A 144,179-nucleotide genomic window follows, 5' to 3' on the forward strand; every position below is an offset into this window, starting at 1 on the left:
TGGGCGCCCAGCATCCACTACGGACTACGAGAAATAGAATTATCGGTAAGTAAATTCTTATTTTCTCTGACGTCCTAGTGGATGCTGGGAACTCCGTAAGGACCATGGGGATTATACCAAAGCTCCCAAACGGGCGGGAGAGTGCGGATGACTCTGCAGCACCGAATGAGAGAACTCCAGGTCCTCCTCAGCCAGGGTATCAAATTTGTAGAATTTTACAAACGTATTTGCTCCTGACCAAGTAACTGCTCGGCAAAGTTGTAAAGCCGAGACCCCTCGGGCAGCTGCCCAAGATGATCCCACCTTCCTTGTGGAGTGGGCATTTACAGATTTTTTGGCTGTGGCAGGCCTGCCACAGAATGTGCAAGCTGAATTGTACTACAACTCCAACGAGCAATCGTCTGCTTAGAAGCAGGAGCACCCAGCTTGTTGGGTGCATACAGGATAAACAGCGAGTCAGATTTTCTGACTCCAGCCGTCCTGGAAACATATATTTTCAGGGCCCTGACCACGTCAAGCAACTTGGAATCCTCCAAGTCCTTAGTAGCCGCAGGTACCACAATAGGTTGGTTCATGTGAAATGCAGAAACCACCTTAGGTAGAAATTGAGGACAAGTCCTCAATTCTGCCCTGTCAGAATGAAATATTAAGTAAGGGCTTTTATATGATAAAGCCGCCAATTCTGACACACGCCTGGCTGAAGCCAGGGCTAACTCGTCACTTCCATGTGAGATATTTTAAGTCCACAGTGGTGAGTGGTTCAAACCAATGTGACTTTAGGAAACTCAACACAACATTGAGATCCCAAGGTGCCACTGGAGGCACAAAAGGAGGCTGTATATGCAGTACCCCTTTTACAAATGTCTGAACTTCAGGCACTGAAGCCAGTTCTTTTTGGAAGAAAATCGACAGGGCCGAAATTTGAACCTTAATGGACCCCAATTTTTGGCCCATAGACAGTCCTGTTTGCAGGAAATGGAGGAAACGACCCAGTTGAAATTCCTCTGTAGGGGCCTTCTTGGCCTCACCCCACGCAACAAATTTTCGCCAAATGCGGTGATAATGTTTTGTGGTTACGTCCTTCCTGGCCTTGACCAGGGTAGGGATGACTTCATCCGGAATGCCTTTTTCCTTCAGGATCCGGCGTTCAACCGCCATGCCGTCCAACGCAGCCGCGGTAAGTCTTGGAACAGACAAGGCCCCTGCTGGAGCAGGTCCTTTCTTAGAGATAGAGGCCACGGTTCGTCCGTGAGCCTCTCTTGAAGTTCCAGATACCAAGTCCTTCTTGGCCAATCCGGAAACACGAGTATAGTTCTTACTCCTCTCCTTCTTATTATTCTCAGTACTTTTGGTATGAGAGGCAGAGGAGGGAACACATACACTGACTGGTACACCCACGGCGTTACCAGAGCGTCCACCGCTATTGCCTGAGGGTCCCTTGACCTGGCGCAATATCTGTCTAGTCTTTTGTTTAGACGGGACGCCATTATGTCCACCTTTGGTTTTTCCCAACGGTTTTCAATCAGGTGGAAGACTTCTGAGTGAAGTCTCCACTCTCCCGGGTGAAGGTCGTGTCTGCTGAGGAAGTCTGCTTCCCAGTTGTCCACTCCCGGAATGAACACTGCTGACAGTGTTATCACATGATTTTCCGCCCAGCGAAAATCCTTGCAGCCTCTGCCATTGCCCTCCTGCTTCTCGTGCCGCCCTGTCTGTTTACGTGGGCGACTGACGTGATGTTGTCCGATTGGATCAATACCGCCTGACCCTGAAGCAGGGGTTTCGCTTGACTTAGGGCATTGTAAATGGCCCTTAGTTCCAGAATGTTTATATGAAGAGATGTCTCCAGGCTTGACCATAAGCCCTGGAAATTCCTTCCCTGTGTGACTGCTCCCCAGCCTCGCAGGCTGGCATCCGTGGCCACCAGGACCCAGTCCCGAATGCCGAATCTGCGGCCCTCTAGAAGATGAGCACTCTGCAACCACCACAGGAGGGATACCCTTGTCCCTGGTGACAGGGTTATCCGCTGAAGCATCTGAAGATGCGACCCGGACCATTTGTCCAGTAGGTTCCACTGTGCGTGGAATCTGCCGAATGGGATTGCTTCGTAGGAAGCCACCATTTTTACCCAGAACCCTTGTGCATTGATGCACTGGGACTTGGTTCGGTTTTAGGAGGTTCCTGACTAGCTCGGATAACTCCCTGGCTTTTTCCTCCGGGAGAAGCACCTTCTTTCTGGACTATGTCCAGAATCATCCCTAGGAACAGAAGACAAGTCGTCGGAACCAGCTGCGATTTTGGAATATTGAAAATCCAATCGTGCTGCCACAACACTACCTGATATAGTGCTACACCGATCTCCAACTGTTCCCTGGATCTTACCCTTATCAGGGAATCGTCCAAGTAAAGGATAACTAAAATTCCCTTCCTTCGAAGGAATATCATCATTTCGGTCATTACTTCAGTAAAGACCCGGGGTGCCGTGGACCATCCCTACGGCAGCGTCCGAACTGATACAGTTCTGTACCATAACCTGAATACCCTTGGTGAGAAGGGTAAATTTTGACATGAAGGTAAGCATCCTTGATGTCCCGAGACATCATGTAGTCCCCTTCTTCCAGGTTTGCAATCACTGCTCTGAGTGACTCAATTTTGAATTTGAATCTCTGTATGCAAGTGTTCAAAGATTTTAGATTTTAGAGTTTAAAATCGGTCTCACCGAGCCGTCTGGCTTCGGTACCACAATAGTGTGGAATAATACCCCGTTCCCTGTTGCAGGAGGGGTACCTTGATTATCACCTGCTGGGAATACAGCTTGTGAATGGCTTCCAAAACTGCCTCCCTGTCAGCGGGAGACGTCGGTAAAACAGACTTTTGGAAACGGCGAGGGGAATACGTCTCGAATTCCAATTTGTACCCCTGAAATATTATCTGAAGGATCCAGGGGTCTACTTGCGAGTGAGCCCACTGCGCACTGAAATTCATTGAGAACGGGACCCCACCGTGCCTGAACTTGTAAAGCCCTAGCGTCATACTGAGGGCTTGGCATAGGCGGAAAAGGGTTTCTGTTCCTTGGAACTGGCTGATCTCTGCAGCCATTTTCCTCTCCCTCTGTCACGAGCAGAAAAGAGGAACCCTTTTGCCCGCTTGCCAACCAGGACTGCGCCTGATAATACGGCGTCTTATTTTGAGAGGCGACCTGGGGTACAGCCCCTCTTTTAAGGCAATACTTCCAAATGCCGATTGGAATCCGCATCACCTGACCACTTTACTGGAATAATTGGACAACGCACTTATACTTGATGCCAGTCGGCAAATATTCCGCTGTGCATCATGCATATATAGAAATGCATCTTTTAATTGCTCTATAGGCAATAATATACTGTCCTTATCTAGGATATCATATTTCCAGTCAGGGAATCCGACCACGCCAACCCAGCACTGCACATCCAGGCTGAGGCGATTGCTGGTCGCAGTATAACACCAGTATGTGTGTAAATACATTTTAGGATACGCTCCTGCTTTCTATCAGCAGGATCCTTAAGGGCGGCCATCTCAGGAGAGGGTAGAGCCCTTTTTTTTTTTTTTTTTACAAGCGTGTGAGCGCTTTATCCACCCTAGGGGGTGTTTCCCAACGCACCCTAACCTCTGGCGGGAAAAGGTATACTGCCCATAACTTTTTTGAAATTATCAATTGTTATCGGGGGGAAACCCACGCATCATCACACACCTCATTTTATTTCTCAGATTCAGGAAAACTACAGGAAGTTTTTCCTCACCAAACATAATACCCCTTTTTTTTTGGTGGTATTCATATTATCAGAAAAGTGTAAACTTTTTCCATTGCCTCAATCATGCAATGTGTGGCCTTTATTGGAAATCACGGTTGTCTCTTCACCGTCGACACAGGAGTCAGTACCCTTGTCGGCGTCTGTATCTGAGATAACGGGCGCTTTAGGGCCCCTGTATGAGACGTCTGGACATGCACAAGCTGAGTAGCCGGCTGTCTCATGTCAACCACTGTCTTTTATACAAAGCTGACACTGTCACGCAATTTCAACAGTACATCCACTCAGGTGTCGACCCCCTAGGGGGTGACAACACTATTTCAGACACTCTACTCCGTCTCCTCATCATTTTTCTCCTCATACATGTCGACACCAACGTACCGACACACAGCACACACACAGGGAATGCTCTGATAGAGGACAGGACCCCACTAGCCCTTTGGGGAGACAGAGGGAGAGTTTGCCAGCACACACCAGAGCGCTATATATATACAGGGATAACCTTATATAAGTGTTTTTCCCTTTATAGCTGCTGTATTGTTATATACTGCGCCTAATTTGTGCCCCCCTCTCTTTTTTTAACCCCTTTCTGTAGTGTAGTGACTGCAGGGGAGAGCCAGGGAGCTTCCCTCCAACTGAGCTGTGAGGGAAAATGGCGCCAGTGTGCTGAGGAGATAGGCTCCGCCCCTTTCTCGGCGTCCTTATCATCCTTTTTCTGTATGTTTTGGCAGGGGTTAAATGCATCCATATAGCCCAGGAGTTATATGTGATGCATTTATTTTAGCCATATAAGGTTTTTATATCGATTTATTGCGTCTCAGGGCGCTGCCCCCCCCAGCGCCCTGCACCCTCAGTGACCGGAGTGTGAAGTGTGCTGAGAGCAATGGCGCACAGCTGCGGTGCTGTGCGCTACCTTATCTGAAGACAGGATCGTCTTCTGCCGCCGATTTTTCCGGACCTCTTCGCTTTTCTGGCTCTGTAAGGGGGACGGCGGCGCGGCTCCGGTGACCCATCCAGGCTGAACCTGTGATCGTCCCTCTGGAGCTAATGTCCAGTAGCCTAAGAAGCCCAATCCACTCTGCACACAGGTGAGTTCGCTTCTTCTCCCCTTAGTCCCTCGATGCAGTGAGCCTGTTGCCAGCAGGTCTCACTGAAAATAATAAACCTAAACTAAAACTTTCACAGAGAGCTCAGGAGAGCCCCTAGTGTGCACCCTTCTCGTCGGGCACAGAAATCTAACTGAGGCTTGGAGGAGGGTCATAGGGGGAGGAGCCAGTGCACACCAGGTGATCCTAAAGCTTTCTTTAGATGTGCCCAGTCTCCTGCGGAGCCGCTATTCCCCATGGTCCTTACGGAGTTCCCAGCATCCACTAGGACGTCAGAGAAAAGGGAGAGCTTCCATATCTTTCTTGGAGTCGGCATCAGCATTCCATTGATGAATCCACAGCGCCCTCCTGGCCGAGACCGCCATGGCATTGGCCCTTGATCCCAAGAGGCCATTATCCCTCGCCGCATCCTTTAGGTAAGCTGCAGCGTCCCTGATATAACCAAGAGTCAAAAGAATGTTATCCTTATCAAGGGTATCCATGTCAGAAGCTAAATTATCAGCCCACTTAGCAATAGCACTACTCACCCACGCCACGCCTGAGGAGTGCACCCGTAGTGACATAAATGGCCTTTAATGTCGTTTCCTGCTTGTGATCCGCAGAATCCTTGAGGGCAGCCGTGTCAGGAGACAGAAGCGCCACTTTTTTGAACAGTGGGGACAGAGCCTTGTCCACATTGGGAGACGACTCCCATTTCTCCCTGTCGTCAGAGGGGAAAGTATATGCCATAAAAATTCTCTTGGGAATCTGCCACCTTTTGTCAGGCGACTCCCAAGCCTTTTCACAAAGAGCGTTCAGTTCATGAGAGGGGGGAAACTTCACCTCAGGCTTTTTCCCTTTAAATAAACAAACCCTTGTATCTAGAACAGCAGGCACTTCAGAAATATGTAAAACATCTTTAATAGCCACAATCATGTACTGAATACTCTTTACCACTTTCGGATGTAAACTGGGCTCACTAAAGTCGACACTGGAATCAGAGTCTGTGTCGGTATCCGTATCTGCCATCTGGGTAAAGGGACATTTCTGTGACCCTGAGGGGGTCTGTACCTGAGACAAGGCGTCCGCCATGGATTTTCTCCACGTTTGTGTCTGAGAATCAGATTTATCCAGCCTCTTAGACAATAACGCCACATTTGCATTCAATGTACTCAACATATTCACCCAATCAGCAGTCGGCGGTGCCGACAGATTCACTCCCAAATACTTCTCTGCGCCCCCAGTAACTTCCTCCTGTGAGGAGCACTCAGCCTCAGACATGTCGACGCACGGTACTGACACACACACTCACACTGGCCAAAGGGGACAGACCCACAGGGAAGCCTGTTAGAGAGAACACAGAGGGAGTATGCCAGCTCACACCCCAGCGCCCATATACTACTAAACAAATAATATATGATGTCTGCGCTGTTAATATATATATAGCACCAATTGTCTGTGCCCCCCCCGTTTTGCTCCCTGTACTTGTAAGGAGAGTGGAGGTCCGGGCCAGCGTCTCTGCATGCACTGTGAAGTAGAGAAAATGGCGCTGGTAAGCTGTGCGGCTAAGCCACGCCCCTTCCCGGTGCGCTGTAGTCCCGCTCAAATTTAAATTATTATACTGGCGGGGGTTAAAAATACAGTGCCCAGGCACCCCTAATATGCGTTTTTTGCCAGTGAAAAAAGGCTCCAGTAACCTGCTGCCCAGGGCGCTCCCCCCAGCGCCCTGCACCCTGTGAGTGCTGTAGGTGTGTGTGTGGGAGCATGGAGCGCAGCGCGACCGCTGCGCTGTACCTCCGTTACTGAAGTCTTCTGCCGTCACTGAAGTCTTCTGTTCTTCTAATACTCACCCGGCTTCTTTCTTCTGTGAGGGGGGTGACGGCGTGCCTCCGGGAACCAGCAGCTAGGCGCACCAAGTGATCGAACCCTCTGGAGCGAATGGGGTCCAGTAGCCTAAGAAGCAGAGCCCTTAACTCAGAAGTAGGTCTGACTTCTCTCCCCTCAGTCTCACGAAGCAGGAAGCCTGTAGCCAGCAGGTCTGCCTGAAAATAAATAAGCCTAACATAAAGTCTTTCCAAAGAAACACAAGAGAGCTCCCCTAGTGTGTGTCCAGTCTCTCCTGGGCACAGAATCTGAGGTCTGGAGGAGGGGCATAGAGGGAGGAGCCAGTTCACACCCAGTAAAAGTCTTATAGTGTGCCCATGTCTCCTGCGGATCCCGTCTATACCCCATGGTCCTTTTGGAGTCCCCAGCATCCTCTAGGACGTAAGAGAAATACTGCACCAAAGTGACCGGCCTGGGGCTTCCTCAGCACTACGATGGGGGATAAAGCCTAGTGCTGGTAGTGACATTTCATCTGGGGGTGTTGGGGGGGGGGGGGGAGTGGTTTGTCGCATCTGTGCTCCCAATTGTGCGCCCACCAATGCCAGGCTGGTAACACAGCTGCTGGGGGCACTATGGGGTCTGATACTTCTAACACTTACCTTACACATCCTGGTGCCCAACACTCATCCCCATATACTGTATATCCCTATATACCTGTATCTCTATCTACCGTATATCCCTATATAACTGCATCTATATCTATATACTGTATTTCCCTATAAACCTGTAGCCCTATCTATCAATATACTATATATCTCTCTATATCTATTTGTACATCTCCCTCCCTGTATATTTGTATCACTCCCTGTATATATCTATACCTAACTACTGTGTGTGTGTATGTGTATGTGTATATATATATATATATATATATATATAAAAAACCTACCTACACCTCCCTGTCCCCCCGTATGTGTATATACCTGTATCTCTCTCTACACACCTCCCTCCCCCCCTGCAGCCGCAGCCCCTGTATGGGGAGACACGCAGCAGCTGGGGGCAGCGGGCAGGCTTTAGGGGGGGGGAGCAGTCACCGCACATCAGCTACATGCTCCCATCTCACCCGCTATTCCTGCACATACACCCCATCACCCGCTGCTCTCCCCTCCCTGTACCCCAGCCTCGTCTCTATGGTTACTCCTCCACAGTGACCCGCACTTCCTGTATGCCGAGCCTCGATCTTGCCGCCACTCCCCCTCACGTGATCCGCACTTCCGGTATGCCAAGCCTCGCTTCCAGCTGCGCGCCCCCTGACCTCTCTCACTCTCCTCCCCCTGGAGATTGCTGCCAGTGACCGGGCTCCTCTGCTACAGTAAGTTCTATCCTTCCTCTGCCTGTCCCCTGTCTTGCCTGCTACTGGGAGAGGGGAGGGGGGGGGGGACTGGTACTGGGAGAGGTGGGTGTGACTGGTACTGGGAGAGGCGGGGTGACTGGTACTGGGAGGGGGGGTAGGGGGACTGGTACTGGCAGAGGTGTGGTGACTGGCAGGGCCGGATCTAGACTTTGTGGTGCCCTGGGCAAAAAAATAGGGGTGTGGCTTCACAGAGAAGGGGCGTGGTCAGTTATGCCCCCTGTAGAATTGTGTCCCCTAGTTGCGCCGTGCCCCCAGTACTGTGCCCCCTGTAGAATTGTGCCCCCTAGTTGCGCCGTGCCCCCAGTACTGTGCCCCCTGTACAGTTGTTCGCCCTAGTTGCGCCGCTTAAAAAATAAAAAATTAATACTTACAGTCCCCGCTCCTGCTTCCCGACTGCTGCTGCCCTCCTTCTCCGGACGCCGGCGCCCCTCCTCTGATCTATGGGTGAGACGTCATGACGTCTCTCCCATAACACCGCATAGACACTAGAGGTCAATTATGACCCCTAGTGTCTATGTGCCGCTCCCACAATGCAGTGCGGTGCGCGATGACTTCATCGTGCACAGCACCGCATCTACCGAGCACCGGGGGCACCAGTAGCGGATCTTGCCACGGCAGCGGCGCCCTCCGACCATTGTGTGATGGTCACTGAGAAGTGTTAGGCAGCTGGATCAGTGGAACTTCTGAGAACGTTGAGCAGGGCTCTGTGGCTGGGGGAAAATAGTATATAATGGTCACTCAATGTAATCTGTGATGCTTATTATACTAATAATAATTATGTTTATTCCTATTCTACTGTGCAGGGAGGACCGGGAGCCTGTTTTACTGGGAATCACATGACTGTAAAAACCCTAATTCACGGAGGATGGACAAGAACAGAAGTCCTCAAACTGAGAGGATACTAAATCTCACCCTGGAGATCATCTACCAGCTGACTGGGGAGGTGAGGGCATCTGGGAGTGTCACAGTGACATCACTTATATCTATAGTAATAATACAGGGACATGACTGGGTAGGTGAGGGGATCTGGGAGCATCACAGTGACATCACTAATATCTATAGTAATAATACAGGGACATGACTGGGGAGGTGAGGGGATTTGGGAGTGTCACAGTAACATCATTTATATCTATAGTAATAATACAGGGACATGACTGGGGAGGTGAGGGGATCTGGCAGTGTCACAGTGAAGTCACTTATATCTATAGTAATAATACAAGGACATGACTGGCGAGGTGAGGGGATCTGACAGTGTCACAGTGACATCACTTATAGCTATAGTAATAATACAGGGACATGACTGGGGAGGTGAGGGGATCTGGGAGTGTCACAGTGACATCACTAATATCTATAGTAATAATACAGGGACATGACTGGGTAGCTGAGGGGATCTGAGAGTGTCACTATATCACTTAGAGTACCAGTCAAAAGTTTGGACACACCTTCTCATTCAATGTTTTTTTTCTCTCTCTCTAGCATCCATTAGGGATATTGGGGACACATTAGTACGATGGGGTATAGACAGGGTCCAAAGGAGCCAGTGCACTTTAAATTTCTTCAACGGGGTGTGCTGGCTCCTCCCCTCCTTCTCCCACAGACAGTTTAGAAAAATTTGACCTCAAGTCACTGAACAAGTTTGTGATAGTTTCCATGTTCCGTATGGAAACACTGCGCTCCATTGTACTGGCCATGGAACCTGGGGACTACATGGTATCCATGGATATACAGGATGCTTACCTGCATATACCTATTGCCATTTCACATCAGCAATATCTTCGGTTTGCTATTGGCAACCTCCATTATCAATTCAGGGCTCTGCTATTTGAACTGACTACGGCCCCTCGGATTTTCACCAAGGTCATGGCCGTGATGACAGTTCATCTCCGTCAACAGGGAATCAGGATCCTGCCTAAACGATTTGCTGATCCTGGCAAGCTCCCAAGATGTCCTTCTGAGTCATCTCCAGCTTACGGTGCAATTCCTCACGGCCCATGGGTGGCTGGTCAATTGGAAAAAGTCCTCCCTGGTCCCGGCACAGCGCATGGTGCACCTGGGGGCCCTGCTGGATACGCACAGCCAGAGGTTGTTTCTGTCTCCAGAGAAGGTCCTGAGGCTTCAGGACAGATCAGATATTTCCTCTCTTGCCCAAAAGTGTCCATTCAGTCAGCGATGCAAGTACTAGGCCTGATGGTGTCAACTTTCGACATGGTGGAGTATGCTTAATTCCATTCTCGCCCTCTCCAACGGATAATCCTCTCCAAGTGGGATGGTCTGCCTCAGCGGATCAGGTGTCAAATGATGGTCCTGACTCCGGAGGTCCGCCCTATCCCTGTCCTGGTGGCTCCAGGATCAACAGTTGAGCAGGGGCCGTCCCTTCTGGATTCCCCACTGGGTCCTCCTGACAACAGACGCCAGTCTGAGGGGCTGGAGCGCGGTGTTCGAGCACCACACTCTCCAGGGACGCTGGACCAAGGAGTAGTCTCTCCTCACCATCAACACTCTGGGACTGTGGGCAGTGTTCAACGCTTTGACACTAGCCCTGCCTCTGTTAAGGAACAGGCCTGTTCAAGTACAGTCGGACAACACCACCACGGTGGCGTACATAAACCGTCAAGGCGGCACTTAAAGCCGAAAAGCAATGGTGGAAGTGTCCAGAATTCTCCATTGGGCGGAACGCCATCTGCCAGCAATATCGTCAGTGTTCATTTCGGGTGTCCTCAACTGGGAAGCGGATTTCCTCAGTCGTCAGGACGTACACGCCGGAGAGTGGAGCCTTCATCCGAAGGTGTTTCAACTCCTAGTGGACAAGTGGGGCCTACCAGAGGTAGCCCTGATGGCGTCTCGACGCAATCACAAAGTTCCGGTCCTCGGATCACGGACAAGGGATCCTCAAGCACGTTCGTGGACGCACTGGCATTTCCATGAAAATTTCGACTGCCATACGTGTTCCCTCCGGTGCCACTCCTGCCCAGGATTCTGCGAAAGTTCAAGCAAGAGGGAGGAATACTACTTCTAGTCTCCAGCGTGGCCCAGACGGCATTGCTTCTCAGACCTGCAGGGTCTGTCAATGGAACGTTCTCTACTACTTCCTTAATGCCCAGACCTCCTCGTTCAGGGCCCTTGTGTCTACCCAGACCTGGTCAGACTGGCTTTGACGGTGTGGCTCTTGAAGCGTCACTCCTGAGGGCCAAAGGTTTCTCTGAGGCGGTCATCCAAACTATGTTGAAGGCCCGTAAACTGTCTTCGGCTTGGATTAACTACAGGTTCTGGAACTCTGACTTCACCTGGTGTGCTTCTAAGAACTACGATGTATACAAGTTCAGAACCTCATGGCTTCTGGCTTTTCTGCAACAGGGCCTGGATTTAGGCCTTCGTCTGGCCTCCCTCAAGGTTCATATTTCTGCCTTGTCATGTGGTTTCACAGGAAATTTGCATCTATTCCTGACAATCATACCTTCACTCAGGGTGTCTTGCGGATACAACATCCCTATGTCCCTCCTGTGGCTCCATGGGATTTGTCTGTTGTCCTTAAAGGGTCTCCCTTTGAGCCTCCTGATTCTGTAGACCTGAAATGGCTTACTATTAAGGTCCTGTTGGCTATTGCCTCTGCTAGAAGAGTGTCGGACTTAGGCGATTTGTCCTGTCATCCGCCCTTCCTGATATTTCATCATGACCGGGCAGTTCTCCATACTTACCCTGGTTATCTGCCTAAGGTGGTGTCATCTTTTCACCTTAACCAAGAGATTGTGGTTCCGGCCTTTATCTCTGCTGGTTTGTCTTCCAAAGAAAGGTCTTTGGATGTGGTACGGGCTCTCCATATATTTGTGGAGTGGACTGCCTCCATTTGGAGGTCTGATTCCCTCTTCGTACTGTTTGGTTTTCAAAAACGTGGCTGGCCTGCAAACAAGCAAACTTTGGCCAGATGGATTAGAATGGTGATTGCACAAGCTTATGCGCAGGCTGGTCTCCTAGCTCCTGCTGCTATCAATGTCCATTCTACTTGGTCTGTTGGACCTTCTTGGGCTGCTCGCCATGGCGCGTCCGCAGAACAATTGTGCGAGGCGGCTACGTGGTCCTCTGTGAACACGTTCATCAGGTTCTATGCCTTTCATACTTCCGCCTCCCAGGATGCCTCCTTTGGACGCTGGGTTCTTGTGCCCGCTACAGTGCGTCCCCTCCAACGAGGAACTGCTTTAGGACATCCCGATGTTATTCCCTATGGAATTCCAGTGTACCCCACTGCAGAAAAGGAGATTTATGGTAGACTTACCATTGTTAAATCTTTTTCTGCGAGGTACACTGGATTCCACAGGGCGCCCACCCTGACACACTTTACTCCTTTGGGTTTGAATGGCATTAGCCGCTGGTCCCTTCTCCTGTCGTGAGAACGTGGTTCTATGTGACTAACATCTACCGCCTCTTTACCTGCTACCTCATTGGACTGGTTAACAAAACTGAGCTCCTGTGCACGGAGGAGGGGTTATATAGAGAAGGCGGTGCGGTGCATCCTGGGAACAGTCAAAGTTTTTAGCCTGTTGGTGCCTCGGATCAAAATCCAATTCTACACCCCGATGTTATTCCCTGTGGAATCCAGTGTATCTTGCAGAAAGAGATTTATCAATAGTAAGTCTACCATAAATCTCCTTTTTTCTTCAACAAGACATTGACCCCAAATACGCCTCCAGGCCAAGAAGGAAAGTGATGGAGTGCTGCGTCAGATGACCTGGCCTCCACAATCACCCGACCTAAACCCAATGGAGATGGTTTGGGATGAGTTGGACCGCAGAGTGAAGGAAAAGCAGCCAACAAGTGCTCAGCACCTCTGGGAACTCCTTCAAGGCTTTTGGAAAACTATTCCAAGAGACTACCTCATGAAGCTGATTGAGAGAATGCCAAGAGTGTGCAAAGCTGTCATCAAATAAAAAAAAAAGGGGCTACTTTGAGGAATCTAAAATATAAAACCTATTTTGATATGTTTAACACTTTTTTTGTTTACAACATGATTCCATATGTGTTCTTTCATAGTTTTGATGTCTTCAGTATTAATCTACAATGTAGAAAATAATTAAAATAAATAAAAACCATTGAATGAGAAGGTGTGTTCAAACTTTTGACTGATACTATATATCTATAGTAATAATACAGGGACATGACTGGGGAGTTGAGGTGATCTGGGAGTGTCACGGTGACATCACATATCTATAGTAATAATACAGGGACATGACTGGGGAGGTGAGGGGATCCAGGAGTGTCACAGTGACATCACTAATATCTATAGTAATAATACAGGGACATGACTGGGGAGGTGAGGGGATCCAGGAGTGTCACAGTGACATCACTAATATCTATAGTAATAATACAGGGACATGACTGGGGAGGTGAGGGGATCTGGGAGAGAATCTCCGCCTCTTGTGATTCCTGTCTCTGAGACAGCCCTTTGAGAGTTCTGTGTTCCTGATCTCAGAGCGGCCACACCATCATGTGAAGAAGTACTCGGACATACTGTGAAACTACTTTATATATCAGCAGAGTATCAGATATAGATCCCCCTCTGTTTAAGTAACTGAAGAGGAACTAGACTATTTATTATAAGCCCTCTATTTCCCCTTCTGTTTATGTACGTTTTTACGGTATCCGTGCCTCAGTCCTCTCATCAGCACATCTGTAACCGGGCAGCAGGGAGACGCTTTTTTTTTTTCTACTAAGTGCTGCGTAATCTCTATTTTCCTGTATATTGGGGATGGTTACAGATAGAATATGTGTTGTATCTGTATAGAAACTCCTAAAATTTCAACTCCATATAGATCATTTAGCTATTTGATGATGTCTCGCCCAATACACAGGATTACACAGTAGTGAAGAAGACATCCGGTGAGTATGAGACACTCAGCAGCCGTCCCCATGTGTCAGGCGAACTGAGCAGGACCCAGAGCCCCATCACGGTGCCTCCGCCTCACTCACTGATACATGAGAGGCACAATGACCAGAAGATCCTGGAACTCACCAACAAGATCATTCAGCTGCTGACTGGAGAGGTGACTGCTGGGAATGGGACATTATATGGTAACACCAGGGGATGTGTCTGGGTGATGACTGGAGAGGTGACTGCTGGGAATGGGACGTTATACAGTAACACCAGGGGATATGTCTGGGTGATGATTGCATCATTGTGTGTGTCAGGTTCCTATAAGGTGTGAGGATGTCACTGTCTATTTCTCCATGGAGGAGTGGAAATATATAGAGGAACACAGGGGTCTGTACAAGGACGTGATGATGGAGAATCACCAGCCCCTCACATCACTGGGTAAGAGGAGACTGTCATTTGTTGTACAGGGGAGAGCAGGTTAGAGGGCCCCCTATATACAGACATCATCTGATAATCACATATATATACTGTACTCAGTCACTGTGTGTCTCCTACAGATGGGCCCAGTAACAGAGATACCCCAGAGAGATGTCCTCGTCCTCTGTATTCCCAGGATTGTACAGAGGAGAATCACAGGATCCCACAGGAGGATCAGGTAGGTGGGATTTAGGGTCTTACCAATAAACTCGGACTTAATTACATGTGGCCTCTGGTCTCAGTAAGTACCAAAGTGACTGTCACTATATGATGTGTAATTCTACTGCTTAACTCAATGACCGTTATTAGTAAGATGTTATTTTAATGTTTTTTTGTATTAGGAGGAGTACATTACTTATTTTAAGATAGAAGATACAGAGTGGGAAGAAGAGACGTATGTGACTGATATGAAGGCAGAAGCTACAGAGGGAGAAGAAGAGACGTATGTGACTGATATGAAGGCAGAAGCTACAGAGGGAGAAGAAGAGACGTATGTGACTGATATGAAGGCAGAAGCTACAGAGGGAGAAGAAGAGACGTATGTGACTGATATGAAGGCAGAAGATACAGAGGGAGAAGAAGAGACGTATGTGACTGATATGAAGGCAGAAGATACAGAGGTAGAAGGAGAGACGTATGTGAGGGGTGATCAGCAGCGTAAGGAGGAGGAAATCCCTACAGATATCAGCATAGGTGAGTAATAATCCTTATTACAGAAAAGAGTCACATATTTGGCTTCTTCTGTCTGTACAGAAGTCTCTTCCCCAACACCCTCCCCTGTCAAGTCAAACTAATGAGGGAAATGTATGTGCCCCGTGTGGAAGTTAGGAGCCATTAACTCCTACTATACTCCTGCTCTCCCCATCACATCATGTCACTGTGTTACCAGCCCAGAGATCTGACCAGTCTCCTCCCCACACTCTCTGGTGTATCTCATACATCAGTAGCCATCAGTCCCTATTATACTCCTGCTCTCCCCCTCACATCATGTCACTGTGTGTTACCAGCCCAGAGATCTGACCAGTCTCCTCCCCACACTCTCTGGTGTATCTCATACATCAGTACAAGGGGTGTCACCATAGTAATTGAAGCTGTGAGGTCACAGGCCATGTGATATAATACACCTATACTGACACTACATCATATGTATCAGGGACTATGCACAACTTGGCCTAGTAAGGGGAAACTATATCTCTCTGCCCAGAGTAATGTTCCTGAATAAGAGTATATTGGTGATATCTGAAGCCTGAGGGAGTGGGGGCTTCCCGATATCAGACCTAGCTGGAAGCGGAGAAACCTCCAGAGTCCTCAGTGTCACATTATCCTTCTTACGGCCCTGCATAGAAAAATGGGACTTGGAGGAAGCTGTCTGGACTTTGTTTTGCTGCCTCCTACCAGGGCCGTAACTAGGGTGGTGCAGACGGTGCTTGGCACACAGCACATTTGCCGTGTTACCGTACCGGCTGCATCCACCTGTGATCCCCTTAGTATGCTCCACCAGCTGCTGTGTGCCGCACACTGCAATGCATAATAGTAACGGTGTACCTGGCTCTTCTGCTGGTCGGCTCGCTACCATTACACATTAGAGCAGGAAGCACTGCAGCTGCCTGCTTGTGTGCTCTTCCCCCTTCCCCTTGGGACTGGGAATCATGATGTCTCTCCCAGTCTATTCTGACAGTGCCCTGTGGCACGGAGCCGTGGTGTTAGCCAGGCAGCGCGCTGCACAGTAAGCAGCAAACAGGAGTCAGGACTAAGGAAAAGAGGTGGCAAAAGGCGGGGGCTGACAGAGGAATGGAGTTAGCAGCACTGCAGCTCCGTGGGTGGGGAGGAAGAGGAGGAATGAAGATGAGGAGATGGAGGAATGATGATGGGACCTGTGAAGATGATGCCCCCTCTTTAGATAAAGTAGTAGCTGTATCACATAACTAACACCCACACTACACACCCGCACTGTGATAGTTTGGGCATTAATACATATAGAGCTATATTAGCGTGTGAGTGAACTCCTGCAATACTGCTTTCCTTTTGTAGGGAAAAGTCCTTAGATCATCTGCGACTTATCTGATGGATCCAGTTCTATTTTACGCCAGTGTTTTATCTCCGTAGCAATAGAGTCCTACTTACTGTATGTACATGTATAATTGTAACCTGTAGTTGGGAAATTGAAATGAAACAACTGAACATCGTGAACTCACGGATAGTATGATAATTTAAAAATATTCTATTGTCATGTATTTGTTTCCAGCAGTTGGAGGAACAAGCCGGAAGACCTCGGATGGAGATCTCATTTTGTCTCCAAATTTTAAAGTACAAGATAACATCACACAGGATTCTCCAGGAGACATTCCCATTACTCTAAATATACATCCTGTACCTCACAGTGCTGATATATCATCTGATCCCTCTAATCATGGGGAATGTTCTCCCCATAACTCAAATTTTGTTACAGATAGTGCTGGTCATACAGGTGATTCAGTCTTTATCTGTTCTGAATGTGGTAAAAGTTTTGTACGTCAGTCAAGATTTGTTAGACATCAGAAATGTCACACAGGTGAGAGGCCATTTTCATGTTCTGTGTGTGGGAAATGTTTTAAACAGAAATCAGTTCTTGTTAGACATGAGAAAAGTCACACAGGGGAGAAACCATTTCCCTGTTCTGTGTGTGGGAAATGTTTTTCACAGAATTCAAATCTTGTTAAACATCTGAGAACTCACACAGGTGAAAAACCATATCCATGTTCTGTGTGTGGGAAATGTTTTTCACAGAAATCAGATCTTGTTAAACATCGGAGAACTCACACAGGTGAGAAACCATTTCCATGTTCTGAGTGTGGAAAACGTTTTACATACAAATCACATCTTGTTGCACACCAAAGAAGTCACACAGGTGAGAAACTATTTTCATGTTTGGAGTGTGGGAAACGTTTTACATGGAAATCGTATCTGGTTGCACATGAGAGAAGTCACACAGGTGAGAAACCATTTCCATGTTCTGTGTGTGGGAAATGCTTTTCACAGAAATCTATTTTTATTAGACATCAGAGAACTCACACAGGTGAGAGGCCATTTCCATGTTCTGAATGTGGAAAGTGTTTTACATTGAAGTCAGCTCTTGTTAAACATCAGAGTAGTCACACAGGTGAGAAACCATTTCCATGCTCTGTGTGTGGGAAATGCTTTTTACAGAAATCAGATCTTGTTAAACATCAGAGAAGTCACACAGGTGAGAAACCATTTCCATGTACTGAATGTGGGAAATGCTTTGCACAGAAATCACATCTTGTTATACACCAGAGAAGTCACACAGGTGAGAAACCATTTCCATGTTCTGAGTGTGGGAAATGTTTTACAAAGAAATCATATCTTGTTAAACATGAGAGAAGTCACACAGGTGTGTAAGAGATGCGGTCATTTGACTGGTGCTCTCGGATCCCGGTGGTCACCATGCCGTCGCTGGAATCCCGAACGCTCACAATGCCAGCAGTCGGAATGCCGACCCACAGGCTCTATTCCCAAGTGCACCGAGCCAGCAAGGAGCTTCGTTGCGCTTGCGCCCCCTGCCTGCGTTCTGCTGTTAGCATCCCGGGGTTGGTATGTTGACCTCTGGGATCTCGAACCTTCTTTTATCATGCATCCATAGGGGATACTGAGGCTGTTGATTATAATGGGGCTACAGATGGGGTCCAAAAGCCGGTGCACTTCAAATGTTAATGTGTGTGTGTGTGCTGGTTCCTCCCCTCCATGCCCCTCCCCACATACCCAGTTTCTCTGACGTCCTAGTGGATGCTGGGACTCCGTCAGGACCATGGGGAATAGCGGCTCCGCAGGAGACAGGGCACAAAAGTAAAAGCTTTAGGATCAGGTGGTGTGCACTGGCTCCTCCCCCTATGACCCTCCTCCAAGCCTCAGTTAGGTTTTTGTGCCCGTCCGAGCAGGGTGCAATCTAGGTGGCTCTCATAAAGAGCTGCTTAGAGTAAAAGTTTTGATAGGTTTCTTATTTTCAGTGAGTCCTGCTGGCAACAGGCTCACTGCAACGAGGGACCTAGGGGAGAAGAAGTGAACTCACCTGCGTGCAGGATGGATTTGCTTCTTAGGCTACTGGACACTAGCTCCAGAGGGACGATCACAGGTACAGCCTGGATGGGTCACCGGAGCCGCGCCGCCGACCCCCTTGCAGATGCCGAAGTAAGAAGAGGTCCAGAAACCGGCGGCTGAAGGCTTTTCAGTCTTCATGAGGTAGCGCACAGCACTGCAGCTGTGCGCCATTGCTCTCAGCACACTTCACACCAACGGTCACTGAGGGTGCAGGGCGCTGGGGGGGGCGCCCTGGGCAGCAATGTTAATACCTTTTCTGGCTAAAGAATACATCACATATAGTTTCTGAGGCTATATGGATGTATTTCACCCCTGCCAGGTCTCAGAAAAACCGGGAGAAGAGCCCGCCGGAATAGGGGGCGGGGCCTATCTCCTCAGCACACAGCGCCATTTTCCCTCACAGAACTGCTGGTGGGAAGGCTCCCAGGCTCTCCCCTGCACTGCACTACAGAAACAGGGTTAAAACAGAGAGGGGGGGCACTTATTTGGCGATATGATTATATATTAAGATGCTATAAGGGAAAACACTTATATAAAGGTTGTCCCTGTATAATTATAGCGTTTTGGTGTGTGCTGGCAAACTCTCACTCTGTCTCCCCAAAGGGCTAGTGGGGTCCTGTCCTCTATCAGAGCATTCCCTGTGTGTGTGCTGTGTGTCGGTACGTGTGTGTCGACATGTATGAGGACGATGTTGGTGAGGAGGCGGAGCAATTGCCTGTAATGGTGATGTCACTCTCTAGGGAGTCGACACCAGAATGGATGGCTTATTTAAGGAATTACGTGATAATGTCAACACGCTTCAAGGTCGGTTGACGACATGAGACGGCCGGCAAACAAATTAGTACCTGTCCATGCGTCTCAAACACCGTCAGGGGCTTTAAAACGCCCATTTACCTCAGTCGGTCGACATAGACACAGACACGGACACTGACTCCAGTGTCGACGGTGAAGAAACAAACGTATTTTCCTTTAGGGCCACACGTTACATGTTAAGGGCAATGAAGGAGGTGTTACATATTTCTGATACTACAAGTACCACAAAAAAGGGTATTATGTGGGTGTGAAAAAACTACATGTAGTTTTCCTGAATCAGATAAATTAAATGAAGTGTGTGATGATGCGTGGGTTTCCCCCGATAGAAAATTATTGGCGGTATACCCTTTCCCGCCAGAAGTTAGGGCGCGTTGGGAAACACCCCTTAGGGTGGATAAGGCGCTCACACGCTTATCAAAACAAGTGGCGTTACCGTCTCCAGATACGGCCGCCCTCAAGGAGCCAGCTGATAGGAGGCTGAAAAATATCCTAAAAAGTATATACACACATACTGGTGTTATACTGCGACCAGCTATCGCCTCAGCCTGGATGTGCAGCGCTGGGGTGGCTTGGTCAGATTCCCTGACTGAAAATATTGATACCCTTGACAGGGACAGTATTTTATTGACTATAGAGCACAGAGAGATATTTGCACTCTGGCATCAAGAGTACGTGCGATGTCCATATCTGCCAGAAGATGTTTATGGACACGACAGTGGTCAGGTGATGCATATTCCAAACGGCACATGGAAGTATTGCCGTATAAAGGGGAGGAGTTATTTGGGGTCGGTCCATCGGACCTGGTGGCCACGGCAACAGCTGGAAAATCCACCTTTTTTACCCTAAGTCACATCTCAGCAGAAAAAGACACCGTCTTTTCAGACTCAGTCCTTTCGTCCCCATAAGGGCAGGCGGGCAAAAGGCCAGTCATATCTGCCCAGGGATAGAGGAAAGGGAAGAAGACTGCAGCAGGCAGCCCATTCCCAGGAACAGAAGCCTTCCACCGCTTCTGCCAAGTCCTCAGCATGACGCTGGGGCCGTACAGGACCCCTGGATCCTACAAGTAGTATCCCAGGGGTAAAGATTGGAAATTCGAGACGTCTCCCCCTCGCAGGTTCCTGAAGTCTGCTTTACCAACGTCTCCCTCCGACAGGGAGGCAGTATTGGAAACAATTCCCAAGCTGTATTCCCAGCAGGTGATAATCAAAGTACTCCTCCTACAACAAGGAAAGGGGTATTATTCCACACTATATTGTGGTACTGAAGCCAGACGGCTCGGTGAGACCTATTCTAAATCTGAAATATTTGAACACTTACATACAAAGGTTCAAATCAAGATGGAGTCACTCAGAGCAGTGATAGCGAACCAGGAAGAAGGGGACTATATGGTGTCCCGGGACATCAGGGATGCTTCCTCCATGTCCCAATTTGCCCTTCTCACTAAGGGTACCTCAGGTTCGTAGTACAGAACTGTCACTATCAGTTTCAGACGATGCCGGTTGGATTGTCCACGGCACCCCGGATCTTTACCAAAGTAATGGCCGAAATGATGATTCTTCTTCAAAGAAAATGGACGATATCCTGATAAGGGCAAGGTCCAGAGAACAGTTGGAGGTCGGAGTAGCACTATCTCAAGTAGTTCTACGACAGCATGGGTGGATTCTAAATATTCCAAAACCGCAGCTGTTTCCGACGACAATTTGCTGTTCCTAGGGATGATTCTGGACACAGTCCAGAAAAGGGTGTTTCTCCCGGAGAAGAAAGCAAGGGAGTTATCCGAGCAAGTCAGGAACCTCCTAAAACCAGGAAAAGTGTCAGTGCATCATTGCACAAGGGTCCTGGGAAAAATGGTGGCTTCTTACGAAGCGATTCCATTCGGCAGATTTCACGCAAGACTTTTCAGTGGGATCTGCTGGAAAAATGGCTGGATCGCATCTTCAGATGCATCAGCGGATAACCCTGTCTCCAAGGACAAGGGTGTTTCTTCTGCGGTGGCTGCAGAGTGCTCATGTACTAAAGGGCCGCAGATTCGGCATTCAGGACTGGGTCCTGGTGACCACGGATGCCAGCCAGAGAGACTGGGGAGCAGTCACACAGGGAAAAAATTTCCAGGGAGTGTGATCAAGTCTGGAGACTTCTCTCCACATAAAACAATGCTCTAAGCTTAGCAAGACCTCTGCTTCAAGGTCAGCCGGTTTTGATCCAGTGGGACAACACCACGGCAGTCGCCCACGTAAACAAACAGGGCGGCACAAGAAGCAAGAGGGAAATGGCAGAAACTGCAAAGATTCTTCGCTGGGCGGAAAATCATGGGATAGCACTGTCAGCAGTGTTCATTCCGGGAGTGGACAACTGGGAAGCAGATTTCCTCAGCAGGCACGACCTCCACCCGGGAGAGTGGGGACTTCATCGGGAAGTCTTCCACATGATTGTAAACCGTTGGGAAAGACCAAAGGTGGACATGATGGCGTCCCGCCTGAACACAAGAGACCCTCAGGCAATAGCTGTGGACGTTCTGGTAACACAGTGGGTGTACCAGTCGGTGTATGTGTTCCCTCCTCTGCTTATCATACCCAAGGTACTGAGAATTATAAGACGTAGAGGAGTAAGAACTATACTCGTGGCTCCGGATTGCCAAGAAGGACTTGGTACCCGGAACTTCAAGAAATGCTCACAGAGGACTCATGGCCTCTGCCGCTAAGAAGGGACTTGCTTCAGCAAGTACCATGTCTGTTCCAAGACTTACCGCGGCTGCGTTTGACGGCATGGCGGTGGAACGCCGGATCCTAAGGGAAAAGGCATTCCGGAAGAGGTCATTCCTACCCTGGTTAAAGCCAGGAAGGAGGTGACCGCACAACATTATCACTACTTGTGGCGAAAATATGTTGCATGGTGTGAGGCCTGGAAGGCCCCACGAAGAAATTTCAACTCGGTCGATTCCTGCATTTCCTGCAAACAGGAGTGTCTATGGGCCTCAAATTGGGGTCCATTAAGGTTCAAATTTCGGCCCTGTCAATTTTCTTCCAAAAAGAATTGGCTTCACTTCCTGAAGTCCAGAAGTTTGTCAAGGGAGTACTGCATATACAACCCCCTTTTGTGCCTCCAGTGGCACTGTGGGATCTCAACGTAGTTCTGGGATTCCTCAAATCACATTTTAAACCGCTCAAATCTGTGGATTTGAAATATCTCACATGAAAAGTGACCATGCGGTTGGCCCTGGCCTCGGCCAGGCGAGTGTCAGAATTGGTGGCTTTGTCTCACAAAAGCCCATATCTGATTGTCCATTCGGACAGGGCAGAGCTGCGGACTCGTCCCCAGTTTCTCCCTAAGGTGGTGTCAGCGTTTCACCTGAACCAGTTTATTGTGGTACCTGCGGCTATTAGGGACTTGGAGGACTCCAAGTTGCTAGATGTTGTCAGGGCCCTGAAAATATAGGTTTCCAGGACGGCTGGAGTCGGGAAAACTGATTTGCTGTTTTCCTGTATGCACCCAACAAACTGGGTGCTCTTGCTTCTAAGCAGACGATTGCTAGTTGGATGTGTAGTACAATTCAGCTTGCACATTCTGTGGCAGGCCTGCCACAGCCAAAATATGTAAATGCCCATTTCACAAGGAAGGTGGGCTCATCTTGGGCGGCTGCCCGAGGGGTCTCGGCTTTACAACTTTGCCGAGCTGCTACTTGGTCAGGAGCAAACACGTTTGCAAAATTCTACAAATTTGATACCCTGGCTGAGGAGGACCTGGAGTTCTCTCATTCGGTGCTGCAGAGTCATCCGCACTCTCCCGCCCGTTTGGGAGCTTTGGTATAATCCCCATGGTCCTGACGGAGTCCCAGCATCCACTAGGACGTCAGAGAAAATAAGAATTTACTAACCGATAATTCTATTTCTCGTAGTCCGTAGTGGATGCTGGGCGCCCATCCCAAGTGCGGATTGTCTGCAATACTTGTACATAGTTATTGTTACAAAAATCGGGTTATTATTGTTGTGAGCCATCTTTTCAGAGGCTCCGCTGTTATCATGCTGTTAACTGGGTTCAGATCACAGGTTGTACAGTGTGATTGGTGTGGCTGGTATGAGTCTTACCCGGGATTCAAAATCCTTCCTTATTGTGTACGCTCGTCCGGGCACAGTATCCTAACTGAGGCTTGGAGGAGGGTCATAGGGGGAGGAGCCAGTGCACACCACCTGATCCTAAAGCTTTTACTTTTGTGCCCTGTCTCCTGCGGAGCCGCTATTCCCCATGGTCCTGACGGAGTCCCAGCATCCACTACGGACTACGAGAAATAGAATTATCGGTAAGTAAATTCTTATTTTTAGAAAAAGTGCCCTCAGAGCCGGGCACACTCTGGAAGAGCCCCAGAGGATTTCTTCTAAAATTCATTTTTCTTTAGTGCTACGTGGGAGTTCCTGGGGGAGAACCGGTCCCACCTTCAGTGGTCGGCGCTGGATCCCTGGTTGCTGGGACTGCCGTTCCGGGGTCACTCACACTGCAGCGATCACAGGGCTAGTGCAGGAGCCCCCCTGCAACCCACCGCATCCCAGGGACAGCCGAAGCTGGTATTTCCCAGGGATCCGGCTAGTCGGGTTTTCGTGTGTTAGCGGCATTGCATCCGCCTGTTGTAGCAGTAATACCGCTCACAGTACCTGACAGGAGGCTCTGTCATTCATCAAAACTCCTCAGCGCGGTTAATTATAATGACGCGCTGAGGAGAAGGACACAGGCAGCGCGCCAGCTCAGCGCGCATATAGGTGGGGCAGAGCCTCGCTCACCACGCTGCTGTTCGTGAACGGAGGATACCCACTTTCACCTGTAAGGGGTGTTCAGCTACATTCACGCAGACTTCTAATGAAAATTCATTGTTATGCAACAAATGTACTGAAGAGGCTGATTCAGAGATAGTCACTGAACCTCAGACATCTGTGCCGGCGTGGTTGTCGGCACTCACTGGTGTTATGTGTCGGATCTGTCCTTTGAATTGGCTGCGGCCAGACGGGACAGACAGGCCATACAGGCTCAGCCCTTACTGGGTTCTGAGCCCGGATGGGTCTTGGCACTTTATAAATCTGTGGACACCTTAACTCTCACAATGGGTTCACAACACACACCCCGTTCTGCTCAACCCGTGTCCAAAAAGCATTTCCTCCCCGTAGTCTTACAATCTGATGCATTAGATGATGAGATGCCTGCACTAGAGGAAGGGGAGTTCGTGGAAACGTTGGACACGCAGGTTGATGATTCAGATTCCTCCATGCAAGGCATGGAGGCACTAATATAGGCTGTTAGAGATGTCTTAAACCTCCCTGAAAAGGAGGCAGAACAAACACAGCTTTAATTCTTTGGAAAAAAAACAAAAATATTTTGCAACTTTTCCTGTGTCAGAAGAATTGGTAGCCAATTTCAGGAGGCCTGGATACACCCGGACAATAAGTTTCGGATACCTAAATGTATTTTTACTTTTTTCCTACGGATAATAGAAAATGGGAGAATCCCCCTGTGGTGGATCCGTCAATATCCAGGTTATTGAAGAAAATTGTACTACCGGTCTCAGGCGCCACAACACTAAAGGACCCCTTGGACCGTAACTTAGAAAGAAGTATATATACACGGTGACTGGGGTTTCCCTTCGCCCTGTTATTGTGGGTTGTTGGGTCAATAGGGCTATAGAGGCATGGTCTTGACAGCTTGCCTCTGGCATTGAAGGAGATCTACCCCAAGGGAAATTAATCACCCTGTCTCAACACATTCAGATATCAGTTGTGTATCTATGCGAGGCCTTCAGAGGGATTGATTTGCTCACTTCCAGGATATCGGTCATGGCGGTTTCAGCACGCCGAGCATTGTGGCTTTGTCAGTGGACTGCAGATGCCGAATCTAAAAGAGGGGTTGAAGGTCTCCCATACACAGGGGAAGCTTTGTTTGGAGATGAGCTGGATAAGTGGATTTCCAAGGCTACCGGTGGAATATCCACACATCTTCCCTCTGCGGCTCCGCCCCCTCGTCACACTTATTCGGGACCATCCTTCCGGTCCTTTCGATCCTCCAGGTTTTGTAGTGCGTCCAGAGGTGGCTCTCACGCCTCTCGAGGTACCAGAGGGCGCCAAGCAAACGCTGCTGCTCAAGCTGAACAGAAGTTCGTTACCAAGCCTGCAGCATGATGGTTGGATGCCAGGGTCGGTGCTCGACTCAAAAACTTCAGTCTTGCCTGGGACGTCACCTGCCAGGTCGCCTGGGTCAGGGATCTCATTCGGTGGGGTTACAAAATAGACTTTGAGTCCACTCCCCCGAAGAGATTCGTTCACTTCAGGTTTGCCAGCTTTCCAAGACAAACAAGTAATTCTTCAACAGGCCATTCAGAAGCTTCTCGTTCAGGGAGTGGTGATTCCAGTGCCAACTCACCAATGCAACAAAGGCTTCTATTCAAATTTGTAGTGCCCAAGCCGGACGGCTCAGTCAGGCCCATCCTGAATCTGAAATCCCTGAATCCTTATCTACGGATTTTCAGATTCAGGATGTAATCACTGCGGGTTTGGCGGAACAGGAGTTTTTGGTATCCTTGGATATCAATTGCGCATACCTTCACATCCCCATCTGCCCTCCGCATCAGGCGTTTATTCGTTTTGCCCTCAAGGAGGAACATTATCCGTTCCAGGCCCTTCCCTTTGGACTCTTGTCAGCTCCCAGGGTTTTCACCAAGTTAATGGCGGAAATGATGCCCCAACTCTGACTACAAGGGGTAAATGTTGTCCCTTTCCTGGACGACCTGCTCATAAAAGCACCATCCCGGGAACAGCTGCTCCGGAGCATTGCTCTCACTCAAGATCTGCTCACCCAACACGGTTGGATTTTGAATCTGCAGAAGTCCCAGTTGGATCCAACACAACGACTGCAGTTTCTAGGGATGATCCTCAACAAGGTGTCTTAACGGATTTTCTTGCCTCGGGACAAGGCCCAGGCAATTCAGGCTATGGTTGGTCTTGCAACCTCGCCAAGTCTCAATACCTCTCTGCATTTGTCTCTTGGGCAAGATGGTAGCTTCCTTCGAAGCGATTCAGTATGGAAGGTTCCATTCCCACTCTTTTCAATTGGATCTACTCCAGATGAATGGGATCACACCTACATATGCATTGGATTGTCCACCCCCCCCCCCCCCCCCCCCCGTCCCCTGCTCTCATCTGTCTCTTCTGTGGTGGTTGCAGAGCAAACACCTGTTGCAGGGTCGGTCTTTCAGCGATGCGAACTGGATTATCCTGACCACAGGGGTTGGGGAGTGGTGACACAGGGCTCTCACTTCCAGGGCCGCTGGTCCAACGAGGAATCTGGTCTTCCAATCAACATTTTGAAGTTGAGGGCAATATTCAATGCTCTCTGTCAGGCTTTTCCTCTACTTCAGGTTCATCCCATTCAGGTGCAGTCAGACAACACCACGGCTGTGGCGTGCATCAATCGTCAAGGCGCAACCAAGAGCAGAGCCTGTGTGAAGGAAGTGACCGAAATCCTGCATTGGGCAGAGACTTACGCTTCCGCAATCTCAGCGATCTTCATCCCAGGTGTGGACAACTGGGAGGCAGATTACCTGAGCAGACAGAATCTAGACCCGGGAGAATGGGGCCTACACCCACAGGTTTTCCAACAAATAATTGCTCGGTTGGGGATTCCAGAGATCGATTTGATGGCATCTCGCCACAACAACAAACTCAACCTGTATTGTTCACGGATGCAAGACCAGGGAGCTGTGGCAGTGGATGCACTGATAACTCCCTGGTGCTTCCGAAAAGTCTACATCTCCCCCCTTCCCCGTTCCCCATGATTCCTCGAATCCTGAAGTGGATAAAACGGGAGGTGGTGTTAGCTATTCTCATAGCTCCGGATTGGCCTCGGAGAGCGTGGTATGCCGACCTCTTTGCTCTCCTCATTGACAATCTGTGGCCCCTCCCTCTTCAAGACGATCCTCTTCAGCAAGGTCCTTGCGTCTATCCACACTTAAGTTGGCTACATTTGATGGCGTGGCTGTTGAGACGGCATTACTAGCCCGCAGAGGTATTCTACGATCGGTTATACCTACCATGCTCTGTGCTAGAAAGGAAATCACTTCCAGGTATTATCACTGTATTTGGAAAGCTTATGTGGTCTGGTGTGAGCGGAAGGGCTATCCTTCCACTTTTTTCCACTTGGGCCATGTGTTACTTTTTCTGCAGGCGGGTTTGGACGCGGGCTTACGATTAGGTTCTCTTAAGGTACAGATATCTGCCCTGTCAATTTTTTTCCAACAACGTTTAACCTTGTTACCGGAGGTACAAACATTTCTGCAAGGTTTTGTACAGTTACAGCCCCCGTTTACTGAACCTACTGCTCCTTGGGACTTGGCTGTTGTCCTGGATTTTCTCAAGAGTTCCTCATTTGAGCCTTTGCAGTCAGCTGACATCAAATATCTCACATGGAAAACTGCTATTTTCCTTGCCTCGGCTCAGATGGTGTCTGAATTGGGAGCTCTGTCCTGTAGACCTCCTTACCTCATTTTTCATGCCGACAGGGCAAAATTGCGCACTAAACAGGCTTTCTCCCTAAGGTAGTTTCCGCTTTCCATAGCAACCAACCCATTGTGGTTCCAGTTTTCTCTACTGCCTCTTCGGGTTGTTGGGCACTGGACATGGTGAGAGCTCTTCGTATTTACGTGAAGCGCACTGTGAATAGTCAAAAGTCTGACTCTTTTTGTCCGTTATGATGCCAGTAAGATTTGTTGGCCAGCCTCCATGCAATCTATTGCTTGCTGGATCAAACTTACCATTCAACAGATACACAAGCAAAAATAGAGTAATCCACAGGCGCTACTATATATGGAGTGATCCAGATGTACGATCTTCCCAAGCTTAAGACTCTAGGTTTAAAGATTCCTCAGATCATCAGGATTCCTTCTTCGTATATGGGTTTGCACCTCAAAACTGACCTCCACACCATGCGGGATGTACATCAAAAGGTTTCTTTATATCATCATTCTCCTCACTTCTTATCATCTCAACTGGTCATCATCCTATCCCATATAGGAGACACTCACCTCCAATCAGCGCCATATGTTCCTTGAAAGGTTTCTTTTATTCTGCGTCACCACCTCAAGCTCTGTCGTGAAATCTTATATTGTCCACCACCGACACTGGGCAGGATGGGCGCAGACAATCCAACACCGAATATATGGCGTAAACAAGGAATTATACGTATATCCAAAAAAACAGGAATTTATTCCAAACAACAAGGTAAAACAGATTAAAACAGTAAAAATAGAAATAAAAAGGTGAATGGATCCTCTGGTCTAAAGTTGGTTCCAGCATATACCCCCAGAGAGTTCCTTCAGTGTCTAAATCACCTTTATCCCACATTTGCAAGGTGATTTAGACACTGAAGGAACCTGATTGGCTGTTGATATCCCAGGAAATGGATAGTGGGTATAAAAGGCTGGACAGGTTGTTGTTTTGAGATATACCCTGAGGAAGGATGATAGATTCGAAACGCGTTGGTACCTGCTTTTTTGAATTAGACCCAGGTCTGTAAGTTGTTCTACCTGCTGTATTTATCCCCATTTGGAGATTTATGAAGTGATATTTTTCCATTTAACTCTCTGGGGGTATATGCTGGAACCAACTTTAGACCAGAGGATCTATTCACCTTTTTATTTCTATTTTTACTGTTTTAATCTGTTTTACCTTGTTGTTTGGAATAAATTCCTGTTTTTTTGGATATACGTATAATTCCTTTTTTACGCCATATATTCGGTGTTGGATTGTCTACGCCCATCCTGCCCAGTGTCGGTGGTGGACAATATAAGATTTCACGACAGAGCTTGAGGTGGTGACGCAGAATAAAAGAAACCTTTCAAGGAACATAGGGCCCTGATTGGAGGTGAGTGTCTCCTATATTGGATAGGATGATGACCAGTTGAGATGATAAGAAGTGAGGAGAATGATGATATAAAGAAACCTTTTGATGTACATCCCGCATGGTATGGAGGTCAGTTTTGAGGTGCGAACCCATATACGAAGGAGGAATCCTGATGATCTGAGGAATCCTTAAACCTAGAGTTTTAAGCTTGGGAAGATCGTACATCTGGATCACTCCATATATAGTAGCGCCTGTGGACTACTCTATTTTTGCTGGTGTATATGTATGGTTATCAAGGAGTGGTGCTCTTGTGAGTTTAGTCCAGGGCTGCAACCAAGGCGCAAGTTACTCTTCTCCCCTTTTTTTTTTAAATATTACCATTCAACAGGCTTATTCTTGGAAGTCTCAGCCTCTGCCGTCGTCTGTGACGGCTCATTCTACGCGCTCGGTGGGTTCTTCCTGGGAGGCTGCCAGGGGAGTTTCCACTTTTCAGTTGTGCCGTGCTCCTACCTGATCGGGCAGCAATACGTTTGTTACGTTTTATAGGTTTGATACCTTAGCGCCTGACTCTCAGTTTAGGCGTTCTGTTCTGCTGGATGCACAGCACCCTCCCACCCAGATTGGGAGCTCTGGTACTTCACTGTAATCAACAGCTCCAGTATCCACTATGGATGCTTGCGAAAATGAGATTTTGGTACTCACCGATAAATCCTTTTCTTGGAGTCCATAGGGGATACTGGACACCCACCCAGTGCTGTTTTACTCCTGCAGATTGTTTGATTATGTGTTGCTTGTTCGTATCTGCTGTTCCATTCTCAGACTGTTCTCTTCTTGTTCTCCTCTCTAGTCTTGTCCGTTCAATTCGGGCACAGTTTTTCTGAACGGAGTCTGTGAGGAGGGGCATGGAGGGGAGGAGCCGGCACACACACACACACACACACTACACACATTAACATTTAAAGTGCACTAGCTCTCAGACACCATCTATACCCCACTGTATACAACAGCTCCAGTATCCCCTATGGACTCCGAGAAAAGGATTTATCGGTGAGTACCAAAATCCTATTTTACATAGATACTCAAAAAGTTACAAGGGACTGTTCACTCCCGCTCCAGATAAAAATGCCATCTATAAAGCATTGTCAGGACACCAGGTTCACCACCATAACACCACTGTGCTATATGTGGTGATAGTCCCAGTATGCCAGCCCAACCCATGTAACCATTTCTGTGTACTGAGGGTTTGATTTGGATTTGTTCGTAAATATAATGGTTTGTATACAAGTCTGTGTTGTCCTACGCAGAATTCCTGGACCCGGCTGTCTGGATCTAATGGCCAGTGTAAGATTTGCTTACGCAGACTGACCAAGGTCTGTTACCATCATGAGTCACAGTGGTTATGCAATGCTGCATCCTCAGATGCAGCCCTCTGACCTCACAAATGTGGGCAGGATGAGTCTTATTTCTTACAGATGCTGCTGCTGCATATTATTATTACAGTGTTGCACAGCTGCTTCCCTGCATCTGCGCAATTCCTTAAAAAATCGAAATCAGGTCCTAAGTGCTCAAAATACTTTACAATGAAATCCTATCTTGTTGCACATCAGATAATCCACATAAGGATAGCGGATTGCCAAGTGGTGGTGTCTGGGTGGCATTGGTACGTATCTGAGTAACAGAGTATTTATGTATTCTCCATATTAGATATATTTGTGTATTTCCCAATGCATCATTCCAGTGTGATATTACATAGCATTCTCTGCTTAGAGAAACAAGAAAGTAGCTGGCCCAGTGTAATTAGCATTTGAACAAGGTCGAACACAGGACCTTACCTGGGCACAATAGGTCTGACTACGTCCTGTACTGAGACACGCCCACAGGTGGGACACAAGTTGGATATACCATCTGAACCACAGAGCTCACACTCTCTTCCAGAGACACACTCACACAGATGCAGCTAGACACGGCTCACAGACACATTGCACAGATGCAGCTAGACACAGCTCACAGACACATTGCACAGATGCAGCTAGACACGGCTCACAGGCACCTTGCACAGATGCTGCTAGACACGGCTCACAGACCACATTGCACAGATGTAGCTAGACACGGCTCACAGACCAAATTGCACAGATGTAGCTAAAAACGGCTCACAGACACATTGAACAGATGCAGCTAGACATGGCTCACAGACACCTTGCACAGATGCAGCTAGACACGGCTCACAGACACATTGCCCAGATGCAGCTAGACACGGCTCACAGACACCTTGTCCAGATGCAGCTAGACACGGCTCACAGACACCCTGCCCAGATGCAGCAAGATACGGCTCACAGACACCCTGCCCAGATGCAGCTAGACACGGCTCACAGACACCTTGCACAGATGCAGCTAGACACGGCTCACAGACACATTGCACAGATGCAGCTAGACACTGCTCACAGACACCCTGCCCAGATGCAGCTAGACACGGCTCACAGACACCCTGCCCAGATGCAGCTAGACACGGCTCACAGACACCCTGCCCAGATGCAGCTAGACACGGCTCACAGACACCCTGCCCAGATGCAGCTAGACACGGCTCACAGACACCCTGCCTAGATGCAGCTAGACACGGCTCACAGACACCCTGCCCAGATCCAGCTAGACACGGCTCACAGACACCTTGCACAGATGCAGCTAGACACGGCTCACAGACACCCTGCCCAGATGCAGCTAGACACGGCTCACAGACACCCTGTCCAGATGCAGCTAGACACGGCTCACAGACACCTTGCACAGATACAGCTAGACACGGCTCACAGACACATTGCACAGATGCAGCTAGACACTGCTCACAGACACCCTGCCCAGATGCAGCTAGACACGGCTCACAGACACCCTGCCCAGATGCAGCTAGACACGGCTCACAGACACCCTGCCCAGATGCAGCTAGACACGGCTCACAGACACCCTGCCCAGATGCAGCTAGACACGGCTCACAGACACCCTGCCCAGATGCAGCTAGACACGGCTCACAGACACCCTGTCCAGATGCAGCTAGACACGGCTCACAGACACCTTGCACAGATACAGCTAGACACGGCTCACAGACACATTGCACAGATGCAGCTAGACACTGCTCACAGACACCCTGCCCAGATGCAGCTAGACACGGCTCACAGACACCCTGCCCAGATGCAGCTAGACACGGCTCACAGACACCCTGCCCAGATGCAGCTAGACACGGCTCACAGACACCCTGCCCAGATGCAGCTAGACACGGCTCACAGACACCTTGCACAGATGCAGCTAGACACGGCTCACAGACACATTGCACAGATGCAGCTAGACACTGCTCACAGTCACCCTGCCCAGATGCAGCTAGACACGGCTCACAGACACCCTGCCCAGATGCAGCTAGACACGGCTCACAGACACCCTGCCCAGATGCAGCTAGACACGGCTCACAGACACCTTGCCCAGATGCAGCTAGACACGGCTCACAGACACATTGCCCAGATGCAGCTACAAACACCAGGATGCTTGGAAGCTTAGCATTATGGCTAGATAAGGAGATGGAATTAATGGTTACTTTATGTGATATTGTAACGTGTTGTAGATCTTCGAATCTAATGGCAGCCTGTGACATAGGTAACAATGGTTACTGTTGGTAGATGGTGATTTATGTTGGGTTATGGCAGTGTATCTTGCTAAACATGGCTCCATGTTCCATGTGCTTTTTCCAGTGGTACAGACTAGAATTGGGAATTACTGGCTACATTATAAGACTGTGATATAGCATAGACAGCATATAATATGTTCTGTGTATTGCAGTACTGTATTGGTGTGTAACCGTGATACATCTGATAGAGATGGAATAGTGGAATCAGCACATAAGTATTATACACTGTATTGTAGTTTATACATTCTGGATAATATATAGTGGAGTCTGAGATATCCCAGAGATGTAAGATGTGTATATCTCAGGTTGGTTGGTAACAGAAAATGGCCTAACAAAGACTGCAACTTTGTTAGGCCATTTTCTGTTACCAACCAACCTGAGATATACTGCTTACACCTTGGAGCCATAGGTTTGTGGCATTATTATAGTGTTGTATAGGATGTTATCCTAGCTATAATCATATGATGAAATCTGTGTTTTGGGGAGGGAAGTAGATGTAGTTATGGAGTTCTTAAGCTGGAAACGTGGTTATGTTATAAATAAAATCTTGCTTTTCTGGTAATTTGATCTTGCTTTAATGAATTTTAAAATATATATTGTATTGGCTAATAAAAGCCCACTTGAACTTTTTCATCAGTACCCAGTTTTTCATTTTTCATTTTCAATAAATCAGTACGGTCAATCTTATTCACCTTGTCCCTTGCTTTTTGTAAAATGCTATTTGGGTAAACCTTCACATGGAACCGGTCAGCGATCTCATCCAACTGTAGACTGCAGACTTCTATTTCAGTACAGTTCCTTTTAATTCTAGAAAATTGACTGAAGAGAATCTCATCCAGCCAATTAGAATGATGCTGGCTGGTTTTATCTATGTAACTATTATAGTCTGTAAACTTTCTAAAAGTTTTAGTGTTTACTGAACCTTCTTTTACATAGATACTCAAATCTAAGAGGGTTACTTCCTCAATATTGAAAGTGAACATTAATTGAAAAATCATTAATGTTTTAAACAGTACAAAAACGTAAAAGGGACTGTTCTCCAGATAAAAAATGTCATCTATAAAGAATTGTCAGGACACCAGGTTTCCCACCATAACACCACTGTGCCGTATGTGGTGATCGTCCCAGTATGCCATAAATAGATTGACGTAACTGGGGGTGAACCTGGTGCCCATGGCTGTGCCTACCTGCTGCAGATTAAATGTACGATCAAAATAGAAATAATTTATTAAAATAAACTGTATGCCTCAAGAATAAAAGACTTGACTATTTCACTTAAGTCACTTAAATAAAAAAAAAATGAGACAGCTATTAAACCTTTATCAATTGCAAATGTGTATAGAATACTAACCTCTCTGCTATGGTTGAGTCTTTTTTGAGGGATAGCATAGAGGGTTATCTGCGGAATACTACGTTTATTAGCAAGAGTCAGTGAGGGGCAGACCGTGTCAAACTAACTTAATTAACTTCTACGAGGAAGTGAGCGATAATCTCGACCAGGGCAAAGCAAAGCAGTGGATGTGGTCTTTTTAGATTTTGCAAAAGCCTTCGATACAGTGCCTTACAGGAGACTGATCATCAAATTAAAGGAACTTGGACAAGGAAATACTATTTGTACATAGGTAATTGGCTGGATAACAGGGTACAACGAGTAGTGGTCAATGGGATGTTCTACAGCTGGGCACCAGTAGACAGCGGAATACCACAAGGGTCCGTACTTGGCCCGCTACTGTTCAATATATTTATTAATGATCTAGGAATAGGCCTGGGAAGCACAGTGTCAATCTTTGCAGATGATAATAAACTGTGTGAAGTAATTCAGAAATCGATGTGGAGTCTTTACAGAATGACTTACTTAAACTTGAAACCTGGGCGTCTAAATGGGGAATGAGGTTCAATATTGAAAAATGCAAAGTTATGCATTTTGGGATTAAAAACAAACTTGCATCCTACACACTTAATGGGGAAAATATAGGGGTAGCAGTAGTGGAAAAAGATTTTGGGGTGCTCATAGATAATAGGCTTAATAACAGTACACAATGTCAAAATGCAGCAAAGAAGGCAAGTAAAGTTCTTGTTAAAATTTTAAAAAATGAGACCGCTGAGGATAGAGAATTCTGTACAAAACGTATGAAAGGGTTCTTCACCTTAAGGGCAATAAGGATTTGGAACTCCCTGCCGGAGAAGAAACTCTTTAAGTGCGTTTAAAAACAGATTGGACAGTTTTCTAGCTGAAAAAGGTATCCAAGGCTATAGCATTTAATATATTGACATTATGTATATAGGAGTGATACGGAATATAGTTGTCAATAGGTACAAAACCATTATTTCGGCTGGTGCATTATAATGTGCATTGCTTAATACAGAATACAGGTTGAACCCGATGGGCATTTTGCCTCTTTTCAACCTCATTTACTATGTTACATACAACCTATTGTACTGGCTACCAGGGCGTACTTAAAAGATACTGGTGATGTACTCTGAAAAATTTCCAATCACGCATGGCAGGAAGATGACTTCTTTTGCAGTACTGATGTTAGTACTCTGCACACAATTGAAATTGATAAAGGTGTAACAGCGGTCTCATATTTTTTGTTTTTCACACCTTTTGAAGGGACTGAGTTTTGCCCCATCAGCTAAACCTGAGCTTTTTGATCTTTATATTGAGCTTAATCGCTGTACTAGAGACCTTTGCCAGCAAAGATCTCTATTTTATCAGTAAATCTCTAAAAGAGAATATGGAATCCACTCTACCAATACCTTTAGACCAGAATCAGGCCATTGAAATCTTACAAGAGTTGGAGAGAGAATCAGTCCCTTCCACAATCAAAATTTTAGATCTAGAAAATAATATAACCCAAACCAGTCCATTTAGAACGAAATCTGAATTCTATCCTACCCAGCACAAGAGTGGATTAATAGAAGCGTTCTATTCTTCCACTCTTGAGGACTTTAGGAAGTTATGTGATATGACTAAATCTACACAAATGACAAAATGGGTAACCTTTATCCAAATGAGCTTAAGGCCCTTAAGAGTCTGAAAAAAGATAACTCAATTACTATCAAAGGAGCAGACAAAGGAAGGGGAACTGTAATTCAGGACACTAAAGATTATCTGTGAAGCGTATAGACAGTTGAATAACAATTGTTTATACTACTTTACCAAAGATCCTACATTGTTGTTCAAATCCAAACTTCAAAAAACTATTAGAGGATGCCCTTGAGATGGGAGTAGTATCCAGGAAAGAATTCAAATTTCTCTATAATGAACACCCAGTGATCCCTACTTATTATAATTTACCTAAGATCCATAAGTCACTGTTTTCACCCCCGGGATGCCCTATAATTTCTGGTGTTGGGTCACTCACTTCCAGTCTTTCGCAATTTGATTTTTTTCTTCAGTCACATGTTATCAATTTGAGATCTTACATCAAATATTCCACTAATTTTCTAAATTTATTAAACACTATTGAATGGTAGGAGCATTTTCGCCTAACGTGACGTGAAGTCACTTTATACTAATATCCCTCATGAACAAGGTTTGTCTGCCTTGCAAGACTTTCTAGCAATATAAGTCTTACTGCGGCAAAGAGCCAATTTATTCTGGATGCTGTGAGATTCATATTGAAACATAATTATTTCACATTTACTGATTATTATTTACAGGTGCACGGTACCACCATGGGCACCAGGTCTGCCCCAAGTTTTGCAAATTTATACATGGGACAATTTGAGGATGTCAAGATCTGGGGGGGTCCATTTGAGGTGAACCTGGTGCTCTATGGGCGGTACATAGATGACATTTTTATTATTTGGGATGGGGATTTTGATTCATTCTCTTATGAGTTATTTAAATATGAATAATTTTGGTTTGAATTTCACGCATTCTGCACGTCAATCAGAAATTACTTTCCTGGATATTTTGGTTAACATCCGGAACAATGAGATTATCACTTCTACCTTTAAGAAGGAAGTGGACTGCAATAAGTTTTTAAACTTTCAGAGTTGCCATCATCGACCATGGGTCCATAATATACCCAAAAGCCAATATCTGAGGATTAAACGTAACTGTACCAAAAATGAAACTTTTCTAAGAATTAGCATCTTCCTTTATTGAACAAAGCTACCCTAATAAAATATTAGATAAAGCATTTGTAGACACCTGTCAGAAAGGGATCATCTTCCCACCCACCCCTTTTTTGGGGACGGTTAAATCCCTTTTGTTGAAAACTCTTTATTATGATAGACAAGACATTTTTCCAGCTCTAGAATCTGGTGTAGTCTCATTGTTGAATCACTCGACTCCCCTAGTCGAGACAAAGTTATGCAGGTGTTTGAAACTACTAGCTGATCTCTCATATGTAATCTTGCCGCTGGTGTACAGCCGACTGCTCGCGGGAGGTCTGACAACATAATGACCTGCTCTCCCTATTTTATATTTTATAGCGATTTTGATAGATTTTTTTTTTTTTTTTAAAGTTAGGTTTTTTATTGAGAGTGATCGATAATCAAAACAGTAACAGTAGCACAGTTGTACAGATTAAGGTATTGAACATAACAACATACAGTGTACATATTATACCATACCAATAAAGACAGTTTTATGGTGATATAGGCTAACAGGTAATAGCAATATGTGGTCTGTGTAATTCTGTGTGTGTACTTGATCAGTCTCATTTTATTTTTTCAAATATCGAGTCGAGTCTGTATCATAGCAGAGTATAGTCTTATGGTGAGTGAAAGCAAGAGAGAGAAAGAGGAGGAAAGGAGAGAAAAAGCAAGAAAACAAATGTTAATAAAGGAGGAACGTAGTGGATGTTGCCTATAGGAAAGTAAGAGGTTGGGAGCAGTTCTCTGTATTAATAACAGGGGGAGGGATAATTGAAGTGCTAGAGGAGATAGTGTTATGAGCAGTGTTGGCACCGCTAGCAGAGTCCGGGCATCAATAAAGAGCGTGCAAGGTACCAGGGAGACCAAACGTTGTGGAACTGAGCCACAGTATTATTCCTTAGGCTTGTAATATATTCCATATTGGCTATGTGGTTAATCTTGGTCAATAGTACAGCCTTGGAGGGTGGTTTATGATCTTTCCAGCATTTAGCAATCAGTGATTTAGCCGCCATGCAAATATGCATGGTAAGCTTGTCTTGGGTTTTGGGTAGTGACGGTGTGGGGGCGTGAAGCAAAGCGATTTCAGGGGAGAGGGCAAGGTTATGCCCGCAGGTTTGAGCAACAAGTGCTCCAACCGTGTTCCAGAAGGGGCGAACAGAGGGGCACGTCCACCATATGTGAAAAAAGGTGCCCTCCTCTCCACAGAGTCTCCAACACAAGTCTGATGTCGTAGGGAAGATGGAGTGAAGTCTGGAAGGAACCAGATACCACCTGGTGTAGACCTTATAACATGTTTCCTTAAGTGCCACACTAATAGAAGCTTTCGCTATGCGTGTTCTGATTTCCTCCCATTGATCATCTTCCAGCGAGTGGGAGAGATCTGATTCCCAAGCTAATTCATGGGGTTCACGGGTCGGGGGATCTGGAGCCAAGATTGAGTTGTATATTGTTGAGATATTCCCCTTTTTGCCAATTGAAAGTAGACACATATGTTCAAAGGAGGTGGGTGATTTCAAAGGGGTAGTTTTAAGCTGAGATTTGAGGAAGCTAAGAATTTGGACATAATGGTATTGACACGAGGAAGGGATACCAAAGCGCTCTTGAAAATCTCCAAAAGAGGTCGGTGCTGAGTGACCTTTAACATGTATAAATCTTGTGACACCCTGGGATTGCCATAGGGCCGCTATTCTACGTTCGCAGCCTGGGGGGAAGGCAGGGTGTCCCCAAATAGGCGATAAAGGTGAGGGGTATGAAGATAGATTGTGAGTGCTGCGGAGTTTGTCCCACAGTCCAAGGGTGAATTTAATCGTGGGAGCTGAATAGGCCGAGGCTGGTCTGCAGGACCTGGGGAGCCATGGAAGTGAGTCGAGGGGTATACCCTGATATATTGAGTTCTCAATATCAACCCATTTTCTGTTACCTTGGGGGGAATGCCAGGACACTATATGATTGAGGTGACAGGCGTTAAAGTAAGCCTGAAGGTCAGGGTATCCCAAGCCCCCCGAGGAGGCACTCTTAGTCAACAACGATCGTCTCAGTCGAGATTTACGATGAGCCCAAATAAATTTGTTGCACATTGATTGTAGGGAAGCCAAAGTCACTCTGGGTACCATTATTGGAATGGTCTGAAACAGGTAAAGAATACGTGGTAGGAGATTCATTTTTAGGGCATTGATCCTCCCGATCCATGAAACAAATAGACGGTCCCATTTATCTAGATCTTGAGTGAGAGTTTTAATCATGGGAACATAGTTAGCCTGGTATAGGCTGGTGTAGGATTTAGTAATAAATATGCCAAGGTATTTAATAGCCGAAGGTCTCCAAAGAAAGGGGAAGGAGGAAGTTAAAATCAAACGGGTATGAGATGGAATATTAAATGTAAGGGCCTCAGATTTGGTGTGATTTATTTTGTAACCAGATAGGGAACCATATAAGAGTAATTCTTTCTGTAGGTTAGGGAGAGATATCAGAGGGTTAGAGAGAGTCAAGAACACGTCATCTGCAAACAAAGATATTTTATACGAGTTCTGTCCCACTGTAACACCCCCAATGTCGGTATTAAGTCTGATTCGGGCCGCAAGAGGTTCAATGCATAGGGCAAAAAGTAGGGGCGAGAGGGGGCAACCCTGCCGTGTACCATTCTTCAGGCTAAATCGAGGTGAGCTCAAGCCATTGGTCAAGACCGCAGATGAGGGGTTAGAATAGAGAGCCGCTATTGCAGTGATGAAATTACCATGGAAGCCAAATGTTGATAAGGGATAGATTTTTTTTATTAATGTATTGCTCTTTCAGTTGTACCATACTTCATTCTTAAGCTTTGGACTTTTTAAATGTTGGTTCGCCCAAGTGTTATAATCAGTGACTGATAATGCTCGAGATTCCTTGCCCTCACCCTCCCCCTTTTTCCTCCTCTTTCCCCTCCTCTCTCTTTTTTAATTTTTTTAATGTTTTTATGTTTTGTATTTCTGTATGTCAGGGACTTTACTGTTTTCATCATCATGTATGGTTATGAGTGTTACCATTATGTACTGCTCCCTGTACTGATAGGTTTTTTAACACGGGAAAGAAAAACAAATAAAAATGTTTTTGATAAAAATAAAGAAAGGGATCATCTACTTCTGAGTAGGGAGAAGAAGGAGAGTATAACTGATCTAAGTGAAAATCATGTTGGTGGTAATCTAAAATTTATATCTAAATATAATACACAGTCGGACAAGATCAAACAGATTATACAGAAAAATCATGGGATCCTTCAATTGGATAGTACCCTCTTTATGTGTTTGGGGAAACAACCAAAGATAGTTTTCAAAAAGGCAAAAAATCTCCAGGGCCATCTAACACATAGGGGTATATTCAATAAGAGTCGGATCCATTGAGTTTGTCGGAAAGGGAAACAAAACCTGTCGGATTTGGCCCCATTTCCGACAAGCACGTGGATCAGCGGCTATTCCGCCGATCCACGTGTTTTCTGACAAGTCGGGAATTCCCGACTTGTCGGAAAAAATCGGCCCCTATTGAATAGGTCGGAACCCCTTCCGACCTATTTCTGTCGGATGCTGCCATCTTTCCGACAAGGCGGCAGCTTCCGACAGTTATTGAATACACCCCATAGTAATTTTAGGTCCGAAATGGCAATTGAAGTAGGTAACAACGCTCAATTGGTTAATGGTTGTTTCCGCTGTAATAGGAAGGGTTGTATAACTTGTAAATTCCTGGTAGATAAAAGCAGTAGTTTTAAATCAAATAGAGTACAGTTTTCATTATGGCGTACTTAAAAGATACTGGTGATGTACTCTGAAAAATTTCCAATCACGCATGGCAGGAAGATGACTTCTTTTGCAGTACTGATGTTAGTACTCTGCACACAATTGAAATTGATAAAGGTGTAACAGCGGTCTCATATTTTTTGTTTTTCACACCTTTTGAAGGGACTGAGTTTTGCCCCATCAGCTAAACCTGAGCTTTTTGATCTTTATATTGAGCTTAATCGCTGTACTAGAGACCTTTGCCAGCAAAGATCTCTATTTTATCAGTAAATCTCTAAAAGAGAATATGGAATCCACTCTACCAATACCTTTAGACCAGAATCAGGCCATTGAAATCTTACAAGAGTTGGAGAGAGAATCAGTCCCTTCCACAATCAAAATTTTAGATCTAGAAAATAATATAACCCAAACCAGTCCATTTAGAACGAAATCTGAATTCTATCCTACCCAGCACAAGAGTGGATTAATAGAAGCGTTCTATTCTTCCACTCTTGAGGACTTTAGGAAGTTATGTGATATGACTAAATCTACACAAATGACAAAATGGGTAACCTTTATCCAAATGAGCTTAAGGCCCTTAAGAGTCTGAAAAAAGATAACTCAATTACTATCAAAGGAGCAGACAAAGGAAGGGGAACTGTAATTCAGGACACTAAAGATTATCTGTGAAGCGTATAGACAGTTGAATAACAATTGTTTATACTACTTTACCAAAGATCCTACATTGTTGTTCAAATCCAAACTTCAAAAACTATTAGAGGATGCCCTTGAGATGGGAGTAGTATCCAGGAAAGAATTCAAATTTCTCTATAATGAACACCCAGTGATCTCTACTTATTATAATTTACCTAAGATCCATAAGTCACTGTTTTCACCCCCGGGATGCCCTATAATTTCTGGTGTTGGGTCACTCACTTCCAGTCTTTCGCAATTTGATTTTTTTCTTCAGTCACATGTTATCAATTTGAGATCTTACATCAAATATTCCACTAATTTTCTAAATTTATTAAACACTATTGAATGGTAGGAGCATTTTCGCCTAACGTGACGTGAAGTCACTTTATACTAATATCCCTCATGAACAAGGTTTGTCTGCCTTGCAAGACTTTCTAGCAATATAAGTCTTACTGCGGCAAAGAGCCAATTTATTCTGGATGCTGTGAGATTCATATTGAAACATAATTATTTCACATTTACTGATTATTATTTACAGGTGCACGGTACCACCATGGGCACCAGGTCTGCCCCAAGTTTTGCAAATTTATACATGGGACAATTTGAGGATGTCAAGATCTGGGGGGGTCCATTTGAGGTGAACCTGGTGCTCTATGGGCGGTACATAGATGACATTTTTATTATTTGGGATGGGGATTTTGATTCATTCTCTTATGAGTTATTTAAATATGAATAATTTTGGTTTGAATTTCACGCATTCTGCACGTCAATCAGAAATTACTTTCCTGGATATTTTGGTTAACATCCGGAACAATGAGATTATCACTTCTACCTTTAAGAAGGAAGTGGACTGCAATAAGTTTTTAAACTTTCAGAGTTGCCATCATCGACCATGGGTCCATAATATACCCAAAAGCCAATATCTGAGGATTAAACGTAACTGTACCAAAAATGAAACTTTTCTAAGAATTAGCATCTTCCTTTATTGAACAAAGCTACCCTAATAAAATATTAGATAAAGCATTTGTAGACACCTGTCAGAAAGGGATCATCTTCCCACCCACCCCTTTTTTGGGGACGGTTAAATCCCTTTTGTTGAAAACTCTTTATTATGATAGACAAGACATTTTTCCAGCTCTAGAATCTGGTGTAGTCTCATTGTTGAATCACTCGACTCCCCTAGTCGAGACAAAGAAATGCAGGTGTTTGAAACTACTAGCTGATCTCTCATATGTAATCTTGCTGCTGGTGTACAGCCGACTGCTCGCGGGAGGTCTGACAACATAATGACCTGCTCTCCCTATTTTATATTTTATAGCGATTTTGATAGATTTTTTTTTTTTAAAGTTAGGTTTTTTATTGAGAGTGATCGATAATCAAAACAGTAACAGTAGCACAGTTGTACAGATTAAGGTATTGAACATAACAACATACAGTGTACATATTATACCATACCAATAAAGACAGTTTTATGGTGATATAGGCTAACAGGTAATAGCAATATGTGGTCTGTGTAATTCTGTGTGTGTACTTGATCAGTCTCATTTTATTTTTTCAAATATCGAGTCGAGTCTGTATCATAGCAGAGTATAGTCTTATGGTGAGTGAAAGCAAGAGAGAGAAAGAGGAGGAAAGGAGAGAAAAAGCAAGAAAACAAATGTTAATAAAGGAGGAACGTAGTGGATGTTGCCTATAGGAAAGTAAGAGGTTGGGAGCAGTTCTCTGTATTAATAACAGGGGGAGGGATAATTGAAGTGCTAGAGGAGATAGTGTTATGAGCAGTGTTGGCACCGCTAGCAGAGTCCGGGCATCAATAAAGAGCGTGCAAGGTACCAGGGAGACCAAACGTTGTGGAACTGAGCCACAGTATTATTCCTTAGGCTTGTAATATATTCCATATTGGCTATGTGGTTAATCTTGGTCAATAGTACAGCCTTGGAGGGTGGTTTATGATCTTTCCAGCATTTAGCAATCAGTGATTTAGCCGCCATGCAAATATGCATGGTAAGCTTGTCTTGGGTTTTGGGTAGTGACGGTGTGGGGGCGTGAAGCAAAGCGATTTCAGGGGAGAGGGCAAGGTTATGCCCGCAGGTTTGAGCAACAAGTGCTCCAACCGTGTTCCAGAAGGGGCGAACAGAGGGGCACGTCCACCATATGTGAAAAAAGGTGCCCTCCTCTCCACAGAGTCTCCAACACAAGTCTGATGTCGTAGGGAAGATGGAGTGAAGTCTGGAAGGAACCAGATACCACCTGGTGTAGACCTTATAACATGTTTCCTTAAGTGCCACACTAATAGAAGCTTTCGCTATGCGTGTTCTGATTTCCTCCCATTGATCATCTTCCAGCGAGTGGGAGAGATCTGATTCCCAAGCTAATTCATGGGGTTCACGGGTCGGGGGATCTGGAGCCAAGATTGAGTTGTATATTGTTGAGATATTCCCCTTTTTGCCAATTGAAAGTAGACACATATGTTCAAAGGAGGTGGGTGATTTCAAAGGGGTAGTTTTAAGCTGAGATTTGAGGAAGCTAAGAATTTGGACATAATGGTATTGACACGAGGAAGGGATACCAAAGCGCTCTTGAAAATCTCCAAAAGAGGTCGGTGCTGAGTGACCTTTAACATGTATAAATCTTGTGACACCCTGGGATTGCCATGGGGCCACTATTCTACGTTCGCAGCCTGGGGGGAAGGCAGGGTGTCCCCAAATAGGCGATAAAGGTGAGGGGTATGGAGATAGATTGTGAGTGCTGCGGAGTTTGTCCCACAGTCCAAGGGTGAATTTAATCGTGGGAGCTGAATAGGCCGAGGCTGGTCTGCAGGACCTGGGGAGCCATGGAAGTGAGTCGAGGGGTATACCCTGATATATTGAGTTCTCAATATCAACCCATTTTCTGTTACCTTGGGGGGAATGCCAGGACACTATATGATTGAGGTGACAGGCGTTAAAGTAAGCCTGAAGGTCAGGGTATCCCAAGCCCCCCGAGGAGGCACTCTTAGTCAACAACGATCGTCTCAGTCGAGATTTACGATGAGCCCAAATAAATTTGTTGCACATTGATTGTAGGGAAGCCAAAGTCACTCTGGGTACCATTATTGGAATGGTCTGAAACAGGTAAAGAATACGTGGTAGGAGATTCATTTTTAGGGCATTGATCCTCCCGATCCATGAAACAAATAGACGGTCCCATTTATCTAGATCTTGAGTGAGAGTTTTAATCATGGGAACATAGTTAGCCTGGTATAGGCTGGTGTAGGATTTAGTAATAAATATGCCAAGGTATTTAATAGCCGAAGGTCTCCAAAGAAAGGGGAAGGAGGAAGTTAAAATCAAACGGGTATGAGATGGAATATTAAATGTAAGGGCCTCAGATTTGGTGTGATTTATTTTGTAACCAGATAGGGAACCATATAAGAGTAATTCTTTCTGTAGGTTAGGGAGAGATATCAGAGGGTTAGAGAGAGTCAAGAAAACGTCATCTGCAAACAAAGATATTTTATACGAGTTCTGTCCCACTGTAACACCCCCAATGTCGGTATTAAGTCTGATTCGGGCCGCAAGAGGTTCAATGCATAGGGCAAAAAGTAGGGGCGAGAGGGGGCAACCCTGCCGTGTACCATTCTTCAGGCTAAATCGAGGTGAGCTCAAGCCATTGGTCAAGACCGCAGATGAGGGGTTAGAATAGAGAGCCGCTATTGCAGTGATGAAATTACCATGGAAGCCAAATGTTGATAAGGGATAGATTTTTTTTATTAATGTATAGCTCTTTCAGTTGTACCATACTTCATTCTTAAGCTTTGGACTTTTTAAATGTTGGTTCGCCCAAGTGTTATAATCAGTGACTGATAATGCTCGAGATTCCTTGCCCTCACCCTCCCCCTTTTTCCTCCTCTTTCCCCTCCTCTCTCTTTTTTAATTTTTTTAATGTTTTTATGTTTTGTATTTCTGTATGTCAGGGACTTTACTGTTTTCATCATCATGTATGGTTATGAGTGTTACCATTATGTACTGCTCCCTGTACTGATAGGTTTTTTAACACGGGAAAGAAAAACAAATAAAAATGTTTTTGATAAAAATAAAGAAAGGGATCATCTACTTCTGAGTAGGGAGAAGAAGGAGAGTATAACTGATCTAAGTGAAAATCATGTTGGTGGTAATCTAAAATTTATATCTAAATATAATACACAGTCGGACAAGATCAAACAGATTATACAGAAAAATCATGGGATCCTTCAATTGGATAGTACCCTCTTTATGTGTTTGGGGAAACAACCAAAGATAGTTTTCAAAAAGGCAAAAAATCTCCAGGGCCATCTAACACATAGGGGTATATTCAATAAGAGTCGGATCCATTCCGACACGCAATTGTCGGAATTGATCAGACAACCCCTATTCAATGGATGGCCAAATCCGACTGTCGGATTTGGCCATACACAGGGTCCTGCTGCTGCTGTCAGCGGTTGTGCTGACAGCAGCGGCCAGGGGTGCAGATGGCAGCAGCCGTGAGCGGGACAGCGGGGGGGGGGGGGGGGAACCAGAGATCGGTGGCCGGAGCTGGCTGCGGGGGTACATGTCTGGGGAGGAGCTGCAGGGAGAGAGGTGCGGCGGGAGGAGCTGGCTGCGGGGGGACATAGCGGCAGGGGGAGGTGCTGCAGGGAGAGAGGTGCCTGGCCGCGGGATGGCCAGGCACCTTTCTCCCTGCAGCGCCTGCCACCGCAGACATGTCCCCCCGCAGCCAGCTCCCCCCACCGGCCATCTATCTCAGCCACCCGCAGCACCTCTTGTCTCCTCACCTCAATCCGACTTGTTTTCAAGTCGGATTGAGTTTGTCGGAAAGGGAAACAAAACCTGTCGGATTTGGCCCCATTTCCGACAAGCACGTGGATCAGCGGCTATTCCGCCGATCCACGTGTTTTCTGACAAGTCGGGAATTCCCGACTTGTCGGAAAAAAACGGCCCCTATTGAATAGGTCGGAACCCCTTCCGACCTATTTCTGTCGGATGCTGCCATCTTTCCGACAAGGCGGCAGCTTCCAACAGTTATTGAATACACCCCATAGTAATTTTAGGTCCGAAATGGCAATTGAAGTAGGTAACAACGCTCAATTGGTTAATGGTTGTTTCCGCTGTAATAGGAAGGGTTGTATAACTTGTAAATTCCTGGTAGATAAAAGCAGTAGTTTTAAATCAAATAGAGTACAGTTTTCATTATGTCCAGCTTTATTAATTGCAATTGTAGCTGTTATCTATCTTATAACTTGTAAATGTGGCCTAAACGTGAGGTTTTTGGAACATAGAAGGAATGCCCTAAAAGGTCTTTTGAGTCATAGTGTATCAAGGCTCGGTAAGACGAAACATAAGGGTGAAATCATTCTGCTAGTACAGGGAACTGAGCAAATACAGAACACAAGAAGAGGAGGTGTCAGTTGTAGGCAGAAGGCCTTTTGGATCTGTTCCTTGGGTACTTTAGCACCGTTAGGATTAAATGAATCCATTGAGCTCAACAATATTTCTCTGACGTCCTAGTGGATGCTGGGTACTCCGTAAGGACCATGGGGAATAGACGGGCTCCGCAGGAGACTGGGCACTCTTAAAAGAAAGATTAGGTACTATATCTGGTGTGCACTGGCTCCTCCCTCTATGCCCCTCCTCCAGACCTCCGTTAGAATCTGTGCCCGGCCAGAGCTGGATGCACCTAGCGGGCTCTCCTGAGTTTACTAGAAAAGAAAGTATTTGTTAGGTTTTTTATTTTCAGTGAGATCTGCTGGCAACAGACTCACTGCTACGAGGGACTGAGGGGAGAGAAGCAAACCTACCTGCTTGCAGCTAGCTTGTGCTTCTAAGGCTACTGGACACCATTAGCTCCAGAGGGATCGAACACAGGGCCCGACCTCGATCGTCCGTTCCCGGAGCCGCGCCGCCGTCCCCCTTGCAGAGCCAGAAGACGGAAGAACCAGGAGAAAATCAGCGGCTGAAGACTCCGGATATTCTAATTGAGACTGTCCAAAATTTAATAGAATTAAATAATTTAAAATTATGTTATTTTACATTAACTAAGGGCTTCCTTGGTATCACAGTCCATTTGGTGGGTAGAATCATAATACAATACATAGATATGTCCCATTAATATTTATCAGCATCCCAAAGATTAGTGTCATTATTTCAGAATGGGGATATATATATATATATATATATATATATACATATATACATATATATTCTCCTTATATTAATAAAATACAACTATAGACTGAGAGAGATATACATAGACACGGACACCTTTTTGGTAAAGGATTCACATTATACTATATTTTAATTTATGTATTATTATATATTTTTTATTATTTATTATTATCCCTAGAAGTACATTAATCATTCATCAATAAAAAGGAATAAGGAATTGGTTATTATTTAAAACTTATTTAAAACTTCCCTAATCACTCCACTTATCCACCATGTGAAATGTTCAATACAGTCAGTGGACAAGGGAATCAGGCATATATGTCTAAACAAAAAGATTTTTGCAGGGATATGTATTGCTTTATGGAAAAGACACTTTGAGCAGCATATCCTTTGATCGGATCTATCACAGCATGAATAGGCACTCGTGTAATCGAGTCTACACACGATCCAGCCTGCCACATTGTGATTGATTGAGACTCCCTGGACTAGTGATGCAGATGATGACATCAGGATAAAGGATTCTGATTGTTGGATCGCGGCAATTGCCGGTATTTAGGGGAGAACCTGGAAGCAATCTGGTTCTGCCTCTGATGAAGCAAACAGCGAAGCGTGCGTCAGGCTAGCTGTGCACTTTAGACAGTCTCCATATCATGTTAGAATAGGAAGGATATAACCATATGAGGAGTGTCATCCCATGCAAATTGCAGGGAAATAGGAAACAGTCTTGTCAGATACCAGACTCCAGTGTGCATTGTGAAATTCAGTGTGCATAGTGAAGGATATATCAAGTGCTCCTTGAGTAGGAAACAGCTTAATTGAGAAATATATGTAACTCTATTGTGTGCATTGAAAGTTACTGAGCAGAATTAATGACATGTAGTAAATACCTTTAATTAATGTCCTTATAGATGCAGTACTCAGTTTTAACATAAACAGTATACTTATACTATAAAGCACTGTTCAAAGGACTGCATATATACTGGGGCATCAGTGACATGGTTCACATGCTTAATGAATGCCTAATTGCTATTCAATAAGCCTGCTCTATCTCTGTCTCAATCTAATTCAAAAGAATAAACTTTGAATGCTCCTTTATGAATAATTTAGGAGCGAATACAGTATAACATTATAGTGATTCCGAGGGGAAAGTGCCTAATTAATACTGTGTTAAGGTGAATATTAATCACCAATCAACATTGTGACGGGGAAAGTTTAACCCATTGTGATAAGCAGCAACGTGAGCTGCAAATAAGTCCATCCTCATGTCACAATTAAACTGAGATTAGATTGTCAGGCATAAACAGCCAAGAACAGTTAGAGTTTAATCTGAGAATCAGACATCTGCTGTTTCTCCTGCATGTGTTACAATTGTCACAAACTGAGATTAGATTGTCAGACATAAACAGCCAAGAACCACAAGGCTGTTAGAGTTCAATCTGAGAATCAGACACCTGCTGTTTCTCCTGCATGTGTTACAATTGTATCACTACACACATGACTCATTCACAGTGGATGTAACAGTATCAAATGAACTGAGAATATACAGATGCCTCTGTGGTACAATTGAAGCCTAAGAATTATGTTATCATTCCAGTGATACAATAAAAACATAACACACATTGGCCCTTATTCCGAGTTGATCGCTCGTTATTTTTCATCGCATCGCAGTGAAATTTCGCTTAGTGCGCATGCGCAATAGTCGCACTGCGACTGCGCCAAGTAACTTTGCTATGAAGATAGGATTTTTACTCACGGCTTTTTCTTCGCTCCGGCGATCGTAGTGTGATTGACAGGAAATGGGTGTTACTGGGCGGAAACACGGCGTTTTAGGGGCGTGTGGATGAAAACGCTACCGTTTCCGGAAAAAAACGCAGGAGTGGCCGGAGAAACGGGGGAGTGTCAGAGCGAACGCTGGGTGTGTTTCTGACGTCAATCCAGGAACGACAAGCACTGAACTGATCGCACAGGCAGAGTAAGTGTGGAGCTACTCTAAAACTGCTAAGTAGTTTGTGATCGCAATAATGCGAATACATCGGTCGCAATTTTAGGATGCTAAGATACACTCCCAGTAGGCGTAGGCTTAGCGTGTGTAACTCTGCTAAATTCGCCTTGCGACCGATCAACTCGGAATGAGGGCCATTGTTGGAAGATCATTTCATTATGTTTATCATTTAACACAGCAAACCATTGGAGCACTACTATCATTTTGTTACTATTATATATTAAGAAAATAGGAGTCCTGTTTCCATAACGGTCTCACAGTACATATCCCGAGAGGGACTTGAAAAATAGAGACACTTATTCTAGGAGTTTAGAATAACAGATATACAGTTATAGAGAAAGCATATACCTCTAGGACACTCTTCATTGTTCCAATATTAGAATTTAGGAACTATACGGATGACATCTAGTGCGCAGCTTTTTCAATTTTAATCACAATTTCTATCTTATTTACACTCTCTTACCTTTTTTCTTAAAATTCGCTGGTTTTATTATATATAATAATAAAAGTTATATTTTAATATAAGATTGTGTGCACCACTTTAGGGCATTCCGAACCCTCTTTCTTCCCTTTTTTTGTGCAGATTTATTTTGCCCGTGGTAGCACCCCCTAAACTGTCATGAATAACACAGATGTGTTTGGGACAAAATAAATAAGGGGTCATTTTCATAGAAGTTATTCAACCTGTGCGACCAGTACTACAGTCACTAGACTCCGGTCTTCAATAAGGTAGCGCACAGCACTGCAGCTGTGCGCCATTGCTCCCACAGCACACCACACGCTCCGGTAACTGGTGGGTGCAGGGCGCTGGGGGGGGGGGGCGCCCTGGGCTGCAATAAGTATACCTTTTGGCAAATGTGCACATAATACAGTTATAAACTGTATATGTGCCTAATCCCCCGCCATTAACATTATTAAAAAAGCGGGAGAAGCCCGCCGCGGAGGGGGCGGGGCCATCTCCCTCAGCACACCGGCGCCATTTTCTCTTCACAGCTCCGCTGGAAGGACGCTCCCCAGGCTCTCCCCTGCAGTATACACTACAAGAAGGGTAAAAAAGAGAGGGGGGGCACATAAATTTAGGCGCAAAAGGTGATATAAGCAGGTACTGGGGGAAAATTCACTTTGTGTTAGTGTAAATCCCTCTGTTATATAGCGCTCTGGTGTGTGCTGGCATACTCTCTCTCTGTCTCCCCAAAGGACTTTGTGGGGTCCTGTCCTCAGTCAGAGCATTCCCTGTGTGTGTGCGGTGTGTCGGTACGGCTGTGTCGACATGTTTGATGAGGACGCTTACGTGGAGGCGGAGCAGGAGCCGATAAGTGTGATGTCGCCCCCTGCGGGGCCGACACCAGAGTGGATGGATATGTGGAAGGTATTAACCGACAGTGTCAACTCCTTGCATAAAAGGTTCGATGACGTAACAGCTTTGGGACAGCCGGCATCTCAGCCCGCGCCTGCCCAGGCGTCTCAGAGGCCATCAGGGGCTCAAAAACGCCCGCTACCTCAGATGGCAGACACAGATGTCGACACGGAGTCTGACTGCAGTGTAGATGAGGATGAGACAAATGTACAGTCCACAAGGGCCATCCGATGCATGATTACGGCAATGAAAAATGTGTTGCACATTTCTGACATTAACCCGGTTACCACTAAAAAGGGTATTATGTTTGGGGAGAAAAAGCAGCCAGTGACTTTTCCCCCATCTGATGAGTTAAATGAATTGTGTGAAGAAGCGTGGTGTTCCCCAGATAAGAAATTAGTGATTTCTAAGAGGTTACTAATGGCGTACCCTTTCCCGCCAACGGACAGGTTACGTTGGGAAACATCCCCTAGGGTGGACAAGGCACTCACACGCTTATCAAAAAAGGTGGCACTGCCGTCTCAGGATACGGCCGCCTTAAAGGAGCCTGCAGATAGAAAGCAGGAGGCTATCCTGAAGTCTGTGTATACACACTCAGGTACTATACTGAGACCTGCAATTGCTTCAGCATGGATGTGCAGTGCTGCAGCTGCTTGGTCTGATACCCTGTCAGATAACATTGATTCCCTTGACAGGGATACTATTTTGCTAACCATAGAGCATATTAAAGACGAACGTCTTATATATGAGGGATGCACAGAGGGACATTTGCCGGCTGGCATCTAAAATTAATGCAATGTCCATTTCTGCCAGGAGAGTATTATGGATTCGGCAGTGGACAAATGATGCTGATTCTAAAAGGCACATGGAGGTTTTGCCTTATAAGGGTGAGGAATTGTTTGGGGACGGTCTCTCGGACCTCGTATCCACAGCAACAGCTGGGAAGTCGACTTTTTTACCTCAGGTTCCCTCACAGCCTAAGATAGCACCGTATTATCAAGTACAGTCCTTTCGGCCTCAGAAAGGCAAGCGGGTCAGAGGCGCGTCCTTTCTGCCTAGAGGCAGGGGTAGAGGGAAAAAGCTGCACCAGACAGCCAGTTCCCAGGAACAAAAATCCTCCCCTGCTTCCACTAAGTCCACCGCATGATGCTGGGGCTCCACAGGTGGAGCCAGGTGCGATGGGGGCGCGTCCCCGGAACTTCAGCGACCAGTGGGTTCGCTCACAGGTGGATCTCTGGGTTCTACAAGTGGTATCTCAGGGATACAAGCTGGAGTTCGAGGCGTCTCCCCCTCGCCGTTACCTCAAATCAGCCTTGCCAGCTGCTCCCAAGGAAAGGGAGGTAGTACTGGCGGCAATTCACAAGCTGTACCTTCAGCAGGTGATAATCAAAGTTCCCCTCCTTCAACAGGGACGGGGTTACTATTCCACAATGTTTGTGGTACTGAAACCAGACGGTTCGGTGAGACCCATTCTAAATTTGAAATCCTTGAACACTTATATAAGGAAGTTCAAGTTCAAAATGGAATCGCTCAGGGCGGTTATTGCAAGCCTGGAAGAGGGGGATTTTATGGTGTCACTGGACATCAAGGATGCTTACCTACATGTCCCCATTTACCCACCTCACCAGGAGTACCTCAGGTTTGTGGTACAGGACTGTCATTACCAATTCCAGACGTTGCCGTTTGGTCTGTCCACGGCACCGAGGGTATTTACCAAGGTAATGGCCGAAATGATGATACTCCTTCGAAAGAAGGGAGTTATAATTATCCCGTACTTGGACGATCTCCTTATAAAGGCAAGGTCCAAGGAGCAGTTGTTAGTCGGAGTAGCACTATCTCGGGAAGTGCTACAACAGCACGGCTGGATTCTGAATATCCCAAAGTCGCAGCTGATTCCTACGACGCGTCTGCTGTTCTTGGGCATGATTCTGGACACAGAACAGAAGAAGGTGTTTCTCCCGGAGGAGAAGGCCCAGGAATTGTCATCTCTGGTCAGGGACCTCCTGAAACCAAAACAGGTGTCGGTGCATCACTGCACGCGAGTCCTAGGAAAGATGGTAGCTTCTTACGAAGCAATTCCCTTCGGCAGGTTCCATGCAAGGATCTTTCAGTGGGATCTGTTAGACAATTGGTCCGGATCGCATCTTCAGATGCATCGGTTGATCACCCTGTCCCCGAGGGCCAGGGTGTCTCTGCTGTGGTGGCTGCAGAGTGCTGATTCGGCATTCAGGACTGGGTCCTGGTGACCACGGATGCAAGCCTCCAAGGTTGGGGGGCAGTCACTCAGGGAAGAAACTTCCAAGGACAGTGGTCGAGTCAGGAGACTTCCCTACACATAAATATTCTGGAACTAAGGGCCATTTACAATGCCCTGAGTCAAGCAGAACCCCTGCTTCAAACCAACCGGTGCTGACTCAGTCAGACAACATCACGGCGGTCGCCCATGTAAACCGACAGGGCGGCACAAGAAGCAGGATGGCGATGGCAGAAGCCACAAGGATTCTTCGATGGGCGGAGAATCACGTGCTAGCACTGTCAGCGGTGTTCATTCCGGGAGTGGACAACTGGGTAGCAGACTTCCTCAGCAGGCACGACCTCCACCCGGGAGAGTGGGGACTTCATCCAGAAGTCTTCAAGCTGATTGTAAATCGTTGGGAAAGGCCACAGGTGGACATGATGGCGTCCTGCCTCAACAAAAAGCTAAAAAGATATTGCGCCAGGTCAAGGGACCCTCAGGCGATAGCTGTGGACGCTCTAGTGACACCGTGGGTGTACCAGTCGGTTTATGTGTTCCCTCCTCTTCCTCTCATACCAAAGGTACTGAGGATAATAAGAAAGAGAGGAGTAAGAACTATACTCATCATTCCGGATTGGCCAAGAAGAACTTGGTACCCGGAACTACAAGAAATGATCTCAGAGGACCCCTGGCCTCTGCCGCTCCGACAGGACCTGCTACAGCAGGGGCCCTGTCTGTTCCAAGACTTACCGCGGCTGCGTTTGACGGCATGGCGGTTGAACGCCGGATCCTAATGGAAAAGGGCATTCCAGATGAAGTCATTCCTACGCTGATAAAAGCTAGGAAGGATGTGTCAGCAAAACATTATCACCGCATATGGCGAAAATATGTTGCCTGGTGTGAGGCCAGGAAGGCCCCAACAGAGGAATTTCAGCTGCGTCGATTTCTGCACTTCCTACAGTCAGGAGTGACTATGGGCCTAAAATTGGGATCCATTAAAGTCCAGATTTCGGCCCTGTCTATTTTCTTTCAAAAAGAACTGGCTTCACTGCCTGAAGTTCAGACGTTTGTTAAGGGAGTGCTGCATATTCAGCCCCCTTTTGTGCCTCCAGTGGCACCTTGGGATCTCAATGTTGTGTTGGATTTCCTAAAATCACATTGGTTTGAGCCACTTCAGACCGTGGAGTTGAAGTATCTCACGTGGAAGGTAGTCATGCTGTTGGCCTTGGCCTCAGCTAGGCGTGTGTCAGAATTGGCGGCTTTGTCCTGTAAAAGCCCATATCTGATTTTCCATATGGACAGGGCAGAATTGAGGACTCGTCCCCAATTTCTCCCAAAGGTGGTATCAGCGTTTCATTTGAACCAACCTATTGTGGTGCCTGCGGCTACTCGGGACTTGGAGGATTCCAAGTTGCTGGACGTAGTCCGGGCCCTGAAAATCTATGTTTCCAGGACGGCTAGAGTCAGGAAAACTGACTCGCTGTTTATCCTGCATGCACCCAACAAGCTGGGTGCTCCTGCTTCAAAGCAGACTATTGCTCGCTGGATCTGTAGCACGATTCAACTGGCACATTCTGCGGCTGGACTGCCGCATCCTAAATCAGTAAAAGCCCATTCCACGAGGAAGATGGGCTCTTCTTGGGCGGCTGCCCGAGGGGTCTCGGCTTTACAACTTTGCCGAGCTGCTACTTGGTCGGGATCAAACACTTTTGCAAAATTCTACAAGTTTGATACCCTGGCTGAGGAGGTCCTTGAGTTTGCTCATTCGGTGCTGCAGAGTCATCCGCACTCTCCCGCCCGTTTGGGAGCTTTGGTATAATCCCCATGGTCCTTACGGAGTACCCAGCATCCACTAGGACGTCAGAGAAAATAAGAATTTACTCACCGGTAATTCTATTTCTCGTAGTCCGTAGTGGATGCTGGGAGCCCGTCCCAAGTGCGGACTTTCTGCAATACATGTGTATAGTTATTGCTTAACTATAGGGTTATTGTTATGAGCCATCTGTTGAGTGAGGCTCAGTTGTTGTTCATACTGTTAACTGGGTATAGTTATCACAAGTTGTACGGTGTGATTGGTGTGGCTGGTATGAGTCTTACCCTGGATTCCAAATCCTTTCCTAGTAATGTCAGCTCTTCCGGGCACAGTTTCCCTAACTGAGGTCTGGAGGAGGGGCATAGAGGGAAGAGCCAGTGCACACCAGATATAGTACCTAATCTTTCTTTTAAGAGTGCCCAGTCTCCTGCGGAGCCCGTCTATTCCCCATGGTCCTTACGGAGTACCCAGCATCCACTACGGACTACGAGAAATAGAATTACCGGTGAGTAAATTCTTTTTTTTTTTTGGGGTGTGAAATCACATACCTTTTATCTGTAAAGATAAACTATTCTTATATATAATCATTCCTCCTTGTTGAGTGATCATCAGTTGCATTACCATCACTGGATCATGATCCCTATTGCTTAATAAATTAAGGATGGTTATAAAGAAAAATTAAAGTAAAAACAACAACAAAGTCATCATCTATTTATACTTCAAGACCTAAGTAAGAAGAAATAATCACGCAAGCCTATTGATACATCTGTATATTCTGGGGCTAGAACCCAAAAACTACCAGTCCGTATTGAATACTTGAGCATAAACCACTCTGCTATAGCTTCTCGATTATTCATTCTTAGATATTTAGAATTGTTATTGGTTTTATTAAGTCCTAACCTATTTCAGATTGACACCTGTTCAATTAATCAACATATTATTATAAAGAAGAATGTCCCTCTGGGTGTGTTATTACTCGCTCTTTAGCTGTGTAATTAATTATTAAGAGAAGCATTCTGACATGCAATCACTCCTCTATATGAATTGTTTGCTAGTTATGTTTACCATCATTAGATCATGACTCTTAGCATCTAATAAACTGAAGTTAGATATGAAGAAAATATTTTTTTCTAAATAATAAAAATAAAAATAAAATAAAAAAATAAAAAATAAAAATAAAATAATCCACCTCGACTTCAAGAATAAAAAGGAAAAATAATTTAGGCTGGGCGATTGATATATCTGTCCATCTCGGGCTAGAATTGGAGTACTGTGTTTTTACTGTAGACTGGAGTCTAAACCACCCAGCTATAGCCTCCTTACTATTTATCATTGTGCACTAAGTCTTGTTATTGCCTGTATTAAGGAAAGTCTCAGCCTGCTCCGGAGTGATGCCTGTTAAACTAATGAATAAAATAAGTTAGAAATAAATAGAAAAATAGATAAATAATTTTATGATATATGTGTACCTTAGTGATGTTTTTAGATGAACTAATCATTGCCATTTATGTTTCTTTTGTCTGTGTTGGTGATTAGCATGATTCCTACCTGTATTGATTGCATACACCTGTGTTGGCAGTTGCCTTTAATGATTAGCTTTTTGTCGATTGGCTGAGATACCAGTTATGCTAAGGACCTGGTATATATCTGTGGACTTACCTTCTGAGGAAACCACCAGCGTTAATGGTGGAGAAACGTGTCAAGGACCACTGTAATGTGTACACTGTGACATTCCATCAATTTGCTTTATTTCACCGAGAATCCTGGTGTACTTCATCCCCTTGCACAGAGACCGCGGACAGCGTCCTCCCTCCCTTGGATGGTTACAGTGCTGGGAGCCCATTGAAGGATTAAGCAGCTCGCCACCATCAAACAGTGGCCAATATCTGAGCCAATATCTGAGCCACTACATGCATTTAATTACTCTAACAAGGAGCATACAGTACATCGGTGGCTTTGCGTGGGAAGAGAGTACCACACTCCAGCCAAACTGAGCAACATCCTCATGCTACTGCAAGCTCCCAGCTCCAACTGAACGGGCATGTAAGAGTTTCATCTTTCTTTAAGGAGGTCGAGCATAATGCCGTTCTTAACATCCGTGGGTCGATTTATCCAATATTGTGGTCTGTCACCAGGTACTCTGTACATAATAACTAAAGTGGCTAATTAAGGTCTTACTTGGATTGCGGTTACCCCAAGTATTTTATTTGGAACACTGTCCACTTCATTGATCGATTTTTATAACAAATGAGTTATTTCTATCCTTTATAAATTGAAGGCAATTGTGTGTTTTTATTAAATTGTCAAATGTGTTTGTATGTTTTTATATATATGAATTGATATAAAATTGAATCTCTATTGAAATTGTCAGCACTCTCCTATCCCAGTTTATTCTGGTGTGTTGAATAACGGGGTGAACCTGGTGCCCATGGCTGTGCCTACCTGCTGCAGATAGTACATTTTATCAAAATATAAATAATTATTTAATAAAATAAACTATGACTTAAGAATAAAAGACTTGACTATTTCACTTAAGTCACTTAAATTAAAAATATGAGACAGTTGTTAAACCTTTATCAATTTCAACTGTGTACAGAGTACTAATCTCTCTGTTATGGCTGAGTCTTACGTACAACCTATTGTACTGGCTACCAGGGCATACTTAAAAGATAGTGGCGAAGCTCTAAGGCTTCAGCTGTATCCATTGTAGCTCACCACATTGTGTGGCTCCGCTCATGGAAGGTGGATACAGACACCAAGAAAGCCCTGGAAGCCATCCCATACATGGGTGAGTTCCTCTTTGGTCCAGCACTGGACAAGATTGACGAGATATTACTCATGGCAGGAGGGTGACTTCTTTTGCAGTACTGATGTTAGTACTCTACACAATAATTGAAATTGATGAAGGTTTAACAGCGGTCTGATATTTTGACGTTTCTCACACCTTTTGAACCTTCTGCACAAATTTCTGCATTTTTTTTTGCACACTTTTGTTGACTTTCCTCCCCATATATGAAATGTTATGTGTAATTATGTCTATGGAGACAACCATATGTATGTCTTCAGATGTAGATATTTGCATATTTTTTAAATTTATTATTTATTGTTTTTTAACCTGGTATTTTAATATATTTTTACATGTTTATTGCCTACCCATTGGGCATAATGTGAGGACTAATGGACTTCAGTGGGCTATAATTAGGGGATGCGGTTACCATCACGGCGGTCAGCATACTGACGCCGGGATCCTGGCCACCATAATGCCGACAGGGGGCCCAGGACTATTCCCGCTAATAGGTGTCCACAACACTCATAGAGGTAATAAAACCTGTGGCGAGCCATCGAGCCCGCAGTGTGGCGAGCACGCAAGGGGATGTTGCGCTCACCCACCTACCGGCATTCTGGCAGATGGGATCCCGGCTTCTCTATGCTGACCAAGGGGATGCCGACAGCCGGTAACCCAGCCACAACCCATAATTAGGACCCAAAAATAGTTCAGAGGAAACCACTCTTGATGTGTGATATAGAATATAATGGTTATGGATTCTCCCGACTTGGATCTCTAATTATCTCTTTGGACATTATCTATCTGTAAAACCTGCAGTGGTGCAGATTCCCATCATGTTGACCTGCATGTGGAACGCATATGGCCAATTCCAGGTACTGTGGAATGCACTTGAAGCATAACTTCTGGTTTATGTGTGCATGCATAGTCTGCGGCAAATGCTGAGTAGCGGCAAGGTGCATCAGCTGGTGACCATCCATACAGGGTTTTAATAGAGAGCTTTGAAAGCCAAGCCACGCTTCTGATGAAGGACTGACAAAGTCTGAAACCGTTTTGGTGTGGACTCCATTATACAGTGAACGGTGGTGAATTCCCTATGGTGGATTAGCATCTGGAGCAAAGATCCTGCCAATCGTTGAACATCTGGTACTTCAGGGGATTTTCCTCACAGAGGCGGTTGCTGTATTTTTTTAGCTACTATCGAATTGTAAGTACGCATCTGTCATTAAATTTCTGTTTCTGCAGCGGGGTATACTGGGGTTCCACAGCGATAACATCGGGGTGTATAGTTGGATCTTGATCCGAGGCACCAACAGGCTAAAAGCTTTGACTGTTCCCAGGATGTATAGCGCCGCCTCCTCTAACCCCACCTCCGTGCACAGGAGCTCAGTTTGTAAGTTGGTGCCTGTAGTGCAGGCAGCTAACAGGGAGGGCTGCGCTGAGCAGCCCTGTAAAGAGCTTTTAAGAAAAAAGACTTCAAGGGCCGCAGCACAGGCACTTAAAAGTGCTATATGTCATTCTGACATATCATGCTGCGGCTCCCTCACCTCCCCCGGCGGCACTGTATACTCCCGCACCTTGGTTGCCGAGTACTTACAGCGGAGGGCTCCGGTTCTTTATCTAGGGCACACACCTGCCGCTGCTCTCCAGGATCGCGTGGCCGCATCAAGGAAGGAGGTAAGAGGGTCACCCAGGTGGGACCCGCTGGAAATCGCGACCCGGCACGGTCTTTAGGAGATGGACTGCGCGCGCTGGCGTGGACACTGTGGCCATACAGGGACACCACTAGACCACCAGGGCAAGGGCACAGGTCGGATTCTTTACAATCCATTTTGCTAAGGCCCGCAGTGCCCGGTGGTGAAGTCCAGCAAGGGGATAAGGCTCTGACCTGTAGCCCCTCCCCCAGGCACCATTTACTGCTAATGTTCCCACCCTGGAGCTGCATCGCTCTGCCTCCCTCACTCCCTGTCAGCGTTTGAGCGCCATTACACACATGCTGAGCTGACTTTGGGACTGCTGGGCAATGTCTTCTCTGTAAAGCCGCCTGCATCATCAGCGCTGTGCATTTACAGGACACTTAAGTATTCTACATGTTTTCAGAGAGTGTTAGTTAAGAACAAGTGCATACATTCAGGGTTATTTAGTACAAGTACCCTGTGATATACATCCGGGGGTAAATTTACTAAGATGGGAGTTCTATTTAAGATGGGATGTTGCCCATAGCAACCAATCAGATTATACTTTTCATTTATCTAGCACATTCTAGAAGAAAATCCTGGAATCTGATTAGTTGCTATGGGCAATATCCCAGCTTAAATAGAACTCCCATCTTAGTAAATTTACCCCCCAGTCTTTATTGTGCATTGTTATATCTATATATCTTCATAGCTTTACTTAGTAGTGCAGTTACTTAGTATTGCTAGTCCAGTGCAGTTTCATTGTTTGTAATAATTTCTGCATTGTACATGTGACTGTGTGTGCCCATAGCTGCTGTGTGATTTCCATTCCGTGTATCTCACATATACTGCTATCCCTATATTCTAGACCCTGAGGGGGCTCAGTTTGTCAGGGTTTCATATAATATAGTGTTTCACAGGATATACTCCTTTGGTATGTTTCTCTGTGTATTACAGTCACCATATACCTCTTAGATCCTCCGTGTGGGCTCTGCTTGCAGTCACACTATACAGGGGGATTCTTGTCGGGTACTTTGTCTGCTTATATTGTACTATTTCACCCTACGGTTACGCTTTCATATAATGTCGGCTAAACAGGGTGATAATTCTATGGCTGATCCTGCATCCTGCAGTGCTAATGCCATTGATGTCTCTGAGGAAAATATTGCAGCTGAGGGTTCAGGTACTGGGGGTTTTATGCCCCTCAGGCAGTCTACAGCAACGGGGGCAAATCATGACCCGCTGTGGGCTGCATTTTCTAATTTACGGACTACGCTGGTAACTAGACTTGCGCTCCCTATGGGACCTCCTGTGTCATTACAGCCACATATTGTCCCTGCTGTTAATCCGCCATGGGCAGATACTCTGTCCTCTCAGTTACAGCAATTAAATCAGTCTTTGGCTAAGCAAAATCCTAGCCCTCGCCCGCCTAAGACCAAGGGGTCATCTAAGCGGGACATTACTTCCTCACAATCCACTCATGTTTCAGATACTTCATCTGATGAAGATAGCGTATATACCAACCCCTCAGACACTGATGCAGATGCTTCTGATGGGGAATCTATGACACAAGTGGATGTTCCTGACCTCTTGGAGGCTATCAGGCTGATTCTTCAAACTGATAATGACGAAGAACCTCCAGCTACCTCTAAGAAACCAGATAAGTTCAAGCGTCAGAAGGTTACTAAATTAGTTTTGCCCCATTCTGACCATTTAGTTGACATACGTCAAGAATCCTGGAAGTATCCAGGAAAGAAATTCTCCCTGTCTAAAGGGATGCTAGCTTGTTATCCCCTCGCTGCAGAGTTAAGTAAAAATTGGGAAACACCACCGCCGGTGGACTCACAGGTCGCACGTTGGTGGTATCTTCTGCTCTGCATGTCACTACCATCACCTCTCTGAAGGAACCGACGGATAAGCGTGTGGATGGTTGCTTGAAGTCTATTTGCACTCTTGCTGGAGCTGTGCATAGGCCTACTATTGCGGCCTCTTGGGCTGCTAATGCTATGTGGAGGCCTGGGTTCAGGAAGATGAAGCGGAACTACCGTCTAATTTTCCTGATAATGCTAGACAGTGTCTTTCATATGTTGTTACAGCCTCTCATTATATTATACCTCTCATACCTGGGAGCACTGTTGGACACCCACAACCAGCGGTTCTTTTTGTCTCTGGAGGTCCTGAAAATTCAGGACAAGATACGATGCTTCCTCTCTCGCCCACGTTTGTCGATACACTCGGCAGTGCAAGTACTAGGCCTCATGGTGTCGGCTTTCGATGTGGTAGAGTACGCTCAATTTAATTCACACCCTCTGCAGAGGTTAATACTCTCCAAGTGGGATGGCCTGCCTCACCGGATCAGGACTCAAATGATCTCTTTGACTCCAAAGGTCCACCTGTCACTGACCTGGTGGCTACAGGACCGGCAACTGAGCAGGGGTCATCCCTTCTGGATCTCCAACTGGGTCCTTCTGACAATGGATGCCAGTCTGCGGGGTTGGGGTGCGGTATTGGAGCAACACTCTCTTCAGGGTCAGTAGACCAGGGAGGAATCTCTCCTCCCGATAAACATTCTGGAATTGCGGGCAGTGCTCAATGCGATGACACTAGCCCTGCCTCTGGTATAGAACAGTCAGACAACGCCACCATGGTGGCGTACATAAATCATTAAGGTGGCACTCGAAGCCGCATGGCAATGATGGAAGTGTCAAATATTCTTAATTGGGCGGAATGCCATCTGCCAGCCATATCGTCAGTGTTCATTCCGGGAGTCCTCAACTCAGAAGCGGACTTCCTCAGTCATCAGGACGTTCATGCCAGAGAGAGTGGAGTCTTCATCCGGAAGTCTTTCAACTCCTAGTGGACAAGTGGGGCCTACCAGATGTAGACCTGATGGCGTCTCGACACAATCACAAGGTTCCGGTCTTCGGAGCAAGAACAAGGGATCTTCAAGCAGCGTTCATGGATGCACTAGCAATTCCATGGAACTTTCGGCTGCCCTACGTGTTCCCTCTGGTGTCACTTCTGCCCAGGGTGATAAGGAAGTTCAAGCAAGAAGGAGGAATACTACTTCTTATCGCTCCAGCGTGGCCCAGACGGCATTGGTTCTCAGACCTACAGGGTCTCTCGATAGTGTCCTCTTCTGCTTCTGCAACGCCCAGACCTCTTTCAGGGCCCTTGTGTCTACCAGGATTTGGCTCGGCTGGCTTTGACGGCGTGGCTCTTGAAGCTATCGTCCTGAGGGCCGAAGGTTTTTCTGAGGCGGTCATTCAAATTATGTTGCAGGCCCGTAAGCCAGCGTCTGCTCGGATTTACCATAGGGTCTGGAATTCTTACTTCGCCTGGTGTGCGACTAACAATTATGACTCACACAGGTTCAGTACTGCCAAACTTTGGTCTTTCCTGCAACAGGGCCTGGACTTAGGCCTTCGTCTGGCCTCCATCAAGGTGCATATTTCTGCCTTGTCGATATGATTTCAGAGAAAAATTGCGACTCTGCCTGGTGGTCTTTGTAGAAGACATTTGTCTAGGGAAGGCCTGACCTTTAGCCTTGCCTTTTGGATGAAAAGGCCAGAAAGGTGGATGTCTGAGATCATGGAGTAGAGGCCGAGAGCAGGAAAGCTATCTTGGCGGCTGCCATGATTTTGTCCAACTCTGCTCCAAACAGGATATCTCCAGTGCAAGGCAGCAATTCCAAGGCCTTTTGGAATCCATGTCTGCTTTCGACGAATGGAGCCAGAGGATGTGGTGGGCGGCCACCAAAGTAGCAGACACCCTGGAAGCCAGCATCCAAAACCGCTTCCCCTAGGTAAGATGCAGCCTCCCTGATATGAGAGAGGTAAGACAGATGTTCCTGGGAAAGTTTGAGGGAAGGCCTTCCTCCAGAACCTCTACCCAGCCCTCAAAGGCCTTGGCCACCCAGACAGTGGCCATAGTTGGCCAGATGATGCCTCAGAATCTGAAAGCTTCGTAGATTGAGAGGAGGACACAGTATACCTGGTGGCTTAAGTGGGCAAGAGCTTTTCATCCTGTAATATCTGTTGAAAAGCAGTGGAGGTGGAGCCCAGGGTGGATCTTGGCTGGTTAGATGGGATATAGCAAGATGCACGTAAACCATCCTCCTTGTGACCCTTCCCTTTGCTAGACATAGCTGCAAGAGTAAGATAAACACACAATATGGCACTAGGCAGTGCGTAACAATGACAGTACTGTGACACATTTCACAGCTCAGGGGACGTAGATGAAACTTTTAAACACCTGTGTACAAGGTTAAAAGAAACAAAGGGAAAGGTATAAGCTGACAGTAGAAGAAATCAGACAGCAGATCTAGCACAAGTAGCACAGAATACATTATACTACAGCAAATGCTATTTCAACTACACAGACCACAGTGGCTGGTAGGAAATAGCGCTGTATAACCTGATTCCTTAGAGAGGTATACAGGGAGACTGGAGTCAGCGTTCCCGGAGACCTGCAGCTGCAGTGCTGAAAATGGGTGCAACGGGTCTCTGAGAGGGAGGAGGGTGGAAGAGAAGCAGCTCAGTGGCAAGAAGACTGCAGTGGAATGGCACCCTGATCTGGGGTAGGGGCCACAGAGAGAGAGCAGACCTCCCCTATACTGACTTAACCCACTGGTACCCTGGCCTCTAAGTGAAACCTGCGCCAGTCTGTTAGCCCTGGTGGTCTAGTAGAGTCCTGGACAAACCGGTGTCCACATCAGCCTCTCCGGTCTGTCTCCTGAGACCAGAGGGAGGACTGTGTACAAGATGCGGGTTCACCTTACTTTCCCCCCCTGTGCCACCTTGCAGTTCAGGGTCTTCCATGGGTGCTGTGCTAGAGGAGCTCCCAGGTGCCCCGTCGTTAGTACCAGGCCTGGGGTGTGACGGAGCAGCATCCAGATGACCACCTAGTGCTGCTGCTCTATTGTCAGAAATAAAAATTCAAAAAAATAACAAAGCTTGGGCTGTGTTTAAACAGTGAACCAGCTCCTGCCGGCAGCAAAACAAAATTGAAGTCCCTGAGCTGTAGGTGGGATATAGAAGAGGAGGTCCGGAGCATCCTGGGATACCTAAAGCTTTAACGGTTTGGTGCCTGGTCCTTTACCACCACCTATACCACATTGCCTCCCTATGGAACCCGAAGAACAAAAGCAGCTTTCTGCCTTGTTACATAAACTCAGAACTAACAGCATTGGATATCTATTCCAAGGAGGTGTAGAGTGAACAATTTGAATGAGGATAGATAATTTGGGGGGAAAAATTGATTTAAGTGTTCCTATCCTCCACACAAGAGGGAGCCGTAGGAACCACCAAGTTATTATGGGTGTGGATCATTAGATCGACAGTGTCTAGGTCGACAATGTTTAGGTCGACAGTCACTAGGTCGACAGGGTTTCTAGGTCAACAGGTCAAAAGGTCGACATGAGGTATTTTTTTGGTGTAATTTTCTTCGTAGAGTGACCAGGAACCCCAATTAGTGCACCGTGTCCCCTCGCACGGCTCGCCATGCTTCGGGCAAGGTGCTTCGCTCAGCACAGATTACCGTTCCAATCATAGTCCACGTGGATCGTTAAGTATAAAAAAGTTCCAAAAAATAAAAAAAAATTGAAAAACTCATGTCAACCTTTTGACCTAGCACATGTTGACCTATTAAACCCTGTCAACCTAAACATTGTCGATCTAGACAGTGTCGATCTTCAAACCGGATCCCGTTATTCTATGAGGTTTAAGGAATATAAATGCCATGGTATTTACAGTACTGAGCAAAAGTTTTAGGCAGGTTTGAAAAATGCTGCAAAGTAAGAATGCTTTCGAAAATAGAAGTATTAATAGTTTATTTTTATCAGTTAACAAAATGCAAAGTGAAAGAACAGAAGAGAAATCTAAATCAAATCAATATTTGGTGTGACCGCCCTTTGCCTTCAAAACAGCATCAAACTTCTAGGTACACTTGCACACAGTTTTTGAAGGAACTTGGCAGGGAGGTTGTTCCAAACATCTTGGAGAACTAACCACAGATCTTCTGTAGATGTAGGCTTGCTGAAAGCCTTCTGTCTCTTCATGTAATCCCAGATAGACTCGATGATGATGAGATCAGGGCTCTGTGGGGGCCATATCATCACTTCCAGGACTCCTTGTTCTTCTTTACGCTGAAGATAGTTCTTAATGACATTGGCTGTATGTTTGGGGTCGTCCTGCTGCAGAATACATTTCTAGCCAATCAGACTCCTCCCCGACGGTATATTGCATGATGGATAAATAGCTGCCTGTATTTCTCAGCACGGACACAAAGCATGTACATGCAGCACAACTACTGTCTGGGCTGGATCGGGTTATTTTTAACCACTGGGTTGCCTACTGGAGAAGAGGCAATTCCCCCCCCCCCCCCCCCCCACACACACACACACATATATGCAGCTGTATTGTACATGGGGAGGTGGACGGAATATGTCAGGGACAAGGTGAGTTTACAGTACGTGTGAGAGCATGTACTGTCAAAGTGTGTGTGTCATGTCTTTATTGTAAAGTTATTTTACAGGGGGTCTATAGGTATCAGTGGGCCTTAATGCCCCGCATGCTGGTACTTGTGGTTCTCCAAGTATCATGCATGTGGTAGAGGCTTGCTGGACCTGTAGTCCTCCTGTAATACACATTACTATATTTTATACTTGGTTGCTATCACCTTGTCACCCACTACCCAGGAGTGGTGAGGATAGCCCGGGCTTCAGCCCAGGCCTTGGATGCACTGGAGGGGCGGACCCCCAGAAATCCCCAGCCTGGGATGACTAGTTGGGGGGGGGGGGATCAATGCTTCGGATGGTGATACCCATATAACCATGTCCCCTAGCTGAAGCTATATTCCCCTGCTAGTGGAGCCTGGTGCTGGTCCTTAAAACACGGGGGAACCCTACACAATTATTTTCCTGTATTCTCTGAGCTAGGACTGTCTTTAAGAGGTCGGGATTGGCTATGGTTGTGGGGGGAAGGGACCCAGCACCATTTTTTTCAGATTTTGTAACTTTTGTTCACACTGTGCACACAAAGAAGCCTACACGTGTCTCACTGGTCTGTGCACACTTCATGATCGGGAGTGTTTCGCTGCCGGAACACGTAGCAAACACGGCAGCCAAACATGCATACATTGGAAAACAAAATGACGGAAAACACAATATTATAGTAAATACCCGTGTTTGTTTTCATGTCCGATCAATCATCTCCATGTTTAACCTCGAGCAAACATGACTCAAACACAGACCTTAGTAAATATCGCCAAGAGAATAAAGGATTTCGTAGAACCCCTTTAAAATCTCAAAATATATCACCATTATGAGTTTCTGAACCACTGACCTTGCAGTGGGCTACATTCTTATTAGAGGCAGGGCCAGATTAAGGCTGGTGGGGGCCCGGGACAATGACCGTGTTGGGGCCCCCACTACTAAAATTGATGCCAAAGCCCCCACCCGCGTGACACACACACACACACACACACACACACACACACACACACACACACGTTAATGAACAGCTTAGCTGCTGGAGGAAGACTCACTGGGGCTAATTCAGACCTGATCGGTGCTGTGCAGGAGGGGGCTGTCTTAGCCCTGCGATCGCCTCTGCCGGATTGACAGGCAGGGACGGTCGCTGGGCGGGCTGGCGGCGTTTAGCTGCCATTTAGGGGGCGCGGTCCGGGCAATGCAGGTGTGCCCAGACCGTTGGGAGGGGCGGGCCGCGGCAGTTGCGTGATGTTACAGGCAGCTGCTGCAATCCGGGCTGCGACGCGTAGCTCCCTGCCACCACGCAGAACCTGCGCTGACTGGGAGCTACTTTTCCAGTACGAAAGGATCGCCGCCGTGCGATGCTTTTGTACTTGTGCGGGGGAGTCGGCCCTGACATGTCGGGTGGACTAGCCCTGTGCTGGGCGTCCCCTCACATGTCAGGGAAGCTGATCTAGCACATCTACAATCAGGTCTGAATCACCCCCAGTGTGTGGGGACCCCTAATGTTCCTGGGCCCCTGGACAGATGCCCTCTCTTAATCCGGTCCCGATTAGATGGCCTTACACTAAATTAGAAAGAAGCTTCCCAGACTTATTTATAAAACTGATGACTTTTGTGAATAGCGTTACTAGGGTCTGATGGTGCCAGCACATGATCTAATCTGGCCGTAGCCCTGAGATAAGGGTCTGTAGACTGAGGAGTGTGGCGCTCTATAATGGCCGTAAGGTTGGTATAAAGCAGAGAGTGCCTGGTAATTAAGTGACGGGAATTCTTTATGTTCCTGCACATACTCACCTCTAAGCAGTGACTTAGCTGCCTGACACATAGCAATGGATCTGACGTACGGTCCTGATTACTATGAAAGTTTCCTCCCATTCACCATGTTATGACATTTAAGAGAATTAGTCAAATGAGAGGGAAAATGTCACTGTCTGTCTATCCCCTGTGTTATCAGTTGTAGCCAAGGTCAGCCATATAACAGCATGATCCGAAACGCAAATTGCACCTACACCAGTGTCATCCGGCTTGGGAAATAATATAAATGAAGCAAGATAGTAATAATTTGGGATAAAAAAAAAAACTGCATGCAGCAGAGGTACATTATTTCCCTGTCTAAAGGGCACACTTCTAAGCAATCAGTAAGGGGTGACGCGCTCACCTGCAATCAGTAAGGGGTGACACGCTCACCTGCAATCTGTAAGGCGTGACGCGCTCACCAGCAATCAGTAAGGGGTGACGCGCTCACCAGCAATCAGTAAGGGGTGACGCGCTCTCCAGCAATCAGTAAGGGGTGACACGCTCACCAGCAATCAGTAAGGGGTGACGCACTCACCAGCAATCAGTAAGGGGTGACGCGCTCACCTGCAATCAGTAAGGGGTGACACGCTCACCAGCAATCAGTAAGGGGTGACGCGCTCACCTGACATCAGTAAGGGGTGACGCGCTCACCTGCAATCAGTAAGAGGTGACGCGCTCACCAGCAATCAGTAAGGGGTGACGCGCTCACCTGCAATCAGTAAGAGGTGACGCGCTCACCAGCAATCAGTAAGAGGTGACGCGCTCACCAGCAATCAGTAAGGGGTGACGCGCTCACCAGCAATCAGTAAGGGGTGACAAGCTCACCTGCAATCAGTAAGGGGTGACACGCTCTCCAGCAATCAGTAAGAGGTGACACGCTCACCTGCAATCAGTAAGGGGTGACGCGCTCACCTGCAATCAGTAAGGGGTGACGCGCTCACCTGCAATCAGTAAGGGGTGACGCGCTCACCTGCAATCAGGAAGGGGTGACGCGCTCACCAGCAATCAGTAAGGGGTGACACGCTCACCTGCAATCAGGAAGGGGTGACACGCTCTCCAGCAATCAGTAAGTGGTGACGAGCTCACCTGCAATCAGTAAGTGGTGACGCGCTCACCTGCAATCAGGAAGGGGTGACGCGCTCACCTGCAATCAGGAAGGGGTGACGCGCTCACCTGCAATCAGGAAGGGGTGACGCGCTCACCTGCAATCAGGAAGGGGTGACGCGCTCAGCTGCAATCAGGAAGGGGTGACGCGCTCACCAGCAATCAGGAAGGGGTGACGCGCTCACCTGCAATCAGGAAGGGGTGACGCGCTCACCAGCAATCAGTAAGGGGTGACGCGATCACCTGCAATCAGGAAGGGGTGACGCGCTCACCTGCAATCAGTAAGGGGTGACGCGCTCACCAGCAATCAGTAAGGGGTGACGCGCTCACCAGCAATCAGTAAGGGGTGACGCGCTCACCTGCAATCAGTAAGGGGTGACGCGCTCACCTGCAATCAGTAAGGGGTGACGCGCTCACCTGCAATCAGGAAGTGGTGACGCGCTCACCTGCAATCAGTAAGGGGTGACGCGCTCACCAGCAATCAGTAAGGGGGTGACGTGCTCACCTGCAACAGGAAGGGGTGACGCGCTCACCTGCAATCAGTGAGGGGTGACGCGCTCACCTGCAATCAGTAAGGGGTGACGCGCTCACCAGCAATCAGTAAGGGGTGACACGCTCACCTGCAATCAGGAAGGGGTGACGCGCTCACCTGCAATCAGAAAGGGGTGACGCGCTCACCAGCAATCAGTAAGGGGTGACACGCTCACCTGCAATCAGTAAGGGGTGACACGCTCACCTGCAATCAGTAAGGGGTGACACGCTCTCCAGCAATCAGTAAGTGGTGACGAGCTCACCTGCAATCAGTAAGTGGTGACGCGCTCACCTGCAATCAGGAAGGGGTGACGCGCTCACCTGCAATCAGGAAGGGGTGACGCGCTCACCTGCAATCAGGAAGGGGTGACGCGCTCACCAGCAATCAGGAAGGGGTGACGCGCTCACCTGCAATCAGGAAGGGGTGACGCGCTCACCAGCAATCAGTAAGGGGTGACGCGCTCACCTGCAATCAGTAAGGGGTGACGCGCTCACCTGCAATCAGTAAGGGGTGACGCGCTCACCAGCAATCAGTAAGGGGTGACGCGCTCACCTGCAATCAGTAAGGGGTGACGCGCTCACCTGCAATCAGTAAGGGGTGACGCGCTCACCTGCAATCAGGAAGTGGTGACGCGCTCACCTGCAATCAGTAAGGAGTGACGCGCTCACCAGCAATCAGTAAGGGGTGACGTGCTCACCTGCAACAGGAAGGGGTGACGCGCTCACCTGCAATCAGTGAGGGGTGACGCGCTCACCTGCAATCAGTAAGGGGTGACGCGCTCACCAGCAATCAGTAAGGGGTGACACGCTCACCTGCAATCAGGAAGGGGTGACGCGCTCACCTGCAATCAGAAAGGGGTGACGCGCTCACCAGCAATCAGTAAGGGGTGACACGCTCACCTGCAATCAGTAAGGGGTGACACGCTCACCTGCAATCAGTAAGGGGTGACACGCTCTCCAGCAATCAGTAAGTGGTGACGAGCTCACCTGCAATCAGGAAGGGGTGACGCGCTCACCTGCAATCAGGAAGGGGTGACGCGCTCACCTGCAATCAGGAAGGGGTGACGCGCTCACCTGCAATCAGGAAGGGGTGACGCGCTCACCTGCAATCAGGAAGGGGTGACGCGCTCACCTGCAATCAGGAAGGGGTGACGCGCTCACCTGCAATCAGGAAGGGGTGACGCGCTCACCAGCAATCAGGAAGGGGTGACGCGCTCACCTGCAATCAGGAAGGGGTGACGCGCTCACCTGCAATCAGGAAGGGGTGACGCGCTCACCAGCAATCAGTAAGGGGTGACGCGCTCACCTGCAATCAGTAAGGGGTGACGCGCTCACCTGCAATCAGTAAGGGGTGACGCGCTCACCTGCAATCAGTAAGGGGTGACGCGCTCACCAGCAATCAGTAAGGGGTGACGCGCTCACCTGCAACAGGAAGGGGTGACGCGCTCACCTGCAATCAGTGAGGGGTGACGCGATCACCTGCAATCAGTGAGGGGTGACGCGCTCACCTGCAATCAGTAAGGGGTGACGCGCCCACCAGCAATCAGTAAGGGGTGACGCGCTCACCTGCAATCAGTAAGGGGTGACGCGCTCACCAGCAATCAGTAAGGGGTGACACGCTCACCAGCAATCAGTAAGGGGTGACGCGCTCACCAGCAATCAGTAAGGGGTGACGCGCTCACCAGCAATCAGTAAGGGGTGACGCGCTCACCTGCAATCAGGAAGGGGTGACGCGCTCTCCAGCAATCAGTAAGGGGTGACGCGCTCACCTGCAATCAGTAAGTGGTGACGTGCTCACCTGCAATCAGTAAGGGGTGCCGCGCTCACCTGCAATCAGTAAGGGGTGCCGCGCTCACCTGCAATCAGTAAGTGGTGACGCGCTCACCTGCAATCAGTAAGGGGTGACGCGCTCACCTGCAATCAGTAAGGGGTGACGCGCTCAGCTGCAATCAGTAAGGGGTGACGCGCTCAGCTGCAATCAGTAAGGGGTGACGCGCTCACCAGCAATCAGTAAGGGGAGACGCGCTCACCAGCAATCAGTAAGAGGTGACGCGCTCACCAGCAATCAGTAAGGGGTGACGCGCTCACCAGCAATCAGTAAGGGGTGACAAGCTCACCTGCAATCAGTAAGGGGTGACACGCTCTCCAGCAATCAGTAAGAGGTGACACGCTCACCTGCAATCAGTAAGGGGTGACGAGCTCACCTGCAATCAGTAAGGGGTGACGCGCTCACCTGCAATCAGTAAGGGGTGACGCGCTCACCTGCAATCAGGAAGGGGTGACGCGCTCACCAGCAATCAGTAAGGGGTGACACGCTCACCTGCAATCAGTAAGGGGTGACACGCTCTCCAGCAATCAGTAAGTGGTGACGAGCTCACCTGCAATCAGTAAGTGGTGACGCGCTCACCTGCAATCAGGAAGGGGTGACGCGCTCACCTGCAATCAGGAAGGGGTGACGCGCTCACCTGCAATCAGGAAGGGGTGACGCGCTCACCAGCAATCAGGAAGGGGTGACGCGCTCACCTGCAATCAGGAAGGGGTGACGCGCTCACCAGCAATCAGTAAGGGGTGACGCGCTCACCTGCAATCAGTAAGGGGTGACGCGCTCACCTGCAATCAGTAAGGGGTGACGCGCTCACCAGCAATCAGTAAGGGGTGACGCGCTCACCTGCAATCAGTAAGGGGTGACGCGCTCACCTGCAATCAGTAAGGGGTGACGCGCTCACCTGCAATCAGGAAGTGGTGACGCGCTCACCTGCAATCAGTAAGGGGTGACGCGCTCACCAGCAATCAGTAAGGGGTGACGTGCTCACCAGCAACAGGAAGGGGTGACGCGCTCACCTGCAATCAGTGAGGGGTGACGCGCTCACCTGCAATCAGTAAGGGGTGACGCGCTCACCAGCAATCAGTAAGGGGTGACACGCTCACCTGCAATCGGGAAGGGGTGACGCGCTCACCTGCAATCAGAAAGGGGTGACGCGCTCACCAGCAATCAGTAAGGGGTGACACGCTCACCTGCAATCAGTAAGGGGTGACACGCTCACCTGCAATCAGTAAGTGGTGACGAGCTCACCTGCAATCAGTAAGTGGTGACGCGCTCACCTGCAATCAGGAAGGGGTGACGCGCTCACCTGCAATCAGGAAGGGGTGACGCGCTCACCTGCAATCAGGAAGGGGTGACGAGCTCACCAGCAATCAGGAAGGGGTGACGCGCTCACCTGCAATCAGGAAGGGGTGACGCGCTCACCAGCAATCAGTAAGGGGTGACGCGCTCACCTGCAATCAGTAAGGGGTGACGCGCTCACCTGCAATCAGCAAGGGGTGACGCGCTCACCAGCAATCAGTAAGGGGTGACGCGCTCACCTGCAATCAGTAAGGGGAGACGCGCTCACCTGCAATCAGTAAGGGGTGACGCGCTCACCTGCAATCAGGAAGTGGTGACGCGCTCACCTGCAATCAGTAAGGGGTGACGCGCTCACCAGCAATCAGTAAGGGGTGACGTGCTCACTTGCAACAGGAAGGGGTGACGCGCTCACCTGCAATCAGTGAGGGGTGACGCGCTCACCTGCAATCAGTAAGGGGTGACGCGCTCACCAGCAATCAGTAAGGGGTGACACGCTCACCTGCAATCAGGAAGGGGTGACGCGCTCACCTGCAATCAGAAAGGGGTGACGCGCTCACCAGCAATCAGTAAGGGGTGACACGCTCACCTGCAATCAGTAAGGGGTGACACGCTCACCTGCAATCAGTAAGGGGTGACACGCTCTCCAGCAATCAGTAAGTGGTGACGAGCTCACCTGCAATCAGTAAGTGGTGACGCGCTCACCTGCAATCAGGAAGGGGTGACGCGCTCACCTGCAATCAGGAAGGGGTGACGCGCTCACCTGCAATCAGGAAGGGGTGACGCGCTCACCTGCAATCAGGAAGGGGTGACGCGCTCACCAGCAATCAGGAAGGGGTGACGCGCTCACCTGCAATCAGGAAGGGGTGACGCGCTCACCTGCAATCAGTAAGGGGTGACGCGCTCACCAGCAATCAGTAAGGGGTGACGCGCTCACCTGCAATCAGTAAGGGGTGACGCGCTCACCTGCAATCAGTAAGGGGTGACGCGCTCACCTGCAATCAGTAAGGGGTGACGCGCTCACCTGCAATCAGTAAGGGGTGACGCGCTCACCAGCAATCAGTAAGGGGTGACGCGCTCACCTGCAACAGGAAGGGGTGACGCGCTCACCTGCAATCAGTGAGGGGTGACGCGATCACCTGCAATCAGTGAGGGGTGACGCGCTCACCTGCAATCAGTAAGGGGTGACGCGCCCACCAGCAATCAGTAAGGGGTGACGCGCTCACCTGCAATCAGTAAGGGGTGACGCGCTCACCAGCAATCAGTAAGGGGTGACACGCTCACCAGCAATCAGTAAGGGGTGACGCGCTCACCAGCAATCAGTAAGGGGTGACGCGCTCACCAGCAATCAGTAAGGGGTGACGCGCTCACCTGCAATCAGGAAGGGGTGACGCGCTCTCCAGCAATCAGTAAGGGGTGACGCGCTCACCTGCAATCAGTAAGTGGTGACGTGCTCACCTGCAATCAGTAAGGGGTGCCGCGCTCACCTGCAATCAGTAAGGGGTGCCGCGCTCACCTGCAATCAGTAAGTGGTGACGCGCTCACCTGCAATCAGTAAGGGGTGACGCGCTCAGCTGCAATCAGTAAGGGGTGACGCGCTCAGCTGCAATCAGTAAGGGGTGACGCGCTCACCAGCAATCAGTAAGGGGTGACGCGCTCATCTGCAATCAGTAAGAGGTGACGCGCTCACCAGCAATCAGTAAGAGGTGACGTGATCACCAGCAATCAGTTAGAGTTGACGCACTCACCTGCAATCAGTAAGGGGTGACATGCTCACCTGCAATCAGTAAGGGGGTGACGCGCTCACCAGCAATCTGTAAGGGGTGACGCGCTAACCAGCAATCTGTAAGGGGTGACGCGCTCACCTGCAATAAGTAAGGGGTGATGTGCTCACCTGCAATCAGGAAGGGGTGACGCGCTCACCAGCAATCAGGAAGGGGTGACGCGCTCACCTGCAATCAGTAAGGGGTGACACGCTCACCAGCAATCAGTAAGGGGTGACGCGCTCACCAGCAATCAGTAAGGGGTGACGCGCTCACCAGCAATCAGTAAGGGGTGACGCGCTCACCAGCAATCAGTAAGGGGTTACACGCTCACCTGCAATCAGTAAGGGGTTACACGCTCACCTGCAATCAGTAAGGGGTGACGCGCTCACCTGCAATCAGTAAGCGGTGACGCGCTCTCCAACAATCAGTAAGGGGTGACGCGCTCACCAGCAATCAGTAAGGGGTGACGCGCTCACCAGCAATCAGTAAGGGGTGAAGCGCTCACCTGCAATCAGTAAGGGGTGACGCACTCTCCAGCAATCAGTAAGAGGTGACACGCTTATCTGCAATCAGTAAGGGGTGACGTGCTCTCCAGCAATCAGTAAGGGGTGACGCGCTCACCTGCAATCAGTAAGGGGGACACGCTGGCCAGCAATCAGTAAGAGGTGACACGCTCACCTGCAATCAGTATAGGGTGACGCGCTCTCCAGCAATCAGTAAGGGGTGACGCGCTCACCTGCAATCAGTAAGGGGTGACGCACTCTCCAGCAATCAGTAAGAGGTGACACGCTTATCTGCAATCAGTAAGGGGTGACGTGCTCTCCAGCAATCAGTAAGGGGTGACGCGATCACCTGCAATCAGTAAGGGGGACACGCTGGCCAGCAATCAGTAAGAGGTGACACGCTCACCTGCAATCAGTATAGGGTGACGCGCTCTCCAGCAATCAGTAAGGGGTGACGCGCTCACCAGCAATCAGTAAGGGGTGACGCGCTCACCAGCAATCAGTAAGGGGTGACACGCTCACCAGCAATCAGTAAGGGGTGACGCGCTCACCAGCAATCAGTAAGGGGTGACGCGCTCACCAGCAATCAGTAAGGGGTGACGCGCTCACCTGCAATCAGGAAGGGGTGACGCGCTCTCCAGCAATCAGTAAGAGGTGACACGCTCATATGCAATCAGTAAGGGGTGACGTGCTCACCTGCAACAGGAAGGGGTGACGCGCTCACCTGCAATCAGTGAGGGGTGACGCGCTCACCTGCAATCAGTAAGGGGTGACGCGCTCACCAGCAATCAGTAAGGGGTGACACGCTCACCTGCAATCAGGAAGGGGTGACGCGCTCACCTGCAATCAGAAAGGGGTGACGCGCTCACCAGCAATCAGTAAGGGGTGACACGCTCACCTGCAATCAGTAAGGGGTGAAACGCTCACCTGCAATCAGTAAGGGGTGACACGCTCTCCAGCAATCAGTAAGTGGTGACGAGCTCACCTGCAATCAGTAAGTGGTGACGCGCTCACCTGCAATCAGGAAGGGGTGACGCGCTCACCTGCAATCAGGAAGGGGTGACGCGCTCACCAGCAATCAGGAAGGGGTGACGCGCTCACCAGCAATCAGGAAGGGGTGACGCGCTCACCAGCAATCAGGAAGGGGTGACGCGCTCACCTGCAATCAGGAAGGGGTGACGCGCTCACCTGCAATCAGGAAGGGGTGACGCGCTCACCAGCAATCAGTAAGGGGTGACGCGCTCACCTGCAATCAGTAAGGGGTGACGCGCTCACCTGCAATCAGTAAGGGGTGACGCGCTCACCAGCAATCAGTAAGGGGTGACGCGCTCACCTGCAATCAGTAAGGGGTGACGCGCTCACCTGCAATCAGTAAGGGGTGACGCGCTCACCTGCAATCAGGAAGTGGTGACGCGCTCACCTGCAATCAGTAAGGGGTGACGCGCTCACCAGCAATCAGTAAGGGGTGAGGTGCTCACCTGCAACAGGAAGGGGTGACGCGCTCACCTGCAATCAGTGAGGGGTGACGCGCTCACCTGCAATCAGTAAGGGGTGACGCGCTCACCAGCAATCAGTAAGGGGTGACACGCTCACCTGCAATCAGGAAGGGGTGACGCGCTCACCTGCAATCAGAAAGGGGTGACGCGCTCACCAGCAATCAGTAAGGGGTGACACGCTCACCTGCAATCAGTAAGGGGTGACACGCTCACCTGCAATCAGGAAGGGGTGACGCGCTCACCTGCAATCAGGAAGGGGTGACGCGCTCACCTGCAATCAGGAAGGGGTGACGCGCTCACCTGCAATCAGGAAGGGGTGACGCGCTCACCAGCAATCAGGAAGGGGTGACGCGCTCACCTGCAATCAGGAAGGGGTGACGCGCTCACCTGCAATCAGTAAGGGGTGACGCGCTCACCAGCAATCAGTAAGGGGTGTCGCGCTCACCTGCAATCAGTAAGGGGTGACGCGCTCACCTGCAATCAGTAAGGGGTGACGCGCTCACCTGCAATCAGTAAGGGGCGACGCGCTCACCTGCAATCAGTAAGGGGTGACGCGCTCACCAGCAATCAGGAAGGGGTGACGCGCTCACCTGCAACAGGAAGGGGTGACGCGCTCACCTGCAATCAGTGAGGGGTGACGCGATCACCTGCAATCAGTGAGGGGTGACGCGCTCACCTGCAATCAGTAAGGGGTGACGCGCCCACCAGCAATTAGTAAGGGGTGACGCGCTCACCTGCAATCAGTAAGGGGTGACGCGCTCACCAGCAATCAGTAAGGGGTGACACGCTCACCAGCAATCAGTAAGGGGTGACGCGCTCACCAGCAATCAGTAAGGGGTGACGCGCTCACCAGCAATCAGTAAGGGGTGACGCGCTCACCTGCAATCAGGAAGGGGTGACGCGCTCTCCAGCAATCAGTAAGGGGTGACGCGCTCACCTGCAATCAGTAAGGGGTGACGCGCTCACCTGCAATCAGTAAGGGGTGACGCGCTCACCTGCAATCAGGAAGTGGTGACGCGCTCACCTGCAATCAGTAAGGAGTGACGCGCTCACCAGCAATCAGTAAGGGGTGACGTGCTCACCTGCAACAGGAAGGGGTGACGCGCTCACCTGCAATCAGTGAGGGGTGACGCGCTCACCTGCAATCAGTAAGGGGTGACGCGCTCACCAGCAATCAGTAAGGGGTGACACGCTCACCTGCAATCAGGAAGGGGTGACGCGCTCACCTGCAATCAGTAAGGGGTGCCGCGCTCACCTGCAATCAGTAAGGGGTGCCGCGCTCACCTGCAATCAGTAAGTGGTGACGCGCTCAGCTGCAATCAGTAAGGGGTGACGCGCTCAGCTGCAATCAGTAAGGGGTGACGCGCTCAGCTGCAATCAGTAAGGGGTGACGCGCTCACCAGCAATCAGTAAGGGGTGACGCGCTCATCTGCAATCAGTAAGAGTTGACGCGCTCACCAGCAATCAGTAAGAGGTGACGTGCTCACCAGCAATCAGTTAGAGTTGACGCACTCACCAGCAATCAGGAAGGGGTGACGCGCTCACCTGCAATCAGCAAGGGGTGACGCGCTCACCAGCAATCAGTAAGGGGTGACGCGCTCACCAGCAATCAGTAAGGGGTGACGCGCTCACTAGCAATCAGTAAGGGGTGACGCGCTCACCAGCAATCAGTAAGGGGTGACGCGCTCACCAGCAATCAGTAAGGGGTTACACGCTCACCTGCAATCAGTAAGGGGTTACACGCTCACCTGCAATCAGTAAGGGGTGACGCGCTCACCTGCAATCAGTAAGCGGTGACGCGCTCTCCAACAATCAGTAAGGGGTGACGCGCTCACCAGCAATCAGTAAGGGGTGACGCGCTCACCAGCAATCAGTAAGGGGTGAAGCGCTCACCTGCAATCAGTAAGGGGAGACGCACTCTCCAGCAATCAGTAAGAGGTGACACGCTTATCTGCAATCAGTAAGGGGTGACGTGCTCTCCAGCAATCAGTAAGGGGTGACGCGCTCACCTGCAATCAGTAAGGGGGACACGCTGGCCAGCAATCAGTAAGAGGTGACACGCTCACCTGCAATCAGTATAGGGTGACGCGCTCTCCAGCAATCAGTAAGGGGTGACGCGCTCACCTGCAATCAGTAAGGGGTGACGCACTCTCCAGCAATCAGTAAGAGGTGACACGCTTATCTGCAATCAGTAAGGGGTGACGTGCTCTCCAGCAATCAGTAAGGGGTGACGCGATCACCTGCAATCAGTAAGGGGGACACGCTGGCCAGCAATCAGTAAGAGGTGACACGCTCACCTGCAATCAGTATAGGGTGACGCGCTCTCCAGCAATCAGTAAGGGGTGACGCGCTCACCAGCAATCAGTAAGGGGTGACGCGCTCACCAGCAATCAGTAAGGGGTGACACGCTCGCCAGCAATCAGTAAGAGGTGACGCGCTCACCTGCAATCAGTAAGGGGTGACGCGCTCACCAGCAATCAGTAAGTGGTGACGCGCTCATCTGCAATCACAAAGGGTTGACACACTCACCAGCAATCAGTAAGGGGTGAGGCGCTCACCAGCAATCAGTAAGGGGTGACGCGCTCACCTGCAATCAGTAAGGGGTGACACGCTCACCTGCAATCAGTAAAGGGTGACGCGCTCTCCAGCAATCAGTAAGGGGCGACGCGCTCACCAGCAATCAGTAAGGGGTGACGCGCTCACCAGCAATCAGTAAGGGGTGACGCGCTCTCCAGCAAACAGTAAGGGGTGACACGCTCACCTGCAATCAGTAAGGGGTGACACGCTCACCAGCAATCAGTAAGAGGTGACGCGCTCACCTGCAATCAGTAAGTGGTGACATGCTCACCTGCAATCAGTAAGTGGTGACGCGCTCACCTGCAATCAGTAAGGTGTGACGCGCTCACCAGCAATCAGTAAGGGGTGACGCGCTCACCAGCAATCAATAAGGGGTGACGCGCTCACCAGCAATCAATAAGGGGTGACACGCTCACCAGCAATCAGTAAGAGGTGACGCGCTCACCTGCAATCAGTAAGGGGTGACGCGCTCACCAGCAATCAGTAAGTGGTGACGCGCTCATCTGCAATCAGTAAGGGGTGACGCGCTCACCAGCAATCAGTAAGGGGTGACGCGCTCACCAGCAATCAGTAAGGGGTGACGCGCTCTCCAGCAAACAGTAAGGGGTGACACGCTCACCTGCAATCAGTAAGGGGTGACGCGCTCACCAGCAATCAGTAAGAGGTGACGCGCTCACCTGCAATCAGTAAGGGGTGACATGCTCACCTGCAATCAGTAAATGGTGACGCGCTCACCTGCAATCAGTAAGGTGTGACGCGCTCACCAGCAATCAGTAAGGGGTGACGCGCTCACCAGCAATCAATAAGGGGTGACGCGCTCACCAGCAATCAATAAGGGGTGACGCGCTCACCAGCAATCAGTAAGAGGTGACGCGCTCACCTGCAATCAGTAAGGGGTGACGCGCTCACCAGCAATCAGTAAGTGGTGACGCGCTCATCTGCAATCAGTAAGAGGTGACGCGCTCACCAGCAATCAGTAAGGGGTGACACGCTCACCTACAATCAGTAAGGGATGACACGCTCTCCAGCAATCAGTAAGAGGTGACACGCTCATATGCAATCAGTAAGGGGTGACGCGCTCTCCAGCAATCAGTAAGGGGTGACGCGCTCACCTGCAATCAGTAAGGGGGACACGCTGGCCAGCAATCAGTAAGAGGTGACACGCTCACCTGCAATCAGTAAAGGGTGACGTGCTCTCCAGCAATCAGTAAGGGGTGACGCGCTCACCAGCAATCAGTAAGGGGTGACGCGCTCACCTGCAATCAGTAAGGGGTGACGCGCTCACCAGCAATCAGTAAGGGGTGACGCGCTCACCAGCAATCAGTAAGGGGTGACGCGCTCACCAGCAATCAGTAAGGGGTGACGCGCTCACCAGCAATCAGTAAGAGGTGACGCGCTCACCTGCAATCAGTAAAGGGTGACGCGCTCACCAGCAATCAGTAAGTGGTGACGCGCTCATCTGCAATCAGAAAGGGGTGACGCGCTCACCAGCAATCAGTAAGAGGTGACGCGCTCACCTGCAATCAGTAAGGGGTGATGCGCTCACCAGCAATCAGTAAGGGGTGACGCGCTCACCAGCAATCTGTAAGGGGGGACGCGCTCACCAGCAATCAGTAAGGGGTGACGCGCTCACCAGCAATCAGTAAGGGGTGACGCGCTCACCAGCAATCAGTAAGGGGTGACGCGCTCACCAGCAGTCAGTAAGGGGTGACGCGCTCACCAGCAATCAGTAAGAGGTGACGCGCTCACCTGCAATCAGTAAAGGGTGACGCGCTCACCAGCAATCAGTAAGTGGTGACGCGCTCATCTGCAATCAGAAAGGGGTGACGCGCTCACCAGCAATCAGTAAGAGGTGACGCGCTCATCTGCAATCAGAAAGGGGTGACACGCTCACCAGCAATCAGTAAGAGGTGACGCGCTCACCTGCAATCAGTAAGGGGTGATGCGCTCACCAGCAATCAGTAAGGGGTGACGCGCTCACCAGCAATCTGTAAGGGGGGACGCGCTCACCAGCAATCAGTAAGGGGTGACGCGCTCACCAGCAATCAGTAAGGGGTGACGCGCTCACCAGCAATCAGTAAGGGGTGACGCGCTCTCCAGCAATCAGTAAGAGGTGACGCGCTCACCAGCAATCAGTAGGGGTGACGCGCTCACCAGCAATCTGTAAGGGGTGACGCGCTCACCAGCAATCAGTAAGGGGTGACACGCTCTCCAGCAATCAGTAAGAGGTGACACGCTCATATGCAATCAGTAAGGGGTGACGCGCTCTCCAGCAATCAGTAAGGGGTGACGCGCTCACCTGCAATCAGTAAGGGGGACACGCTGGCCAGCAATCAGTAAGAGGTGACACGCTCACCTGCAATCAGTAAAGGGTGACGTGCTCTCCAGCAATCAGTAAGGGGTGACGCGCTCACCAGCAATCAGTAAGGGGTGACGCGCTCACCTGCAATCAGTAAGGGGTGACGCGCTCACCAGCAATCAGTAAGGGGTGACGCGCTCACCAGCAATCAGTAAGGGGTGACGCGCTCACCAGCAATCAGTAAGGGGTGACGCGCTCACCAGCAATCAGTAAGAGGTGACGCGCTCACCTGCAATCAGTAAAGGGTGACGCGCTCACCAGCAATCAGTAAGTGGTGACGCGCTCATCTGCAATCAGAAAGGGGTGACGCGCTCACCAGCAATCAGTAAGAGGTGACGCGCTCACCTGCAATCAGTAAGGGGTGATGCGCTCACCAGCAATCAGTAAGGGGTGACGCGCTCACCAGCAATCTGTAAGGGGGGACGCGCTCACCAGCAATCAGTAAGGGGTGACGCGCTCACCAGCAATCAGTAAGGGGTGACGCGCTCACCAGCAATCAGTAAGGGGTGACGCGCTCACCAGCAATCAGTAAGAGGTGACGCGCTCACCTGCAATCAGTAAAGGGTGACGCGCTCACCAGCAATCAGTAAGTGGTGACGCGCTCATCTGCAATCAGAAAGGGGTGACGCGCTCACCAGCAATCAGTAAGAGGTGACGCGCTCATCTGCAATCAGAAAGGGGTGACACGCTCACCAGCAATCAGTAAGAGGTGACGCGCTCACCTGCAATCAGTAAGGGGTGATGCGCTCACCAGCAATCAGTAAGGGGTGACGCGCTCACCAGCAATCTGTAAGGGGGGACGCGCTCACCAGCAATCAGTAAGGGGTGACGCGCTCACCAGCAATCAGTAAGGGGTGACGCGCTCACCAGCAATCAGTAAGGGGTGACGCGCTCTCCAGCAATCAGTAAGAGGTGACGCCCTCACCAGCAATCAGTAGGGGTGACGCGCTCACCAGCAATCTGTAAGGGGTGACGCGCTCACCAGCAATCAGTAAGGGGTGACGCGCTCACCAGCAATCAGTAAGGGGTGACGCGCTCACCAGCAATCAGTAAGGGGTGACGCGCTCTCCAGCAATCAGTTAGAGGTGACGAGCTCATCTTCAATCAGTAAGGGGTGACACGCTCTTCAGCAATCAGTAAGGGGTGACGCGCTCTCCAGCAATCAGTAAGAGGTGACGCGCTCACCAGCAATCAGTAGGGGTGTCGCGCTCACCAGCAATCAGTAAGGGGTGACGCGCTCACCAGCAATCAGTAAGAGGTGACGCGCTCACCTGCAATCAGTAAGAGGTGACGCACTCATCTGCAATCAGTAAGGGGTGACACGCTCTCCAGCAATCAGTAAGGGGTGACGCGCTCTCCAGCAATCAGTAAGAGGTGACGCGCTCACCTGCAATCAGTCAGGGGTGACGCGCTCTCCAGCAATCAGTAAGAGGTGACGCGCTCACCAGCAATCAGTAAGGGGTGACGCGCTCACCAGCAATCAGTAAGGGGTGACGCGCTCACCAGCAATCAGTAAGGGGTGACGCGCTCACCAGCAATCAGTAAGGGGGACACGCTGGCCAGCAATCAGTAAGGGGTGATGCTCTTGCTAGCAATTACGCAGCGCATTATCCCGCCTGCCCACATTATGCAGAGCATTATCCCGCCTGCCCGCATTACTCAGAGCATTATCCCGCACTACGCAGAGCATTTTCCCGCCTGCCAACATTACGCAGAGCATTATCCCTCCAGCCCGTATTACGCAGAGCATTAACCAGCTTTACGCAAAGCATTATTCCACCTTACGCAGAGCATTATCCCACCAGCCCACATTACGCAGAGCATTATCCCATCTGCCCACATTACGCAGAGCATTATCCTGCCTGCCCGCATTACACAGAGCATTATCCCTCTTTACGCAGAGCATTATCCTGCCTGCCCGCATTACGCAGAGCATTATCCCGCCTTCCCGCATTACGCAGAGCATTATCCCGCCTGCCACATTACGCAGAGTATTATCCCTCCTTACGCAGAGCATTATCCCGCCTGCCCACATTACACAGAGCATTATCCCTCCTTACGCAGAGCATTATCCCGCCTGCCCACATTACGCAGAGCATTATCCCGACTGCCTGCATTACACAGGGGCTAATGTCCCTCACATACAGATACAGTAGCCAGCATTAGTGCCCTGCTGCCCAACACCCTCACATCCATCCCTATATATCCCTCCTCCTCTCCTCCCACCCGCAATTACGCAGCGCATTATCCCGCCTGCCCACATTATGCAGAGCATTATCCCACCTGCCCGCATTACGCAGAGCATTATACGGCTTTAGGCAGAGCATTATCCCGCCTTCCCGCATTACGCAGAGCATTATCCCTCCAGCCCACATTACGCAGAGCATTAACCAGCTTTATGCAAAGCATTATTCCACCTTACGCAGAGCATTATCCCGCCAGCCCACATTACGCATAGCATTATCCCATCTGCCCACATTACATAGAGCATTATCCCTTCTTACGCAGAGCATTATCTCGCCTGCCCACATTACGCAGCGCATTATCCCTCCTTACGCAGAGCATTATCCTGCCTGCCCGCATTACGCAGAGCATTATTCCACCTTACAGAGAGCATTATCCCGCCTTCCCGCATTACGCAGAGCATTATCCCGCCTGCACACATTACGCAGAGCATTATCCCTCCTTACGCAGAGCATTATCCCGCCTGCCCACATTACACAGAGCATTATCCCTCCTTACACAGAGCATTATCCCACCTACCAACATTACGCAGAGCATTATCCCGCCTGCCAACATTACGCAGAGCATTATCCCGACTCCCTGCATTACACAGGGGCTAATGTCCCTCACATACAGATACAGCAGCCAGCATTAGTGCCCTGCTGCCCCACACCCATCCCTATATATCCCTCCTCCTCCTCCTCTCCTCCCACCCGCAATTACGCAGCGCATTATCCCGCCTGCCCACATTATGCAGAGCATTAACCAGCTTTACACAAAGCATTATTCCACCTTACGCAGAGCATTATCCCGCCAGCCCACATTATGCAGAGCATTATCCCATCTGCCCACATTACGCAGAGCATTATCCTGCCTGCCCGCATTACGCAGAGCATTATCCCTCCTTACGCAGAGCATTATCCCGCCTGCCCGCATTACGCAGAGCATTATCCCTCCTTACGCAGAGCATTATCCCGCCAGCTCACATTACGCAGAGCATTATCCTGCCTGCCCGCATTACGCAGAGCATTATCCCTCCTTACACAGAGCATTATCCCGCCTGCCCACATTACGCAGAGCATTATCCCGCCTGCCAACATTACGCAGAGCATTATCCCGACTGCCTGCATTCCACAGGGGCTAATGTCCCTCACATACAGATACAGCAACCAGCATTAGTGTCCTGCTGCCCCACACCCATCCCTATATATCCACACCCATCCCTATATATCCACCCCCACCCCCCTGCAGCCGCAGCCCCTGTATGGGGAGACACGCAGCAGCTGGGGGCAGCGGGCAGGCTGCAGGGGGGGAGCAGTCACCGCACATCAGCTACATGCTCCCATCTCACCCGCTATTCCTGCACATACACCCCATCACCCGCTGCTCCCCCCCCTTCCCTGTATCCCAGCCTCGTCTCTATGGTTACTCCCCTCACGTGATCTGCACTTCCTGTATGCCGAGCCTCGCTCTGCCGCAACTCCCCCTCACGTGACCCGCACTTCCTGTATGCCAAGCCTCGCTCCCAGCTGCGCGCCCTCTGACCTCTCTCACTCTCCTCCCCCTGGTGATTGCTGCCAGTGACCGGGCTCCTCTGCTACAGTAAGTTCTGTCCTTCCTCTGCCTGTCCCCTGTCTGCCTGCTACTGGGAGAGGGGGGGACTGCTACTGGGAACGAGGGAGTGACTGGTATTGGTAGAGGCGGGGCTGGTACTGGGAGAGGAGAGGAGTGGACTGGACTGGTACTGGGAGAGGGGAGGGCGACTGGTACTGGGAGAGGGGGGGTGACTGGTACTGGGAGGATGAAAGAACTGGGACAGGGGGGTGTCTGGTATTGTGTGTGAGTGTGTGGTGGTAAGGGGGGGGGGGGGGGGTAACTGCTACCTGGAGTGGGGGGAGTTTGGTTCCAGGAGAGGTGAGTGCCTGGTACCGCAAGAGGGGATTCAGATAAAAGAAGCACCGGCAGGACAAGTCGCTGGTGGAATACACTCAGTATTGGAACCTGTCCCTTATTTAGAAAGTGGAAGTTCCTCCTGTTAGATTCCTGCTGCCCCATAGTTATCAATGTGGTCTGTGCAGAGTTTGTGATTTTTGAGACTAACATATTCTCTATTTCTGGAATGAAATTAAAATGAGATAAAAGAAATACAATTAGTGCATTTCTGGCAGCGGATCCTGTGATATTGCTGTGTGATAGTCCCACTTTGGTCTCGGATGGTTGGGGGACAAAATAAACTCTTGTCCACGATAGGACCATTGGTTTTACCCAGTTCTCAGGAGCTAGATACAGGGAACTACTGAGAAACATTAACCAGGGCTCTGCGACAGGAGGAAATAGTCACTCAATTACTCTGATGCTAATTATACTAATAATAATAATTATATTTATTCCTAGACCACTGTGCAGGGAGGAGCGTGTAACCTGTCCTGTAAGAACCACTGAGGATGGACAAGGACAGGAGTCCTATAACTGAGAGGCTATTAAACCTGACCATTGAGATCATCTACCTGCTGACTGGGGAGGTAAGGGGATCTGGGAGTGTCACAGTGACATCCCTTATATCTATAGTAATAATACAGGGACGTGACTGGGGAGGTGAGGGGATCTGGGAGTCTCACTGTGACATCACTTATATCTATAGTAATACTAAGGGGACATGACAGGGGAGGTGAGGGGATCTGGGAGTGTCACAGTGACATCACTTATATCTATAGTAATGATACAGGGACATGACAGGGGAGGTGAGGGGATCTGAGAGTGTCAGAGTGACATCACTTATATCTATAGTGATAATACAGGGACATGACTGGGGAGGTGAGGGGATCTGGGAGCGTCACAGTGACATCACTTATATCTAGTAATACAGGGACATGACAGGGGAGGTGAGGGGATCTGGGAGTGTCTCAGTGACGTTGCATATCTATTGTAATAATACAGGGACATGACTGGGGCGGTGAGGGGATCTGGGAGGCTCCTCTCCTTGTGACGCTGGTCTCTAGGATGCACCCAGTCAGACATATTTCAGAATCATTACATAGACGTTTGTTTATCAGCCGTGTACATTTGGATGTAGCTGGTATCAGCTATCTTTTATAGAAACAACAGTATTACAGTCTTACAGCCTACCACTCCTGCAGCTCCACCACTCTAATAAATTACACAGTTGTATTTTTTTTGCACAATTAATAATACTTTTAATTTACTTTTCTATGTTTTCTCTCGATACACAGGATTATACAGTAGTGAAGACACTTCCAAGCTGTGCCTCCATCACAGTGCCTCCCCCTCACTCACTGATACATGAGAGGCACAATGACCAGAAGATCCTGGAACTCGCCAACAAGATCATTCAGCTGCTGACTGGAGAGGTGACTGCTGGGAATGGGGCATTATACAGTAACACCAGGGGACGTGTCTGGGTGATGACTGGAGAGGTGACTGCTGGGAATGGGGCATTATACAGTAACACCAGGGGACGTGTCTGGGTGATGACTGGAGAGGTGACTGCTGGGAATGGGGCATTATACAGTAACACCAGGGGATGTGTCTGGGTGATGACTGGAGAGGTGACTGCTGGGAATGGGGCATTATACAATAACACCAGGGGACATGTCTGGGTGATGTCTGGAGAGGTGACTGCTGGGAATGGGACATTATACAGTAACACCGGGGGATGTGTCTGGGTGATGACTGGAGAGGTGACTGCTGGGAATGGGACATTATACGGTAACACCAGGAGACGTGTCTGGGTGATGACTGGAGAGGTGACTGCTGGGAATGGGACATTATACAGTAACACCGGGGGAAGGGGCTGGGTGATGACTGGAGAGGTGACTGCTGGGAATGGGACATTATACGGTAACACCAGGGGATGTGCCTGGGTGATGACTGGAGAGGTGACTGCTGGGAATGGGGCATTATACTGTAAGACCAGGGGATGTGTCTGGGTGATGACTGGAGAGGTGACTGCTGGGAATGGGGCATTATACAGTGACACCGGGGGATGTGTGTGGGTGATGACTGGAGAGGTGACTGCTGGGAATGGGACATTATACCGTAACACCAGGGAATGTGTCTGGGTGATGACTGTGTCTGGTTCCTATAAGGTGTCAGGATGTCACTGTCCATCTCTCCATGCAGGAGGGGGAGTATATAGAGGATCACGGGGGTCTGTACAAGGACATGATGATGGAGAATCACCGGCCCCTCACATCACTGGGTAAGAGGAGACTGTCATGTATTGTATAGGGGAGAGCAGGTATGGGGGCCCCTATATACACACATCATCTCATAATCACATATATACCCTGTACTCAGTCACTGTGTGTCTCCTACAGATGGACCCAGTAACAGCGATACCCCAGAGAGATGTCCCCGTCCTCTGTATTCCCAGGATTGTACAGAGGAGAATCCCAGGATCCCACAGGAGGATCAGGTAGGTGGGATTTAGGCTCTCAACAATATGCCAAAGTGACTTTTCACTAATGTATCTGTGTATCTTATACAGTGATATTCTACTGCTAAACTCAGTGACATTAGTTATTAGTAAGGTGTAATTTGAATGTTTTGTGTATTAATTAGGGTAAGGCTATGACTTATTTTAAGATGGAAGATACAGAGGGAGAAGAAGAGACGTATGTTACTGATAAGAAGGCAGAAGATATAGAGGGAGAAGAGACGTATGTGACTGATATGAAGGTAGAAGATGTAGAGGGAGAAGAAGAGACGTATGTGACTGATATGAAGGCAGAATATATAGAGGGAGAAGAGACGTATGTGACTGATATAAAGGCAGAAGATATAGAGGCAGAAGAAGAGACGTATGTGACTGATATGAAGGGAGAAGAAGAGACGTATGTGACTGATATGAAGACAGAAGATATAGAGGGAGAAGAAGAGACGTATGTGACTGATATGAAGGCAGAAGATACAGAGGGAGAAGAAGAGACGTATGTGACTGATATGAAGACAGAAGATATAGAGGGAGAAGAAGAGACGTATGTGACTGATATGAAGGCAGAAGATATAGAGGGAGAAGAAGAGACGTATGTGACTGATATGAGGGCAGAAGAGATAGAGGGAGAAGAAGAGACGTATGTGACTGATATGAAGGCAGAAGATATAGAGGGAGAAGAAGAGACATATGTGACTGATATGAAGGGAGAAGAAGAGACGTATGTGACTGATATGAAGGCAGAAGATATAAAGGGAGAAGAAGAGACGTATGTGACTGATATGAAGGCAGAAGATACAGAGGGAGAAGAAGAGACGTATGTGACTGATATGAAGACAGAAGATATAGAGGGAGAAGAAGAGACGTATGTGACTGATGTGAGGGCAGAAGATATAGAGGGAGAAGAGGAGACGTATGTGAGGAGAGATCAGCAGTGTAAGGTGGAGGAAATCCCTACAGATATCAGCACAGGTGCGTAAAACTCACATCGCAGAACAGATTTAGTGCTGCTGGTCCTTCCAAAGAGAAACATGATGGTGATACCGCTCTCAAAGTAGGAATGTCTGCAACAAGATGGGATCACCATTGGCTTGTGTGCGCCATTTGTGAGACATATTAGGACACATTTTTTCTTCGGGGTCCATTGTCTCAACAGCGATAATCTTGGGCTATGGCTGGTGGAGACCAGGATCAGGCACCGGACAGCAAGATGTGTGAGCCTCCCAGAATGCTCTGGGTCCCTCTCCCCTCACCCCGCCCACAGCTCAGGCGCACTTCAGTTTTTGTTTGGTGCCAGCAGGAGCTGGTCACCGCTTAACAGTGTCGCTGCAGCATGAAGCCCGAGCTTCTTATTTTTTTACTTTTTTACTTTACGGAGTATACATTGCTTGGCAGTCCAGGGGATGCCAGCACTGATGCCCTGGCACCACGACTGGGTCGGTGATTTCGTCGGGACCCCTGGCAACCTTCCACTAGCAGAGGCCCAGGGAGCACCCAGGACTGCACCGGACAAATTGGGGGAAAGGTAAGGCGGGTTTGTCATATTCCACCGGTCCCGGGAGACGTACCGGTGGAGCTGACATGCATCCCAGACCATTAAGTGACCTTGGGAAACACTAGGACACAATGTATATTGGCGCTGGGGACTTAAAAGACAGGCCAGGAGAACCAGTGGTGGATGTCAGCAAGGGGAGGTCAGCACTTCCCCAGCGGCCCTTCCCACCCCTGGGCTGCTTCTCCCTCACCCTCCTTCCTGACAGAGACGATGGGCAGTCATTACAGAGCTCTGCAGGTCTCCGGGAATGCTGGTCTGCGTCTCCCAGTATACCTCTCCTTGCAGTCAGGTTATACACAGCTCTGCATCCTACCAGTCTTCTCTCCACATGACTGAGTGGTTGATATCCGTGCCCTCTGCAGTTAATTTGTATTTCTGCATTGTATGTGACTTGTTCTAGTGCAGCTGTCTGCACTTCTCTCTCTCTCTCTCTCTCTCTCTCTCTCTCTCTCTCTCTCTCTCTCTCTCTCTCTCTCTCTCTCTGCATTAAATTGCTTTCCCTGTACTTTCTTATTACAAGTAACCCTTGAATACTGGTGTTTACTCTGCCACACATTACAGTGCATTGTATTTGTGTAGGCTCATTGTCGCATACTATTTCAGTTACACACCGCACATTACCATATTGTGTGTGTGTGTATGTGCACTCTCTTGCAGTTATGTCTGACAAAAGTAAGGCTAAGCAGACTGGGGCACCCACTCTGGTAGCATGTAGAACCTGTAACACAGAGGATTTACCTCAGGATGGTCAGTACACACAGCTTGTTTTGTGCCTGCGAGCACATCGGCTCCCCCAGCTCTGGTACAAGAGCCCCCATGGGCCTCTTTCACTAACTTACAGGCTAAAATAGCTGACCACATTGTAACCCCACCTGTGGCTCCCACTATGGGTCTCCCAAAGCCATTACAGCCTGTTTATATGACCATAACAGCCCACCCATCCCTCTTCCTTCGTTGGACTCTTTTTCTTACTCCTATTAATAGTCTGGCTGCTTCCTCAGCTGCATTTCAGAACATTGAACAGGGCCAGGTGACACTACCTGCACCGACTGCCACAAAGCCTGCTGTGCCCTCCGCACAGTCTACGTCACTCTCTGATTCAGAGGACTCTGATGCAGGCTCCCCCTCATGGGAAGAAGAGGTACAGTCCAAATTTAATGTGGCTGCTTTAATTAGGGAGGTTAAATTCTCAACTCAAAGATGCTGAACCAGCCCGAAAATCTAAGATCCTCTGTGTAAATGACAGAAGGTATTAGTAGCTGATCACTTCTCGGAAGCTAGAAATGAGGCATGAAAAACTCCTAGTAAGAAATTTATGGTTTCCAAATGGCTGAGCTCCTTTTACAAGTTACCCACAACTGATTGTGCAAAATGGGGTGTCTCCACCTACTGTGGATGCTCATGTGACAAGTTTAATTAAAAGTTCCATCCTTCCAATCCCTGCTGCGTCCTCCCTTAAGGACCTTCCAGATAGACAATTGGACACGTTTCTAAAATCCTTACAGGGGCCACAGCCATACCTGCTACGGTTACGTCCTGGGTGGCTAAAGCCATGGAATATTGGGCTGATGCCCTTGAAAATAGTTTCAAATCTGATCCTACTACGGAAAAAGTTCCCTAATCACCAACATCAGAGATGCGGCTCATTACATTGGTGAAGCTGCTCTGGATTCTGTTCTGTTATCCTCTAAGGCTTTGGATTCTGACACCAAGAAAGCCCTGGAAGCACTTGCATACACGGGCAATTTTCTATTTGGACCAGAACTGGACAAGATTGCTACTACCCTAGCAACCTCTAAGACAGCTTGCCTACCCTCAGCTTCCTCAGCGCGGCCTCAGACTTTGTCCTTTCTGTCCTATCGTCCACAGAGCAAGGCCAAAGGTCAGAACTTTCCTAGTCTCATACCCTTAAGGCCTCTAAGCCTAAAACCAAGCAGGCCTGGGCAGCTAGACGCCCAACTACCAAACCAGAGTATAAACCCTCAGCCTAACGGGGCGTGCCTCCCCCTGGGGGACCCAAGGGTGGTAGGCAGAGTTTTTCAGTTCGCCCATGTATGGTGTCAAATCACAACAGATAACCACAACAGAGAAGTGGTTTCTCACGGCTCTCTCCTTCCTGAAGCGTCCTGCCAGACAATACTTTACTGCCACTCCACTAACAGACCCTGGCAAAGCACAGGCACTGAAGTGAGTCATTCACTCTTTACTACAGTCGGGTGTCATTATCTTTGTCCCACGGTCTCAACAGGGACAGGGGTTGTATTCTGTACTGTTTTTGTGTCAGAAACAAAATGGGTCCTATCGTCCCATTCTGAATCTAAAGTTGCTGAACAAATACCTCAAGGTACCCAAGTTCCGTATGGAGACTATCCGCTCCATTCTCCTGGCTATGCAGCCTGGGGATTATATGGTCTCCCTGGATATACAGAATGCATACCTCCATGTACCTATAGCACTCTGTCATCAACAATATTTCTGATTTGCTGTCCTGCCTCAGCAATTCCACTTCCAGGCCCTATCCTTCAGACTGTACACAGCTCCCAGGGTGTTCACCAAGCTCATGGCAGTAATGGCAGCTCATCTCAGACTGCAGGGAATTTGAATACTCCCTTACCTGGATGATGTCTACTTCTAGCAAAGTCTCCAGAGGTACTGTACCATCATCTCCAGGTGACAATGTCATTCCTTCAGAGTCATGGATGGCTGATCAACTAGGCCAAGTCCTCTCTAATCCCGTCTCAGAGGATACTCCATCTAGGAGCGCTACTGGATGCCTAGGTGCAACACATCTTCCTTCCTCAGGACAAGATTGCAGCATTGCAATTGCACATCCGCAACCTACTCAACAGTCAGAGGGTCTCGATCCATTCAGCAATGCGAACCCTGGGCTCCATGGTATCCGTCTTCGACATAGTGGAATACTTCCAGTTTCACTCCAGGTCTCTACAATGCCTGATACTCTCCAGATGGAGTGATCTACCCAAGCAGATCAAATCTCAGACAATGGTCCTGCGTCAGGATGTTCGGACGTCCCTCTCATGATGGCTACACACATCCAACCCAGACAAGGGGAGACCATTCTGGGTTTGATACTGGACACTTCTTACCATAGTCGCGCGCCTCCAGGGGTGGGGAGCTGCTACGGGCAGTCACTCCTTTCAGGGCAGCTGGTCTATGACAGAATGGGATCTTCCGATCAACACCCTGAAATTTACCGGGCCCTTCAAATGGTTTAGGGCCTTCTACGGCGCTCTCCTGTTCAAATCCAGTCCGACAACGCCATGGCGGTGGCTTATATAAATTGACAGGGAGGCACTCGCAGTGCGGTAGCAGTGCAAGAAGTAGCTTGGATTCTCACCTGGTCTTCCGACCATATCCATAATATTAATTTTGGGAGTCCTCAACTGGATAGCAGACTTCCTCAGTCGATCGGATGTACACGCCAGAGAGTGGTCTCTACACCCAGACATCTTTCAGCTTCTGTTGCACAAATGCGGCCTTCCAGGCGTGGATCTCATGGCCTCCAGACACAGCCACAAGGTACTAGTGTACAGGGCCAGGGCGCGAGATCCCGAGACGTGCTTCGTGTATGCCCTAACCGTCCCAAGGACCTTTTTTCTGGCCTATCTCTTCCCTCCAGTGTCTCTCCTTCCCAGAGTACTACGCAAATTCAAGGAGGAGGGAGGCACGATCATACTTGTGGCTCCGGCATGGACCAGATACCATTGGTCGATGGATCTTCAGTGTCTCTCTATAGCCAAGCCCTTACCTCTGCTTCGACCGGATCTGCTCTCACAGGGGCCCTGTCTTCATCCAGACCTGCTTCGCTTGTCTTTGACAGCATGGTTCTTGAGACATCCATCCGAAGGGAAAGCGGCTTCTCCAGTACGGTTATTCTGGCCTTCCTGCAGGCTCGCAAATCAGCATCAGCTCGTATTTTTTACCGTAACTGCCACTCCTACTTTTCAGTGGTGTGCTTGGCACTATAATCCTAGGATTCATAGGATCCATAGACTTCTGGACTTTTTGCACACAGGCCTAGCCATGGGTCTTTGATTTTATTCTCAGAAAGTTCAGGTCTCAGCTTTGTCAGTCTGGTTCCAGAAGAGACTTGCTCCCTTACCAGATGTATGTATCTTCCTCCAGGGGGTACTCCGGATACAGCCTCCATTTATCCCTACGGTGGCTCCTTTTGTCCTTGGTTCTTTGAGCCCGACAATAAACTCCATTTGAACAATTGGAGATGGAGGGCCTCAAATCGTTAACCACAAAGACTTTCTCCTGGCCATAGCTTCAGCCTGAAGAGTCTCTAACTTGGGAGCACTCTCCTGTCACTCCCCCTTTTTGGTATTTCACCAGGATTGAGCAGTCCTCCAGACTAAACAGGGATACCTAACTAAAGCAGTGTTTAATCTCAATATGAACAAACCCATTGTGGTACTGGCCTTTCATGAACCCAGCCTTTCATAAAAGGTAGCCTCTTTGGAAGTGGTCCGTGCGCTCAGGATGGGATGTAGTTATGTGACTGGCGGTCGGGAGACTGTCGGTCACAATTTCCGGCACCTACATCCTGCCCCCTCACTATCCCGACGGTGGGCATGCCGCCCAACAGGGACTATTCCCACCCATAGAGTGGGAATAGAACCTTTGGCGAGCGCAGCAACCCCGCAAGGAGCATCGTTGCACTCGCCCCAACCCCCTCCCCTCACTGCATCGGTATGGTGACCCAACCTCTCAGGATTTACATGCACCGTACTAATTCCATTAGAAATACGGATACCTTATTCATCCTCGTAGATTCCACTAGCGGGGCTGGCCAGCCGCTAAACAGACGTTGGCACGTTGACTCTGCATGACCTTCTCACAGGCTTATACACCGGCAAATCTTCCTGTTCCAAGTACAGTCTCTGCTCATTTTACTTGCTCTGCAGGTCCTTCGTGGGCAGACCGCCATAGTGCGTCTGCTGAACAACTATGCAAGGCTGCTACATGGTCTTCTGCCCACATGTTTCTTCGGTTCTATGCCTTTGATACGTTTGCCTCTCAGGAAGCAGTTTTTTGCCTTGATGACCTCATTTAAGCTCAGGAGCGTACCCTCCCTATTACAACTGCTTTGGGACATCTCCATTGTTATCTTTGTGGAGACCATGGACCCTGAAGAAGAAAATACGAGTTACGATGAAACTTACCTTCGTTAACTCTTTTTTTTCTTTGAGGTCCATGGGATCCACAGGGCACCCACCCTGACCGACCTAGCTTCAATGGGTTACTTTCACGGTCACCAGTTCTTTCTCCTCTGTGAGAGTGTGTTTCCTGTTTGTACTATTCTTCCTTCTCTCTCTTCTCTCCAGCTCCTGCTTTGGACTTGTTTACTAAAACTGAAGTGCCTGAGCATGTGGGTGGGGTATGAGGGGAGATGAGCCCAGTGCATCCTGGGAGTCTCACAAGCTTTGCTGTTTGGTGCCTGATCCTGGTCTCCACCAAACATACCCCTAGGTTATCCCTGTGGTTCCCATGGACCTCGAAGTAAAAGTTAATGAAAGTTTTACCATAACTCTTATTTTCATATTTATTTCCAGCAGATGGAGGCACAAGCTGGAAGACCTCGGAGGGAGATCTCATTTTGTCTCCAGATATTAAAATACAAGATGGCATCACAGAGGACTCTCCAGGAGACATCTCCATTACTCTAAATATACATCCTGTATCTCACAGTGCTGGTATATCATCTCATCCCTCTAATCATGGGCACTGTTCTCCAAATAACTCAAATATTGCTACACATAATGCTGCTCTTACAGATGGTTCAGTCTTTACCTGCTCTGAATGTGGTAAAAGTTTTCTATATCAGTCAGCAGTTATTAGACATCAGAGAAGTCACACAGGTGAGAGGCCATTTCCATGTTCTGAGTGTGGGAAATGTTTTACACGGAAATCATATCTTGTTACACATCAGAGGAGTCACACCGGTGAGAAGCCATATCCATGTTCTGAGTGTGGAAAATGCTTTTCACAGAAATCAGATCTTGTTACACATGAGAGACATCACACTGGTGAGAAACCATTTTCATGTTCTGTGTGTGGTAAATGCTTTACTTGTAAATCAAATTTTGTTAGACATCAGAGAATTCACACAGGTGAGACACCTTATTCATGTTCTGAGTGTGGAAAATGTTTTACAAATAAATCGCCTCTTGTTGCACATCAGAAACATCACACAGGTGAGAGACCATATCCATGTTCTGAGTGTGGGAAGTGTTTTACACAGAAATCACATCTTGTTAACCATCAGAGACATCACACAGGTGAGAAACTATTTCCATGTTCTGAGTGTGGGAAATGTTTTACACAGAAATCAAGTCTTGTTATACATCAGAGAAGTCACACAGGTGAGAAGCCATTTTCATGTTCTGGGTGTGGGAAATGTTTTACACACAAATCAAATCTTGTTATACATCAGAGAAGTCACACAGGTGAGAAGCCATTTTCATGTTCTGTCTGTGGGAAATGTTTTACATGGAAATCAAATTTTGTTACACATCAGAAGTCACACAGGTGAGAGGCCATTTCAATTTTCTGAGTGTGGGCAATGTTTTACACATAAATCACATCTTGTTACACATCAGAGATCACACAAGTGAGACACCTTATTCATGTTCTTAGTGTGGGAAATGTTTTACACAGAAATCTGATTTCTTTAAACGTGAGTGAAGTCATACAGATGTGTAACCATTTACATGTAGTGAGGGCCTAATTTGGGTTTCTATGCAAACCTAATGGTTTGCATGTAAGTCTCCGTCATTGAATGCAGACTTCCTGGACCATGCTGTCTGGATCCGATGGCCAGTCTGAGTAAGCTTTGGTTTGCGTAGACTGACCAAGGTCGCAATGATGATCCAATACTGTTACTACAGAAGCACATAATCTAATGTGATTTATTAATTGCACCACATCTGTGGTTTGTTTTACAATAGATTTGCGAATTGCGGTATGTTGGACGCACTGCTCACTCATCGAAACAGCGGTATTTAGAACACTGCCGCAATATATTGAACAAGATGGAGCCCCTTGTGAGAATACAATGCAGCTAGCTCCCAAGGCGTGCAGAACAGAAGTATTTTTAACGTGGCTGTTTCATTTTCCGGTTGCATAACTATAGCTACGGCCTACACGGTGCCACACATTACGTCCTGTGATGCATGCGACTTTAGATATATACTGCCCTAGGATACCAGCCATCAAATATTTGCAAGCTTGGTACATCTGCCAAGGAATCTTAAGTGCTTCATAAAGGGTTTATTCTGTGCCTTTTCAATATTGTTTGTCCATCATTTGGCACTGGTGACTGTTCATGCCACTGGCGGCCCGGTGGGGCACTAAGGAACACGGGCCAGACCTTTTGCTTCACAAGCAGAAGGGCACTTTTATGCATTTATATGTTTATCATTTTAAGTGATATTAACACTGCTCTTTAAAATAATGGGGGTAATTCAGAGTTGATCGCTCGCTAGGTTTATTTTTGCAGACCTGCGTTCGCATAGTCGTCGCCCAGCGGGGAGTGTATTTTAGCTGTGCAAGTGTGCGATCGCATGTGTAGCAGAGCTGCACAAACTGATTTTGTGCAGTCTCTGAGTTGCCCAGGACTTAATTAGCCGCTGCGATCACTTCAGCCTGTCCGGGACCGGAATTGACGTCAGACACCCACCCTGGAAACGCATGGACACGCCTGCGTTTTTCCAGACACTCCCAGAAAACGGTCAGTTGCCACCCGCAAACGCCTTCTTTCTGTCAATCTCCTTGCGATCGCCCGCACGATCGCTGTTTCTTCGCACCAACCCGCCCCGAAGCCCTGTGCAGTCGTCCGATGTGCCTGCGCATTGCATGCGCAGTTCAGACCTGATCGCAGGCAGTGAGAAAACGCAGCCTAGCGATCAACTCTGAATTATCCCCAATATTTTACTGTTGATTGTCTATGTAATTGATTTGTTTTTTTATTTATTCTATTAAACGGTGTTCTATATGATACATGAGTTGGATTTGTTGAACTATAGAACTACTCATTTTGCTTATAGTGGTCTTATAGAATTTTTCTAAAGGGCAATTGGTTTAACCCTGAGTTAGCAGCCTTCCAGTTTTCAGTAAACACGGATTGGGTGCGCTGTATTCATTCTTTTTGTACAGCTGCTTCCCTGCGTCTGTACAGTACCTTACAGATCGTAACCAGGTCCTCCATTCACCATATACTTTAACTAAAATATCTTGTTACACGTCTCAAAATCCATATAAGGAGAAATAATTGGCATATGGGGATGTCTGGGCGGTATAAGTGTGTCTTGAGCGGAATGTACATAGCACTGATTGGCATGTGGGGATGTCTGGGTGGTATAAGTGTGTGCGAGAGGAATGTACGTAGGACTGGTTGGCATGTGGGGTTGTCTGGGTGGTATAAGCGTCTTGAGCGGAATGTACATAGCACTGATTGGCATGTGGGGATGTCTGGGTGGTATAAGTGTGTGCGAGAGGAATGTACGTAGGACTGGTTGGCATGTGGGGTTGTCTGGGTGGTATAAGCGTCTTGAGCGGAATGTACATAGCACTGATTGGCATGTGGGGATGTCTGGGTGGTATTAGTGTGTCTGAGTAGGACTGAATGGCGTTTGTGGAGCTTTTTAGTACTTGTAAGATGTTAGGGAGTGTTTTATGGCATTTGGAGCAAGTGAGGGGCAATATGGGGGGAATGAGGTGGGGTTGCCTGGGATGTGATTTTTTTTTATTGACTTTAGAAATAAAAGCCTACAGTATGCGGATAATTCAGACTTGATCGTTCATAAAAATTTTTTTGCAGTCCTGTATTCGCATTGTTGCCACCCATAGCGGAGTGTATTTTAGCTGTGCAAGTGTGCGAACGCATGTGTAGCAGAGCTGTACAAACAGATATTGTGCAGTCTCTGCACAGCCCAGGACTTACTCAGCCGCTGCGATCACTTCAGCCTGTCCGGGACTGGAATTGACGTCAGGAACCCTCCCTACAAACGCTTGGACACGCCTGCGTTTTTCCAATCACTCCCTGAATATGGTCAGTTGCCACCCACTAATGCCCTCTTCCTGTCGGTCAGCTTGCGAATGCCTGTGCGATCGCATATTTCGCACCATCCCGTTGCTGTGGACCGACGCACCTGTGCAGTGCGGTGCATACGCAGTTCAGACCTGATCGCAGGCTGTACAAAAACGCAGCCTAGCGATCAGGTCTGAATTTGCCCCTATGTGCGTTCCTTATGGATGTCAGGGTTACACATGGCTTTTAGCCGGATGCCTATCCGAGTTAGGGAATGTAGAAAGTTAATTCTAAAAATTGAGTCATGATAAAGTGTAGGTAAAGCATACACCTGTCAGACATAACGTTATAACCACCTGTAATACAGTATCTCCCTGTTGTGCCGCCATAACAGCTCTGCCACATCCACAAGACCTCTGTAGGTGTTCTGTGGTATCTGGCACCAAGATGTTAGCATCAGATCCTTAAGTTGTGTAAACTGCGAGGTGGGGGCTCCATGGCTCCAGCACATCCCACAGATGCTTGAACAGATTGAGATCTGGCGAGTTTGGAGGCCAGGTCACCACTTTCATCTCTTTATAATGTTCCTCAAACTTTCTGAACAATTTTTGCAGTATGGCGTGGTCCATTATCCTGCTGAGAGGCCAGTGCCATCAGGGAATACCATTGTCATGAAGATGTGATTATATACTGCACCATAATACACAGTATGGAGCTTGTTATGGCATGCCTGTCTACTAAGGGTAAAATGTACTATTAGCGTAGGATTATACAATGAGCTCCTGTGACTGGAAAGGAGCATTGTATGAACTGATTGCACTGACCATGGGGGAAATAATGTGACTAGTGAGATAATGGGAACAGAGACTGGAAGAGGGAAAGTGATACTTGGTGCTGTAAAGCCATGGCCAAAAGTTTTGAGAATGACACAAATCATTTTCACAAAGTCTCCTGCCTCGGTTTTTATGATGGCAATTTGCACATACTCAAGAATGCAATTCATCTGATCACTCTTCATGACAAAGTCCCTCTTTTCCATGACAATGAACTTAATCCCAAAACATTTCCACTGCATTTCAGCCCTGCCACAAAAGTACCAGCTAAAATCATGTCAGTGATTCTCTCGTTAGCACAGGTGAGAGTGTTGATAAGGACCAGGCTGGAGATCACTCTGTCATGCTGATTAAGTTAGAATAACAGTTTGGAAGCTTTAAAAGGAGGGTGGTGCTTTACATCATTGTTCTTCCTCTGTTAACCATGGTTACCTGCAAGGAAATGTGAAGTCATCATTGCTTTAAAAAAAAAAGGGCTTCACAGGCAAGGATATTGCTGCTAGCAAGACTGCACCTAAATCAACCATTTATCAGATCATCAAGAACTTCAAGGAGAGAGGTTCAATAGTTGTGAAGAAGGCTTCAGGGTGCCCAAGAACTTCCGGCAAGCGCCAGGAGCGTCTCCTAAAGTTGATTTAGCTGCAGGATGAGGGCACCACCAGTGCAGAGCTTGCTCAGGAATGGGAGAAGGCAGGTGTGAGTGCATCAGTACGTACAGTGAGGGGAAGACTTTCAGAGGATGTCCTGGTGTCAAGAAGGGCAGCAAAGAAGTCACTTCTTTCCAGGAAAATCATCCGGGACAGACTGATATTCTGCACAAGGTACAGGGATTGGACTGCTGAGGACTGGGGTAAAGTAATTTTCTCTGATGAATCCCCTTTCAGATTGTTTGGGGCATCTGGAAAAATGCTTGTATGGAGAAGGAAAGGTGAGCGCTACCATCTGTCCTGTGACATGCTAGCAGTAAAGCATCCTGCACCATTCATGTGTGGGGTGGCTTCTCAGCCAAAGGAGTGGGTTCACACAATTTTGTCTAATAACACAGCCATGAATAAAGAATGGTACCAAAACATCCTCCAAGAGCAACTTCTCCCAACCGTCCAAGAACTGTTTGATGAGGAATACCGCCTTTTCTCTTACGTCCTAGAGGATGCTGGGGACTCTAAGGACCATGGGGTATAGACGAGCTCCGCAGGAGACATGGGCACTCTAAAAGACTTTAGATGGGTGTGCACTGGCTCCTCCCTCTATGCCCCTCCTCCAGACCTCAGTTAGATCCTGTGCCCAGAGGCGACTGGATGCACTGCAGGGGAGCTCTCCTGAGTTTCTCTGAAAAATACTTTTTGTTAGGTTTTTTTTTATTTTCAGGGAGCACTGCTGGCAACAGGCTCCCTACATCATAGGACTGAGGGGAGAGAAGCAGACCTACTTAAATTATAGGCTCTGCTTCTTAGGCTACTGGACACCATTAGCTCCAGAGGGTCGGAACGCAGGTCTCACCCTCGCCGTTCGTCCCGGAGCTGCCGGCCGTCCTCACAGAGCCGAAAGATAGAAGCTGGGTTAGTATTAAGAAGAAAGAAGACTTCAAAGGCGGCAGAAGACTTCAAGATCTTCACTGAGGTAACGCTGCGCGCCATTGCTCCCACACATACACACACACAGCGGGCACTGTATGGGTGCAGGGCGCAGGGGGGGCGCCCTGGGCAGCAATATAAACCTCAAGGGACACTGGCACATGATGTAGATACTGCGGAGGCAGTATATTGAAACACCCCCCGCCAGTTTAAATATTTTGAGCGGGACCGAAGCCCGCCGGTGAGGGGGCGGAGCTTGGTCCTCCAGCACTAACCAGCTCCATTTTCTCCACAGCACACTGCAGAGAAGCTGGCTCCCCGGACTCTCCCCTGCTGAACACGGTTACAGAGGGCAAGAAAGAGGGGGGGGGGGCACATTTAATTGGCGCAGTGAGTGTATTTATATATATATTTATAAAAGCGCTATACTGACTGGGATTTTTTTCCAGTGTCCGGTGGCGCTGGGTGTGTGCTGGCATACTCTCTCTCTGTTTCTCCAAAAGGGCCTTATTGGGGGACTGTCTCCATATAGATATATCCCTGAGTGTGTGGGGTGTCGGTACGTGTGTATCGGCATGTCTGAAGCGGAATGCTCATCTAAGGAGGTGGAGCAGATGATTGTGGTGTCTCCGTCGGCAACGCCGACACCTGATTGGTTGGATATGTGGAATGTTTTAAATGCAAATGTGTCTTTATTACATAAGAGACTGGACAAAGCAGAGTCCAGGGAAAAATCAGGGAGTCAATCCATGGCTTTGACTGTGTCACAGGGCCCTTCAGGGTCTCAGAAACGTCCCCTGTCCCAAATAGCAGACACTGATACCGAAACGGATTCTGACTCCATGGTCGACTACGATGATGCGAGGTTGCACCCAAGGGTGGCCAAAAGTATTCATTATATGATTGTTGCAATAAAAGATGTTTTGCATATCACAGATGACCCCTCTGTCCCTGACACGAGGGTGCGCATGTTTAAAGAAAAGAAACCTGAGGTAACCTTTCCCCCATCTCATGAGCTGAACGCTTTATTTGAAAAGGCTTGGGAAACTCCAGACAAGAAACTGCAGATTCCCAAGAGAATTCTCATGGCGTACCCTTTCCCCGCGCAGGACAGGGTACGGTGGATATCCTCGCCCAGGGTAGACAAGGCTTTGACGCGCTTGTCCAAAAAGGTGGCACTACCGTCTTCAGACACGGAAGCCCTCAAGGATCCTGCTGATCGCAGACAGGAAACTACCTTAAAATCAATTTATACACATACGGGTGCCTTGCTCAGACTGGCAGTGGCGTTGGCATGGGTTTGTACCGCCGTAGCAGCATGGGCAGATAACTTGTCATCTGACATTGACACCCTTGATAGGGATACCATTTTATTGACCTTGGGTCACATTAAGGATGCAGCTTTATATATGAGAGACGCTGTGAGAGACGTTGGGCTGTTAGGTTCACGAGCCAACACCATGGCAATTTCTGCTAGGCGAGCCCTGTGGACCTGCCAATGGACGGGTGATGCCGACTCGAAGAGACATATGGAAACTTTGCCTTACAAGGGTGAAGTTTTAGTTGGGGAGGGGCTCGCGGACCTGGTTTCCACAGCTACCGTGGGTAAATCTTTTTTGCCTTATGTTCCCCAACAGCAAAAGAAAACACTGCAATATCAGATGCAGTCCTTTTGGTCGCATAAGTCCAGAAGAGGTCGGGGCTCTTCCTTCCTCGCCAGAGGTAAGGGTAGAGGGAAAAGAATGCCGGCTACGGCTAGTTCCCAGGAACAGAAGTCCTCCCCGGCTTCTACTAAATCCACCGCATGACGCTGGGGCTCCACTGAGGGAGTCCGCACCGGTGGGGGCACGTCTTCGACTCTTCAGCCAGGTCTGGGTTCTGTCAGACGTGGATCTTTGGGCGTTGGAAATTGTATCCCAAGGCTACAAACTGGAGTTCGAAGAGGTGCCTCCTCGACGATTTTTCAAGTCGGTTTTGCCAGCTTCTCCCCCAGAGAGGGAAATCGTTTTAGCTGCAATTCAAAAGCTGTCTCAACAGAAAGTGATCATCAATGTTCCCCTACTCCAACAGGGGAAGGGGTACTATTCGACCCTGTTTGTGGTCCCGAAGCCGGATGGCTTGGTCAGACCCATTCTGAATCTAAAATCCCTGAACCTGTACTTGAAAAAGTTCAAGTTCAAGATGGAATTGCTCCGGGCAGTGATCTCCAGCCTGGAAGGGGGGGATTTTATGGTGTCACTAGACATAAAGGATGCGTACCTTCACGTCCCCATATTCCCTCCTCATCAGGCCTACCTGAGATTCGCTGTACAGGACTGTCATTACCAGTTTCAGACGTTGCCGTTTGGGCTTTCCACGGCCCCCAGGATTTTCACCAAGGTAATGGCGGAAATGATGGTGCTTCTGCGCAGGCAGGGAGTCACAATTATCCCGTACTTGGACGATCTCCTGATAAAAGCGAGATCGAGAGATCAATTGCTGAAAAGCGTGTCGCTCTCCCTGAGAGTGCTGCAGCAACACGGTTGGATTCTAAATTTACCAAAGTCACAATTGATTCCCACAACTCGGCTATCATTCTTAGGCATGATTCTGGACACGGAACAAAAGAGGGTTTTTCTCCCGAGGGAAAAAGCCCAGGAACTCCAGAACATGGTCAGAGACCTGCTAAAACCAAAAAGAGTGTCAGTTCATCAATGCACTCGAGTTCTGGGAAAAATGGTGGCGACCTACGAGGCCATCCCCTTCGGCAGGTTCCATGCGAGGACATTTCAGTGGGACCTTCTGGACAAGTGGTCCGGGTCCCACCTTCAAATACATCAGAAGATAAGCCTGTCCCCAAGGGCCAGGGTGTCTCTCCTGTGGTGGCTGCAGAGTGCTCACCTTCTAGAGGGTCGCAGATTCGGCATTCAAGACTGGGTTCTGGTGACCACGGACGTGAGCCTCTGAGGATGGGGAGCAGTCACACAAGGAAGAAATTTTCAGGGACTATGGTCAAGCCAGGAGGCTTGTCTACACATCAACGGGCTGGAATTGAGGGCCATATACAACGGTCTACGACAAGCGGAGAATCTTCTTCGCGACCTACCGGTTCTGATTCAATCAGACAATGTCACAGCCGTGGCTCATGTAAACCGCCAAGGCGGGACAAAGAGCAGAGTGGCAATGGCGGAAGCAACCAGGATTCTTCGCTGGGCAGAAAATCACGTAAGCGCTCTGTCAGCAGTCTTCATTCTGGGAGTGGACAACTGGGAAGCAGACTTCCTCAGCAGACACGATATCCATCCAGGAGAGTGGGGACTTCATCAAGAAGTTTTTGCAGAGATAACAAGTCATTGGGGACTTCCTCAAATAGACATGATGGCGTCACGCCTCAACAAGAAGCTTCGGAGGTACTGTGCCAGGTCAAGAGACCCTCAGGCAGAAGCGGTGGACGCCCTGGTGACACCATGGGTGTTTCAGCCAGTCTATGTGTTCCCTCCTATTCCTCTCATCTCAAAAATATTGAGAATCATAAGACGAAAAAGAGTGCGGACAATACTCATTGTTCCAGATTGGCCTCAAAGGGCCTGGTATTCAGATCTTCAGGAGATGCTCACAGAAGATCTGTGGCCTCTTCCTCTCAGGGAGGACCTGTTGCAGCAGGGCCCCTGCGTATTCCAAGACTTACCGCGGTTACGTTTGACAGCATGGCGGTTGAACACCGAATCCTAGCTGGGAAAGGTATTCCGGAGGAAGTCATCCCTACTCTGATAAAGGCTAGGAAGGAGGTGGCGGCGAAACATTATCACCGTATCTGGAGGAAGTATGTATCTTGTGAGGCCAAGAATGCTCCTACGGAAGATTTCCATCTGGGCCGTTTTCTCCACTTTCTACAGACAGGAGTGGATGTGGGCCTGAAGTTAGGGCCGAAATCTGTACCTTAATGGAGCCTATCTATCTTCTTTCAGAAGGAATTGGCTTCTCTCCCAGAAGTCCAGACTTCTGTAAAGGGAGTGCTGCACATCCAGCCTCCTTTTGTGCCCCCAGTGGCACCATGGGACCTTGACGTAGTGTTACGGTTTCTTAAATCTCACTGGTTTGAGCCTCTACAAACGGTTGAATTGAAATTTCTCACTTGGAAGGTGGTCATGTTATTGGCCTTGGCATCTGCAAGGCGGGTGTCCGAATTGGCGGCCTTGTCTCACAAGAGCCCCTATCTGATTTTCCATGTGGATAGAGCAGAGTTGAGGACTCGTCCTCAATTTTTGCCTAATGTGGTTTCATCTTTTCATATGAACCAACCTATTGTGGTGCCTGTGGCTACGGGTGACTTGGAGGACTCCAAGTCTCTGGATGTATTCAGGGCCTTAAATATGTATGTAGCCAAGACGGCTCGGGTTAGGAAAACAGAAGCCCTATTTGTCCGGTATGCAGCCAACAAAGTTGGCGCTCCTGCTTCGAAGCAGACTATTGCTCGCTGGATCTGTAGCACGATTCAGCAGGCTCATTCTACGGCAGGATTGCTGTTACCAAATTCGGTAAAGGCCCATTCCACTAGGAAGGTGGGCTCTTCTTGGGCGGCTGCCAGAGGCGTCTCGGCTTTACAACTTTGCCGAGCAGCTACTTGGTCGGGTTCAAACACTTTTGCAAAATTCTACAAGTTTGATACCCTGGCTGATGAGGACCTCATGTTTGCTCAATCGGTGCTGCAGAGTCATCCGCACTCTCCCGCCCGGTCTGGAGCTTTGGTATAATCCCCATGGTCCTTACGGAGTCCCCAGCATCCTCTAGGACGTAAGAGAAAATAAGATTTTAAACCTACGTCCCAGTGCGGACGTATTTTCTGCAAGACTTGTATATAGTTATTGCTTACATAAGGGTTATGTTACAGTTAAGATCAGTCTTTGGCTGATGCTGTTTTGTTCTTACTGTTAACTGGTTGCGTATGTTCCAGGTTATACGGTGTGGATGGTGTGGGCTGGTATGAATCTTGCCCTTAGATTAACAAAAATCCTTTCCTCGTACTGTCAGTCTCCTCTGGGCACAGTTCTCTAACTGAGGTCTGGAGGAGGGGCATAGAGGGAGGAGCCAGTGCACACCCATCTAAAGTCTTTTAGAGTTCCCATGTCTCCTGCGGAGCCCGTCTATACCCCATGGTCCTTACGGAGTCCCCAGCATCCTCTACGGACTAGGAGAAAAAGATTTACCGGTAGGTTTAAAATCTTATTTTCCAGTATGATGGAGCACCTTGCCAAAAGGCAAAAGTGATAACTAAGTTGCTTAGGGAACAAAACATTGACATTTTGGGTCCATGGCCAAAATCTCCAGACCTTAATCCCATTGAGAACTTGTGGTTAATTCTCAAGAGGCGGGTGGACAAACAAAAACCCACAAAGTCTGACACACTCCAAGCACTGATTAGGCAAGAATGGGTGGCCATCAGTCAGTATGTGGGCCAGAAGTTGATTGACAGCATGCCAGGGCGAATTGCAGAGGTCTCGAAAAAGAAGGGTCAACACTGCAAATATTGACTCTTTGCATAAAGTTAATGTAACAGTTAATAAAAGCCATTGACACTTATGAAATGCTTGTAATGTTACTTCAGTATACCATAGTAACATCTGACAAAAAGGTCTAAAAACACTGAAGTAACAAACTGTGAAAACAAATACTTGTGTCATTCTCAAAACTTTTGGCCAAGGCTGTATATGGTGTTTTGTGGCTGTATAGGGCTTCATTTTTGCAGCTGCTTAATAATTAAATGAAAACTGGTTTACTTGGTCACTTAATTTGAAATACTAGGATTAGAGCAGAAAATGTATCCTGAGGAATGTGCACATCTTTACTGAAACGCGCCACCTTCCCCTGAGTTGTCCACATTATTGCAGCAATTGTTTTATTGTGTACAAAGTTCTTCCTCTAATATCAGGATCTATCATCACCGGCTTCAGCGTTACTGAGTAATTTGGCCCAGAGTAATAGCTGTGTATAACACCTAATCCAGCTGTCTCTGCTACCGGTGTACATGTAATACAGAGGCAGCATCACTGAGTAACCTGCACCAGAGTAATAGCTGTGTATAACACCTAATCCAACCGTCTCTGCTACCGGTGTACATGTAATACAGACTCAGCATCACTGAGTAACCTGCACCAGAGTAATAGCTGTGTATAACACCTAATCCAGCCGTCTCTGCTACCGGTGTACATGTAATACAGACGCAGCATCACTGAGTAACCTGCACCAGAGTAATAGCTGTGTATAACACCTAATCCAGCCGTCTCTGCTACCAGTGTATATGTAATACAGACGCAGCATCACTGAGTAACCTGCACCAGAGTAATAGCTGTGTATAACACCTAATCCAGCCGTCTCTGCTACCGGTGTACATGTAATACAGATGCAGCATCACTGAGTAACCTGCGCCAGAGTAATAGCTGTGTATAACACCTAATCCAGCCATCTCTGCTACCGGTGTACATGTAATACAGACGCAGCATCACGGTGAGACTACCTGCACATTACATCAGATGAGCAGTCACATGTTCTGTATGACAGCAGCACGGCTGTGTCTTTCCATATGATCCGGCAATTTAGGCACATTCTGTACCCCAGATACCATGATGTCATCCCATTACCTAAGAGCCCCCCGATGTTATGTGTCTCCTGTACCCTCTTACCTGCTGATAGCTGTCATCAGTCACTGACTATTTGTTATAATCAATATGTAAAGTGGTTTCTTGTGATAAATTGATGGTAAAGGATCTGTGAGTGAGTGTATGTCATTGGTGCTCAGGGAAACACTAATCAATCACCACACCCAGCGCCCTGACCAGTGTTATACTGTGTAAGTTCTATTCCATAACAAGTTACATAAATATTATGCAATATATATATATATAATAGGAGAGTACAATGTATAATAATAAAAAAGTAATAAGATATAAGAATGGCGTGTACAATAATAAATCTGCCATAAAATACACATTATCAGTAAATACTGTGTGACGCAGAATACTGAGTAGTAGCATATGGAGGAGGCGATCACACTTTGGGCTGAGTCTCCGTCTCATACACTGCCAGTGTGTGTAAATTAGTGATTGGTGACAGCGTGTGTATGTAAATCACGAGTCTCGGGACTGATCGTGCCGCACAGACTCTGGCATGTAATGTGTGTCCCTGGGAGGGGGCTACGCAGATGCGCGGAGATGTTCCGTGTTACAGGCGTGTTATGGGAATGTCACAGGAGTGATTGGGGCTCAGTCATGTAATTATATACATCAGGGGCCAAACTCTGATGGAGATTCTGCACCTACAGTACCAAGTCCTGGGGGCTGAGTCCGCAGCTGCTCACAGTGGATGTCACAGCCCTTGTGTCGTCAGATGCTTGTATGCCAGGGCTGATACCAGCAGGAGCATAAAGCCACGGACGCGAGAAGACGCTAAGTCAGCCGCAGCAGCACATGACTCTCAATCCGCCCCTCTCATGCAGGAAACACATGAGCCCGGGGAAAGACAGAACAGATTACAGAGGAGGAGGTGAAACATGAAAACAGTAAACACGTGAAAATACAGTCTGCAAGAACAGATGTAGTCACATTAAAATAACACACACAATGGCAGTAATGGAACAGCTCAGGGTGGGCGTCCAGTGTCCTCTATGGAATCAGAGAAAGGGATTTATCGGTAAGTACCAAAATCCTGTTTTTTTCCTTCATCCACTAGGGGGCACTGGATGCTTATGACAGTGGGGACATCCCAGAGCTCTCATTACGGGCGGGAGAGTGCTGAGACACCTGCAACACAGAGCGGCCAAACTGAGATTTAGGAGCCTCAAAGGTATCAAATCTGTGGAATCTGACAAAAGCATTTTGGCTCGACCAGGTAGCCGCGCAACACCGTTGCACTGCAGAAACACCCCAGTCAGCTGCCCAAATGGGTCCGACAGAACGCGTGGAGTGTGCTAAAATAGAAGCTGGCGGATCAAGAAAAGAAACCACATCGGCCTGTCATATAGCCAGCTGAATCCAGTAAGCCAGGGTCTGTTTTGATGCAGGCCAACCTGGCGTAGCCGCATTGAAGAGGATAAAGATTCAGATTCTTTCCACGTAGATGCTCAAGGCCTGCACCACATCCAAGATAAAACAAAAACCACGGATGGGCTGGGTTATATGAAAAGCAGAGACTACCTTCAGCAAGAAAGTCAATTTTAGTATGGAGCCCCTATCCACATTGGAAAATCAGATAGGGGGTTTAAGTCAGCCATTTCCAAAGGTTCAAAAAGGGATGACTGGAAAAAAGAGAGGACCAAATTTAGGTCTCAAGGAGCAGTAGGAGGAACAACAGGAGGCTGAAGATGAACCAACCCTTTGGGAAAGGTCTGCACATCTGGTATTAATGCCAGATGTTTGTAAAAAAAAGTTGAAAGGGCAGAGATCTGTACCATCAAGGATCCCAACTGCAATCCTGCCAAAAATCCAGTTTGAATATAAAGGAGAAGACGGGACAATTTAAAAGATGTGGTAGAAATTGCTCACCTCTCGCACCTCTCCACATATGACTTCCAAATGTGATAGTAATGTGCAGAAGTCCCCTATTTCTGTGCCCTTATCGCAGATTCACCAGGTCGGGTATACCTTTTTTTAGAAGTGACCTCTCAACAGCCACGCCATTAAACGTAGATGCGTAAGTCTGGATTGACAAATGGACCTTGTTGTAGCAGGTCCTACTGTAGAGGTATAGGCCATGGGTCATCTGCGAGAAGAAGCCACAGATCGGAGTACCACGCCCTGCATGGCTAGTCTGGAGGTGTCAGGATGACAGTGGTTTTCTTGTACTTTATGCGCTTGAGAATTCTGGGTAGAAGAGTGAAGGGCGGAAACAGGTATACTAGGTGGAACAGCCAAGGAGCCATCAATGCATCCATTGCCTCTGTCCCCGGATCCCTCATCCCAGAATAGTGCCAAGGGAGCTGGTTGTTGCGTTTAGACACAATGAAGTCTATCTGTGGCTGACCCTATCGACGGACAAGTTGTTGGAAGACTTGATTGATCACCCACTCCCCCGGGTGCAGATCCTGACAATTTAGGTAATCCACCCCCAATTGTCTACTCTAGGGATTAAAACAGCTGAGATTGCCGTGGGGTACTTTTCAGCCCAGAGGAGGATGCGACTTGCTTCCCGCATGGTTCTTCTGCTTTGAGCTCCATCCTGTCTGTTTGTCACATCGTTGCCTGACCGGACTTGAATTACTTAACCTATAAGAAGGGGAAATGACAGATGAAGGGCATTGTATATGGTCCTGAGTTCCAGGACATTGATCAGCAGGGCTGACTCTTCCCTGGAAATGACTGTTCATGGTAACAGCCCCCAGTCCCTCAGGCTGGCATCCGTTGTGAGAAGAACCCAGTTCCACGCTCCGAAACGACATTCCTCCAGCAGGTGAGAGGTCTGCAACCACAAAAGAAGCAAAAGTTGCGTATTGGGTGCTAGCCAAACTATATGATGTAATTGCAAATGTGACCTTGTCCATTGTGAGAGAAGGTCCAGTTTGGAAAATCCTTGAATTAAACCAACTGTACTGGATGGCTTCGAATGCAGCTACCATATTTCCTAGAAGACTGATGCAAAGATGCACTGAAATCCATTGAGGTTGTGGGACCAACCGAACTAGGTATTGTATTGTCAGAAAAGGCTGTTACCAGTCCATGGTAACAGCCTTTTCTAGTAGAAGGAAAATCTGTTGTAGTACCGTATCGAAGCCCACCCCTAGAAACTGAGGCCTCTGAAATGGTTCTAGGTGTGACTGAGAAGTTTACGATCCATCTGTGCTGTAAGAGAACTTGATGGCTTAAGGCAATATCCACAAGTAACTGTACCTTCAACTGGGCCTTTTATTAGGAGATCGTCTAGGTAAGGAATGATAGTTACCCCCTGGACCCATAGATGGGTCATCATGACCGCAATCACCTTCATGAAGACTCGGTGCAGATGAGAAGCCGAATGGTAAGGCTTGAAACTGATAGTGCAAATCCCTTATCGCAAATCTAAGGAACACCTGGTGAGGAGTCTAGATCAGGATGATGCTAGGAATTCCTCTGACAACAGCCCTGCAACTACCAAATGGAGTGACTCCATCTTTAACTTGAAGACCCTCAGAAATGGATTCAGGGATTTTGAATTCAGAATCGTCGGGGGGGGGGGGGGGGGTGCTGTCAAAAGTTTGATTGCTCCTGTAAGATTACTCTCTTGTATTTGGAAGCTAGTGAAGTGGAGGTGAAGAGATGATAAGGGGGTTGGTCCCGGAAAATAGGATTTTAAATACCTACTCTGTACGGGAGACTGGGAACCCATTTTGTACCATGGGGTATAGATGGGTCCTCTAGGAGCCATGGGCACTTTAAGAAGTTTAACTACATGTGCTGGCTCCTCCCTCTCTGCCCCTCCTACCCGACTCAGTCTAGGAAACTGCCCGAGGAAACGGACATACTTCGAGAGATAAACAAAGTGGTGAGATTTCTAACCAGCACATTCATAACAAGAGGAAAGCCATGCTAACCACAACTTGAAAACAGGAACAGCTGAACCAAACAACAGTTAAACAAATAACTGAGCAGGAAGAATGCAGCACCGGGTGGGCACCCAGTCTCCCCTACGGACTACGAGAAAATAATTTACCAGTAGGTATTTAAAATCCTATTTTCTCTTACATCCTAGGGGAGACTGTGAACCCATTTAGTACCATGGGGATGTACCAAAGCGAGTGGGAGAGTGTGGAGATTCCTTCAGAACTGATTTATTAAACTGAAGGTCCTCAGAGGCCAAAGTATTGAACTTGTAAAATTTAGCAAACGTGTTCGAACCTGACCAAGTGGCCACTCAGCAGAGCTGTAAAGCTGAGTTACCCCAGGCAGCCGCCCAGGCAGAACCCACCGACCTAGTAGAGTGGGCCTGTACAGATTTTGGACATGGCAAACCTGCCATGGAATAAGCATGCTGGATAGTCAGCCTGATCTAGCGTGCAATTGTCTGCTTTGAAGCCCTTTAAGCCCCGTACACATGTGGAGAAATCCCCAGAGACGTGTGCTGAGCGATCTATCACAGACCGCTCAGCACACATCTTTCCCCCGCTCAGCGTGATGTTACACTTCTTGCATGTAAATAGCTGCTGAGAGGCTTTGGATGAGGCGCCTTTGCCTGCCATTTTCACGCTGTCACATAGAAAAGTACAGGATGCTTTTTTATATATATATATATATATATATATATATATATATAGAGAGTAAAGCACTGTAGAGAGAAAGCAATAGGGAGGCGAGAAAGAATCACACCTGTCCTATTTTGATTTTATATATATATATATATATATATAAACTGGAGGGTATAGGCGGCACTCAGAGTCTGACACACAGAGTTTAAAGACAAGCCATGTGTGTTTAATATCGACGTTTCGGGGGTCGAACCCCCTTCTTCAGGACACAGCAAACAAGTGAATAAAACAAATAAAACAACTTAAATACCTTACCAGCCTGGGCCCCGTCATCCCCCGCCTCGTCCGCGTTGTCCGGCACCTGGAGTTCGCGCTTCCGGTCACGTGTAGCGCCCGTCTGCCGGAAGTCGCGTCATCCCGCGACACGGACCCGCTTCTGACGTGGCTGTGGACAGCAGGGAGCAGGTTGCCATGGGAACGGCACCTAGCCACGGCTGTACGCCGTGCTCCGTCACCTGGCAACAATAAACAAATGTATAATGACAAAAAACCTCTATTGCCCAGTGATATAAAAGCACAAACATTTAAGACACACTAGAAATATAGTGTGATAGACTTCTAAGTGAATCTAAAAATCTAAAAATCATGTGTTAAAATTTCACATACAAGTTAAACATTACAACCTAGTGAACAGTGCAATCAATACAAAGCATACATCGGCTCTCGCCTAATGTATTAAAAGATCATTATTAATCAATGATATAAATCATTATTATGATTTATTATACTTATATTGGGAGGGCCAAGTGTCAATGAAATTTTTTTCTAAATATCCTATATTTATGGCTGATGCAGCCCTAATGCTGGGTCATAGAATTGAAATCTCAATGAATATGTATGCCCAGGTATTAGATATAGCTAGCTTTGGGGATCATACTTAGACCAATATTATCTACTTAGTGAGAGTAATGGGTACACAGACCTCTGTTCCTGTGTTAAATTTACAAAAAACATTGTAAGTTTAGCTGTTCATTTAGGCCTCTAGGATGGATAGTATCTAATTTATAAATCCATCTAGCCTCTAATTGTAATAATCTGGATGCTCGATCTCCTCCTCTAGGTGTTTCCTGGATTTGATCGACTATTTTGTATCTAACCGATGCCAAACTGTGTTTTTTTTGCACGAAGTGTCGTGCAACTGGTTGGTCACTTTTACCAGTGTTCAGGGCAGCCCGGATTGCTGATCTATGCTGGGCCATCCTTTCCTTAAAATGACATTGGGTCTTACCTACATAATATAGGCTACATGGGCAGATTAACACATAGATGACAAAAGAAGAACTACAGGTAAGGGGCCATGCGATCCTGATTTTTTTACCTGTGTGTGGGTGCGTGATGAACTCTCCTGTAAGCATATAACTACAGGTAGTGCACCCTAAACATTTAAAGCATCCGGCTCTGCGACTCAAAAAGTGAGTAGCCACCGGTCTGGTGTTAAAGCTAGTGACATCATTTTTGACGACAAGGTCCTTAATATTAGCGCTTCGTGTATAGCACGGCATAATGCTGCTAAGTTTAAGGGAAGGCAAATTAGGGTCAGTGGTGATGATAGGCCACATTTGTTTAATGCGTTTGCTGTTTTTTTCACTGGTGGTGTTAAATTCATTAACCCATGTGACCTTCTCTTTTGTGGGTTTAATCCTGTCGTTAAAGAGTAATTCAGTTCTGTCTAAGGCCATGACCTTATCACGGGCCTGTTGCAGAATATTCTTGGGATATCCCCTCTGGGAGAACTTTTCTGACATTTTATCTAACTGACCAATCAAGTCACTGGGGTCGCTGGTAATTCTCCGCACCCGAAGAAATTGAGAGAATGGGAGACCTCTAACCAGAGATTTAGGGTGAAAGCTGTCGTACCGCAACAGAGTGTTGCGGTCCGTGGGTTTGCTATATAGCGAGGTTTGTATCTCACCCTGTTGGAAATTAATCTTAATATCTAAGAAACAGATTTCATGAGGATGTACAGTGAGGGTGAGCTTAACAGGGCTGTCTGTGTGGTTGTGTTCTTCAATAAGGGTAATGAGAGCCTGGTGTTCATGGGTCCAGAACAACAATAGATCGTCTATATAACGATAATATAGCAGAATGTGTTCTGTAATGGATACTTTTGTAAAAAATAAATTCCGTTCAATCTCCCACATATAGGCATTAGCTAATGATGGAGCTACAGCCGACCCCATCGCACACCCTGTTCTTTGGTTAAAAAACCGGCCATTAAACAAAAAATAATTGTGCGTTAACGTAAATTCTAATAATGATATAAACAAATCAATATCTGGTCCTGTGTATAATGTGTTATGCGTGATGAGACGCCTAACGGCAACTAAACCAGCTTGATGCGGGATACAGGTATATAAGCTGGCTACATCTAGTGTAGCCAACGAGGTACCCTCTGGTACAGACCGCATTGACATTAATTTTTTTATTAGCATGTTGGAATCTTTAAGATGCGTAAACGTAGCCTGTATACAAGGCTGAAGGTAGACATCTAAAAAGATGGCCACTGCTTCACACAGCGAGCCTCTGGCAGAAATTATAGGTCTGCCCGGAGGTTGCTGTGCGTTTTTGTGTAACTTAGGTGTAATGTAAAAAATAGGTATGACTGGATGTGTGCATGTGAGCTTCTGGTATATTTCTTGTGTGATGAGCCCATCTAGGTGTGCTGTGGTCAAAATCTCATCCAATTCAGCCTTGTATTCCATGGTGGGGTCAGACTTCAGCAGACTATATGTGTCAGTGTCTGACAAAAGCCGATCGCATTCTGCTATATATTTGTCAGTGTCCATGACCACAATCCCTCCCCCTTTGTCCGCTCCCCTGATGATTATGTCCTGTCGTTTCTGTAGAGATTTGAGCGCTGTCACTTCATCAGTGGTAAGATTTTTATGGACCGGGGGGGGCGGATCATCTTGCAATTTATCCATCATACGTGTAAAGGTTTTGATAGATGGGTTTGCTGATATTGGGTCAAATTTGGAAGAGGTACCCAACTTGCGGATCTGAGGTGGTAAACTCGTGCTGGCTGCTGACGGAAGAGGTTTATGAAAGTGTTCTCTGAGCTTTAATGTTCTATTAAATTTGTAGGTCTCCACTTTCCATTTAAATTTGTCCGGGGTTTTGGTAGGGACATAGGATAGTCCTTTAGATAGCACTGCCATTTCTGCTGTAGTTAATGTGGCGGTTGATAAATTGAATATTAGGTCCGAGTCGATTTGGGGGGTCTGCCGCCCCGTTTGCCGCCTCGACTGGCCGCCCCTGCGGGTTGGTGTTTTTTTCGTCCGGACGTGATTGCCCGGGTCATGGCCCCTAAAGGGACTCCTTGTGTTGAACTCTTATTAATTGAAGCTGTGGTTTCTTCCGTCTCGCTAGCTGACGTGCTGTATTGGATGGTCTGTGTCCGCTGTCGGCGTGGCCCCATCGTTCTCCTTTGTGGAGTGGCCTGTGTTTGGTTAGACAACCATGTATATACGCGGTGTTGTTCATAATCCGCTTGAACTTTCTTGAGCTTGTCTTTTTTAAATTTGATGAGTTCAATTCTATAGGCCTCTGTTTGGTTTTTCAACTTATCCAGCCAATTTGTTGAGGTATCTCCAGAGAGGGTGTTGAGATGTTGTTCCTCAAAAGATTTTAGTTTATCCCTCGTGACATTTACTTCTCGGGTGGACTCCTCGATGACTAGAAGCATCAAATCCATCGCACACTTGTTAAGGACCGAAATCCATCGTTTACAAAAATTTGTATTGTGGCGTCCGATGGTGGGGGAATTTTGTACACGAAACCCCCTGGGGATTTGTTTGTTTCTGTAGTAGTCAGAAAGAGTCCGGCCGTGGTAGGTGAAATCTATTTCTCTTTTTTTCAATTTGTACAATTCTCTGTATAATTCTTCATTAGTGGAGCCTGGCCCATCTTCAAAAGCAGGTTCTTTAAGCAAAATATTTTCAGCCTTTAAGTCAGAAAAGCTTAGGGTCTCATATGTATCGCATTGTAAAACATAGGACAAAGCGTCTCCTGGATCAACATCCATTGTAGACATGATGGAGGGAGTATATTGTGTGCTGGCCCCCACTGGTTAGAGCCGAGGTGCGTATGCAACTTACTGGTGCTGTCGGGGAAAGTGCCAGTGCTCAACTGTGCTTCAGTGTAAAGTGCAGTTAGTGCAAAAAAGTGCAAAGGTTCCCCGCTGTGCTCAGGAAATAGCTGAAGTCCTGGATGGACAAGGTAAATATTGCAGGTGCCTTGGATGAGAATGGGTCCACTGGCTTCAACTTGGGACCCACTATACAGATTCCATGGATGCAACCCGGCACTCTGCTATCCCCGTTGGGGTATTCGCTCCGGTGCCCTCCTCGGGGTGTGCAGCCCCAATACAAACTGGAGGGTATAGGCGGCACTCAGAGTCTGACACACAGAGTTTAAAGACAAGCCATGTGTGTTTAATATCGATCAAATCCAGGAAACACCTAGAGGAGGAGATCGAGCATCCAGATTATTACAATTAGAGGCTAGATGGATTTATAAATTAGATACTATCCATCCTAGAGGCCTAAATGAACAGCTAAACTTACAATGTTTTTTGTAAATTTAACACAGGAACAGAGGTCTGTGTACCCATTACTCTCACTAAGTAGATAATATTGGTCTAAGTATGATCCCCAAAGCTAGCTATATCTAATACCTGGGCATACATATTCATTGAGATTTCAATTCTATGACCCAGCATTAGGGCTGCATCAGCCATAAATATAGGATATTTAGAAAAAAATTTCATTGACACTTGGCCCTCCCAATATAAGTATAATAAATCATAATAATGATTTATATCATTGATTAATAATGATCTTTTAATACATTAGGCGAGAGCCGATGTATGCTTTGTATTGATTGCACTGTTCACTAGGTTGTAATGTTTAACTTGTATGTGAAATTTTAACACATGATTTTTAGATTTTTAGATTCACTTAGAAGTCTATCACACTATATTTCTAGTGTGTCTTAAATGTTTGTGCTTTTATATCACTGGGCAATAGAGGTTTTTTGTCATTATACATTTGTTTATTGTTGCCAGGTGACGGAGCACGGCGTACAGCCGTGGCTAGGTGCCGTTCCCATGGCAACCTGCTCCCTGCTGTCCACAGCCACGTCAGAAGCGGGTCCGTGTCGCGGGATGACGCGACTTCCGGCAGACGGGCGCTACACGTGACCGGAAGCGCGAACTCCAGGTGCCGGACAACGCGGACGAGGCGGGGGATGACGGGGCCCAGGCTGGTAAGGTATTTAAGTTGTTTTATTTGTTTTATTCACTTGTTTGCTGTGTCCTGAAGAAGGGGGTTCGACCCCCGTAACGTCGATATTAAACACACATGGCTTGTCTTTAAACTCTGTGTGTCAGACTCTGAGTGCCGCCTATACCCTCCAGTTTGTATTGGGGCTGCACACCCCGAGGAGGGCACCGGAGCGAATACCCCAACGGGGATAGCAGAGTGCCGGGTTGCATCCATGGAATCTATATAGTGGGTCCCAAGTTGAAGCCAGTGGACCCATTCTCATCCAAGGCACCTGCAATATTTACCTTGTCCATCCAGGACTTCAGCTATTTCCTGAGCACAGCGGGGAACCTTTGCACTTTTTTGCACTAACTGCACTTTACACTGAAGCACAGTTGAGCACTGGCACTTTCCCCGACAGCACCAGTAAGTTGCATACGCACCTCGGCTCTAACCAGTGGGGGCCAGCACACAATATACTCCCTCCATCATGTCTACAATGGATGTTGATCCAGGAGACGCTTTGTCCTATGTTTTACAATGCGATACATATGAGACCCTAAGCTTTTCTGACTTAGAGGCTGAAAATATTTTGCTTAAAGAACCTGCTTTTGAAGATGGGCCAGGCTCCACTAATGAAGAATTATACAGAGAATTGTACAAATTGAAAAAAAGAGAAATAGATTTCACCTACCACGGCCGGACTCTTTCTGACTACTACAGAAACAAACAAATCCCCAGGGGGTTTCGTGTACAAAATTCCCCCACCATCGGACGCCACAATACAAATTTTTGTAAACGATGGATTTCGGTCCTTAACAAGTGTGCGATGGATTTGATGCTTCTAGTCATCGAGGAGTCCACCCGAGAAGTAAATGTCACGAGGGATAAACTAAAATCTTTTGAGGAACAACATCTCAACACCCTCTCTGGAGATACCTCAACAAATTGGCTGGATAAGTTGAAAAACCAAACAGAGGCCTATAGAATTGAACTCATCAAATTTAAAAAAGACAAGCTCAAGAAAGTTCAAGCGGATTATGAACAACACCGCGTATATACATGGTTGTCTAACCAAACACAGGCCACTCCACAAAGGAGAACGATGGGGCCACGCCGACAGCGGACACAGACCATCCAATACAGCACGTCAGCTAGCGAGACGGAAGAAACCACAGCTTCAATTAATAAGAGTTCAACACAAGGAGTCCCTTTAGGGGCCATGACCCGGGCAATCACGTCCGGACGAAAAAAACACCAACCCGCAGGGGCGGCCAGTCGAGGCGGCAAACGGGGCGGCAGACCCCCCAAATCGACTCGGACCTAATATTCAATTTATCAACCGCCACATTAACTACAGCAGAAATGGCAGTGCTATCTAAAGGACTATCCTATGTCCCTACCAAAACCCCGGACAAATTTAAATGGAAAGTGGAGACCTACAAATTTAATAGAACATTAAAGCTCAGAGAACACTTTCATAAACCTCTTCCGTCAGCAGCCAGCACGAGTTTACCACCTCAGATCCGCAAGTTGGGTACCTCTTCCAAATTTGACCCAATATCAGCAAACCCATCTATCAAAACCTTTACACGTATGATGGATAAATTGCAAGATGATCCGCCCCCCCCCCGGTCCATAAAAATCTTACCACTGATGAAGTGACAGCGCTCAAATCTCTACAGAAACGACAGGACATAATCATCAGGGGAGCGGACAAAGGGGGAGGGATTGTGGTCATGGACACTGACAAATATATAGCAGAATGCGATCGGCTTTTGTCAGACACTGACACATATAGTCTGCTGAAGTCTGACCCCACCATGGAATACAAGGCTGAATTGGATGAGATTTTGACCACAGCACACCTAGATGGGCTCATCACACAAGAAATATACCAGAAGCTCACATGCACACATCCAGTCATACCTATTTTTTACATTACACCTAAGTTACACAAAAACGCACAGCAACCTCCGGGCAGACCTATAATTTCTGCCAGAGGCTCGCTGTGTGAAGCAGTGGCCATCTTTTTAGATGTCTACCTTCAGCCTTGTATACAGGCTACGTTTACGCATCTTAAAGATTCCAACATGCTAATAAAAAAATTAATGTCAATGCGGTCTGTACCAGAGGGTACCTCGTTGGCTACACTAGATGTAGCCAGCTTATATACCTGTATCCCGCATCAAGCTGGTTTAGTTGCCGTTAGGCGTCTCATCACGCATAACACATTATACACAGGACCAGATATTGATTTGTTTATATCATTATTAGAATTTACGTTAACGCACAATTATTTTTTGTTTAATGGCCGGTTTTTTAACCAAAGAACAGGGTGTGCGATGGGGTCGGCTGTAGCTCCATCATTAGCTAATGCCTATATGTGGGAGATTGAACGGAATTTATTTTTTACAAAAGTATCCATTACAGAACACATTCTGCTATATTATCGTTATATAGACGATCTATTGTTGTTCTGGACCCATGAACCCCAGGCTCTCATTACCCTTATTGAAGAACACAACCACACAGACAGCCCTGTTAAGCTCACCCTCACTGTACATCCTCATGAAATCTGTTTCTTAGATATTAAGATTAATTTCCAACAGGGTGAGATACAAACCTCGCTATATAGCAAACCCACGGACCGCAACACTCTGTTGCGGTACGACAGCTTTCACCCTAAATCTCTGGTTAGAGGTCTCCCATTCTCTCAATTTCTTCGGGTGCGGAGAATTACCAGCGACCCCAGTGACTTGATTGGTCAGTTAGATAAAATGTCAGAAAAGTTCTCCCAGAGGGGATATCCCAAGAATATTCTGCAACAGGCCCGTGATAAGGTCATGGCCTTAGACAGAACTGAATTACTCTTTAACGACAGGATTAAACCCACAAAAGAGAAGGTCACATGGGTTAATGAATTTAACACCACCAGTGAAAAAAACAGCAAACGCATTAAACAAATGTGGCCTATCATCACCACTGACCCTAATTTGCCTTCCCTTAAACTTAGCAGCATTATGCCGTGCTATACACGAAGCGCTAATATTAAGGACCTTGTCGTCAAAAATGATGTCACTAGCTTTAACACCAGACCGGTGGCTACTCACTTTTTGAGTCGCAGAGCCGGATGCTTTAAATGTTTAGGGTGCACTACCTGTAGTTATATGCTTACAGGAGAGTTCATCACGCACCCACACACAGGTAAAAAAATCAGGATTGCATGGCCCCTTACCTGTAGTTCTTCTTTTGTCATCTATGTGTTAATCTGCCCATGTAGCCTATATTATGTAGGTAAGACCCAATGTCATTTTAAGGAAAGGATGGCCCAGCATAGATCAGCAATCCGGGCTGCCCTGAACACTGGTAAAAGTGACCAACCAGTTGCACGACACTTCGTGCAAAAAAAACACAGTTTGGCATCGGTTAGATACAAAATAGTCGATCAAATCCAGGAAACACCTAGAGGAGGAGATCGAGCATCCAGATTATTACAATTAGAGGCTAGATGGATTTATAAATTAGATACTATCCATCCTAGAGGCCTAAATGAACAGCTAAACTTACAATGTTTTTTGTAAATTTAACACAGGAACAGAGGTCTGTGTACCCATTACTCTCACTAAGTAGATAATATTGGTCTAAGTATGATCCCCAAAGCTAGCTATATCTAATACCTGGGCATACATATTCATTGAGATTTCAATTCTATGACCCAGCATTAGGGCTGCATCAGCCATAAATATAGGATATTTAGAAAAAAATTTCATTGACACTTGGCCCTCCCAATATAAGTATAATAAATCATAATAATGATTTATATCATTGATTAATAATGATCTTTTAATACATTAGGCGAGAGCCGATGTATGCTTTGTATTGATTGCACTGTTCACTAGGTTGTAATGTTTAACTTGTATGTGAAATTTTAACACATGATTTTTAGATTTTTAGATTCACTTAGAAGTCTATCACACTATATTTCTAGTGTGTCTTAAATGTTTGTGCTTTTATATCACTGGGCAATAGAGGTTTTTTGTCATTATACATTTGTTTATTGTTGCCAGGTGACGGAGCACGGCGTACAGCCGTGGCTAGGTGCCGTTCCCATGGCAACCTGCTCCCTGCTGTCCACAGCCACGTCAGAAGCGGGTCCGTGTCGCGGGATGACGCGACTTCCGGCAGACGGGCGCTACACGTGACCGGAAGCGCGAACTCCAGGTGCCGGACAACGCGGACGAGGCGGGGGATGACGGGGCCCAGGCTGGTAAGGTATTTAAGTTGTTTTATTTGTTTTATTCACTTGTTTGCTGTGTCCTGAAGAAGGGGGTTCGACCCCCGAAACGTCGATATTAAACACACATGGCTTGTCTTTAAACTCTGTGTGTCAGACTCTGAGTGCCGCCTATACCCTCCAGTTTGTATTGGGGCTGCACACCCCGAGGAGGGCACCGGAGCGAATACCCCAACGGGGATAGCAGAGTGCCGGGTTGCATCCATGGAATCTATATATATATATATATATATATATGGTAATGTGCAGTGTGTAACAGAAAAAAACCCAATACACACCAGTATTCAAGGGTCACTTAGAGAGAGAAAAAACAGGTACAGTGAAAGCAATTGTATAAGTCTCATATAATGCAGGATGAGAAATGTAACTGCAATGGGCAATGGTATCAACTACACAGCCAAATGGAGGAGGCTGGTAGGATTCAGTGCTGTCTATAACTTGCTAAGTGGAAAGGTATACAGGAAGACTCAGCCCACCGCCTCTGGAGGCCTGCAAAGCTCTGTTATGGCTGCCCAGAGTCTCTGGTGAGGAAGGATGATGGTGGAGCAGACCAGGGTGGAAAGACAGCAGTGGAATAGTTCCCTGGGCTAGGGGAGGGGCCACTGGAGACGTGCTGACCTCCTGTATGCTGACTTCCACCACCGGTTCTCCTGGCCTGTAAGAAGTCCCCAGTGCCAGTATACATGTAAGCCCTGGTGGTCTAGTGCCACCACGGGTGCACTCAATGGTCTGGGAGCACGTCACCACCGGCGGTCTGTCTCCCAGGACCAGCGGCATATGTACTGTGCAATGCACAGGTCCCGCAAGTGGGAACATGCCTTACCTGTCCCCCATGTGTCCGGTGCAGTCCTGGGTGTCTCCTGTGCCTCTGCTAGTGGAAGTGTGCAGGTGATGTCACTGAAATCACTGACCCAGTCATGGTGTCATGGTCCAGTGGGGGTGTTGGAGCTACAGCGCTGGTGTCCTCTGAAAAAGGTGAAAATATTAAAGAAAAAAATAATAAAGATTGAAAAGCTTGGGCTGCAGTCCGTCCATGTTCAGTGGTGACCAGCTTCTGAAACTGAAGTGCCTGAGCATAGGGGTGTGGTTTGAGGGTAGTGGAGCCCAGTGCATCCTGGGAGTCTCACAAGCTTATACAATTTGGTGCCAGTCCTGGTCTCCAACAGCCATACCCAAGGTTAACCTTGTGGAGATCATGGACCTCAAAGAAGAAAAAAGATTTTCATAGAATCTCTTCAACTTCTCTAAGATGTCTTCCCCTTTATGAGTTCTGGAACCACTGACCCTGCAGAGGGCCACATTATTTTTAGACGGCCTGGATCCTTTCAGTAACTTAGGGCCCGATTCAGAAATGATCGCTGTTGTGCGAAATCGGCCGATTATCGAATGACTGTGCATGCACCGCCAAACAGTGACAGGATGGTGTGAAAATTTCGATTGCTCGGTGTACACAAGGTGATTGACAGGAAGAGGACATTTGGGGGTTGTAACTGGCCGTTTTCTGAGAGTGTCAGGAGAAACGCAGGCGTTGCCAAGCATTTTCAGGGTGGGTGTGTGACGTCAGCCCTGATCAGCCTGTTTGTATCGCACTGTAGGAGTAACACATAGCAATGGATCTGACGTACGGCCCTGATTACTATGAGTTTCCTCACATTCACCATATTATGACATTTAAGAGAATTAGGGGTCTATTTACTAAGCCTTGGATGGAGATAAAGTACCAGCCAATCAGCTCCTAACTCATTTTTCAAACAACCTGTGACATGTCAGTTAGGAGCCGACTGGCTGGTACTTTATCTCCATCCATGCCTTAGTAAATAGACCCCTAAGTCAAGAAAGAGGGAAACCGCTGCTGTCTGACAAGTGTTATCAGTTGTAGATAAGGAGGACCATATCAAAGCATGGTCTGAAATGTAAATTGGATCTATACCAGTCATCCAGCCTGGGAAATAACTAAGGGGTGACACGCTCGCCAGCAATCAGTAAGGTGCAGATGCTCAGTAAAGTATGTTACCCCTACATTACGCTGTCTCGAGTGGCATGGGTGGAGAGTGTATCCATGTACTGTAAGAAGATGCAGTTATGTTCAAATCCCCAATAAGTTTCATTAGGGAATCTGCAACTGGATATAATTTAGATAATAAACAGTGAAAATATTTAAAATAGATTGTAGGGGCATAGAAAATAGGATTTTAATGACCTACCGGTTAATCCTTTTCTCGTAGTCCATAGAGGATACTGGGGTTCCATTTAGTACCATGGGGTATAGACAGGTCCACTAGGAGCCATGAGCACTTTAAGAATTTGATAGTGTGGGCTGGCTCCTCCCCTCTATGCCCCTCCTACCAGACTCCGTCTAGAAACTGCCCGAGGAGACGGACATACTTTGAGAGAAGGATAAAGATAGTGGTGAGATTCCAAACCAGCACACACAAAGGAAAGTCATGCTAACCCAACTTTAAACAGGAACAGCAACAGCTGAACCAACAATACTTAACCAAGTAATAGTGCAGGAAGAACAAAGCACCGGGCGGGCGCCCAGTATCCTCTACGGACTACGAGAAAAGGATTTACCAGTAGGTAATTAAAGTCCTATTTTCTCTTACGTCCTAGAGGATACTGGAGTTCCATTTAGTACCATGGGGATGTACCAAAGCTCCCAAACTGGGAGAGTGCAGAGGTTCCTGCAGAACTGATTGACCAAACTGAAGGTCCTCCGAGGCCAAAGTATCGAACTTCTAGAACTTGACAAAAGTGTTTGAACCAGACCAAGTAGCCACTCGGCAGAGCTGTAAGCCGAGACACCCCGGGCAGCCGCCCAAGAAGAACCCACCGACCTAGTAGAGTGGGCCTGTACAGATTTTGGAACCGGCAAACCTGCCGTGGAATAAGCATGCTGGATAGTGAGCCTGATCCAGCGTGCAATTGTCTGCTTTGAAGCAGGACACTCAATTTTTTTGAGATCATAGAGAACGAACAGCGAGCCGGATTTCCTGTGACGAGCCATCCTCTTTACGTATACCTTCAAAGCCCTCACAACATCCAAAGACTTTGAAGTAGCGGAAGTGTCGGTGATAACCGGAACCACAATAGGTTGGTTGATGTGAAACGCAGACACCACTTTCGGAAGAAATTGCTGACGAGTTCTGAGTTCAGCTGTGTCCTCATGGAAAATTAAATAGGGCTCTTGTGAGACAAAGCCCCCAGCTCCGACACACGTCTTGCTGAAGCCAAGGCCAACAGTGACCATCTTCCACGTAAGATATTTTACGTCCACCTCCTGATTGGAGGAACTGCAGCACCAAATTGAGATCCCAAGGTGCCATGGGAGGCACAAAGAGAGGATGGATGCGCAGAACACCTTTCAAAAACGTCTGGACCTCAGGGAGAGAAGCCAATCGTTTCTGAAAGAAAATGGACATGGCCGAAATCTGTACTTTTATGGAGCCCAGATGTAGGCCCACATTCACAGCTGCCTGCAGAAAAAGCAGGAAACGTCCCAGGTGAAATTCCACAGCAGGAAATTTCCTGTTCTCACACCAAGAGATATCTTTTTTCCAAATACGGTGGTAATGTTTAGACGTTACCCCCTTTCTGGCTTGAATCAAGGTTGGAATAACCCTGTCTGGGATCCCTTTCTGGGCTAGAATTTGATGCTCAACTTCCATACCGTCAAACGTAGCCATGGTAAGTCTTTATAGACGAGCGGCCCCTGTTGTAGAAGATCCTCGCAAAGAGGTACAGGCCACGGATCCTCCAAGAGCATCTCCAGCAGATCCGCGTACCATGCCCTTCTTGGCCAGTCCGGAGCAATGAGAATTGCTTGAAACTTTTCCCTTTTCATTTGTTTGAGAATTCTTGGGATCAATGGAAGTGGTGGAAACACGTACACCATCTGGTAGACCCATGGAGTCACCAGAGTGTCCACCGCCACAGCCTGTGTGTCTCTCGACCTGGAACAATACCGCTTGAGCTTCTTGTTGAGACAAGAGGCCATCATGTCAATTTGTGGAATTCCCCACCGGCGTGTCAAGCACCCGAACACCTCCGGTTGAAGGCTCCACTCTTCTGGGTGGAGGTCGTGTCTGCTGAGGCACTGAATGGGAGCAGTATTTGGAGGGCATGCTGTTCCTTGTAGTGTTAATGGGAGATCCTGGGGGTGGCTCCTGGGTAAGTTAGCTCTCTGTCTGGATGTGTTTTAGTATTTGCCTTTAGCATGAGGCCTTACTGTAGACAAATCACATGGCCCTATGTGGGCACTGCTATTATGTAGTGTTAGGACTGGTGAAATCGAAGATGCCTTGGTGTGGCTCAGCAGCTAAACATGTCTTTGCAAACACGTGTGACCAATTCTCAGAGGTTCTATTAACAGATAGGTTCAGGTATGGTTACAGGTAATTTTTGAGTGTGCTGGGGGATACCAGGGGGAAAAGCCCCCCCCCCCCCTCTCTGCTGTTTGGCTGTGACCCCTCCCTCTTTCTAGCACCTGATATATCATTATCTCCAGGAATGATAGAGCAACTGCCACTGTTTGTTTGCATGTGTGAGAAAGGCATTGAATGGGAGCAGTATTTGGAAGGCATGCTGTTCCTTGTAGTGCTAATGTGAGATCCTGGGGGTGGCTCCTGGGTAAGTTAGCTCTTTGTGTGGATGTGTTTTAGTAGAAGTCTTTATCATGAGGCTCTACTGTAGACAAATCACATGGCCCTATGTGGACACTGCTATTATGTAATGTTAGGACTGCTGAAATCGTAGAAGCCTTGGTGCGGCTCAGCAGCTAAACATGTCTTTGCAAACACGTGTGACCAATTCTCTGAAATTCTATTACCAGATAGGTTCAGGTATGGTTATAGGTAATTTTTTAGTGTGCTGGGGGGATACCAGGGAGGCAAAAAGCACCCCCCTCTCTGACTGCTGTTTTTCTACAACAAGGCCTGGACTTAGGCCTTCGTCTGGCCTCCCTCAAGGTTTATATATCTGCCTTGGTTTGGTATCAAAGAAAAATTGCATCTATACCTGACGTACATACATTAATTTAGGGTGTTTTGCGGATTCAGCCTCCCTATGTCCCTCCTAAGGCTCCATGGGATCTGTCTGTTGTCCTGAATGCCCTGCAAGAGTCTCCATTTGAACCTCTTGAGTCAGTGGACCTTAAATGGCTCACGGCCAAGATCCTGTTCTTATTGGCTATTGCCTCTGCTAGGAGGGTGTCGGGCCTAGGCGATTTGTCCTGTCATCTGGCCTTTCTGATATTTCACCGTGACCAGGCAGTTCTTAGAACTCGCCCTGGTTATTTACCTAAGGTGGTGTCATCTTTTCACCTTAACCAAAAGATTGTGGTTCCGGCCCTCATCTCTTCTGATTTGTTCTCCAAAGAGTGGTCTTTGGATGTGGTACGGGCTCTCTGTATATATGTGGAGAGAACTGCCTCGATCAGGTCAGATACCCTTTTTTGTACTGTTTGGTTTCCACAAACGTGGCAGGCCTGTGAATAAACAAACCTTGGCCAGATGGATTAGAATGGTGATTGCACAAGCGTATGTGTGGAATGGACTCCCAGCTCCTGCTGCTATTAAAGCTCATTCTACTCTGTTGGACCTTCTTGGGTGGCCCCCGTGGCGCGTCCGCTGAACAATTGTGCAAGGCGGCTACGTGGTCCTCGGTGAACATGTTCATTAGATTCTATGCCTTTGATACTTCCACCTCCCAGGATACTTTCTTTGGACACAGGGTTCTCATGCCTGCTAAGGCATGTCCCTTCCCTTTAGGACATCCCCAATGTTTTCCCTGTGGAAACCATTGTACCCCGCTGCAGAAAAGGAAATTTATGGTAGACTTACCATTGTTAACTCTTTCTGCGAGGTACATTGTTTCCACATGGCGCCCACCCTGACGCACCTAGCTTCTATGGGTTTGTATGGCATTAGCCGCTGGTACCTTTTCCTATCGTGAGAATGTGGTTCTGTGACTAACATCCGCCTTCTCTCTTGCCTGCTCCTGCATTGGACTGGTTAACGAAACTGAGCTCACAGTGCCTGGAGGCGGGGTTATAGAGGAGGCCCCAATGCATTCTGGGACAGCCTAAAGCTTTAGCCTGTTGGTGCCTGGTCAAGATCCATCTCTACACCCTGATGGTTTCCCTGTGGAACCAATGTACCTTGCAGAAAGAGATTTAACAATGGTAAGACTACCATAAATCTCCTTTTTAATTTTTTTTATTAAACATATTTTATTAGAAAGATGAGTCATTACAGTAATGACCTCAGTAGAGGTCCAAAAATGTCAAGCAATATCAGAGATAGGCAAATCAGTAAATTACCTAAATACAGGAAGTGATCAATGTTTTGGGGAGTAAGGACGGTGTAATGGTTAGCGTTACTGCCTCACAGCACTGAGGTCATGGGTTCAATTCCCACCATAGCCGTAACTGTGCAGAGTTTGTATATTCTCCCGTACTTGCGTGGGTTTCCTCCATGTACTCTGGTTTTCTTTCCACAATCCAAAAATATGCTGGTAGGTTAATGGCTTCTGACAAACATGAATCCTAACGGAAATGTGTCTGTGTGTACATGTGATGGGGAATATAGAGTGTAAGCTCCACTGGGGCAGGGACTGATGTGAATGGCAAAATATTCTCTGTATAGCGCTGTGGAATATGGGTGTGCTATATAAATAACTGGTAATAAATAATTATAATAAATGTGCAACACTGAAGAAAAATCAAGTATACAATTACAGTCTCATCTACTTTTCTTATTGTAAATAGGAAATGAGAGATATAAGAGATAGAGGAACGGAATAGGTGAAGGGGGGTAACCCAACTGGACAGGTCCACGAATACGTGGCTAAACAGGCTATTGCGCGTGTCTATATATGACATGATTAATCCAAAAGCGATCAATTAAATGCGGGGGAACCTGAAAGTGAGCGTTCCATGGTTCCCAGAGCTTGGTAAATTTTTATAGAAGAGCCCCTCAGTATTCTAGTGATATATTCCATAGAACGGATATGCCATATTTAAGCTATAATCTCACCCATGGCAGGTGCTTCAGGTTTCTTCCAATGTGAGTGAATAACTTATTCTGGTGATGAGATGCCTCAGGATCTCCTACAGGAAGTAGAAAGTATTTAGGGGTAAAAGACCTGAATACCTAAGATTTCCTTCAATAGATGGATTCATTTCGAGCAGCTCCAGCAAATATGAAGGAACGTTCCCTTGGGCGTGCTACATTGCCAACACAGAGGAAAGATCTCAGGGTGCTTTTTATTAAGGCAAGTAGGGACATAGGGGGGTCATTCAGATCTGTTCCCTGCTGTGCGTTTTCGCACAGCGGGCGATCGGATCTGAACTGCATATGCACCACAATGCTCAGGCTCGATGGACGGTTGCAACGGGGATCGGTGCCCTGCGATCGGATTGTGCGAAGGATCCATTCGCACAGGCGTTCACAAGGAGATTGACAGGAAGAGGCCATTTGTGGGTGGCAACTGACCTTTTTCAGGTAGTGTCCGGGAAAACGCAGGCGGGATCAAGTGTTTTCAGGGAGGGTGTCTGACGTCAAATCCGGTCCCGATCAGCCTGATGTGATCGCAGCGGCTGAGTAAGTCCTGGGCTGCACAGAGACTGCACAAAATCAGTTTGTGCCACTCTGCTACACATAGGAACGCACACTTGCACAGCAAAAATACACTCCCCCTGTAGGCAGTGACTATCTGATTGAAGGACTGCAAAATTCGCTCCCTAGCGATCAGATCTGAATGACCCCCATAGTACCAGCTATAAAATGATTTGTAAGCATTTTCTTTCACACTAACACAAACAGAACTTGAGGCACTGCTAGAGTAGATGTCAGTCCAATCATCATTATCTAAGGTTCCCCCAAGTCAGTCTGAGAATAGGAAGATTTTGCACATCACACACTGGGGCAGATGTATTAAGCCTGGAGAAGGCATAAAGAAGTGATAAAGCGGTGATAAGTGCAAGGTGTTAACGCACCAGCCAATCAGCTCATAATGGTCAATTTACATATTGTATCTGATTGGCTGGTGCGTTATCACCTTGCACTTATCACCGCTTTATCACTTCTTTATGCCTTCTCCAGGCTTAATACATCTGCCCCAGTGAGCTCCTGTGACTGGGAAGGAGCAATGGGCCTAATTCAGCATGGGACGGAGAAGTGCTAATATCACTATTTGGCAATTTTAGCACTTCTGCCGCATGCACACACGCCACTGCACGCATGCGTGAGGACTAAAATGGCGATCACAGTCTAAGTCCTGTCGGGTGGCGGTGATGGGGTGTCGACGATGCGTTGTTTGGGGGGCGCATGACATCAGATGCAGCCGATGTGATTCTAAAGATGGTGGCCCTCCATCTGACTACGCGATGTGTAGCGATGCAATGTCATTTCAGGGGGGCGGGGCAGGACCCGGCCTGCTGGGCCGACTTACCCTGTGTTGGGCGCCCCCCCCCCACCCCCGCATGTTAGTGTAAAGGATTGTAGTTCTGAGATTTGTTGCACAACAATGACCCTGAATCGGACCCAATGACTGATCGGCCAGCACTGACCATGGGGGAAATAAATGTGACTGGAGAGATAATGGGAACAGAGACTGGAAGAGGGAAAGTGTTTGTTACTTAGCGCTGTATATGGTGTTTTCTGGCTGCACACTGCTTTATTTCTGCAGATGATGTGTAATTAATGTAATACATTGATTGGGTCCCTCATTTTGCAATACTGGGATAAGAACAGGAAATGTACCCTGAGGAATGTGCACGTCTGCACTGAAACGCGTCACCTTCCCCTGAGTTTCCCACAATATTCCAGCAATTGTTTTATTCAGTACAAAGTTCCTCCTATAACATCAGTATCTATCATCACCGGCTTCAGCATCACTGAGTAACAGCTGTGTATAACAACTCATCCAGCCGTCTTTGCATCTCTGCTACCTGAGTACATGTAATCCAGATGCAGCAGTACGGTGGTTATAATGTAGAAATTCTATTCCATAACAAGTTACATAAACATTAATCTATAGAAACAAGGAGTACAATGTATAATAATAAAAGTAATAAAATGTCTGATGTATGAATGAAGTGCACAAGAATTATTCTGCCGTAAATAACATATATGTAGCTAGTGATATGGAAATCACATCTATATGATGTATAATGCTATAGGGGAAGGGAGTGAGGGGACATGGACCACATGCAACACAATTTATAAAAATAAATAAATAACAGTCCATCAAAATGATGGACACCATGGTCGGATTATGGTGTGTGTGTGTCTGTGTGTGTGGAGTCGCTACTCACGGTATCCGGACTCCAGGTCGACAGCAAAAAGGTCGACACACCTTAGGTCGACGCCAATTGGGCGACACACCTTAGGTCGACATGGACAAAAGGTCGACAGGAATAAGGTCGACATGGAAAAAGGTCAACATGAGTTTTTCACGATTTTTTTCTTTTTTTGAACCTTTACATACTTAACGATCCACGTGGACTACGATTGGAACGGTAATCTGTGCCGAGCGAAGCGGTAGCGGAGCGAAGGCACCATGCCCCGCTCGCCATGCGAGGGGACGCGGTACACTAATTGGGGTTCCCGGTCACTCTACGAAGAAAACGACACCAAAAAAACATAAAAAACTCATGTCGACCTTTTGTCCATGTCGACCTAAGGTGTGTCGACCAATTGGCGTCGACCTAAGGCGTGTCGACCTTTTTGCTGTCGACCCTCAGTCCCAGACTCGCTGATCACATAGGAGCTGCCGGGTTTCTGGAAGTCCTACGGCTGGGAGCCGGGGCACTGCCATGCTGAGCAGGTGTGTGTGTAGCATTAACCTTTTATATAGATGCTGTATATCCGTATTTGGCAGGCTATAATGATGCTGCACTATATACACCAGTACTGGCACATGAAAGCTCACCAGTCCCCACTCAGTTCTTGCCCAGTCTGGGAGTAGAGGACACCAGTAGTCACCAGCAGCTGGCCTGAGCGATCTGGGCATGGCCTGTGTGGGAGGGGCAAGCACAGGACTCCGCCCCTCCACCGGCGTGCAGTATAGATGGCTATCTGCCTCCTCACTGCAGCCCCAGCACCGACTCCTCCTCCTCCCGGTCACCGCACTGCTCACCCCACACAGGGTCTTACTCCTTTCTGCCAGACTGATTCACCTCCCCAGCTGGTAAGTGGCCACACGTGACCCCGATGCCTCCACTCTGAGTACTGCGGGACCGTGTGGTGGTTACTGCATCCATTTCCTGCTATGTCCCAGTAAAGCAAGTAACCTGGGGTGGCAGTATAGCATATGGTGGAGGGGTACAGAGTATGTGGTATATGGAGGAGGGGTTGTGCTGTATATAGGGGCCACTATATGGAGGGATATGGTGGTGCAGGGTGCATATAGGGGCAGTATATGGAAGAGGATGGGTATGCAGTGTATATAGGGGCAGTATATGGTGGTGGAGCAGTGTACATAGGGTGTGTGGTTAAAGTGTGTGGGGGGGGAATGAGGTGGAACGGAGTTCCACCACCTGTAATGGTGGGGGTAACTGGTTCCACCACCTCCATTGCCCTGCACAGTAATTCCAACAGAAAAACTTGTCCTATCACCTACATCAATAGATGTTGCGGGCAGAGCTAGTGTTACTGATGAGCTGCTGCCACACACTCCCCCTGTTGCGGGCAGAGCTAGTGTTACTGATGAGCTGCTGCCACACACTCCCCCTGTTGCGGGCAGAGCTAGTGTTACTGATGAGCTGCTGCCACACACTCCCCCTGTGGCGGGCAGAGCTAGTGTTACTGATGAGCTGCTGCCACACACTCCCCCTGTTGCGGGCAGAGCTAGTGTTACTGATGAGCTGCTGCCACACACTCCCCCTGTTGCGGGCAGAGCTAGTGTTACTGATGAGCTGCTGCCACACACTCCCCCTGTTGCGGGCAGAGCTAGTGTTACTGATGAGCTGCTGCCACACACTCCCCCTTCCTCAGGTCCTGGTTGCTTCATGGCCCTCCTCCATTTACAGCCCACCCTCCTGGTACTCACACACACTGTGTTGTTGGACAGCATTCATCCCCTCAGGTCCCAGTGGATTCCTTTTCCGTCACGGAGTATGTGATGTCATGCTGTCACCGCTGCTGAAGTGAAGAGGAGCCATGAAGAGGAGCAGGCTCTGTGCATCTTGTAGACAAGATGAGAGGGGGCGGAAGGGATACAGGGCATGGAGCTGCCGGAGGGATACAGGCAGTGAGCTGCTAGAGTAACAGAGGTAGAGATGTATATAAGTGGCACTACTGTGGTCATTACGTGTAAGGGGCACTACTATTGTAGCCATTGTAAGGGGCACTATTACTGTGGGAATTGTGTATAAGCAGCACTTCTGTGGGCATTATGTGTATAAGTGGCACTACTGTGGTCATTATGTGTAAGGGGCACTACTATGGTGGCCATTGTGTGTAAGGAGCACTATTACTGTGGGAATTGTGTATAAGCAGCACTTCTGTTGGCATTATGTGTATAAGTGGCACTACTGTGGTCATTACGTGTAAGGGGCACTACAACTGGGAATTGTGTATAAGGGGCACTGCTGTGGGTACTGTATATAGGGGGCACTACTGTATGGCATAACATGTATAGAGGTTACCATTGTGTAGTGCAATGTGAATAAAGGGCACTACTGAGTGATGTAGCCTGAATAAGGGGCATTACTATGTGATTGAATGTGAATTAGGAGCACTACATGCAGTGTAATGTGAATAAGATTGTGCTCCTGTGTTGTGCAGTTTGAATTGGGGGTACTATTATGTGACCATGCTGCTTTGTGAGATCAATGTCCCTTTATAAAGTATTGGAAGTAGGGCACTAATTTATTGTTTCCAGGTGGGTACTGAAAACACTGGCACTGGGTCCGCTTAATGTGAGGGGGGTGTGGGGTTGGGGGGGGTGGGATAAATGAGTTCCACCACCTCTTCAGGACCACTTTAAGGTGTGTGTGTGTGTGTCCCAAATGGAGCTCATTATAAATTGCAACTGCCACACCAAAAACCTACCTCTACCCCCGCTCACTCCCCAGCACCCTCTCTCCATACGCAGCAAGTGTGAAACAGATCAGTATTTTAAACGAATTAGCAGCAGGCTGTAACATCTCCCTGCATGACTACTTTCAGCTGCGACAGCTGTGACAGCTTGCAGCACACAAAAGTCAGTTGGTATGGTGTGGCGGCCTCTAGTGGCCACCGGTGCACATATCAGAGGTGAGGAGAGCCTTAGTCTATTATTATTTAGGATGAGAGGTGAATAGGCGGCTGAACAGAATATTCCAATGATTGAGTATAACAGAATTGGCAGCCTAGATGTCTAGTTTCTATTTAAATTGACTATTTAAAAATGGATGTATTTGTTTTGTAATATCTTTTGGTAGGTGTCATTATATAGCTCCCATATGGAACAGAACGTCTCCATCATTTGCTCTGTATGTATGATGCCTCCAGCCAGCACATTTGGAGACACAAACAATATATCTTTGCACATGGCCAGGGGAGGAGGGCAGAGAGGACCCATTGCTGTATACATACTTGTACTTATGGTGCTATGGCTGGAATAAGTAGGGATCTTTTTCTGCCTTGAGAGATCCTAGTGCCAGTAGAGGGAATGCCTAAGATTGTCAGCTCTGGGGGCAAGGGCAGATAATTCATCAGGTCAGAGGGGTTATACTGTTAGAGTTAAATCCAGTATCTTTTAGTAGAGCTTTAATAGTATCAGCCGTATAAATACAGACAACCTAGTCCGACTGCCCATCTGACACTTCTGTCTCTCTGGTTTGCCCCCCCCCTACTGCCCGAAGTGCACGTTTCTTAGAAATGTGGGGGCGCGCCATGAGTCCACACCCCCCTGACTCACGACACGCCCCCATAAGGAGTGTTTGCGTGTGCCTTTGGTGCCGCGCATGCCCCTTTTTGTGCCAAACGTGCCCACGGATGCCAGGGACGAAAAACGGCCCCAGTCTGTCCCTGCAGACAATAAAAAATAGTAACATTGCTTAGAATAATAACCCTGATGCACCGAGAACAACCCCTACAGGAGACTTGAGCGTTGACCCTCCATTAATGTGTTCTACTTTATACTTCCTTCCCATAAATGTAGTGCTCCCCCTCTACCCAAGGACTTCTCTCATCACAGATTATGATACAAGAACCAATTATTTACAAGCAATGTAAGGATATGGATCTGCGGGGGAGATGTACTAAGCAGTGATAAAAGTGGAGAAGTGAGCCAGTGTAGAAGTTGCCCATGGCAACCAATCACCTGCTCTTTAAACTTTTATAGTATGCAAATTGTAAATGCTACGTCAATGCTGATTGGTTGCCATAGGCAACTAATCCACTTGCTCACTTCTCCACTTTTATCACTGCTTTAGTACATCTCCCCCCCAGTGGCAAACGCAGGATTTCTAGAGGGGGGTTTCCAAATGCAATTCACAATCTCCCACTCTGCGGAACATTGGAGCAAGAGCGGGAGTCTGGGGGAGTGGTAGAAGAACCCAGTAACGACCATGGACATTAAACAATTATCTTTTTATATACTGGATACTATGTTAAATACAGTATTAATATTTCAAACTATAGATTGTGTATAGTATAGGCTGTATCAAACATATTTAAATCATATAAATAAGATAAGTGGTCAGGAAAAGGTTAAGCATACTGAGGAAGATAAATGTATTTAGCTTAAGCAGTGTCAGCCATTTTGTTAAGTAGCGGCCATGATGTAGTGAATTAGAAGTATGCTTTGCTGGATAAATCATAATAATGCTGACATTTCAGTTAAGTACGTTCTGTGTGAAGCAAGGTCATAGCTATAGTCTTGAAAACAAGTTATTAGACAGTCTCTTGTGTTTAGACCTCGTGTGAAGGACACGTAGGAGGGTGTCAGCCTGAGAGGAGTTATGAGAAGAGATGCATTATTGTTTTGAAATGTGACGTGTATCAAGTGTTCATGCAAGTACCTTTTTACTCTATATAATGTCATGCTGAATAAAGTAGAGGTAGTCTCATTTGGTGGACATAACTGCGTGTGGTGTCTGCTTTCTGGGATTCCCAATCGATTGGTAAACAAAGGGTAATGAATAGACAATTGAAGGGGATTGATAGTAGGAGGTTTATCTCCAACAATACCATAAGAAATAAATACACAAACATAATAGAACTTTCTAAGCTCACATTCTCCCACGTCTTGGTAAGGTTCCTGTCTCTTCCTGGTAGCTACTATCCGGTCCAGTGCACTGATTCTCAGATCCACACACACAGAAAACTTGGTAGAAGAAGCTGCCACACTGGGCATGTGCAGCAGCTCTGCTCTGTCTCTTAAACTGCATGATATGGCAGCATTTCTAGTAATCATATTATATACCATTGCTATTGTCATAATGTTATCCACTTGCCAAGAGGATGGGAGTTTCCGTACAACCGGAAACCCCCCGTGCGTTTGCCTATGCCCCCATACACTTGATGCACAAATAGGGCACATCTGTCTCTATATCTATTGAATCAGTGTTACTCATCCATGGAAATATAAAAGTTGAAGGAAAAATGTTTTCGTAGCAGCCCCCAGATATGAAAGAACAGAAACCATTCAGTTACATAAGGTGACTTTCTCTGCAGCAGTAACTATCCCAGTAAGCCATGGGATCATGGTCCAGCCTCCCATTGGGGAACATTAGGACATAACACGGCCAGTTACATAAGGTCACTTTCTCTGCAGCAGTACCTACATAGTAAGTCATGGAATCATGGTCCACCTACAGACTCCCATTGGGAAACATTAGGACATAACACAGCAAGTTACATAAGGTAACTTTCTCTGCAGCAGTAACTATCCCAGAAAGCCATGGAATCATGGTCTAGCCTCCAGACTCCCAATGGGGAACATTAGGACATAACATGGGCAAATGCATAAGGTAACTTTATCTGCTGCAGTTACTATCCCAGTAAGTCATGGTATCATGGTCTAGCCTCCAGAAACCCAATGGGGAACATTAGGACATAACACGGGCAGTTACATAAGGTGACTTTCTCTGCTGCAGTAACTGTTATAAGCCACGGCAGTGGCTCATTCCTGTTTTGCATTTTGGTTATGTATTTTACTGTTATATTTTCTGTACTTGGGACGAAGTTCAGCAGTTACCCCTAAGAAGCCCTGACTCCGTTGTCTCACCCTCGTGGTCAGTCTACGCATGTGAGACTATGTTTGCTTGGGCCCACGGCAGCTGCGTTTGAAGGGCGGATTACGTCTGCCCAACTCCGATGCCCCCTGGTCTTAGTTGGAGACAAGGCGTAAACTGAGACGGGGCGATAACAAAGGGAACCTCTAACTAAAACCTGAAACGGAGTTAGGGGTAACTCCAGAACTCTAACAAAAGTATGTGCGGCTCAGCCGCCAAGACAAATAACAACAAAAGGCAATGCTGTCCACATGCCTACACGACACCGTCGTATACCAGCGAGGACAGCCATAGCAGAGACCTTCGCAGAAAACACCAAAGGAAAATAAGGGACAGATACGGCCGAGGCAAAGCCGCTACTCACAACACCGGAGCTAATACAGTCAGATGAAAGGGAACCCCGAGGCTGCAAACACAGGCTCACAGGAATGGAAAGCTGGAAGGATTTCCACAACAGGCTTCCGGACACCAGGACTCAGGATTACAGGATCAAAGGTTGACAGAATCACTGGGTTTCAGGACATGAACGCTCCAGGGCAGGAAGCAGCTCACAAGAAGCTCCAGACTCTGACAAAACCGAGTACACAGGATTCCAGTATCAGACAGGGCCTGGACACAGATGCAATACAGGACAAGACACTAATCAGGAACATCCAGGTATAACAACAAACGTCTATCACCAGCCCTACAACAAAAAAAGAAACAAAGCTAAATAGTAGTTTTTTCTTTTTTTGGACCAGTCCAGTGTTCAGAATCCAGTCCAGTGTTGTCTTGTCTAGTTCAAAATCCAGTCTTGTCTTGTCTTGTCTAGTCCAGTCTTGTCTGTCTAGTCTGAAATCCTCCTGTTCCAACTATGCAAGCCCTGCAGGCATCTCTCTCAGCCCTGAACACTGCTTTCAGTGCCATGAAACCTGAACGGCTGGAAGTTTTGCAGCTATCCTTAAAGCAACTGCAAAACCTTCTGACCAAAATTTTGTTTATCTTGCCTGAATTTGTTGAGAGTTCTATCTCTAAAGAGACTCTTGCTCACAGTGTAGTGACAGGAGAATCTTCAGATTTGGGTGGAGAGAAAAGGTTTAAAAGTTTCCTGCGGCCCAGGCTCTCAGAGGAGGAGCATCAGCGGCACAGAAACTTGAATTTGTGCCTATATTGTGGGGGTTTAGGCCACTATCTGCAGACCTGTGAGTTGCACAAGCCAAAGTGTGGCGACAAGTCCTGCCCTCTGGCCAAGTTGAGTCAGGATTCAAGACCTACTCCTGTCTACTGTGGCAGAGGTACTTGTCACAAAACCCACACTAAAAAGCACTCAGTCTTATAATTGGGGACCTTGGGCTAGGGAACCCCATTATAGATTCAGGAACCAGAGGAGAATGTTTCTCTCCTCTCTTGACTTTCCTGTTGAATCTGAGTTGCAAACCCCGGTAGTGGAATCTCAGGGTCCTGAAGCGGTGCCCAATGCCCAGGGTCCTGAAGCGGTGCCCGATGCCCAAGGTCCTGGAGCGGTGCCCGATGCCCAGGGTCCTTGAGTGGTGCCCGATGCCCAGGGTCCTGGAGCGGTGCCCGATGCTCAGGGTCCTGGAGCATTGCCCGATGCTCAGGGTCCTGGAGTGGTGCCTGATGCTCAGGGTCCTGGTGTGGTGCTTGATGCTCAGGGCCTAGGAGTGGTGCCCGATGCTCAGGGCCTAGGAACGGTGCCCGATGCTCAGGGTCGAAGAGGGGCATCGAATATAATAGCTCAGGTGTCAATACCAGAAGGGGTCTTAAAAGCTTTTACCCCAGGTAGGGACTTTAAAGGCGCAACCCCAGAAAGGGTATCTAGAGCCATAGCTCCAGAAGAGAACTCGAGAAGTACAACCCCAGAAGGGATCTTTGAAGCTGTGTCCCCAGGTGGGGTCTCGAGAGGCACAGCCCCAGAGAAGGGTCTAGAGGTCGCATCCCCAGGAAAGGACTCAAGAGACATAGCTTTAGTGGAGGATCTGAAGGTCATAGCTTCAGCAAAAGTCCCAGAGGTCATAATCCCGGGAGAAGTCTCAATAATTATCGTCCCAGAGAGGGAGTCCGATAGTCCGGTCCCAGAGAGGGAGTCCGATGGTCCGGTCCCAGAGAGGGAGTCCGATGGTCCGGTCCCAGAGAGGGAGTCCGATGGTCCGGTCCCAGAGAGGGAGTCCGATGGTCCGGTCCCAGAGAGGGAGTCCGATGGTCCGGTCCCAGAGAGGGAGTCCGACGGTCCGGTCCCAGAGAGGGGGCCTGAGGTGCTGACCCCAGAGGGGTTCCCGAAGGCCACTGCCCCAGCGGGGTTCCTGAAGGCCACTGCCCCAGCAGGGTTCCCGAAGGCCACTGCCCCAGAGGGGGTTCCGAAGGCCACTGCCCCTGGTGGGGTTCAGAAAGTCACAGCCTCGAGTAAGGTCAGTAGTGACCTGGTCCTAGCAATGCACTCCATCCAGTCAGTCAGATGGGAAGGAAGCAGATCCTGACTCTTTTGATATCTCAACATCTATAGTCTTTGATGGGGACTTAGTCCAATTTCTTGCGCTTTACAAACACTACTACACCATTATGCTGTCTAGACCATTTCTGGGCATCACTTCAGAGAACCTTGTGCTCCATCTGATATATTCCTTTAGAGGGGAGCCTTTGAAATGGGCGTCCAGCTTGATGGAAGCTGAAGATCCCATTCTTCAGGATGCCCAGGCATTCAGTGATGCAGTTGTTGAGAAATATGGTTCCAAAGAAATTGGTTCAGGTTCCTCTAGGTCACCCGTCTTATCTGCTGAGAGTCCACCGTATACTGTAAACTCAACACAAAAATCTCAGCCTATTGCTTTGACTGCGTGATGTGCTTTTCTGTCTTCTTCTAGCAGTACTTCTTCTGAAAGTTCAGCTCCCAGGGTTAAAAAAACAATCTCTGGATTGAACCCAGCCTTGCTGAAAGGTACCATCAGTTCAGACAATGTTTGGGGAATTACCTTGGTTAGACCTCAAGAACCATGTAAAGAAAAGAAGAAGAAAAAGAAATAATTGCTGACTCTTGCCTTGTTTAAAAAAAATAATATGATTTTATTTCTTGTCTTGTGTCCACTGGCCACCGTCAAGGGGGGGGGGGGGGAGTGGGGGCGAGGGGGGGCACTGTTACAAGCTGTTGCCACAGCTTGTTTCTGTTTTCTTGTAATTTTCTGTTATACCAGTGTGTCAGGTTTTTTTTTGTGTATCCCTTGTTTTGGGAAACCTGTATTTTGGGGTTCGTTGACCCCTCCTCAAGGGGGGGTACTGTTATGAGCCACGGCAGTGGCTCATTCCTGTTTTGCATTTTGGTTATGTATTTTATGTTATACTTCTGTTTCTGTCCCCCTTGGCTTTTGTTGGGTGTCCGGAGTGCACCCTTAAAGAGGGGGTACTGTTATGAACTACAAGCAGTGGTTCATTCCTGTTTGCTGTCTGTTTATGTATTTTGTATTATAGTTGTTTGCATGCCAGGATTTCCATTGTACTGGTTTAGAAGACTGTTGTTGGCCGCCGGTGGTGAGTCTGTGTAATTGCAGCCTGTTTCTATGTGTTAAGCCTCACCTGTCTGATATTTGATCATTATGTGGTGAGTCTCTGTACTGCAATCTGGCTCTTGTCTGTGTTACTCTCACCTGCAGTTATTTGGCCATTACAGTGTGCCTGGCCTCCAGCCATCCTGATTTGGGCGTGTTCCCTTATTACCCATCTAGCTCTGCAGTTCTGGGCTGGTGATAGACGTTTGTTGTTATACCTGGATGTTCCTGATTAGTGTCTTGTCCTGTATTGCATCTGTGTCCAGGCCCTGTCTGATACTGGAATCCTGTGTACTCGGTTCTGTCAGAGTCTGGAGCTTCTTGTGAGCTGCTTCCTGCCCTGGAGCGTTCCTGCCCTGAAACCCAGTGATTCTGTCAACCTTTGATCCTGCAGTCCTGAGTCCTGGTGTCCGGAAGCCTGCTGTGGGAATCCTTCCAGCTTTCCATTCCTGTGAGCCTGTGTCTGCAGCCTTGGGGTTCCCGTTCATCTGCCTGTATTAGCTCCGGTGTTGTGAGTAGCGGCTTTGCCGCACCTTACTGCCATGTCTGTACATTATTTTCCTTTGGTGTTTTCTGCGGAGGTCTCTGCTTTGGCTGTCCTCGCTGGTATACGACGGTGTCGTGTAGGCAGCATTGCCTTTTGTTGTTATTTGTCTTGGCGGCTGAGCCGCACATACTTTTGTTAGAGTTCTGGAGTTACCCCTAACTCCGTTTCAGGTTTTAGTTAGAGGTTCCCCTTGTTATCACCCTGTCTCAGTTTACGCCTTGTCTCCAACTAAGACCAGGGGGCATCGGAGTTGGGCAGACTTAATCCGCCCTTCAAACGTGGCTGCCGTGGGCCCAAGCAAACATAGTCTTGCAGGCGTAGACTGACCACGAGGGTGAGACAACGGAGTCAGGGCTTCTTAGGGGTAACTGCTGAACTTCGTCCCAAGTACAGAAAACAAAACAGTAACTATCCCAGTAAGCCATGGAATCATGGTCCAGCCTCCAGACTCCCTATGGAGAACATTAGAACATAACATGGGCAGTTACATAAGGTGACTTTCTCTGCTGTAGTAGCTATCCCAGTAAGCCATGGAATCATGGTCCAGCCTCCAGACTCCCATTGGGGAACATTAGGACATAACACATCCGGTTACAAAAGGTGACTTTCTCTGCAGCAGTAACTATCCCAGTAAGCCATGGGATCATGGTCCAGCCTCCAGACTCCCATTGGGGAACATTAGGACATAACACGTCCGGTTACAAAAGGTGACTTTCTCTGCAGCAGTAACTATCCCAGTAAGCCATGGGATCATGGTCCAGCCTCCAGACTCCCATTGGGGAACATTAGGACATAACACGTCCGGTTACAAGAGGTGACTTTCTCTGCTGTAGTAACTATCCCAGTAAGCCATGGAATCATGGTCCAGCCTCCAGACTCCCATTGGGGAACATTAGGACATAACACGTCCGGTTACAAAAGGTGACTTTTTCTGCAGCATTAACTATCCCAGTAAGCCATGGAATCATGGTCCAGCCTCCAGACTCCCAATGGGGAACATTAGGACATAGCACGGGAAGTTACATAAGGTGACTTTCTCTGCTGCAGTAACTATCCCAGTAAGTCATGGTATCATGGTCTGGCCTCCAGACTACCATTGGGGAACATTAGGACGTAACATGGGCAGTTATATAAGGTGACTTTCTCTGCAGTAGTAACTATCCCAGTAAGCCATGGACTCATGATCCAGCCTCCAGACTCCCATTGGGGAACATTAGGACATAACATGGGCAGTGGATGTTTAGGTAAAGGTAAGTCACATACATAATACCACCAATACTTTATCCCAAAGCTTTCTAATCTTGCCACAACCCCGCATGCTATATAAACCAGTAGCCATAGGATGCTTATATTTCACACAATGACCCCTTTGCCCAGGAATCATATATTTTCTTTGGTGCAGAGAAACAATGGGCGCGGTTCAGTAGTTTAATATGAAAATCATCCAGCATAGCAATATATAAGATCTACGTAACATTGCCATGATGCACTAACAGAACAGTCAGGGAGTGACTGCCTAGTTTATCATGTTCCCATGTAGCAATGCAATTATACCAGACTTTATCTCTATTTAAAAGGATCAGAATGAAAGACAACAAACTCAGGCATGTAAGTGATTTGTGCAGCATCCGCAGTGTGTGGGGAGGGTGTGAGACTGGTAAGTACAGGAAGAAGTGAGAGTCTGGGATATGAAACGTGGCACATAAATCTTGGTGGTGAGTATAGGCCTGCCAGAACAAACACATCTTTAATTGCTTCAATGCTTTACCTTTCCACAATTAATAAGTTGTACAGGGAGTTTGTAAAGTCCCTCCGCAGTGAGCGCTGTCTCTGGTTGCAGATCTCCTCTGCTGCCATAGGAGGTCAGAGTGGGACAATATTGCCAACAGTTAATGTAGAGAATTATGTAAAAACTTCTCTTATTTCATGTAAGTAAAGTCATAGTAATTAGCACAGATTGTTTGCATTGAGACTTGCCCATCACACAGTCACTGTGGAAGGACTTACTGAACTCCCTGTATTATTCAGTCCAGGAGTAATAGGAAGGTTACCCCATAATGTAATTAATCAGGACACCTTGTAGAATCTGTGCAGTTTGCACTGAAAAACATACCTCGCAAAATAAGTATTCCAGAATACAGCATTGGAACGTATGTTAGGGGAAGAAGCGCCTTTGGTACATGTAGATGGGCTGCCAGAGAGCAGAGCTTCTTCCAAACCTTATGGTGCAGAAGTTAATCAAACAACCAAAGAAACAAAAGAACACCCCATCCATAAAAGCTAAAAGTTCTGGAACTCCAACTCGCCACCGGCTCAGGGCAAACATAAATTGGACCATGCAATAAGCGGCTTTCTGCCTTGTTACATGAACTCTGAGAACATTTTATAACAGTGTTGGATATCTATTCTAGGAAGGCGTATAGGGAGCAATTTAAAAGAGGTAAGATAATCTGAGAAGAAACCGCCAAGTGTCCAGCAATATAGATATTTTATCAATGCCAGGAGTAAAATGTACTTTATTTAAATTATGGAGCCTGGTCTGGTATCGGAAAATCAGGGGAAAACCATAAACCAGCCAACAAGGAAGAAGGGGAGATTAATGCTATAGCAGGGAGATGCACAGTGTGGAGTACCCCGTGCCATTACATAAACCAGACCCATATTGATCAGACCAGGTCTGGAATTCCTCAGAAATCCAGGACCCAGAAAAAAAGATGAGGACGCACTCCTGAGGAACCCCCAGGACTAGACTGTTTCTGGGAGTTCCTGGGGGTGGAACCCCCAGGACTGGACTGTTCCTCACACTCCTGGGTGTTGGGTGCAGGGTTAATGTGTACAAAACAGAAAAAAGGAGATCTATGGTAGACTTACCACGGTTAAATCTCTTTCTGCGAGGTACACTGGGTTCCACAGGGAATAAATCGGGTGTAGAGATGGATCTTGATACAGAGGCACCAACAGGCTAAATCTTTAGACTGTCCCAGGATGCATTGCGGGGCCTCCTCTATAACCCCGCCTCCAGGCACTGTGAGCTCAGTTTTGTTAACCAGTCCAATGCAGAAGCAGTTAAAAGAGAAGGCAGATGTTAGTTACATAGAACCACATTCTCACAACAGGAAAAG

The 144,179-nt window shown here is 47.7% G+C and overlaps 1 pseudogene; it reads left to right on the forward strand.

The window, feature by feature from the left end:
• Nucleotides 1–8,012: 8,012 nt before the first annotated feature.
• Nucleotides 8,013–96,057, forward strand: LOC135057113 (oocyte zinc finger protein XlCOF7.1-like; annotated as a pseudogene).
• The last annotated feature ends 48,122 nt before the right edge of the window (nucleotides 96,058–144,179 follow it).

Source organism: Pseudophryne corroboree, chromosome 3 (assembly GCF_028390025.1).
Source record: "Pseudophryne corroboree isolate aPseCor3 chromosome 3, aPseCor3.hap2, whole genome shotgun sequence".
Classification (NCBI taxonomy): Eukaryota; Metazoa; Chordata; class Amphibia; order Anura; family Myobatrachidae; genus Pseudophryne; species Pseudophryne corroboree.